General features: G+C 45.2%; 1 long non-coding RNA gene across 1 annotated transcript; it reads right to left on the reverse strand.

The window, feature by feature from the left end:
* Window positions 1-36,552: 36,552 nt before the first annotated feature.
* LOC131911671 (uncharacterized) lies at window positions 36,553-111,907 on the reverse strand. Its single transcript, XR_009379415.1, has 4 exons — window positions 111,850-111,907; window positions 110,284-110,383; window positions 51,620-51,806; window positions 36,553-36,833 (listed from the first exon to the last, which is right to left on the reverse strand). It is a non-coding gene; the product is annotated as an uncharacterized LOC131911671 (long non-coding RNA).
* Window positions 111,908-144,179: the final 32,272 nt, after the last annotated feature.

Genomic DNA, 144,179 nt, shown 5'->3' on the forward strand with positions numbered 1-144,179 from the left:
AAGTTTCTGGTTGTCTGTCTCTGGGCCTTCTGCTCATTCCTGTCTAATTGAGAATTTGTATTTCCAACTGCCATCAAGTGCACTGGCTTCCTCATTTCATCTCAGGGGAGTCATGCAAGAGAAAAATCTAAGACCTGAAACTTCTGCAGACAGTACTTCTTACTGCAGTAAGTTCAAAGCCTGGATCGACCACTTCCCTCCCTGGCCCTCAGCTTCCCAGTCTATAAAATGCTGAGGGGGAAAAATGAGATCATCCTTGAAAACAGCTCAGCATGGTGTCTTGCAGAGAATAGAAACCCAGTGATGAGAATGAGCTTCTGATGTATATCTGCTGGAATTTTCTTACGGTATCCAGGAGTCCATGGGAGGATTTCCCTTCCTCACCTCCTGAGAATATATGACCTGAAATGATGCCGTTTGGAGCATGTGATCAGTCTTTCATCAGTTGGATAGATGGGAGCCCCAGCCCCACCTCTAACCCCCAGAAAATGAAGCCCATACAGAGATGACAGCTTTTCTGACTGGTGTCAATCTATCGGGTACTAGAGGATCAGGCTCTGACATTCTTAAGAAACCATGTCATGGAATGCTATATGCCGGACAAGATGGCAGTCCACACAGTGCCCACAGTGAGACGAGGCTGGCCAAGGTGGTTCCCTGAGCTCCAGCCTAGGCCAGTGGGACTGGATTGACTCTGACTTCAGGCACACGGATGTCACATGTGCCATGGTAATGTCAGTGGGACTGTCAGAGACACTTTCCTGAGCCCCTATTTTATTATTCAATACCAAGTGCTCAACCCTGAGATCATATACATACAAACAACACTAAATAAAATCGACAGGTTGTGTGTGTGTGTGTGTGTGTGTGTGTGTGTGTGTGTGTGTGTGTGTAACAATAATAACCAAAGAAAAAGAGGCCATGAATTTCAGAGGCAGTAGTAAGGGTCATAGGAAGGGTGGGAAGGAGGAAAGTAAAGGAGGGAAATTATGTAATTATATTTTAATTAAAATAAGTTTTTTTAATGACAGTAAATTCTGATGTTTCACAATTTAGTTTTGTTACATATAGGCATTTGGAAAGCAGCTCGGTAAGTGGGAAGAAGCCACTGTTTCTCAGTGAGGTACAATCATACTGCTTTGATCCAGGCCGGGATATCATCCGTTTTACCCACAGCTACATTTCATCACCAGTAAAAATAGCAGAGTAGCAGAAAGGACCCAAAGTAGATTGATAACATTAAGGGAAAGTACTGGCTTCCTGGATCCCCTCCCAGAGGGTCTCTGGAAACCCCTCCCAGGTTCTGCAGACCACAGCTTGAGTCCTTCTGGAATAAGAGGGTAGTGAAGAGGACCGCTGGGGGACGAAGCACAGGGTGACCTGAGTTCCTAACCTTCTTGAGCTCTGGTTTCCTCATCTGTATGGTAATAATAGTGACAGCACCTACCTTAGATTGCTGTGGTAAAGCTCTGTACGACACGTTCACCACTACCCGGCGCACAGTACGGTATGCACAAAAGGTTAACTTTACAGTAAACCTTCACGTTATGGTATAGGAGCTAACAGAAATGGGCAGCCACATCCTAAATAAAGAGGGAAAGGCGGCTCCATGCACTTGGAGTCCTGTGTATTTAGTTGCATGCCATGCTCCTCACCCCATCTCAGGATCCTCAAGGGAAGAACAGCAAAGTGCTATGCTGAATTTCCGTGCATTATCAGGTAGAAATAGGCTATATGTGTCCGTTGGAGATTACTGGTGCTCACACGCAGCCTGTGTGCATTATCAAATAAAAATTAAGTAGCAAAAAAGGGCAGCTTAGCTCAGACCTTGGTTTTGACTTGGATACGGATCTTTTTCAGGTTCCCCATGTCTTGTTACACTAACCACTCTTCCGTTACACCTAACTGACACTAATATTGCTTTTCACACGCTGAAGGGAGACTTTAATTTTAAATACTCAAACTCCTTAGATGTCTCCTTTGCTATAAAAAAATAAAATGCTTTCTTCTTTTAGAAGTCGGATCAAAGCAAGGAGCAAACCTATCCTCCAAAAGCCAGCAGCAACTTCTCCCAGAAAAGGCAGCCAGGATTTCTCTGAGCAACTGAAAGGCAGGCTAACGATGTGTCTGGTTCAATACAAGAGGAGGGAGAGCCCAGGGTTTGCTCCAGTGTTGAGACATAGCCATGCTGCTTTGCAGTGTCTCAACAGGAGTACCTGCTAGCCAACTCCTGCCCATCCCAACTCCAGTCCTCACACCTAACCCACCACTTAACTCCCAAGGACCCAGGGTGCCCTGTGGTTATATCTATGGGTCTAGGCTTCCCACTGGCTGTGCCAGATGCGATCTGCTTTCCCCACAGCAAACGAAAATCCACAGCTCACTCTCCAGTAGTGAGACCATCAGCTCAGTGTGCATGTCAGAGAAGGAAATCAGAGCTCCCTGTGGCTTAGCCTTAACCTGATCTAGGCTGGAGCATCTCATGCAGAACCATTGCTGGCAGAGGAACACAGTTCATTTCTCATGAACAGGGTTCTAGACGAAATGTTTGAGCAGGGATGTAGTAGAATATTTTAAGGTGTATTACTTTTGTTTGTGTTGCATATGTTTAACTCTGTGAAGTTGTGTTACTGTGCCTGTCTAACACACCTGATGGTCTAATAAAGACTGAATGGCCAATAGCAAGGCAGGAGAAAGGATAGGCGGGCCTGGCAGGCAGAGAGACTATATAGAGGGAGAAATCTGGGAGTAAAGATCTAAGATCTAGGAGCCAGAGAAGCAGGAGGACTCCAGGGGACAGCCACCCAGCTACACAGTAAGCCACAGAGTAAGAGTAAGATTTACAGAAGTTAGAGAACAGGAAAAGCCCAGAGGCAAAAGGTAAATGGAATAATTTAAGATAAGGAAAGCTGGCTAGAAACTAAGCCAAGCTAAGACTGGGCATTCATAAGTAACAATAAGCCCCCATGTGTGATTTATTTGGGAGTTGGGTGGCGGGCCCCTAAAAAAGAGCCAGAAACAAACAACACAGGGATGAAACAGTGACCCCATCTTGGCTTACTACCTCAAGGGGAATGCTCAAGATGGCGATCGCCAGGACTACTTTAACTCTGCCACACCTAGAATACCTGGAAAGCTGGCTAAAATGCACCTGGCCTAGCCTTCCCCTCCAGGACCCCACCCACCCACCAGACCTGTTTGTTACCTACTGTTCTGTATTTAAAGAACATATATAGGCAATTGTTCTCAGCATTAGTATTTGTAGTAGTCAAATAATAGAAACAGTCTAAATGTCTGTCAGCAGGAGGCAGATAAATAAGGTATAGTATAGTCATACAACGGATTTTCCTATATGTTGCACTGAGGATTAAAATCCATTTGCAAACAGTACATTGTACATGATTCCAAATTTATAAGAAATGCCCAGAAGATGAAAATCTATACATAGAGAAGGGCAAGCATTGCTGTCCAGGGCCTGGGGTATTAGGAGGAAGAGCGAATTGTTGTAAACATGCACGAGGACCTCTTCAGGTGATTCAGGTTCTCAGGAATTAGACCATGGTGATATTTGCAGACATACCCTTTCATCTTCTATGTCATTGGTAAATGTATCTGTCGATATATGTTACATCTTGCCTGCTGGGCATGGTGGTGCATACCTTTAATCCCAGTGATCAGGAGTTAGAGGCAGGTGGAACTCTGTTAGTTAGAGGCCAGCATGGTCTATAGAGCAAGTTCCAGGACAACCAGGGTTACACAGAGAAACCCTGTCTTTAAAAAAAAAAAAAAGTTGTATTCTGCATCTGCCTATGCTTGGGCTTCAGGACTAGGCTGAGCCACGACACAGGGCAGACAAGGCCAATGAAAAGAAGGGAGTTAAACATGGTGTGAGAAGCAGACTTGTGGGGTCTCAGGAAAGGTATTGCTGACTCATCAGAAACCCTGAAGAACACATTATCGTCAGAAATATTATAAAAGAGCCAAAAGGCTGCTAAACCCAGTGCCTAAGGCCAACAACACACCTCCCTTCCTTGAGACAATACTAACATGACAACAGTTAAGGGTCACAGAATGGCTGTTTCACGGACCATGCAGTGTGCCAGCCACACACGCACGTGTGTGTGCATTTTAAGGCTGGAGGCTGATATCAAGTGTCTTCCTCAGTCACTTTCCACCTGTTTTTTGAGATAGGGTCTCTGACTGAACCTAAAGTTCGCCCAATTTAGCTAAATGGACTGGCCAGCAAACTCCAGGGACCCCCCTGTCTCTGCCTCCCCAGTGCTGGGGTTACTGATGCATGCAACCATGCCCAACTCTTTACATGGGTGCTAAGGCTCTGAACCTACTGAACCATGCCTCCAACCCTGTTTTGAGCTTTTGCATGGTGTATATACAGGGTTGTAGCAGGACACGGATGGCTCATGTAAATGAGATGAGTTAGGAAAACAACACAAAACACTTAAAACATGGCATAGGCAGCACCTCCAGAAGGCTGGGGAATCTAAGGGAGATTGCAAATGGAGGGATGGGTACCAGCACCCAGAGAGAAAAGCCGAAGTGAGGGCAGAGATAAAGCCAGCTCACAGTGACTCAGAAAGGAGGGGTCCTGAACGTTAAGTACTCTGACCTCACTCTCTTCCCATTCTCCAAGTTGTTTCTGGAAACTTCCATCAGAGGAACCCATTCAGCCACTTAAGGGCAGGGAAATGCTGTGGAAGGGCCCAGAGATGTGAACCTCTTGGCTACAGAGAAAGGTGGAAAAGCTTCAAGAACTGACATGGAGAAACAGAAAATATTCAGTATATCATCCTCATTCACTCTAAACTGAGGTCTGACATAGCTAAGGTCACACATCTCAAAAGCCAAAGCTGGGCTAGGATCCCGTGGTTGTGGTGGGTCTTCGCCATCAGTCAAGACTGTGGGTGTCCACAGACAGAGTAGTTAATGACCATGGTCTTCTGAAAAGAGTGGCCAACCGCTCCCTGGGCTCCCAAGGTTAGCAGAAAAACCAGTGCCTAGCATAAAATGGTAATCCAGACCCCATGACCCTGAGCTCCCCTCACCTGCCACGTCCTAGATATGTCACTCACATGGCTCATGGGTATCAACTCTTCAGCCAGGTGACTGACTCTGGCTCAAATACAAATCACCAGGCCAAAGGTGTGTGTTGGAAAGTATTTCAGACTCTTGCCTCTCTGTTGCCTGGAGGTCTGCCATGCCTCCACATAGTAGCTGGAGCAGAGATCTTGCAGTTCCTACCTGTCAGTTAAAAGAAAACATCACCCGGGGAGGTGCTTCACTGTGTAGGGTAAAGACCCATGCAACCCTTGGGGGCTGGGGAGGTGGCTCATTGGCAACATGATTGCTTTGCCCACATGGGACTTGAGTCCAATCTCTAAAAATACACTTAAAAAATCTGAGTGTAGTGATGAGAGGAGGTAGAGACAGATGGATCCCTGGAGTTCCCTGGCCAGCCAGCCTAACCTGCTTGGCAAGTCAAAAGTCAGCAAGAGACCCTATCTCCAAAAAAAAAAAAAAAAAAAAAAAAAAAGGACAGTGCTAGAGGAACAACACCCAAGGTTGTCATCTGGCCTCCCTACATGTGCTGATGTGCATGCATACACACACACACACCCTGCCACAGGCACCTGCACACACACACACACCACCACCAACAACAACAACAACAACTTCTCCAATCTTTAATGAAAAAAAAAAGAAAGTAACTCTCCCTGCTCTGGTTTTGGAAACTTCCAAGATTGGAACACAAAGGAATGGATACTAGGGGTCCCTAAATGAATCTGATTATGAGGGATCTCCTACACTGGACCTTGCAGATCATACCAACTGGAGCTTCAGGATTCTGGAACCGTCATGAGAAGACTAATCCTGGAATAGATGTCACCCAGCAGTGACTTGGTTAGGAAACTCCCTGCCTGGAGGCCCTGGTATCCCCACTGCAGAAGGCGAGGTAAGCCTGATGGAATGAGCTTAGCTGATATCTGAGTAGTGGGGTGGGTGTAGTAGGCCAAGCCCATCTTCCACCCCAGCCTCTAAAATCAAGCCACCCCGCAGACCACAGCACCTGCAGTGAGCATGTGGACACACAGGAGCAACCTTTGGGAAGGTGGACAAAGGGCCTAACTTTAACCCAGGCACTGGTGCCCGAGCCCATTTATTTCACCTTGGGCTTCCAGCTTCACTGTTCTGTGATGGGGGAAGGGCTGGTTCCCCCTGTGACCACCTTGCGCACCTTTGCTATACAGTACACCGTGATGGTCTCTGACTGGCAGGTCACAAAACAGAGCCAGCTTTATGATCACCCCCCTCTCCCTCTTCCCTCCGTCTGTAGATCTTCCTGTCCCAAATAAATCAAAGTTACTGTTTCTCCTCTCCCTCCTTTCTCTCAGCAGGCTGCAGCTGAGGCCATTTCTTTCAGATAATGACCTAGGCATGCTCTCGAACCGAGCTCCTGTGGAGCTCAGGCCAAAAGAGAAACAAGACCGGGCAGACCCTACCCGAGGGCCTCTGAGGCACTGTGCAGAGCTCCCTCTGGCTGGGCCCATCCCACCCACTGTTCTGCCTCGTGACAGATGGGTCAGGAGAGGGCAGTAAGGACAGAGTGAGTGGGCGCAGAGTGAGCTTTCTCCTCGCCCACCCTCAGTGGACTCTCAAGTAGGGCCGTGGGCCACACGGTCTTTATGTCTGAAGGACTTCTGATTGATTTCCACTGCAGACACAAAAGGCAGAACTCTAGATGTCACTTGGCTAGCCATTTTCAGAAAACCAGCTTCTATTATTAAACAAAGTCTCCCATGGAATACTAACATGTAAAAGAGATAAGCATAGTGCTACACATGTGAGCTCATGCTGCAGAGAGCGCAAAGCCTTCTCCCCCATCAAGCCCACGGGTTCATTAAGGCCTCTGTGAAGGTCCAGATGTAGCTTGAAAGCTCCAAGTTGGTGGTTGCTGTGCATTGCTGGTGCATCTCACCATGGTCATTATGGCATTGCTACACTCCCATTTATGGGTCTGTTTCTGGTGTCTGCTGTCCTCCTCCTCATAGGACAAGCCTCAAATTCCAGATTGCCTCACCACCCCTCTGGAGAGACCTACCTGTTCTGTGACTGGGCCCCCAGTGTGGTGCTCCTAGGGTGTGGTGGTTTGAATGAGAATGGCCCTCATAGGTGCATACATTTGGACGGTTGGTTCCCAGCTGGTGGAACTGTTTGGGAAGGATGAGGAGGTGTGGCCTTGTTGGAAGAGGTGTGTCACTGGATGGAGGCTTGGAGGTTTCAAAATGCCCTGCCAAGCCCAGTCTCACTCTTCCTGCCTCCATCGTGTGGATCAGATGTGAGCTCTCAGCTGCCGTTCCAGTGCTGTGCCTGCCGCCATGCTGCCTGCCATGATGATGATGATGATGAACTAGCCCTCTACAGTTGTAAGAAAGCCCCCAAGTGCTTTCTTCTATAAGTTGCCTTTGTCGTGGTGTCTTCTTACAATAGAACAGTAATGTCTGCTTGGCTTCATGCCCATAAAGGCTGCCTTGACCTTAATTTTAACCAGTTCTTCCATAACGTGGGTCCCGCCCAACTGCCTTCTCAGCATTGTAGCACGGTGTTAAGGTAGAATTCATGAGTTCAAATCCTGACCCTGACTCTTTCTTGTGACTCACTCTGGTGAGTTTTGGCAAGTTCCAGGACTATTAATTCCATGAATGGGTGTCCTCATGAACAAAACAAGGATAGAAATTTTCTCCTTAATTGTCAAGAGATCTTACAGGGCCATATAGGACAGTTCTTTGATTATTCTGGTACAAGATAAACATCCAGTGATGCATTCCCACTGCCTATTGGTCCCACCCATCCCAGACCTGCGAGTCTCAACCTGCTTTTCTTCTTAGTCTGGACACACTCTTCAAACCACACTGTCACCTGCTAGTGGCCTGAACATATTCCAGGACACCTAGCCAAGACAAAACATTAAATCGTGTATTTAGTTTACAAAAATCTAGTCTTATAAATATCTGTTGAGCACCCATACACTGCCAGGAACTTACTATATGCTAGAGATGCAATAGAGGATACAGGAGCAAAGTCTTTGCTTCTGTGAAACTTATGCTTCAAGGACTAATTTTCATCATTTTCCCCCAAAGGAACCCAGAGGCTGCCTTATGAGCTAACTAGACTAAGAAATTGCTCAGCTCAGAGCCTCTGTTGCTCAAGTGTGCAATGGAAGCCCTGAAGCTATGAACAGTGTGTTGGAAGCATCACCATGATTGGGGCCATGTTTCACTTTGCTCTTGGGCATAGTCTTCCTTGGGCATAAGGGTGACCACAGGACTGAGTTCTGAATCTCTTGGGAATGGACATAAATAGCTTAAGAGGCTTTGAAGCATGGCTCCTATAAGCATTCTATGTGTGATTTTGAAAGGTTAACGTTCTGATCAATTAAGGAACTACCAAAGGGAAGAGCAGACTCACGAGTCAGATGGAGCCCTTGCTCTGGAGTTACCTACTTTAGGGCAGTTTCCTCTGAGATGAAAACCTCTACCTTGGAGGGAAGCTCATTAAGACACAGGATGTTAAAGGGGGAGGTAGAAAAACAGGATGTTATAAGAGAGATACAACATCCCGTGCTTCAGGGAAGCTCATTAATCTCAGAAACACAAAGGTCTCAGGAAGTCCCTGAAACTGATCAGATTCACTAGGCCCCTCCCTCTCCAAGCAGATATAAGCAGTACACCCTGCTAAGACAAACTGAGAGGTCTGGAAGAAGCAGAGGCCACCCAATCTGTTTGTAAGAGACTCAGGCCAACTGATCTACCTGGAAAGGTCATTCTTTTTTGTTGAGCTACCTGCAGGTTGTACAGTACACTCCAGGTTTCCAGCTTCTGTGAGCTGTCACTCATGCTAAGGTAGGCTTTGGTGATACAGATGCCTTTGAGTCCTTTCTGCATCTGTAAGAAACCTCTCACCCATATTCTTATAAGTAACTCTATTGATTTTACTGATTCACCAAGTTTGACTGTGGTATTCGTACTTTGGTCTGTTGCTGGTTCCTGATCTGAGATGTGTAGACATTTGTTCACCGGGTAGGTGTCGCACAACATAGGACCTGGTAGGAAAGTTGCTCAGTTGGAGAAATCTTCACTGGGATATCAGAAGTAAACTTTGAAATTTATGGGGTACATCTTACCACAGGTTACACACAACACTAACGTCTACAAATGGCAAGACAGCATGGGGAGCAACAGGGAACAGAATGAGAGAGTGAGATAGAAACAAACAAAGAATCCAGTTCCATCCCATTGTCCTTGTACATTTCCATTCTTTCCCATTAAAAAATAAACATGGTTTATTTCCCCCCTGAGTTCAGTAATAAAACATGAGCCACAAAGAGGGATTACACAGCTACACTCTTAGAATAATAAAAACATAATTTTAGTTTGACGTATCTTTTATAGGAGACTGAAAAAAGAAAGGAGAGTCTTGAGCTTGTTGAGGAATTTAGAAGGACAGAGACAACTCAAGAAGTGTGGAGATGAAGGGTCGTGTTCAAGGCTAGGACACTTCTCAGATTCAAGGGAAGGTCTGATGGGATACCTCATCACAAGTAGACTAACCAGAGACAAAATAAAATCAGTGTCTTCTCAGAACATGATGAGCTTTAAGGAAGTATTCACGTGGCACAGCAGGTTGTCAAGAGGGGCCTTAACAAGAAGAGGTCTACCAGAAGGGGCTCACCTCTAAAATACCATTGAAAATATCTTCAACCATGGTTTCTGAGCCCACCAGCATCAGAATCATCAGAAGAGCTAGTTGGAACAAAGTCTCAGTTACTCATAGTTGTCAAAACCGAAAAAAAAAAACAAGGAGTGAATGGACAAACCAGACATGGTCTATTCCCACAGTGGACTGTCCCTTAGCAATAAAAAAAAAATGTTGTGGTGCAGATACATATAACATGTGCAAATCTCTAACATTATGATGAGCCAAAGACTCAAGACATGAGTGCACACCCTGTATGTTTCTACTTAGGCAGGACTAGAAGAGACAAAATGAATCCACAGTGACAGAAGGATGTCAGTAGTTCGGGGCCTGTGGGCTCCGTGGTTGGAGGTAATGCCATGGAATGATGAGCAGGCCTACCTTCAAGTTTCTGCTTTGGTCCCTACTTCCCTTAATGATGGGTTGTGACCTATACACTGAAATAAAGTTTTTTCTCCCCTACGTTGGTTTTGGTCAGGGTATTTGTCACAATAACAGAAATTGAACTGGAACAGTGTCCCATAATTACTCTTGATCTTGGCTGAGAAGCGATGACCCATACTTTACACTTCAATCCCCAGGTGGATCCACGAAGCCAGCAGTGCCTCTCAACCCTCGCTGCTCATGAGAGTATTTCAGGACACTGGACTCCCCTCTCCCAGAACGGCAATCCAGCTGATGGGAAAGGTGGTCCTTCTGCAAGGTCGCAGGCTATTGGCTGCGACCCCTGCCTCTGGTGCCTGCTTTAGGGATCCCGTCATTCTGTTTCACTTCCACACCCAACATTTCCCCTTCCTCTTCTTTAACACACACAAGCATATCGCTTGCTCACTTGAAAACAAACTGCCATGCTCCTGAGGGATCCACAAAGCATGCCTGAGATGGCATAGGCCCAGCCCAGTCCAGCAGCTGGCTCCAAGTTCTACCATTTCCCACTCCATGGTACCACAAGCTCCTGGCCAGTCAGCCTCTACTTCCTGCTCTGCTCCAAAATTCACACGGGAGTCTCGTCCTGGGTGAATTGTTCCTACCCATTCTGCTGCCTGGCAGATTCTACCTTATCCTTCAAAATGCAGATCAAGTGTCACCTGCTCTCCAAAGCTCCCCTTAGAGCATAGCCATGGCCATTTTCCTTTTAATGCTATTTTGTTTTGTTTTTCTGCACTTTATTATACAAAGTGATGCCCATTGTCTCCACATCAAGGAAACTGAATATCTAGGAGAATGCATCCTCGTACCCACCACTGTTCCTCTGCACTTACCTCAGTGCGAAACAGGAAGCAGCATCTCATTGCTCACTGGGGTAAGCTACTGAGTGAACGTGTTAACAAACAGCCTCATGCTGCAGCTCCAGCCTCCTGCTAAGGGAGGTGAGATCTGCCCACTAGGAGAACCCTGCTCCACAAGTGACATTCAGAAAGTTGTTTACTGTGTTTGTTTATGACTTGCATATGCCAGCCTCAAGAGTGGGATCTGGTGCCAGGAAGGGTGTCAGTGGGGCGGCTGGGAAGCAGGTAACAGGTGGGTGGATGTCCTGACTCTGGAGCCAGCCCAGAAGCAGCAAGCAGCTTACAGAGCACCAAGCAGGGAGAAGAGAGATAGAGACAACAATGGACATTCAAGAGTAGTCAGTCTGTACTGTTCCTATGAGCCCCAGGAGTGCCCTGTAAAACACACGGAGTTCAAGTAACTCATTTTTGTGGTTGGAAGAAAGTGAAGCCCAAAAACATCTGGGGATGGCTGAGTGGGCAAAGCACTAGTCATACAAGCATGAGACCCCCAGTTCGGATTGTGCACCCATGTAGAAGTAGGCGTGGCAGTGTGCATCTGTAACCCCATCACTGGGGTTGGAGGCAGATCCAGGTAGATCCCTGGGACTGACTTCCCAACTAGTCTGGCTGCATTGGTGACCTCTGGGTTCAATGAGAGACCCTGTCTCAAAAAAACAAGGTGGAAAGGGATTGAGGAAGACATCCAGAGTTAATTTCTGACCTCCATACACACACACACACACACACACACACACACACTCACTCACTCACTCACTCACTCACTCATACACCCACAGAAACATACATACACACCACACACGTAAAGCACATGCATACTATACACACGAGCACATTCACATGTACACACCCACACCTTTTGGTGTGGGCCACAGAAGACACACTGACACTGCTGTGCAAGATCACCACTCACTTTGGAGAAAATTCATGTGAGTCACACTGGGCTCACAGTTAACCACGCATTTCATCTAAAGATGTAATGAGGAAGTACACCCCCAAGTGTGCTCAGAGGAACATCTTCTATGGGGAGAAGGTTCACTGAGATATAAAGAGAATCTAAGGCCACACACCAATTAAGGATATGATCAGAGAAATGGATCCTCCTATAGTAAAGGACCTGTGATTTTACACAAAAAAACAGAGTCTAGAGGCCTCTGAAACAGTTCAGGGTCTATTTGGGGTCCAGAGTGGAAGTCCTCAACTATATGGTATTATGGAAATGTCACACCAATTTTAGTATCTCTGTCTGTCTCTGTGTCTCTGTCTCTGCCTCTGTCTCTCTCTCTGCCTCTCTCTGTCTCTGTCTCTGTCTCTCTCTGTCTCTCTCTCCCTCTCTCTCTCTGTCTCTGTGTCTCTGTCTCTCTGTCTCTGCCTCTCTCTGTCTTTGTCTGTCTGTCTGTCTGTCTCTCTCTGTCTCTGTCTCTGTCTCTGTCTCTGTCTCTTTCTCCAAAAGTGTTGAGTGCAGACCTCAGCATAAGTCCTTTTCTTATCTTGCACTATCCTCATGCAAGGAAAGATTATTGTGGCTCATAATCTGAGGGTTCTGTCCATACTGGCAGGAAGGCACAGCAGTGAGAGCACTTTTAGCCTCAGAGAGAGGAGGGCAAGGTGGCTGGTCACTAGCATCCAGTCAGGAAGCAGAGACCTAACACCACTGCTCCACCTGCTTCCTGATTTCCCTTTAGTCTAGGGCCACAGTCAGTCCATGGCTGCCCTCCACATCTGCTGCTCTTACTTAAACGTCTCTGGAAATGCCCTCCCAGACACACCCAGAGGTCAACCTGAATTAAGATTAAACATCGTATAAAATGTGGCGATAAATGTCAGATTCATCTTCTTCAATTTCAGGACAAAAACTCCACTCAAATTGGCTTAAACAAAATAGGAGTTGTTGTTTGAAGCTTCAAGTACCGTTAGAGCCATGAGCTCAGATGAACTCTTCCAGAATCTAGTCTCTCGCTCCTCAGCTCATCTATCTTGGATCATGGGCCTGTTATCAGTCAGTCTTTGTCCTTGTGGGTAGAAAAGAAGGCAATCCCTGGCAACTCCAAGTTCATATCCTATCCTTTAAAAGTAACACCAGCCAGAGGGGTGAATTTACTTTCCATTTGGTTCATCTTAAGTTCCAGATGGTCTTTTTTGATTCATCTCAAGGCACTTGTCAATCCTGACCGAGTCTCTGTGTCTGAGTGATGGGCCTGCCTGTAGTCTTATCTCACAATGATATCTACATGCTGTGAGGCCAGTGGTCCAAACCACACACACTGAGAGTAGGGAAGAGGTATGTCCCCAGGTCAAACCAGTATGCTGTTCACAGAGATGGGAAGTTGATCCTGCATGGCCAGAAAACTGGACCCACTAAAATAAAAAAACAGCAGCAACTGTATCTACAATCTGATGTCTCTTCAATCTGACAACTTCTTTCCAGAGACCAACTGTCTGAAGCAAAGATGGATGGAGGATGTGGAAAGTTGAGGATTCCCAATAGCTCCTTCATTCCAGTAACCATTGTTAGCAGAACTTCTCCCATTACCTACAGCCTCTGCTGCTCCAGCCAGTTAAAGGAAAAAGAGAAACTGTATGACTCTCCAGGCCTCCTGCTCAGGTATATTTTTGTTCTTTTACCTAACCCTGAAGGCTATCTTTATTTTCTCCCCTACTGCGTGGCTTGGTGACTGTCTGCTTTAATCATTTTCGACATTTAGAAAGTTGCTAGAGGGGGAAGAAACTGCAATCCTTACAGAAGAGTGGTACCCAAAGTGCTTTTCCTATTAATGACCCTGGCCCTGAAAAGAAACCTGAGCCAGAGCGATAAATTGCCGTCCTCCAGGCCCTAGGGATGGGGGCTTGTCTCTCTGCCCCCTTGTCCTCCATCAGAAGCTGCCCTGGAGATAGCATTGGTGTGGATTAGATAAGCAAAAGTGCTTCTGACTTGTATGGGGCTCTGGGCGACATGCAGCTCAAGCAGGCATCCTCCTGCTGCTGCCGCTCAAAACAGCCACCAGAAATCTGGGAAGAAGTGATCAGCCTGCAGCTTAAATGTCTAGGTTAGTCTGAAGAGAGCTCAAGCCTTTTTAGGACCAATAGGGAACTCGGCTTTGGATGGGAGGGAAGAGCATTTAGTGTGATGGGCATTAGAATGCAGAGGGAATATGAGTTTTCATGTAGGCAGCCAGTGTTCTTCTAATAGAGTCTTTCTATGGTGTCTCTATTGGCCCTGAACTCCCAGGCTAGAGCTTTCTTCCTGTGATCACCTTTTGAGTGCCTGAGTAGCAGGTGCTATGGAGGTAGTCAGATCCTATTTTTTCTGCAAAGACCCATTGGGGAGTTCCTCAATGCTAAACTCGCTGTGTTCCTGCTTAACAGCCCGCTCTGGGTGACTCAGTAGATGATGTCATTACTACACATGAGCAGAAGCCCCAGAGTTGGACTCCAGCATCCATGTGAAAGCTGGGTACCTGTGGTGTACGTCTGTAATCCTGAGCTGATGGGCAGGGGTGAGACAGGCAGATTCCAGTGGCTTGTTGGCCTGCCAGTCTACCCAAAATGTCAAGCCCAAGTTCAATAACAGACCCATCTTAAAAATAAGGTAGAGGACAAAGAGCTTACTCAGCATCAACCTCTGGCCTCCACATGTACACTCACAAGTGTGCACACATAAAACACACAAACACAGAGAGAGGGGGAGGAGGGAGAGAGGAAGGGAAGGAAGGGAGGGAGGGAGGGAAAAAGAGGAAGGGAGAGAAGGAGAGAGAGAGAGAGAGAGAGAGAGAGAGAGAGAGAGAGAGAGAGAGAGAGAGAAAGAATTCTCTGGCTCTCTGTTGCCTTCAGGACATCCCCCTCCTGAGCGTACCTTCCAGGTTCCTCTGGCTACACCCTTGCTAACCCCTCAGTCAGTTTACTCGGCTGTACCTGTCACCCTACTCCCATTCACAAGCTCACATCAGTCTCCCCTCCCTAAGTGAGTCTCTACATGACACCATTAGCTTCCTTTGGTTACTCTAAAAATTGCTGTACTCAGGGAAGCAAAATGACATAAATGTGTTTTCTCACACTCCTAGAGGACAGAAGCCCACAGTGGTTTCACTTGGCTGAGTGCATGGTGTTAGCAGAGCCCTGCTCCCTCTGAGGCACTGGAACAGACTCTTTTTCTCACCATTCCTGGGTTCCACAACAGCAATCTTTACATTCCTTGGCTCCCAGTCTCTGGATCCACGGTCAAAGCTGCAGAGCATGGTTCATCGTGGTCACACTGCCTTCTATTGTCATGAGTCTTCCTGCTTAATTACAAGGGCACTCAGGGTTACCTTTAGAGCCTCTCCAGATGGCCAGGACAGCTCCTCATTTGGTCACCTCAGTAAGCCAGCCTTGCCATGGAAGGTGTCTTGGCTGCTTGTCTGTAGCTGTGAAGAGACACCATGACAAAGGTAATTTATAGAAGAAAGAGTCTACTGGGGGCTTGCTTACAAACTCAGAGGATGAGTCCATGGTAGGGACACCACGGCAGGACACATGGAAGCAGACGGGCAGGCACGGTGCTGGAGTAGTATCTGTGAGCTTACATCTGCTCTACAAGCTCAAAGCAGTGAAAGAGCTAACTAGGGCTTTTGAAACTTCCAAGTTTCAAGCATGAGCTTTTGAAACTTCAAAGACCACACTCAGTAACACACCTCCTCCAACAAGGCCACACCTCCTAATCCTTCTCAAACAGTTCCACCAACCAGGGACCAAGCATTCAAGCATATGAGCCTATGGAGGACACCATTCTCATTCAAACCACCAAAGGTTCTGCCTACCATGCAGGTTCCTATCTATGTGAAAAGAGGCTCCAGGATGCCCTCAGGTTCCCACTTAATTTCTCAGGTGAATGACCTATTTATTTTCATTTTGCACACTAGTACTTGGGACACGCCTATTGCCACCAACTAAACCATATATGAGTGCAGAGGAAAAGCTTAATGTACAAAAAGCAGCCACTTACACACAAGCATGGAAAATGGGAAGTGGGAAGATAAAGCCAAGGACCACAGGAACAATGTCAACAGTATATGAACTCTTTGGCTGGGGAAGATGGCTCTCAGCTCTGGCCTGTGATTATACCTGGACAGAGGAACAGGGCTGATGGGAAGACTGAGGCATGCTCTTCACCCCTGGGTGGCTTTCACCAGGACAATATGTTCATGAATTTCTTTTGTATAAAATACTTTGGAAGCTGGCCAATGGCATATTTTAAATGATGACCGGTGTAACCATCTGTGATGGTTCTCGGCTCTCTCTATAAATACATGGTCATTTTAGGTGCATTGCTGAGACCCAGTGGGCTCCAGTTAAAGATCTTCCTGGGAAGACCACTTTATCATCTAGTCACACTACTCAGAAGCCTCTGCCAAAGGCCAGGAGTGCTGTCCTAAAGCTCCAAAGTCCTAGAAATCATCTTGCTGGAAGGACCCATCTGGGGTTGAACGTCCAGATGAAGCATAGCCTCTGCTTAGGAAGAAGCCACGTAGCCAGTGTCTGCTAGGGCTTGGGGATGCCACTTAGAGCCAGAGACTCTGCCTGTGCCCCACACAGAAGGAAGGGGGAGCTGAAGCTGTCATCATCCACCGTAAATATTACCTAGCAGCCAGCAACCAGCAGATGTCAGAAGGATGGAGCCAAGCCAGTTGCACTGATTAAAATATCACCGTCTGCAGACACATAGACTCATCTCAGCCTCTCTGTGCCTTTCACGTGGTTCAAAGAGGCCATAGCTGCCAGAGAAAACTGTGTGAAGACACAGACATCTGTGGGAACACTGAGCTGAAGGAATGAGGGCAATGAAGACACAGTGGGCAAGAAATGCCTAATAGATAAGTTACAGTTAAGAAACAGACATAGGGGGAATATTTGCCACACATACAATGGAGGTTTGTTACCTAAGTATGTGTATATTTTTAGATTTATTTCATTTTTAATTAGGTATACGTATGTGTGTGTGTAGGTGTGAGTATTGTACATATGAATGCAGGTGCCCATGGAAGCCAGATGATGCCATCCAATCCCCTGAAGCTGAAGTTACAAGTGTTTGTGAGCTGCTTGACATAGGTACTGTGGGTTCTCTGCAATAATAATCCATACTCTTACCTGCTAAATCATCTCTTCAGACCCAATATGTTTGTCTTATTAATTCACATTCATTTTTCTCAAAATGGTAAGAAAAGAGCTGGAGGCGCCAGAGGGTTGACTTAATAGTTATCAGTACTTGCTGGCCTTCCAGAGGACCTGGTTTTAATTCCCAGCACATACAGCAGCTCACAACCATCAGTGACTACGGTTCCAGAGAATCCAGTTCCCTCTTCTGGCCTTTGCAGGCACCATGATATATGTGGTATACTGTCACACATGTGTATAAAACATCCATGGACCTTAAATACCTTTTTTAAATTTAAATACGAAAAAAAGCTGTAATGAATGAAAAATAAATCCAACTTCATGATATGAATAAAATGTGTCAACATTATTACTGTGTTCTACTAAAAATTTACATTGTAAATACCTTTCCACCTTGCTGAGGCTGACCCCAGGAAAATACCCACATACCTGTGAGAACAAGCAGGAAACATATTTTCATTGCGACATCATGCATTCCTGTGAAAATCCAGAATTTACCTAATGGTGCAATTACACATAAATTGCTAAGTAAATTATAATACATTCTGATGAGCAATGTTACCAAAAGAGCTGGAGAGACAGATCTATCATTATACACTGACATAAAATGATCTTAAAGACACTACACAATTTGAAAAGAATACTTGGGGGGTGTAACCATAAATTGTTTCTAAATATCTGCAAGTGGATAGATACTAGTCAGAAAAATAAGAACCAATTTGTAGCAGAATGGCAAGCTTGGTTTGGTTCCCTTTGAATTGCTTTCTCTACATACATGTGCCTTCTCATAGCACACGGAAGTACCTGCGGACCATACAGACTTGAGCTTAGTGTGTTGTCAAAAATGCAGAAGCCACTTAAGTGCATTAGCTGAAGAGCCCTTGGAGTTTTCAAATGATAGTGCCTGTGGTGGTTTGAATGAGAATGCATACCACCACCATCACCACCACCATAGTCTCGTAAAAATATATAAGATTTCTTGGCCCCTAGCTGGTGGAACTATTTGAGAAGAATTAGGAGGTATGGCCTTGTTGGAGGAGGGGTCCCTGGGGGTAAGCTTTGAGGTTTCAAAAGCCCACACTATTCCCAGTTACCCTCTCTGCCTCGTGGTGGTTGTCTCAACATGTGAGTGCTCAGCTACTGCTCTAGCACTGTACCTACCTGACTGCTGCCATGTTACCTGCCATAATGCTCATGGACTCTAACTCTCCGGAACCATATGCCCCACCAAACTCTTTTTTGTATAAGTTGCCTTAGTCATGGTGTCTTATGACAGCTACTGAAAAGTAACTAAGACAAAAATTGGTACCAGGAGTGGGATGTTGCTGTGACAGGCCTGACCATGCTGTACTTTGGAAGAATGTAGAGCACTTGGGAATTTAGATTATGAAAGCAGCTGAACAGTGTAAGCTAGGTTTAACAGGCCACCCCAACAGGAGCTTGGAAAACAGCAATTTCGTTGACTCTGGAGGTCCAGCTTAAGAGGTTTCAGAGGAGAACAATGTTAGCAACTTGATTAGAGGCCATTATTGTGATATTTTGGCAAAGAAAATGGCTGCTTAGGAGATTTCAATGTGACACACATTGACTGGATCACATGATTATTATTGATCAATCTTACATAGGTCAATAATGGAAAAGAGCCAGTGGGGAAAAAGAAACACAGAATGTACAGTTTGAGGAGAAAAAGAGCACCAGGAAATTTAATGTTAGAGCCATGCTCTGTGCTCAGAGAGTTAAGAAATTTAAAGAAAGGCCTGATGCAATATGCATTAAAGGACAGTGTGCCCTCAGAACAAGGCCCTACTCAGCTAATCCCTGGACTTGTGAAGAGGAAATGCCTAAAGAATCTTCTTCTCCTAAGACAAAGGAAAGCTTATTCAACAACAGAAAGCAACACAGAAAACTTATGCAAACGTGATCCCAGGAGGGCCCAGGTACCATCTCAGATGGCAGCAGAAGTTGGCAGCATCAGGCTTTCTAAAGTAGGATGGAGAAGTAAAGGGGGATTGAGGAATCTTCTTCCATGGTTAAGGGAAGCAGATGAGACTAGGTATGAGGCAGGGGAGTCTCCGGTATCACTTTTCAGGTTCCATCTACCCTGTGCAGGGGGACAGTGTGTGAAACTGTGAGAAAAGCCTGGATTTTGGGGGGGACCCCAAGACACTGGAGATGTCAAAGACACAAGATACCCACTGAGGAGAGCTGCACATAGGGAGTGGAACCAACCCAAGACAGGGCAATGTGTGGCAGTCAGATACAGAGCAACAGGATTTGAAGTTTGCCCTGCTGGGTTTCAGTCTTGCTCTGGTCCAGTATTTCCTCATTACACCCTCATTCCTCACTTTTGGAATGGTAATGTCTGTTCTGTGCCATTGTAGGTTGGAAGTATGTGAGCTGCTTTTTTATTTTTATTTTACAGAGTGTTATAATTAAGTTGTCTTGAGTCTCAGATGAGACGTTGGACTTTTAAAACTGTGTTGAGACTGTGAAAGACTATGGATACTTCTGAAGTTGGACTAAACGCATTTTGAGTTGTGATGTGGCTATAAGCCTATGGGGTCCAGGCAGAAGGGCAATGTGATGGTTTGAATGAGAATGGCCCACCATAGGTTCATATATTCAAATGCTTGGTTCCTAGTTGGAACTGTTTGAGAAGCATTAGGGAGTGTGGCCTTGTTGGAAAAAGTGAGTCCTGGGTGGTCTTTGAGGTTTCAACAGTCCATGCTATTCCCAGGTAGCTTGTGCTTTCTCTCTCTCTCTCTCTCTCTCTCTCTCTCTCTCTCTCTCTCTCTCTCTCTCTCTCTCTCTCTCTCTCTCTCTCTCTCCCTGTGCTTAGAGATAAGAATATAAACTCTCAGCTACTGCTCAAGCTCCACGTCTGCCTCCCCACCATGATAGTCACAGACTATAACTCTCTGGAACTATAAAGTCACAGTAAACTCTTTCTTCTGCAAGTTTCCTTGGTCATGGTGTTTCCTTGGTCATGGTGTCTTATTGCAGCAGTCCTTTCTTTGTTTGTTTGTTTCTTTCTTTTGTTACTTTTATTACTGAATTTGTAAAGTTTATATTTTTTTCTTTTAACCACCAGGAGAAAAGTACTAAAATAGCTCAATATGATTATAAAATGTGTGTGTGTGTGTGTGTGTGTGTGTGTGTGTGTGTGTGTGTTTACACACATGCAGGTAAATGTACACATGCATGACTGTGCACACAGAAGCCAGAGGTCAACTTCAGGTATCATTTCTCAGGTTTCATCCCCCTTGTTTTTTGAGATCAGGTCTCTCACTTGTGGAGCAGTCGAGGCAGGGTGACCAGTGAGCCCCAGGCCTGTCCCAGCTTCCACGGTGCTGGGATTACAAGCAGTCTTTACATGGGTTCGGAGGGTCAAACTCAAGTCCCTGTAAGTACTTTACCCACAGAATCATCTCTTTGGACCCAGGTTCGGAACTTGCTTATTTAGTTATGTGACTTTTTGCTCCATACTGGCACATATCAGTCTGCTGTGTTTTCTTGACAAACGGACCATATGGAGGCACTCCGATTTACCTCTGGTGTGTCGAGATCCTCTTCTGCAGACTGCCTAGACACACCAACTGTCACAATTCCTCTTAACCTGGTATGTCTCTCTTTGTCTTTTCCTCTGCAGTCTGTCTTCAAAGTGAAATTGTCACTCATATGCACCATATAATTCTCACATTTTTATCTCATCTGAAAACATGGAGTCTTTGGCTCACTTATACTTAATATGATCATTGGTAGGGTTACGCTTACTTCTTCCCTCATGGCATTTGTTTGCCATTTATTCTGTCTGCTCCTTTGTTCTTTCCTTCCATATTATTCTCAGTAAAATGAATACCTTTCATTATTCCAATTTATCTCCCTTATTAGACTCTTAGTTATATCGTTTTGTGCTATATTTTTAGTGATTTCTCCAGAGTAGCCCTATCTATAAAAACCTAATTTGAGCCATGTATATATATATTACGGGAAAGCTAAACTCCCCAGCTATATTAACAAAATTAAGAGAAATAATTGACACTACATTAATAATTCTTTTATTGGGAATAGGGAGATGGCTCAGTAGACGAAGTGCTTGCCGTGGAAGCAATGAGGACCAGAGTTCAGCTCCCTGGACCCCATGTTAAAGTCACGCAAGCACGGTGGCAGCTTGTGATCCCCACGCTCAGGAGGCAGAGACAGGTGATCCCCAGAACACGTCTGCAAAACAGACTAACCAGAACGGGCTAGCTCTGGGTTCAGTGAGAGACTCTGTCTCAATAAATAAAGTGAGTGTGATCAAAGAGGATGCCTGATAGTGACTTCAGACCTCCAAAACCATGACTATATATCCATGCCCATCTGCACACACAGACATGAACACACGCAACACATGCAAACACACACGACAGACGCACAAGGATTAATAATAAATACTTTTAACCTAATACACTCAGTATACTATCATTTCAACAAAGAGCAGGTATAAAAGATCTTACCGAGAGATCTAACATCCTGGAACGTTCCTCATGCTAAGTCTTGAAATCTAATGTAAATTGTATACCTAAAATCGCAATCAGTCCTGACAGGACAGCAGAATCAAGGTTGCAAGGGGAAAGGTGGTCTCGCTTCGAGTTGTCATTTCAAGTCTAATTAGGTAAAACTCTACATTTTATTTGAGTCGAGAGCTGGCTTTGTAACCACACCTGGCCACCGGCTGGCTACGGTATTGAAGAATCTGTATGCTTACTAACTTAACTACTCCACCACTTCATTCAGAGCAAAGCACTCTCCAACAGCCGCCTCTTTTACACCTTCCCACCCTTTGTGCTATTCTGCATGTTTTTTTTCCATTTACTATCAGAGATCCCCATAACATGTAGTCATTGTTTTCATTTTAATTATCAATATTCCTTTATATACTTAGTATGTATAAGAATATTTACTCAATCATGGAAGTGCTTTCTCTGCTAGCATGGGGGACTGAATTCAGATCCCCAACATCCATGTAAAAGCAAGGCATGGTGACTTGTGCCTATAATCCCAGCCATGGGGAGGCAGAGACAGGACAATTCCTGAGTCTGTCTGGCCAGGTAATTTGGCTAAATTGGTGAGCTCCAGATCAGTGTTAGACTCTATCTTAAAATAAGAGTAACTTAAAAGAAGAGTGATTGAAGAAGACATTTAACTTTGACCTCTGGCTTCCATACACACCTGTACACCCATGTATGCACACTACACACACCTTTGTACACACATAAGAAAACACACACATACACATTAATTAAATAAATAAAATAATTTCTAGTTGGGTTTGGTGGTTCGCTTTTGTAATTCCAGCACTCAGAAGGTGGAGATGGGAGGGTTGTAAGTTCTGGGCCAGCCTGGACTACATAAAGAGACTATCTTTAAAAAAAAAAACCTATAACTTAGGTTTAAGGTTTACCTACACATTCACATTTTGTGAAGCCCTTCAGTCTTTCCTGTATCCCTGAGTTCCCATCTGGTATCATTTCTCTTCAGCCTGGATCCAGAGTTTCTTTTCGATTCCCTGCCAGTCTGATCTGATGGCAATGAACGTTCTGTTTCCCTCGTTAAATGAAGTGTCTTTGGTTTGCTTTTACTTCCAAGTGTATTTTTGCTGGATATAGAGCTCTGGGGTGAAAATTTTTATTTGTATCTCAAGCCCTCTAAATGTTCCGTTCCATTGTCTCTGGTCCCCATTGTTTCCTCTGAAATGCCTGCTCGATTCTCACACCGTTCCTGGTATCTAGCAGGCATTCATTTTCTTCTCAGGCTAACTTTACAGTTTCTCTTGAACTCTTTTGCTTCTATTGGTCTGACAACAATGTTACAGGTGAGTTTCTCCTTTTGAAAAATCCTGCTTAGCATTTGCTGAAATTTTCTTGTAACAATGAGCTGCTGGGATCCAATTTTGAAATGTTCACCCCGTACTTTTTATTGCAGCTATTCATCTGCCACCATTTCTCCTTTCTACCTAACACTCAAAAAGAAAAAAAAAAAGGAAAGAAAAGTGGTTATTTCATTATCTGATACAGCCCCAAAGACTACTGCGGCTGTATTAAATTTCCTTCCTCTAGTCCATACCCCCTTTCCTGTCATTTTTAAAATTCTTTTTGTTTCAGTTTTGTGGTTTCTTAGGGCCTGATTCAAGTTCAAAGCTCCTTTCTTCTGTGGTGTCCAATCTGCAGTCTGCATTTTTAATTCTCATATTCCCGTGAGTGAGTGTCAACCTGTCTGTTTGAGAGGCTCCATCCCTGAAATTCCCCATCACATATTAAATTACTCATTTCCTATCATTTTTAAAAAGTATTGTACTATTGTTGGTGTAAGGCTCTTAGTGAAAACGGCAATACCTCAGTTGGCTCTGGCTCTGACTCATCACTTCACATTTTCTTGTTCTGGGCATATCTAATTTTTAGTGCATGACCAGCTCTGTTAGGACCAGTTCCTCGCTCACAAGTTCAGCCCTTTGGATTCCTTCACATTCTTTGTGGGCTTTAAAGTGGAGCAAGGCTGCGTGGTCAGTGTGTGCCTGGTGACTTGTGAGTCTGCTCCGAAGGGCTGGAGCTCTTTCATGTCTCGTTACCCTAGACAGACAGGGAATGCCTCATTTAAGTCTTGTCATACAATTAACATGGCTTCAAACGGCAGTCATTTGCTTAGCTCACATTTCTGAGGGTTGACAATTTGGCCTGGAATCAACCGGCTGCTTTTTCTCATCTCATTTGGGGTCCTTCGTGCATCTTTAGCCAAGGGCTGGTTGGCTTGGACATTGCCCTTCTGAGGGTTGGCACAACATGCACACCTGGGTGACCTCTATCTCATCCCACAGAAACAAGCTTGGCTTTGTTCATGCCAACTAAACAGCATGGTCATCCAAAGCAGGAAGTTTCTGTAGTGAGCACGCTGGCACATCTGCCACATTCTATTGGGCAAAGTCGCATGGCCAGCCTGGATTCAGGAGATGAGTAGACAACTTTCCCCCTTGATGGAAAAAGCTTCAAAGCCAAGTCAGCAAGGACACACAGCATAGTTAAGGACTACAGTGATTTTTACAATCTACCAAGGGCAATAATGGTTCGTTCTTTTGAATTCTTTTTATTTTCAATTCGGCATTCAAATTAAGTTTTCAAAGATAATAAAAAAATCTATTTTGTGCTTCTTAGAAAAAAATAATGAATCATAGAAGATAATAATTCAAAACTAAAAATGTACAGTCCATGAATGCCAACTATATAGGTTGACTAGACAAAGACTACAGGGAGGGGTAGGGTTTGTTCTTCAGTAGCCTGCTGAGTCCAGTCTGCAGTCGCAACAGCACTAGGCTTAGGAGGGGTGCCTGCTGTAAGAACGGCATTGTCCATGTGGGCCAAGTGAGAAAGAAAGAAAGCAATACTGATCACAACTGCAGCTCATGTAAGAAACACTCCCATCGCACTCTTGAAACATCAGAGCTGTGGTTGACTGCACAAGATCAGCAAAAGACTTGGCCTTCAGTATCCTGAAGAAGGAGGCGCTCACAAGGCTCTACCTCTTCCTGAGAATTGGTAGGTTGTTAATGCTTGCTAGGGGAAGGACAGACATTTTCTTTGGTGGTAAATTGTCTAAGCTCCTGTAAGTAAGCCCTTGTCCTGTTCCTATAAGTAAGCCTGCTTAAATTCAGTACTGGGTGGTGGTGACACATGCCTTTAATCGCAGCACTTGGGAGGCAGAGCCAGGCGAATCTCTGTGAGTTCAAGGCCAGCCTGGTCTACAGAGATCCAGGACAGGTACCAAAACTACATGGAGAAACCCTGTCTCGAAAAAGAAATTCATTGGTTCACCCATCCTCTAAAAAAAAAAAAAAAGAAAGAAAGGTGGAGGAGAAGGAGGATTGAAGGGATCAGAGCTGCTGCTTATCTTGGACAAGAGAATCTGCACTGACAAGCCAGGCAGTTTCAGATATGTATAGACTCATTTGATTTAATCCTATGTTTAAAATATGGAATGAGGGATTATTTCATCTAAATTATTTTTATTGAGACATAACATATACCATAAAACACGGCATTCTATGTTTAACTCAGTGGCTTTTGTGGTATTCACAATTATATACAATAGTCACCATCTAATTCCAGAACATTCTCTTCCAAAGAAAACTCCTATCCTAACACTTCCTGTCTGTCCCCACTTCCTTGCAGGCCCTAGAGTCTCCTGGTCAGCTCTGTGTCTGCAGCTACATCTGTCTTGGGCAGTTAATGTCGATGGAATGAGCAGTGAGCACTCTTCATTTGGTGACTTCCTTCTTTTATCTACCGTGATGTGTTGACGATCATCCACGCTGTAGCACAAACCAGCAATTGATATTTATTGTTAACTAGTGTTTCATGGCACCAGTAGCTGTTTCTCAATCTGCTCATCATCTGGTGAGCATTAAGTTGTCTCTGCTCATTGTCACTCTGCTAACACTGCTGTGGGCACCTGTGTGTAAGCGCTTGTGCAAACACAGGTTTTCGGTTCCCTTGGACAGATCGCTTAGAGTGGGATTGCTGGGTCATTTCAGTTTACTCTTGAAGGAGTGCCAATGCCAAGAGCAAAGAATTTTCTGCCAAAAGAAACTGTTCAGAGTGAAATGAACTTCCTTGAGAGTTAATAAGCTGCCAGTTTCCAGAGTGGTAGGAGATGAGATGAGATGCTTGGCACATGGAATGCTAGACTATGGAGAGTCGGGAGTATAGGGCTTGGAGGTGAGTGGTCCAGAGGTAAACTGTTGGAGGTGTGAATTCAATAACTGTCTATGGCTGGGGTAAAATGTCACAATCAAAAGCAACTTAAGGAAGGAAGGGTTTATTTTAGACCACAGTTCCAGAGGGATGGGATCCACTGATGGCAGAGAAGGCATGGTATGGCAGTAGGTGCAGGAAACCGGCTGCTCACATTCCATCCATACACATGAAGCAGAAAGAGAGAGAGAAGAGAGGGGGAGGGAGAGAGAGGGGGGGGGAGGAGAGAGAGAGAGAGAGAGAGAGAGAGAGAGAGAGAGAGAGAGAGAGAGAAGAGGAGAGAGAGGGAGGAGAGAGGAAAGAGGAGAGAGAGGGGGGAGAAAGGAGAGAGAGGAAAGAGGAGAGAGAGAGAGAGAGGAAAGAGGAGAGAGAGGGAGGAGAAAGAGAGGAGAGAGAGGAAAGGAGAGAGAGGAGAGAGAGAAGAAAGGAGAGGAAAGAGGAGAAAAGAGTGAGGAGAGATAGGAGAGGAGAGAGAGGAAGGAGGAGAGAGAGGAGAGAGAGAAAGAGAGGAGAGAAAGAGAGGAGAGAGGAAAGAGGAGAGAGAGAGAGAGGAAAGAGAAGACAGAGGAGAGAGAGGAAAGGAGAGAGAGAATGAGAGAGGAGAGAGAGAGAGAGAGAGAGAGAGAGAGAGAGAGAGAGAGAGAGAATAGGAAACAGCATGAGGCTATAAACCCTCAAACCCCCTCCCCATGACATAGTTCCTCTAGCAAGTCTTCACATCATGAAGGTTCCATATCCTCTCCAAACAGGGCCACCAATGGAGGAGCAAGTGTCCAAATGCATGAACCTATGGGGGACATTTCTCAATCAAACCACCACAGGGCTCAAATTTGAGTTCTGTTCTTTTGCCCTGAGTAGCCTTAGGCACTTGACCTCCATCAGCTTCTGCACCACCTCATCTCTGGAACAAAAATGTCTCCTTCCATCCTGTTGAACCACATGGCCTATGGGAGGTTCCTGGCGCAGGCCTGATGTGCAGAAAGTCAGACATCGGAAGCTGCCGCTAGGTCCACGGATGCCGAGAGACTGCAACATGAGGAGCGCTTTCTCAAAACACAAGTGACTTATCCCCTTAGTGTTGTACTCCTCCCACAAGCTTTCTGATGCTTCATCCTACAAGGATTTTCTTTCCAAATACCATTTTACCAGAAGTAAACAGGTTAAATCCACCTGGACGATAAGTCAAAGTCTGGGCCATTCCTTGAAACCGATCCAACTTCAGATTCAGCGGTTCAAAGTTGAGTCTGGAAGAGGGGTCTGACTCCTCGAGAGGAATCCAGTTTCCTTTGGGTCAGGAAGTGAGTGGCTGGACCAGATGGCCTTGCGCTCATCCCCTACAACTCTCCAAAGGACTCTGTAGCCTAGGCCCCAGCATCATGTGGTAACTCCATAAGGGGTAATGAAAGATCTAGCAAGAATAAAATGTGTCTAAATGCACCGTGACCAAAAATTAGTTCAAAATAAAATATGTCACGAAGCAGAGGTGTTTCTTGTCACAGTCCCTGAGACAGCCAGCCCAGATCTGAGGATTTTGTATGTTACAGACTGTATTCTAACTACTACACATACGAAATTGTCTGCTCTTAGAGAAACATAAAAATTGAATTACAGAAAACAAACATTTTTGGTATTTTCCTACAGTTATTCCTCAGCATGTATCAAACCAGAATATATTGGCAGTGTTTTGTGTTAGAAAATAGGGTTTTAAAAAACTGCTATTTAAATTACTAACTTGAGATCGTCTAATGAATTTTGGCTAAAAATTGGGACAAGCTTTTCAACAGTTTCTACAATGGTCCTGAACATATTTCCACCATTTTAAACTATGCATGTTCAGGACTGGTAATTATAAAATCAAAATAGCCATCAGGTCTAAACAGTGTTGATGATGTTCTATGTCCTACAGAACAATATCTAGCCAAGGTTTGATTCTTTATGTAAAACTAAACCAGTACATCTATCTCATTAGTATGAAAATGTGCTCTTGTGTTTAATAAATGGTAAAATTGTACATATACCAAAGAATTGTTTTAAAATAAATTTCTACATGATTTATTATTAGAAAATGTTTGATTTGTGTACCTATCCTATACATTTACAAACTTAGTGTTGCCCAAAATTTTTCTTGGATGAAAGGGAGTCACAAACAGAAAAAAAGCTGAAGAAGCCCTGGCATAGACTGTAATGCACAAGTATGGACTTCTGGCCCTTCACATGTCCTTCAGGGAAGTTCTGCTCGATTTCTCTATGAGCTACCCACAGCATCTCTATTAGTCAGGGTTCTCCAAAGGAACACACTGATAGAATGAATGCAGACACATACATACACTCCCACAGAGAGAGAGAGAGAGAGAGAGAGAGAGAGAGAGAGAGAGAGAGAGAGAGAGATATGATAGATAAATAAATGACAGATAGATGATGATAGATAGATAGATAGATAGATAGATAGATGTGTAATGTGTGTGTGTGTGTGTATATATATATATATATATGTATGTATGTATGTGTGAATATATTAGAGTGACTTGCAGGCTGTGGTCCAATTGTCCAATAGTTACTGTCTCCCAGTACAAAGGCAAAAATACAGTAGCTGTTCAGTCCATGAGGCTGGATGTCTCAGTAGTCCCAGTTTGGTGCTGGGGTCCCAAAGGATTCCTAGAGCTACTGCTCTGCAGTCTACATTGGAATCTGGAAGAAGTAGGTTATAATACCAGCAGAGGAAAGCATTTATAAAAGGTAGATGAAGTTGAACAGCAGGAGTAGGGGCAGGCAAAAGGCAAAAGCTTCCTTTGTCCATGTCCTTTTATGTGGGCTGCCACCAGGTTTAGATTTAGGGTGGATCTTCCCACCTCAAATAACATAATTGAGAACATCCCTTTCAGGTCCACCCTACTGCTTGAGTTTAGTTGATTCTAGACGCAGTCAAGTTGACAACCAAGATTAGCCACCACACTAAGAAAATTAGCACAAACTAATAAGACAGGCCTGAAGAAATCTTCCCAGTGCACAAGAAGGAAGGTTTCTCAATGTGAATTTCAGCCCTGAGTACCCAAAGGACCTAGCTTTTTGAGCAAAGGCTGCGAGCTAGAAGGGACTGGGTTCTACAGGTGTCTATGGTCTCCTAAACTGAGTTGTCACTATTCTGAGTGCAGTCCATGGACCACTACCAGCAGCAGCAGCAGCAGCAGCAGCAGCAGCAGCAGCAGCCTCTAGAAACTCAGAAGTACAGTCTGAGAGTCCTACCCAAATCCCCTTCACCACTCTGCACTTTATCACAAGCCCTAAGTAGAGTGAGGTTTGATCAGCTTTGCTCCAAGCTACTTGAGTAGCAATTATGGATCCGAAGAAGTGTTACACAATACCTTTCATTTGCAGTATTTCCACGGCTATGTGGAATTTTAAACATCAAGACGTTCAAGGGCAAGAGCAGGTTCCTTTGGTCTCTGTGTACGGCCTGTGGCCAAATACAAGATAGGTTGGTTCTCAAATAATGGATGAATAAAGAGTAAATTCTTTCAAGGTTCAACTTCAAAGGGTACTTCAGAAGGTGATGGGAAAGTATTATCACCTGCTGTATAGGTTGGTGGTTTCAATGAGAAATTTCCCCCATAGGCTCATGTGTCATGATACTTGGCCACCAGTTGGTGGTGCTGTTTAGGAAGCTTATAGATCCTTTAGGAGATGGAACCTTGCTGGACTTTGAGGATTTTTAGCCTCGCCGTGCTTCCTGTTCTTTCTCTCTCTGCTTCCTGTGTGTGGCTGAAATGTTATGTCTCAGTTTTTTGACTCCCAGCAGGCCTATGCCATGCTTTCCTCACCACAATGGGCTGCATCCCTTCTGGAACTGTGAACTAAAATAAGCACCTTCCTACCCTAAGTTTCTTTTGATCAGAGTGTTTTATCACAGCAACAGAAAAAAAAAAAAAAAACCATATACCTACTATATATCAGACATTATTGCCATAGTTACTTCAGTCCCCTTTACAACTGAGGTTAAAAAAAAACTCATAGGCCAGCCTGGGCTACCAAGTGAGTTCTAGGAAAAGGCGTAAAGCTACACAGAGAAACCCTGTCTCAGGAAAAAAAAAAAAAAAAAAAAGAAAAAAAAAAAAACTCATAAGCAATGGATCCAGGTGGTCATCCAAGGTCACACAGCAGAATAGAACAAAGCAAAGACCTCAAGATCCAAGTTCACATGAGTCCAGAACAGGTCAGCAAATGGATTAATGAGGTCATTGAAATAATGCCAACATTGCTTTATTAAACAAATACATGTGTGCATATATATAATATAAATAGATGTGTGATAGATAGATAATAGATAGGTAGATGACAAATAGATGATCGATATAGATAGACAGATACATAGATAGATAGATAAGATATAGATAATAGATGGATGGATGGATGGATAGATAGATAAATCCTCATCTATGAGCTCTATATCCATGGGATAAATAGCTATGAATTCAATCAACTGTCAATAGAAAACATCCCAACAAAACTGTGTCTGTGCTAAACATGAACATAACTTTCTCCTGTGTCATTATTTCGTAAGAAGACACAGCAGAAGAGCTGTCTTCACAGCATTTGCATTGTATTAGGTGTTATAAGGAGTCTAGAGTGACTTAAGATAGACAGAAGAATGCACAGGTGATGTGCAAGTACTACTGTTTCATAGCTGAACATGTAAATGTTGGTACATGCAGCAGGTCATGGAACCAGTCCCCAATAGACACTGAGGGATGATTATGTGCAACACCCCCCACTCATTTATGTGTGTAAGTGTGTGTCTGTGTGTGTATGTGTGTGTATATACAACCTGCAGCCCCAGTCATCAGTAAAAAGAGAATTTTTAATATCATACATACATATCATAGATATATATATACATATATATTGGGAGTGACTCACTATTTTCTAAGCACCAATATTGAGTACATCAACACTTTGCACATGTTCATTCTGCATCAATTGTGTAAATTTCATATCAGTCCCATAAAAAACTTCCGTTATCACATCCGTTTTACAAAAAAAAAAAAAAAAAAAAACCAAAACAAAACAAATGGGAGTTAAAGAGATTATCGCCTGCCCAAGGTAATGCTGAGATTCCAATGGTGGCCCGGAAGCCCCATGCTGTCACCCGCTAAACAGTGCTGCTACTCACATGAAGAGACAAAAACCTGACTGTGGAGCAGGATACCCGGTAAGGTATTTCCTGTAACAGTGCCCCTACCTCCACGTAAGGTGTAAAATCTCCTCTGGTCCTATGCCCCAGATACCGCCGGAGGAATCTGAGTCCCAGACAGGAAGTTCCATAGGACGTCGAGACCCGAATCACAGGAGTAAGAAAGGTCTTCTTCCCCAAGAAGCCTAGCCATGCCCTGTCTGCCCCAGGCACTCAGTTGCCCTTGTGTTTGGCGGGCCCTTCAGCTCTGCTCTGCTTCTCTTCTTCCCTTCTCGTCTTCAGTTTATTTTAGCAGATGTCTGATGTCTTCGACTAACGGCTGTGAGCTCACTCTGCTGACCAGGAGGCAGTCGCTCTTCACCAGTGTTTTGTCTCCAACCATGGGCTATAGGTCTTCCTCCTTAAAGATTACAATAGCCCCTAACTTCTTCTTTCCTGGTGTCTGGGGCTATACTTCCTTATTCCAGCCCCACTTAGGCCTTAAATTGGGCAACTCCCTTTGCTCTGACCTCTCACCTGCCAGGCAGACCAGCTAGAGTCCTCACTCCAGGGGGTTCCGAACTGAGGAGTGTCTCAGTAAAGTGACTGCTCCTCAGTGGACACAATTCCACTAGCCTCTACCTAGGACAGAGATGCGCTGAGGCTCACCTCTTTAGCAAGCCAAGTGGCATCTAGAAAACACTTGAAGTGGTATGCACTCAGCCCCACTCATTTATCCTAAACATTTCAGACACTAAGCTTGCATCTGAAATGCATATTCATTTCATGTGGCTGGCTCACACCCTAACTCCCTTTTATACCTAAAGAGGGTGCTGCTCAGGCATGCTACATTATTTACTTTAAATTGATGGTTCTTGGAGAATTTTAGTGGGTGGAAGATTCGCGTCAAGAGCACAGCAGAAGTGAGCTTGTGATTTTAGTTTCCGTTTCTCCCTTTCTGGTCTGACAGGAGCAGACCTCGAATCAGACAAATGAAGACTTTACACTTGTTTTTGTTTGGTTTGCTTTTTGTCTTTCGAGACAGGGTTTCCCTGTGTAGCCCTGGCTGTCTGGAACTCACTCTGTAGACCAGGCTGGCCTTGAATTTGGAGGCCTGCTTCTGCCTCCCATTGTTGGGATTAAAGGCATGCACCACCACCACCCAGTGACTCTACACTTTCCTAAAGAAATCTTCACTGGTTGCCTCCCCCACCCTACATACGTGAGAAATACTGCAACAGAGAGAGGCGGTCAGTGAGCAGAACTCAGGAATCTGTGAATGTGGATGGGAAACAATTCGCTGGAGTCCACTCTCTCCTTCCACCATGCGGGGATTGAACTCAAGTCATCATGCTCGGTGGCCAGCACTTTGACCCACTGAGCCATGTCACCAGCCCACAGCGTATTTATCTCGTTTTGTAATTTAAAGTGTCATTCAAAGAGACTGGAGAGATGGCTCCGAAGTTAAAACACTGGCTGCTCTTCCAGTGAACCTGGTTTTGATTTCCGGCACCTTCATTTCTGTAACTCTAATGCCCGGAGATCCAACACCCTCTTCTGGCCTCCATGGACACTTCAAGTATGTGGTACACAGACAGACATGCAGCAAAACACCCATACATATAGAATAAAAAAAAATCTTTTAAAAATTGTTATTCCGAAAAGAGATCCATGGGCTTCATCAGTCTGCTCATGTGGTCCCATTCTCTGTCTGTCTGTCTGTCTTAGAAACCTCAGTTCTCAGACCTCCCTACTAGCCTCTAATCCCATGTTGATTACAGCAAAGTTTCTACAGTGGTCACTACTGACTCAAGGGATGCCAATGAGTAGGTTGGGTACAGCCACTTGGATTCTCCCTCTTGACCTAAGAAGCAGTGTATGGTAGACTCTGCAGCTAGGAACTCTGAAGCTTCAGGACAAGAAAGGATTCCATTGCATACCAGTAGTGCAGGGGACACACAGAAGAGACAGAGAGCAGGCCTAGGGCAAGAATTCCACAGCTACAGAACTCAGCCACTTGAGCTCAGATCTACAAGCCAAGATAGGCTGAGAGACAGGGAGTTGTGGCTGCCCAGCAACTCCTCTACACTCTCTGCCCTGGATGTGTATGAGACACTTCTGTCCTCTCTCTCCCTCTCTCCATCCCTTCCCCCCACCCCATCTCCCTCTCCATACACCCTCAGTGCTATGTGCTTCCTGGTTTGCAGAAATATGAACAGGCTCCATGGAACTACCTGAGTCCATGCCTTTCCCCACCATGATAGACTGCATCCCCTCACAATGCCAAATGTTTCAATGTATATAAAATATATGCCTGTCCCACAGTGAGTTTCAGTAATGATGTGCAGTTCCAGTGGTCACTGTCCCTAAGTCACAAGCCTTAGACCCCATGAGAGCTGCCCCAGCTCAGTCCCTTTTGAGCACAACCCTCATTGGAGCTGATAGTGACCCTGGGGCAGACCTGGTTCATCATGCCGCCCCCCCCCCATAGACTCACTGCCTAGGTAACCTTGAGCTTGCTCTTGGTAAAAAGCTGTCCTCAGCAGGATGGAGATCTTTTCTTGGAGTCCTTCTCAGTAATTTGGATGGACTTATTTATTTGCGAGATAATTTTTCTCTTGTGCTGAAATTTCTCTGCTTCTCTGAGCCAAATTACAGTTTATATTGTATCTCTGCTAACTCCTGGCCAAAGAGTGCAGAGCGATGCTAAGGCTGTGAACTCTGAGCACATTCTGTGTGCTGGACACACATAGAGATGCACACTCGGGGTCGGGCAGTTACATTCCTGAGCTGAGCATGCTAGGCATGCGCAAAGATGGCCAGTGCTCGGGGCTGGCCATCTGACCTTGTCAGTTTCCTCCATGATGGGACCCTGCGGGCTTCCTCTCCTAATAGCAGATGCCACGCAATGCCAGGCTCTGAGCACACACACACACACACACACACACACACACACACACACACACACACACGCCACGCAGCAGCTGCTCTTCCTGGACCTGTCCCCACCCTCGAGGCTGTCAATGATGCACACAGAGAGCATGCTGCGAGGCTCCAATTTCAGATCTCAAATCTATTTGGCTTAACCTCTGTCCCTCTGTCATTGATGTACCCATCAGGGAAGTCACCTTGGGTCAATATGGAGTGCTCGAAAAGCTTGTCTGAGAGATTTTTTTTTTCCTAATACCAGTCAGTTTCACTGCTATATTGGAGTTTACGATTGCATTTTTTTTTTTTTTTTTTTTTTTTTTTTTTTTAGTAAAACAAAAGGTTGATGGGAAAATAAAATCTGGAGTTCAAGTAGACCAAGGCCCTCCATCCAAACGAAATGAAAACTAGAACCAATCATGGCAAATTCTGGTCTAACTCTTAAGGCTGTCTACAGACAACAGTTGTGCGATCTCCTTACTCCTTCCTGTGCCGTTCAATGACACCTATGGTGGGAGAGAAGTTGGAATGACAACCAAGGTGATACAAGTTAGCATGGGACAAGTGGTGGCTTCCTGCCCGACGTGTTTCTAAGAGCGCCCTGTGTTAGCTCATTTCACCTTCACACAAATGAAGTGTGTATCTCAATTTGCAAGCACACACCTACATGTGACTTACGTGCCAGAGGCACCCTACTGGACACTGGTATCACTCATCTGCTGTTAGAACTTCTGCCGGGACCCCGACAGTTTCTGAAATACTCTGGAGAGAGGCTGTACACAGACACAAGAAACAGCCTTCCTGCATTTCGGCAAGCATGGCGGTGCTCTGTCTGCCTTCTCCTGGCATGGACTGTCCAGCCTCTCCGATCCGGCCACAGAATTCCTATGCAATGGGGCCATATTTTTTTTCTGGAATTTATGAAAAGCAACATCCTGGACACGGCAACTACTAATATCCTTTGATTTATCGGGTGGATGGCATGGGAAGAGAAATGAATTTTAGCATATACCTGAATAATAACCATTTGACCACTGTCGGGTTAGAGTATAACCAGAGCGGTGAATGTCCCACCTCTGGAGACAGCTGCACTGAGAACTAGTGAGCAGCAGTGTTCTCCTGATGCCACAGTCCTCTGATCACGGCCTCCCTGATTGTCACATGGCCTGTGGCAAATTTTCTAAGCAGTGTTCCCACAAATTACCACAACAGCTGGGGGCTTTACCTGTCAATGACATGCTCAGAACCCAGCTTCAGCAATTGCCTCAGGATCCCTAGAGTAGCACCAGGAATCCACATGTTCCGTAAAATCTCTGAGTGATTTAGGAAACACTTGAAATTGTGACATTAGTTTCTCTGGGTCTGGAACAGATGAGTAGTCTCTTATTCTCGCTCAACATTCCAGTTGTTAATTGTGCCATCCCAGGAGAGAATACATAGCTCCTGGATTTTACTGTGTCAGATAAAGAGCAGTCAAGAGCATCTCTGAGTGTCTAAACTCCAAGTTTGACCCATCCACACTCCTCCTGGATGTCTTTTTTTTTTTTTTTTTTTTTTAGACAGAGTTTCTCTGTGTAGTTTTGGTGCCTGTTCTGGATCTCACTCTGTAGACCAGGCTGGCCTCGAACTCACAGAGATCCACCTGGCTCTGCCTCCCGAGTGCTAGGATTGAAGGTGTGCACCATCACCGCATGGCCCCTCCTGGATATCTTTTACCTCCCAGTTTATTGCATGGGCACTGTTCACTTTGCCAGTGAAGCTGGCTCACTGCTCAGCTTCATCCTGGGCTCTTGGTAAGGGACTTCCCTGATTGGATGCCTTGCTACAAATAAACATCTTCTGGCCCAGAAATAAATTGTCACCATAACTATATGACCTTTGGATCACATAGAGAACCATAAGACAGTGTCCTGCCATCTGGCTTTGATGTCATCTATTGGGAAAAGAACCTTCAAATATGTACCTAAGCCAACTTTAGTGCTAGCTGAGGGTCTCCACGTCCCTCCTAACTACACACATGCCATTATACTGAACTAACAATATAAGGGGAAGGGAAGTGTGCCATTTTCAGAAGAAAGCTTTTGGTATGCCTAAGCATGCTTCATTATATTTATTTCTCCATGAAATAGAAAGAGAAAATATTCCATCAACTCAGGGTTCAAGTAAAGTCCCCAACCAACCCTCATGGACACACAACAGGAGCAGGAGATCATCCTTTGTTGTATAAAGTCAGCAAGATGCAGTGAGTGTCCATTACTGCAGCAGAGTGCAGCCTAGATGGACTGATACACAATTCAAGATCTTGGGGACCTCAAGTCAGTACCTGGGAACCTGTCCCAAATCAGGAAAGACATAACCACTCTGTTAGATTGTGGGGAAAATCTCACCAAAAGTATTTAGACTGGGGTACACTGGGAATTGTTTATGCTGGAATTTGGGAAGAGCAAACACCAGCACGGAATTGTTGGGAAGGTGTGATCCTTAAATGCCTTTACTGATAATTTTAAAACAGTGGTTTGTGAGGATCTCTAAGTAAAGGAATGAATGGCATATTTATTAAACAACAAGGAGGGCTTGGAGGCGTCTACGTGGGCCGCGATTATTCTGAGGAAAGAGACAGTGTTCCCGATCCACCAGCAGATACTCCGACCCCAGCCAGTTTAATTAACTTTTGTCATGTGGTTCACTGAATCTAGAAATGCAAAATTATCTGGCTGTGTCCAGAGATTTGTCAAACATAACCTGGAAAAAAAAAAAAACTACTTTATTTGCTGTAGAGAGGAAGAGTGGAGGGAGGGAGGGAGGGAGGGAGGGAGGGAGGGAGGGAGGAGTCGGAAACGTGAAGGTACCACGGCAACCTCCTTTTCCCAGAATCACGCTTTGTTTTGAAAACAATGAGAAATTAGTTGGACATGTGACAAACAGACAAAAACTCAGAATAATGAAGACTTGCTCTGTGAAAAAGTCTCCATTATTGTTATGCCTGGGGAGATGGCATCGCTGAGGCAGCTGGGCTGGGCTAGTATCCAAAGATAAGCTGAGAGGAGGGAGGAGGAGGCCCATACAGAGATGGTAACCGCTGATACCCGGAAGAAAGCCACCCTCTTGATAACTGGCTAAGGTTTTCAAATTAAAATACTGCTCATTTGGCTGACCCAGAATCCCAGAATTACAAGTGTAGGGAGATTTCCCTTTATTGAGAATGAAGTCTCTGAGCAGGAAAGTGAGGCTCCTGAAGCCTCTTTTGAAGTCAAGCGAAAGCTATTGCTGAGCTGTTCTCAAAGCATATTCCCCTCCTGGCCAACAATTCCACACTGATGGTGCCGTGGGAACAGAGAGCAGCGTTCCTGAATGCCCAGTTTGCTACTGAATACTGTCTAGATCCAGCCAAGAGAAAATCCAGGGGCTGTACAGGGGGCTCTGAGAACTCAGACGGACAAAGACCCTGTGTGCACACCACACTGATGAAATATGTCAACACAGTTTCTAAAAACTGAGGTCTTCAGCAGTCCTTGGGAAGTAGAGCCATGTAGGAATGAAGCCTGGAGCTTTACAGTCAGTCACAGGGCTCGGGAGATGGCACAGTCAGTAGAGCGCTTTATGGGGAAATATGAGGACCTAAGTTCAAGCTGCCTTTAAACCCAGCACTGGGGAGGCAGAGACAGGGGGTTCCCTGGAGCTTGCTGTCAACCAGCCTAGCCAAATCAGCAAGCTCACACTGCATGTTGGTCTCTGGCCTCCGCATGCATGCACCCACACACAAGCACACATGCACATATGAATACATACATGCACACAGATACACACCCTATTCTTTTAAGGAAAAGAAGGCAGAAAGTTTTCCTTCTAACTCTCAGCCCAGCACACACATCCTTGGCAGACATTGTTAATCAGTCACGGCCATCATTCATGCTGAGCCCAGATGTGGCTAGCATCCTCAGCATCTTACCCGGATAGTCATAAGCAGTCAGCTTGAGTTAGCATGCATGATAAGCACCATGCTCTTTGACTCTGAATTGGAGATTTGAATTTCCCATGCAGAGCAGGAAGTCCAAGTACATGCCAAGAGTCGTTTGAAGCTGACTGGTATAGCTTCCAACCCTGAAATCACTCATCCCTTCCAGAATGTTCCTGTGTTTGTAGAACATGGTTTACAGAACCATGTTCCTCAAGGGAAGTGGACCGTATTGTCTTCCCAGAAGGTAGCTTATGTACGGTCCAAGTCTATTACATTGACCCATATGCACTGCCAGTAATTAAGCCCCTGAGAACATGAGGCCAGCAGAGAGGATGTGGGGAAAGAAAGACCCGGAAAAGCCTTCCTTTTCCTGGAAAGAGGAGAAAGAGGAAGGGGATAGGAGAAGAGAGGAAATGCCTCTCCACTGCAAGACACTCAGATTTAGTTGTGTATCAAGATCATCTATGGCCACCTGAAAAGCAAGCCTGGAAGATAAGACATTATGCAAAGACTGTCAGAATAAAATGATAAGGAAAGGCCGGAGTCTCTACTTCAAGATGTGTAATTATTAGAGATAAGGAATTCTCTTCACTGTTAAAATTAGCTGAGTTAGAGCTTTAGGTTTCTTGGCCCTGGGGAAAAAAAAGTTCCAATTATCCTGGAGGAGGGGCTCTGGGCAGATGCAGAGGAGAGTGCCGGAGCAGAGATGGACAGTCGGACAGTGGAGAGAAGCCCCCACACTTCCCACGGCAGACTTCCCTGCCCAGTGTCCTGTCACAACGACAAGAAAAGTAATACAACGATGTCTTGCTTTCCTGTCAGTGCTGTAACAAATTACCACAAATTTAGTGACACTCATAGAGATCTGGAGTAGTCCAAGGTGGGCTTCCACAGCCAAGGCAAGGGCTCTGCTGGGGTGCCGTGTCTTAGAAGGCCACAGAGAAGAAACTGTTGTTTCTTTGCAACCTCTGGGTGACATGTCTTACACCCCTTGGCTCACAGCCTCTTCCTCTGTCTTCAGAGGCAGCGGTACAACAGCTTGACATCTCTGTCTCCGTAATCAGCTCATCATCACCTTCCTGTCCTCTGTCAGTCTCTCTATAAAGGCCCCAGTGATCACACTGATGGGCCCATGAGAAAGCACAACACTCTCCCCATCTGAAGAGCCATGGCCACTACAGAAAACTCCATGTTTTTCCCACAGAGGTAAACATTTCCAAGTTCCAGGGGTTAGCACCTGGGCACCTCAGGGGTGTCATTATTCACCCTGCTGCAGAGAATATTGTCGCTGCCACTTGTTAGCTGTGGGATACCAGACAGGTCCCCAGGTCTCTGGTTCCTTATCTGTAAAGTATCTGTTTTGCACGATTGTTGTAAGGAACAAAAGCATCTTCATTTTAATGAAGTGCTTGGCACATGGATAACATTACTCATGGAAATAAGATCAAGTCTGAAGCCAGGGAATCCTGAGTCCAACTCAACCACAGATTATCTGTATCCTTGCAAGGTTGCTACATCTCTCAGAACCACTGGTCTGCTGAGAAAAGACTACAGCATCACACCCCTACTTCTGTGACTGTGTGTGTGTCCACATGAACCTGTGCATGTGGAGGGTACAGGAAGAGGTTGGGCATGTTCCTCTACTGCCTGCCACCTTATTCTTTTGAGACAAAGTACCTTACCGGATCTGAAGCTTGCTGTCCCAGCTAGGCTGTCTGTCCAGATACCTCCCTGGATCCTCCTGTCTCCATCCCTCAACACTGGGGTAGCAGGCTGGTGTAGCATTGCCAAGCTTTTGTATGTGGGTGCTGAGGATTCAAACTCAGGTCCTCATGCATGCACAGCAAATGCTCTTACCCACTGAGCCAACTCCCCAGCACTCTCTGGACGTGTTTGCAATAAGCCTTATGGATGGCCAGAAGCACTAAATAAGGATGCTGAGGACTAGCATGAGAATAATAACAGCAGGTCAGATCCGAGCACTTACTAAATGCAGACAAGGTCCTAAATTCTCTCTATGGATCTCCATGTTTAATCTTCACCTTGTCCCAAAGAGAAAAGGGCTCTGAGGCCACCCCAGTTTGTGGATGAAGAAGCAAACACAGAGAGTTTAGGTAACTCACCCATAGTCATACAGCTATAGGGGTTTCTATTGTCTTCCTTTGGCTAACATAGCAGGGTAACAAACTGGCCGTTTAAAAACAACAGAAATAAATCCCCCCAAATCCAAAGGCTAGAAACCTCAAATCAAACTATAAGCAGGGCCACTCCTTCTGAGAGCTCCTGGGAGGATCTCTCCCTGCTTCTTCCAGTGTCTAGCATCAGCAGGCATCCAAGGTATTCCTTGGCTTGTAGGCACATCATTCTGAACTCTGTCTCCATCACTTCATGGAGTGGTACATCACAGGATGGCACAGCACTGTCCCATCCTCCTCTCTCAGGGCAGCCCCAGATGCAGGGGTAGCTAAAGCAGAGTCCTATAGCAAATGACCCTGTGAGCAGCACCCTCCCTAACACAGACTCTGTTGGCCCATGTTTCACTCAAAACTGATTTTACTTCAAACTGAGGCTGAGCCCCATTATCATTACTTAATGTCAGTGTAACAGCAGCGTGATACCCAGGCTTCCACACGATATATCATCCTGCAGACTTGGATGTTAGCAGGACACAGCAGAAATACAGCCTCCCAACTTCCCAATGTGCTCTTGGCCATCAATATTGATGGTATGTCATCAATCAAATGGGGCAGGCTTTTACGTGCTCTCATTTTTAACCAAGTCTTACCGTGCATCACAATGGAATATTTAAAACCATGTACACATTTTATCAAGCCTTCATGACCACTAAATGCTCTCTGGTTTGCAGCTCCAAATATTATTCATTACGTCTAGGGAGGTGCCGTGCCGAAGTAAAGAAGCCTTGCAGGAACTGAGTGGTTAAGGCTAGAAAAGCAGGAAGACCATGAAACTACACTGCCTTGATGCAGGCTCCAGGCCAGATTAGAAGCATTGAGTAAGACCCTCCTGTTCCCTTCTCAGCCACTGGTCTTGGGGTCAAGATACCTGGCTTGAGTCCCAGCTCTCACGTGAGCTCGGGCAGCCTCCTTCACCTCCACCATCCTCATTGTCCCTGTTTCTAAAAGAGGATAGTCTGCCTACCTTGAGCAGGTGCCATTTCTCACAGTGCTGATCGTGAGACTCTGGAGGGGAAGTTCAGCAAAGGTGGGATGTGTCTGTTTTGATTATTGATATAACCCCCAGAACAGTATCTAGTGTGGCAGCTCCACTCCACACCTGGCCCTTATGAATACTCCCACAGGCTGGGTCAGGACAGCCTGTCTTGTGAGCAGGCCCACGTAGCAGTGTTGTGGGTTAACCTTTATACTGTGGGAATCTCTGCCCTGAGCTTTGTGGACTTTTCCCCAGACATCTCTTATTTCTGGCTCTCCTAGTTTCAAATCCATTATACAATCACATGTGCCTAGAGAGGCTCCTGGGCTCCCAGGCATAGCTTCTTTTCTATGGTTCCATCTTGTACATTCCCATGACTCAGTCCACATACACTAGTCACAGCTCCACCCTCCATTGTAAGTTCCCTCCTCCAAGCTATTTTGATATATTCATGCAGTCTATGACCATGGTCACCCATCCCTGTCAGTCACCATGGAGTTACCTCCTGTGGATATGGGGGCGGGGGAATACATTAATAAAGGTCAAATCAAGAACTCACAGCACCATAGCCTTACATGCAAAACAAATGCATACCCATGCCCCTTCTTCCTAAGCATGGACATGGCCCCCAAATCCTTCCTGCACACGCTCCAGGCAGCTCCTTCTAGTTCATTAATGTTGTCAGAACAAATGCATCATCCACTCCTGATCAGGCAACTATTGGTAGAGGTCACCAAGCCCACTTCCTCCTCTCTGTGCATGCACAGTCTCTAGTTCCACCCCTCATGACAACTGCTGTGTCTATGTAACAGAGCTCCAGCACACAGGATATTTGTGTGTGTCTGTGCATGCACAGTCTCTAGTTCCACCCCTCATGACAACTGCTGTGTCTATATGTAACAGAGCTCCAGCACACAGGATATTTGTGTGTGTGTGTGTGTGTGTGTGCGCGCGCGCGCGCGTGCGCGCGTGTGCGTGTGTGCGTGCGTGTGTGTGTGTGTGTGTGTGTGTGTGTGTGTGTGTGTGTGTGTAGGGGGCGGTGACAGCTGCCTCCTGGCCCATGGACAGCCCATTCCTCCCTCCCATGAAGGATCTACCATGTTCCTTTCTCCTCTAGAGGAGAAAGTCAGGCTCTGTGTAGACAGTCAGGAAGCCTAAAACCAAGAGCCCTGCTTGGAGGAGTGGCATCTGCCAGTCAAGCAGAGTCTTTGACAAGAGAGAAGCTAAATGGTGATTGTATATTTGACACCACACAGTCCGAGGCAGGGAGCAGGAGAAGCCCGTTTATAATACTCTGGTATGTTAGAGGCTCAGTGAGTGGAAATTTTAACTTGAGCAAACATATGAAGAATTGTGAGATGCAAGTTCAGCCTTTGAACTCCTTCACCACACTGGGAAAATCAGATATGTGAGTCTGAAATGGGCAGCCATCCCCAAGTACTCAGAAGACGTAGAGCAATGTGGGCACGAGCAATTTGAAGGAATGTGAGCACACCATGACCCATGTGCCATGGACAAGTTCCATGCACAACAGTTGTTATGTGCACCTCCTTGTCCTGCAAACTTGACCTCCTTGATCCGAGGGCATGTTAGGCTGAAACAGGAGATGTGCCTATAGAAACCAATGGTACAATGGTAAGTATTCAATTAGTGTTAGCTGCCAGTTGTGGCTGAAAGTATGCAGTGTTGTGATCTAGAACAGACAATAAGGTAGAGAAGGATCCTCTAGGGAGAGGGGGTGGGAGCAGAAGAGCCGGTGCTCTGCTCAGGGAGACTGAGTACCTCAGTTTGGGCATGTGACAGAGGGCCTAAGCAAAGGATAATTCTAACTAGGACTGGCCTCTGCGGGTTCTGCAGTTATAGAATGGGAAATCAATACTTGAAAACACTCCTTAGAAAAGTGTATTATATGGGCCAGAATGGTGGCTTAGTGTTTAATGACACCTGCTGCTAAGCCTGACAACCTGAATCCCAACCCTAGGACCCACAAGGGAGAAGGAGAGAACCAACTTGTGTAAGTTTGATTTCCACTTGCACACCATGCAAGGTATGTGTAACTCTCCCCCACCACACACACACACACACACACACACACACACACCACACACACACACGTATGCACAATAATTAAATAAATGGAGCAAAGATTTTTTAAAAGAAAATTGAATGGTAAAGAAAGGAGGGAGAGACAGGTAGATGAATAGATGGAGGAGTAAAAGGGAGAGAAAAAAGGACATGTTTCAAGTTTGGTCATTTAGGAGCTAACATCTTAAGTAGAAAGAATTATGCTTTAGAAAGAAAGAAGAGAGAAAGAAGGAAGGAAGGAAGGAAGGAAGGAAGGAAGGAAGGAAGAAAGAAAGAAAGAAAGAAAGAAAGAAAGAAAGAAAGAAAGAAAGAAAGAAAGAAAGAAATTAGGTAGAAATCCTACCTTTGGTTTTCTACATTTTAATTTGATTTTGAACTAATTGCCTTCTCTCAGTAAACCTCAGTTTCCCGGGACCCAGTGGAGGCTGATGTCCACATCATGCAGCTTCTTGACGAGAATTAAATGAGGAAAACCGTGTGAAGCCTGGCACTGTGTCTGACCACAGGGCGAGCCCATCCAGCCATCTCTGATGACCCAGTGTCTCCATGGCCCTTGAGGCCATGCAGTCAGGAAGTTGTGTGCAGCAAATACTAGTCCTTCTCGTCGTCTCATCCTACTTAGTTAGTTTAAAAACAACAACAGCATGCTTAGTGCTACAACTGCATCATCAACAGCTTGGTTCCTGGTCTGAGGCTGGCTGGGACCCAAACTGGCAGTCCAGGCAAGCAAGAACAAAAGCCTAGAAAAATGCCACCATGTCCCAGTCCTGAGGAGTGTTTCAGGCCTTCTCATGTCTCTATTAGCTGAGGCCAGAATAGCCAGCACATATGGAGAGGGCTAGCTCTCTCTCTCTCTCTCTCTCTCTCTCTCTCTCTCTCTCTCTCTCTCTCTCTCTCTCTCTCTCTCTCTCTCATCCACAGAAACGGTTGGCGTCCATATGGCCCTCTCTCCATGCTTCTCCATTTGTTGTCTTTCACCACACAGGAGCAGACCGCTTCCCACCGTTTCTCCAGCCCTATACTGTGTGCTTGCTTACAGAGGCGGGAGGGAAGAATCCGTCTGGCAAACTGAAGAACGGACACTTACAGAAATGTACCACTGAAAACTTGCAGAGACATTCGCTATTCTCCTCAGCCACCCTGGCTGCAATCCACAGAGCAAGGCTACTTTTGAAACCCTACTGCCACCCCACAGAAGGGGAGTTCTGAGACAAAGAGCTCTTGGGGACCCCTCCCCTCCAACATAGCAGAAAACACTCCCCGCTGAGAGCAGGCTGCCCTGCCGGGGCCACAGCATAGGTAGCATTCACAGCAGGCGACTAGAGGCCAGCGCTGGTGGTTTCCTGATGGATTTGTTTGTATCCTTGAAATGCCAGAAGTGTTGAGAGGGGTGGGGGGTGGGGGGGGGAGGGATAGAATGGTGGGAGCAGAGAGGGCTGAAGCAAGGAGACAGCAGGAGGTTCTTTAAAATCACCAGGAAAAAAAAGAAATACCCAGCATGAGCTGAGAAGAAAATCATAAAGAAGTGTAGCTTGCTGGGGAAGTAAGAGTAGTGACAAGAGCGTTGTCACAACCTAGCAGAGAGAGGACCAAGGAGATGACACGCGTGCTGAGCCTGTGCGATTCTGCTCGATGGCTGTTTTCATGGGGCCACTCAGGTAACGTGCACATAAAATGATCCAAGAAGCCTGATCCAAAAGGCAGAAAAATGTGCCGTGAAAGGTACTAAAATGTGGGAACCTGGTCCAAACTACAGAAAAGCGTGCTATGAATGGTACTAAAATGTATGTCTTTTTTTCCCCCTTTCATGATGGTCTTCCTTCAACTTGTCACAATGCTTCTTACTTGTTGTTTAACATCATTCTACATGAAAGAAAAGAAAATGACTATTTTTCTAGCACTACCATGAATTCTAATATGCAGTCACAGAATTAAACACCTGTTCTGGGGCTGCTGCACACACACTTCATTCTTTCCCAGAGCAGCAGGAAAGACACCTGAATGAGCAGGGCCATTACTACTGTTGCTGTACCCGTTTCTCAAAACCCCCAGAGACCACCAAGGAGCTGGTTTCTGAGGCAAGGACATAAAGGTCCTTTTATTGTCAGGTTCAACCTGGGCCACCACATGGCAGATGGAAGGAAATGTGGCGGCGGCAGCCACGAGCCCAGGTGTAGAGAGTTTTTTTTTTTTTTATAGGGAAAAACTGCAAACTGGAAATTGGCAACTTGGGATTGGGTAGAAAGGATATGGGGTAAGGTGATTTTTTTTGAGACTATTGGTGTGCAAAACCACATTAGAAACCATTGGGTTAGACTTTTGGCGGGAAACCACAACCCACTGAACAGGATTATCTGGTTATCATAAGACTGCTCATCAGGATTATCTAGATATCTTCAAGGACCATAAACCACAGACAGGATGTCTGTAGGAGGATACTGCTCTGTATCTGTTCAAGCTGTCATGGCACACTCCTGAGGTCCTTCCTCGAACTGAGTACAGCAGGTGGTCTAAGATGGCAGCCCTTCCCTAAGAGGGAGGCTGTGTTGCCTCCTCAGACTAAGCACACTTTACCACCTCTGGCAGCCTTCACCTTGCTGAAGTGGGGCGGAATGAAGGGAGAGGAACATGGGCTCATCTCCTCCTTCCACATCCTCACTGTCATACATGGCTGCCCACTGCAGCAAAGCAACGTGAGGAAGATGGGACTGGAGATGACTCCGTGGTCACTTGTGGCTCTTAGGATGGGGCCGTCTTCCTGCTGTGCTCTGAGCATCTTCTCCCACTGTGGAGGTCAGAGCACTTACCTTGTGCTTGCTTGGAACCCGAGCAAACTCCCATGCGGTAAGGGTCCACTGGAAACCTGTGTACATGAGACACTGGAAATACCACACACAAACAGGACAGCAAGGACCCCAGGGGCTGTGTGCATCTCTTCAGCTCAAGAACATGCTTCATCGTATCATCAGAGAGTTCTCTTAAAAATACTCACATTCCGAGATTAAAACTACGCAGGATTCTATGACCATTAGAGCATGGTGCTGATAGAAGTGTACAGACCTCAGCAGAGCCCCGTACAACTGCTTGCTTCTGGGTTTAGGAGCTTCCTCTGGAAGACAAAGTCAATCCAGTAAAACCCAGGGAGATAAGCCAGTTAGGGTCAGAGCCTGGACCCTGATGACCCTGAACAAGCCAGACAAGGCCAACGAGCTTCAATAGGACAATTAAGTAAGCAGGTCATAAAGAAAAGCAGATAAAGGAGATCTGTTCAGTGTGACCAGGCTGGGAAGAGGACAAATCGGGTCCCATGAGCTGCCACTGCCACCAAGTCCAACTTTGGTCCTGACGTGAGATTTAAACAGAGGGCCAGCAGTGTGCATAAGCAGTTTGGGTCAAGGTGTGGGTCTGCCATCATCACTGTCTCTGTCCCTGCAAGCTGACCTGACAAGCTGTCAGAACTGTGTGACACCTCTTCCTGGGAGAGAAGGTCCTCCTCTGGCTAGTGCCAGGACCTCAGCCTTTTCTTTCTCCCAGTGTGAAACTCCTGGGGAAATCCTCATTTCCTGGGGTCCATTGTTCGAATGGACTAACAGCTAAAGGAGGGGCAGATGTCTCTTCAGAATGCCACCATGCCAAGATGGCATACCAATGTCCCAACGGCTCCAGGCCATTCCTGGCTTCAGTCAGGGTCTTTGCTCACTGTAGAGGACTGAAGAGTTCTCCACTGCCACCAGGCTGAGCTGTACCTGGAGATGCAATCTTACCGGGAAATACCATCTTTGCAGATGACATAAGGAGCTCTAAGCCAATCCCCATGGATTTTTGAGAGGTGCCAGAACCCAATGGCTGGTGTTCACAAGAGAAAAGAGGAGGACTGGAGACACCCAGATGGGAGAGAGAGAGATGCAGGGAAAAGAAGGTGTGGAGACAGAGGTGCCTATTGAAGCAGCACCACAGCTACAAACACCTTGACGCCCCAGAAGCTGGACCGGGCAAGGGAGCTTCTCCCCCAGACCGGGAGGAAGTGTGGCCCCACTAACAGCTTCGTGTCAGACTCCAGGCCCCAAACTGTGAGAGAATACATTTCTGCTGTTTAAAATTTTAAATGTATTGTCATTTGTCCTATTGGCCCCAAAAAACAATTTCCCTCATGGCTCTCCTTGTACCTGGCTGCCATCCCCACCCCATTCAGTCCCATCATGTCATCACTATTGTACTAAAAACACTAGGAAGTAGAACGGTATATGGTTTTGATTCAGCGAGTGGTAGTTAGATATAAGTTCCAGAAGCATCGTGACCTCTCTGCCTTTGATGCCCAACACGTAGAAAGTTTCATCTACGCATCTCCAATCAGCAAACTGATGAGTGGATAGTGCTTCCTTGAAGATTCAGTGTGGGTTTGATCTCCACTCCAAAAGTTCTCTCAACACTCTGTGAAGGTTAAGTCTACATGTTACCCATAATATCACTGGAGTGTGTTCATTCATGTCTTCAATGACTGTCTGAGGAAGATGGTAGGTCATTCAGCCAGGAAAGCCCCTTGGCACCAAGCCTAACGAGTTTACTTCTATCTGCGGGACCCATGCGGTGGACGTAGAGAACCAACTCATGCAAGCTGTCCTCTGACCTCTGCATGTAGGCTGTGGCATGTGCGCCCACACTGAGACACACATACCATCACACACACACACACACACACACACACACACACTGAATAAATAAATAAATGTCATGATAAAGCAATGATAGAATGGCTATCATGATCCTGACCCTATTCATTATGCTGTAGCTATAATGACAAAGAAGCAGATGAGTCCTCTCTTTTATCCTCTTGTGGAGCTATGTTCAAGCAGGGAGACCCACTTGAACTTGGGAGACCAAACAAAAGTCCCACAAAAGTAACATAATAAGACACAAGGAAGGCATGACCACAGTGGGGAATGAAGGGATTGGCACAGGAACTTTGGTGAGAAGGAAAGAGCTCTTCCCATCCCTAAAGAGACCGCACTTTAACTGAGTCCTAAATGAAGTGTAGTGTAGGGACATGCCATACTGAAAGCAGAGGAAGAAAGCACCCTGACAAAAGAACACAGTAAGTGCAAAGGCCCTGAGGCACCATGGTTTGGAAGATGAATGAGAATGTCATGAGGCGATAGCCTAAGAGCTAAATGGAACTGAGGAAATGAGGCTTAAGGAGAGGTAGGATCCAGATGACCCAGATCCAGATCTCATAAACAAAGAGGAGGTTCTGTTGTTGGTTTTAACAAAAGACACACTGCAGGGTTTTGAGCAGGCAGTGACTTGGGATGCAGGTCCCTCTGGCGCAGCAGAGGACAGGCTGGAAAGTACAGGCAAGAGCAGGCTCAGATAGACCTGTCCATTGGCTTTTGTAACCATGCAGTCACAAGGTATGAGCACAGACAAGGTCACTGCTGAATGAGCTCTAAACGGGGTGGTTTATAAAACGTATACAGGGGTTTCCTATGGCTTAAGGATCTTCAGTAGAGCTGCTTTTTAAACCTGCCTGACCATGTTAGCATGAGAGGTGTTCAATGAATGCTTATAGATGGGCATGATGTCCTGGCTAACCCCCTAGCAGCCAGGCTGACTCAAGGCTTGCCACAGCTGGGGGTCAGCATCAGCGGATGTCACTGTATGGTGAAGAACTTTAGCACAGGTCACTGCTGCCGTCACCTGCACCCTGACATATAAAACGACAAAAACAGCCCTGTGCTGCCGGCAGTACCTGCCCTGCTGTTCATACAGTAGTGAGTTTAAGTTATTTTATCTGACTATGGTCAGCCCCAAACCCCAAAAAAGTGTGCGCCATAACAGCTTCTCAGTGTGCTGTATGTGCAGTATGCTGTATGTGCAGTATGCTGAAGAAATTGGATACTCCTTTCTGGGTTGTGACCACACGCCTTCTGGAGGTCAGCCAACAACAAGGTAGTTTCACAGTGCTGTTACTCATACTCATGAGAGATGAGATCTGCCACAGATGCCCCCAGGAACATACAGAGCAGAATGACTGAAGACACACACACACACACACACACACACACACACACATATTTCATAAATATATACATTTCGTGTGTGTGTGTGTGTGTGTGTGTGTGTGTGTGTGTGTGTGTGTGTATGAAGCTTAGGGAACAAGAGGCTTCACCCTGCCCAAGTTTGCTCTTGAATAAGCTGAATAAAACGACACTCACTGAAGCCTCTTTGTGAAGAGATGGGGTAAACTCTTGAGATGCTGGCCCTCTCCCTAATGTTTTGTAGGATGGATATTTTACCCAGTCAAGCAAGGAATCCTCCAAGATCTATGTGATGCTTTATTGTTGTATGTTACCAGGTGAGAGGGTTAGTCTGCAATGGCAGAACCCAATTTAACCCTAAAGAAGGAGTACCAGAGTGGCATAGAAGCAGGGCCCTGCTGACACACAGATGGAACTTCAGGAGTGAAGGCTGTTGGTCTGCAGCCTCTGGGACCAAAGGTAAAACTTAGGGTTCTCTGAGCTGCTTATGTTCCCAATGTCTAACAGTCTTCTATTATGGACAGATCAATTGAGAAATGGTGAGATCATGGGATTAACAAAAGAACACCTATTCCCAGGTAGCTTCAAGCAGTCATGAACCAGAAGTTCTCCTGAGATAAGAGGATTAAATGGGGAGGGGAGGGAAGAGTGGGTAGGGAGAGAATGTGGGGAGGGGTGACTAACACTAAAAGCCATTGGAGAGGTCAGATGGAAACCTAAAACAGGAGAAGCTTCTTAAAATGTATACATATATGAAAGAAGATGAAATGGAGTCACTAAATAATGGGGGAGACAACGCCCCAACTAGACATGTTTACCACTGAGTGAAACCTCAGTGCCGGGAATAGGTTATATCTAATTGAGTTGTTGGCCAAAGGAGCCCCATAGGAACCCCCCAACAGCCCAGGCTATTGCCAAGGCTATTGGTTGCTTTCCACAAACTAATGGTAACACCTTGTTCCTGAAGACAATGCTTATATATCTCATTAAACATGGAGAAGTTGAGCTGATGCCCAAACTAGAGCCTTTACCCCTGCTGACTCGTGTTCATGGTACTAGAAGATTCTCTGCAGAAAGCTTGTAAGAGACAAAAGAGATGGATGACACCAAGGAGACAGTGTCCTCCAGTCACAGCAGGACAGACGGATGTACATAGGAACTCCCAGCAACTGAAGCAGCATTTTCTGAGCCTGCAGTAGTCCAAGACAGATGGGGTCCTAGTGCTCAGGGGGGAAAGCAGACACAAGTTCCCATCCCTAACCGAGAAGCCATCTCCAGTGGACAACCGTGCAAAAGAAAACTTAGTTTTCTCCAATGGAGTACCACTGGGTATAGAAACCTCACTTGAGGGCAGGCAGTGGGTGGCCAACACAAAACAAACTCAGTGGTATTTGTGTAGATTTTCTTGGTTTCATGTTGCTTCTGGAGGTCATTTCATATCTTATTAGTCTTTTGGTATATTCTGGCTTCCAATTTTGTATTTTATGGTGTGTGTGTGTGTGTGTGTGTGTGTGTGTGTGTGTGTGTGTACCTTGTGCTTTGATTTTTTTTTAAATTCTGTTTTGTTTATTTGCTTGTTTGTTTTCTAAATGAGAGGAAGAGAGAGAGAGAGAGAGAGAGAGAGAGAGAGAGAGAGAGAGAGAGAGAAGAGAGAAAGTGTGGAGTTGGAAGGGTCAGGAGGTAAAGAGGATCTAGGAGGAGATGAGGAATATTGTAGGAAAAAAATTATTTTCAATTAACAAAAAGGAAGTGCTCATAGGAATAGTAGCTATGTCTAATAATATTTTTATTCCCTGCTCCTCGTCAGCTGTGTTCATCACACATTGGTCATGGGTGTCATCCAATCCAAGGGCAGCCCTGCATACACTGAGGTGAGCCAATCAATTCTTCTCTTGGGGATCTGATCATAAGGAGGCCTGGAGTGTGCTGTTGGTGAGTAGCAAGTGCTGGAGGTCAGAATGTGGAGCAGAGATTGGGAAACTCAACCGTGGCCAAATCTGCCCTACCCATTTGTTTCTATTAATAAAATTTTCACTGGAACATAACCAAGTATTGTTTGTATATAGTCTCTGGCAACTGCCACGCTACCATGGAAGACATCAATGGCTGTGCCACACACAGGCTGACTGGTGCAGGAGGAACAAAAACATTTACAGAAAAATATGTTGTCCCTGATGTAGATGCAGGTCAGGCAGCCATGTCTAAGGTGTTTTAAAGCAGGTTGAAGATAAGACCCGAGGATCCCTGAGTAAGGGACAGGAGCTTCTTCGCCTCCAAACCTTTCAACTCCATTCTTCATGAGATCAGACTCTATTTTATTTTGATGAGCACAATGTATATCCTCATAGCAAGCCTCCTGTGCCTAAGTGGCGGTGAGTAGACTTCTGTTGCTTACAGTCACAGCCCCGGGCTGAGCGAGGAAATCAGTAAAAATCCATCTCCATGTGCTGGGGTGTGGAGAGACACCTAGGAAAATAGTACAGAAATCCTGAACAGGCAACAAACTCATGAGCTACCCCTACAACCAGTGGATGACTCTGGAATATCACTGAGGAACAAAATGCTTTCAGGAGTGTTCTAAAATTAAGGCTGCAGAAAGATATTTGTGTTTATCCTTGAGAATTTAGAGTCACTTCTCTTAAGCCTGTGGTACCTCGATCAGGGCATGGCAGGAAGGAAGAGACAACTGGAAATGCTCTGAAGGTGCTACATCCTTCATAGAAATCATTTGCTCTGTTCATAAGAGGGACCTCACCTGAGACACCCTATTTTCTTCAAGGGGTCATGAAAAAGATTCGAGAAATCAGTCTCAATCTAGAAGAAGGCAGGAGGAGAGTAAAGGGGACTAGCAGGATACACGAGATCTGATAGGGGAAATGGGGAAGGGGGAGGGGCTCTTTCCAGAATGGACAGGGAGATAAATACAAAAGGAGGTAAAATAACAAGAAGGGTATCTGAAAAAGCCACAAAGAATCACACTATTAACTATTTACCAAAACAACCTATAATACACATAATTCCATGTCTAAATATACACACACCTAGTTGTAATGAACTTTTCTGACCTGGGTTAATAGTACTCCCTCCACGAGCCAAAGACCATCTAACAAAAACCCCGATACTAGACACAAGAAGCCCTCTTATGAGTTGTTGGTCAGGGCTGTCCAAGAGACTCCCAAAACATGCAGACTATTGCTTCTGCCATTGGCTACCCCCAAAGGTGGGAGGTAAGTGTCTACCGCTGAAAACACTGCAGAATCAGGGTCCAGAGACGCCTGAGCTGGACCTGACCTGAATGCTACCCCCCCCCCCAGGACTATGACTTTCATGGTTCCAGAAAGCACCATGAGAACTTCCAAAGGAGGGAGGTACCCAACAGTCCTACCCAGCTATGACACCTATGCACCACATCAACCACCAACATGGCACAATAACCCTAAGGGTGCAGTAGGGGCACACAAACCTTGGCAGTAACCAACAGCTCTTTAATGGGACTTAAGACCCAACCAACAAGAGGGAAATCATACCTGGTACTGGAAACCTAGCTACCTACTCAGTTTTAGTAAAGTCATGATCATCAGAGGAGAATCTACAACCACTAATGTACTAAACCAGCATAATCCATAGCAATCTATAAATGTTTGTCCTTATACCCACAGATAAGTGTAGTTCACCCCTCATCAAGGAAACTTTGAAACAGATTGAGACCACTGCAGAAAACCACACTAATCACAACACAGAGTTATGGAACCCAGTCCCAAGGGATACATCTATAAAACACTCGTACATGTAACATTCAGGGAATGCTGTAGAAGAGGAGGGGGTAGAAAAAAGTGTAGAGCCAGAGGATGCAGTTTGCTGTGAGATTGTGTCTTCTAGTAACATCAGAAGTTACACCTATAAAGTGTCACCAACGTGACTGCTTAAACATGAGCTATACAAGGATAACACCAACAGACACTCCAAAGTGGACAGAGGAAAGCCCATGAGACCTCAACACTACACAAAGAAATATAGGCAGTTAAGGAAAGCTGGGAGGAGCGAGAGAGGTGGTCCTCCCCAGGGAAGAACACACCAATTGGTTGTCCAGTGTCAAACAGTCAGTCCTGAAAACATACATGCAAGTAACATTACATGGGCTGAGCAGATTGTATTTAGGAATGTGTGTGTGTGTGTACATATATATGCATATAATAATAACTAGTAAAGAAAAAGAGGGGCCACATATTTGATGAAAGTAGGGAGAGTTATATGGAAGGGATTGGAAAGAGAAAAAGGAAGGGAGAGATTTTGTAATTATAATCTCAATTATATATATGTAAATAAATAAATTTAATAAACTCCAAAAAAGAGAAAGAAAGGTCTTAAGCACCTGATCAACATTTATTGAGCATCAACTGTATACTAACCATTGCCATTGTGGGGACTCCAGATCACTCTCAGGTTTAAAGGTTTCTAGAAGGACCTGTAGGATCTAGAAAAGCTACTGTACTCACAGTTATGGTTATTGTGGCAAAAGATAATGTTAAAAGTTAGCCCATGAAAGAAACTTAAGGGTCAGCATCAGGATAGATCAAGTATGAAGCTTCCAGTTGACCTTGCTCAGTGGAGCCATGAAGAGATCAGCTTTGCTTATTAGGGGCTGGGGGAAACTCAAGCAGTTCTTTGTGCAAGGGTAGTCCTTTACAACACTTCACTTCAATAAGAAGATTGTGGAGGAAAAGAAACCATGACTATGCCTGAGACAACCTGTCCTCTGGCTGGGAAAACAGCATCGGCATCCAGGAAACTCATCAGTAAACACTTCTGAGGAATGATGTGAAGTTTAGTTTTAAATACAAGGCAAGCAGTATACATAATTAAGCAGTGTGTTCCTGCCCATCCAGTACCTAACAAGCAACAGGGATGCTATAAATGCACTGTAGCTCTGCAGGACACCAAGGCATCCAGTGTTGCGCCAAAGCCTGGCTGGCCCTGTGCATCACCCAGCACATCCTTCTTTGGCTTCTCTTCCCTCCTACGTCATCATCATGCAATCAACACGGACTTCTTGTCTCTTTTAAGGAGACCAGGCTCTAATTGAGCCACTGGGGATGCAGGAGTGGGGATGATGGGCATGAGCTTTGCTGCTGCAGAGTTAGCATGCCAGTGGGTTTAACAGAACAGGCAAAGAGTAATCAGAGAACAGGTTCAATCCCATTGGTGCTCAGCTCACCACCCACTGGCACAGCCCGTTTGGAGGGGAACTGACAGAGAACCACCTCTTGGGAGGACAGAAGGCCTGGAAGAGATGTGCCTCCCAGCCCTGAGGAGCAATGGCAGCAGCTGAATCCCAGGCCAGGACTTCAACTTCCTTAGAAAGAACACCGGACCAACAGATGTAGAGAAGGTTCTAGAATGAACCCACTACTTCAACCAAGTCTCCCACTCAGCTCTCCCTCCCTGCTACCAATATGGAAATCAAGTGGGAATCAATATAAAGACTAATACGTTAGCTTTGAGAAGAAGAGGAAGAATGAATCTGTGAATGGGGGAAGGGCTCCTCAATATTCTCCTTACGGAGTAAATTTTGTGCACCTTTAAACATTGAGGAAAAAACAACATAAAACTAATCACTTTAAGGAGAAAAATCGGTTTCCTTGCTATTCACAGTGGTGTGCAGGCACGACCTCTGTCCGGCGTTGTCACTTTCATCCCCCAAATAAAACCTGCACAGATTGCTGTGCCATGGCTGAGGACTTGAGGTGGGTCTGGCCGGCAGGGAAGAGGATGAGGTGTGTGTTGGCAACCTGACCCTACAATCTGCAGCCTCGGCTGTCTAAGGTCTGTCTATGACCCAGGGTGGGCTCCTCTGACCTCACCACTGGAGAGAAGATCAACATACTTTTTTCATTCTCTGGAAAGAGTGTATACGTGTGTTTAGGAGTAAGGAATGAGCAGAGGGCTGAAGGGGCCATGGAGGCAGGGAGAAGTCAGGCAACATCCAATTTAACTAGGAGGGGAAGGCCACGGTATGGCTTCCTGGGGGAAATCACTGTTTGTATAGAGCACTGAAGACACCTACAAGTACCGAGTTCTCTAGACAAAAGTGAGAGAATGGCCATTAAGAGAACACTGGAATCTGATCTTTACCTGGGACATGCACAGGTATACACAATTAATATATGCCCATAAATTTTCAGAGAGCATACCACAAGCAAAAGAACAGAGGTTCCTACACTAGTGGCATCAGCACCATTCAGAAACTTACTAGAAATGGGAATTTGAGCCTGCACCAGACCAGTTCCATCTGACACTGGGAACAAGCCCCAGCCAACGTCTGGTCCAGCATCTTTAGGGAGATCTGTAGTGTGAGAGGAGAGACTGGGGGCAGCATCAGCATGTGGAAGAACCCAGGTGACAGAGGGAGACTGCACTCTCTCCCCAACCTGGGCTTCATACACCTAACAGAAACAGGAACAAGAGTCAGCTACCCACAACCATGGGAGGTCAGGTGCCATATAAATGACCAGTAGACAACGATGATGAGCTTCATGGTCCAAGGCTTTTGAAGCCTTTCCCCAGTTCACTAACCCATTCCCATGCCTTCCCTTCCTCTGTAAACGGTCTCTGTTTCTGTTTCCAACCTTGTGTCCCTGGTCTAATTCTTCATCCTGGGGCACAAGAACTTGGAAGCTTCAGCTAGTACCCCAGCCTCAGATCAGTGCTACAACAATCTTACAGAAACTACCACTCATGAATCACTCCCCAGGGGAACTGCAAACATCTCACAAACACACGCAGAGCCATTCCAGCCCATTCCTGAAGCCATCACTCTGTGTCTTTGTGTCTGTAACCCTGCTGCCCGCGTGCTTATGCTTCTTCAAGATGTAGCTCTGCTTACCCAGTGCTCACTGCATGCTGGGCCTTGTAGTCTTAAACAGTAGATAGACATTACCCAAACGGCTGTTACATAACCCCGCGAGTTAAGTACTGCTGTTATGCCCGCTGCCCCAATGGGAAATCAAGGCTCACAGAAGTAAGGCAGCTTGCCTAATGGCACACAGGTAGTACAGGGAAGGGATGATATTTCAGCCCTGACTGACAAAGCACTGTGCTGCCACTGTACTATGCTCCATATGAAGCTGTATTAACCAGGTTTATCTGGCCCCTCCCACCCTCTCTAGTCACTGTGTGCATGCACACACACACGGTAGCGTGTATCACGTGCTGAGATTACATACCCATCTGCTGCCATGTGAAACGTGTGCGCTCTGACGGGGAGGTCAGTGATGCTCACTCCTGCATCCACCTGGCACAGGACAGGCAGAAGCTCCAAACATTGAAGAAGGTGGATGGATTCAGTTCAGCTGCAAGCATCCCTGCCAGGCACCTGCTGACTAACTGGCGGTTCATTTCAGGGTGTCCGTCACTCTGCTGGAGGAAAGCCTCAGTCTCCAGTCTTCATAGCTGGGAAATGCCCACTTTTCTGGAACTCAGTACTATCTCCAGGAAACATCCCCAGGCTCGAAGATGTGTTCTCAAAGTGAACAGCAACTGGAACTCAACATTCGAATTTGAAAGCCCGGACCCTGTGCAGTACCCAGTGCTGACTGACAAATGTTATTACTGCAGCTAGCTCTTCTGGAAGGGAGTAGAGGGCTTCTCCATTTAACAGCACAGGCCTAAGCTCAGGGCCAGCACACAATCATTCCCATCCCATCTACGTGGCCAAACCAAGTCATGGACCACCTGGCTTCCCAGGTTTCCCAGCCCTAGGAAGACAGACTCCATATCTGATGGAGAGAAATTGCAAAGTTGCATTAAAAGGAATTATGAAATGTAGTGGGGCGATTTTGCAGTCTACCTTGCAGATTTATTTTTAAAATTCACGGATACAATTGCAAGTTCCGTGGCAGGTAGGTAATATATTGTTGGAAGTCATTTGAGGGACACTTCAAGGGGATGGGACTGTTAACCAGAGTTAATGCAAATTCTAATTTCTCATCATGTTAATAATAGGACATTAAAGGGCAAGAGAAATATACATCTTAAAAGGAGCAGCTCTGGGCCAGATATTCGATAGAACATTAGGGATGCATTGTTGCTGATCCTTACAATCCCCTTGAGCCTTGTCAACCATGTCCCGGATGCAGAAAGAAGCACAGAAGTGGCACTTACCTCTCCTAAGCTGCAATGGCTGAACACAAGCCCAGGTCTGTCGGTTTCTAAGTGAGCACTTTGTGACGCCAAGCTCACATCTGGCCATTCCAGGAAGACCACACAGTGTGGGGAAGTAATTTACTTTACATGGCTTGACCCCCTGGTACTTAAGAATACTCTGGCCCTGCAATGCCATCTTGCCTCTACTAGACATCTTCTGGTCAATGCAGGGTCAAAGTTTTAGTAGCCATGAGGGCAGTTACGTTATGGAGGCTTCTATTGTCTGGTTACTTAGGGGAACAGTATAGCTTAATTTTATTAATTCGTATTGATTTATATATAGCTCGGCTCTTCCCACAAAGGCTTTGAGGAAACTTATAACCAAAACAATACAATGGAATACAGAGTTCGGGAAATCCAATGCTGGCAGAGACATATTCCCAGAATGACCATGGCTTCCTATGCTCTCTGTGTAGACAAAATGAGAAAATATCATCGCAGAATCTCAGCTTTGGAAGAGGTCACAGCATGCCTCCCACCACAGAATGGTAAAGTCACTGCTGAGTGTATCTTAAAAGCACATGACCTAGCCCCATTCCCAGACTCTGGTTCAGGTGGTCTGTGCAAGGCCCGAAAACATGTTTAAAGGAAGTTTTAAATCTGTCTCCAGGCAACTCTTTTGCAAGCGGTACAGGGATTATACTTTGTGGGAAAAGGGAGGAAATCCAAACTAGTTAACAATGAAGGAATCACCGTGACAGCACTTACTTCAAATCAGCATGCTTCTGTAGAGTATTTGGGTACTGGGCCGGTGCTCAGCCCCAAATGCTGAAAGGTAACTCCGAGAAGGATCCCAGGCCTTAGAAACAGCAAGTCTAGTTGCAGCAACTGTGAGCTCCCTGAACATCTGCCCAGGTGCCCTGTGCTGCCCACAAGCTAAGAGTGTGAGGCCCTTGAGGAATGAGAGTGTACTCAGGACAAATACTGACAAAAGGGAGTTAAAAAGAACAGCTCATTCTGACCCACAGTGTAAGAGATCCAGTCTATTCTGCCAGGGAAGGCATGGCAGCATTCCCAACGGCCAGTGCCTGTGGCTAGGACCCCTCACATGTTCACAGGTTGGGATACAGTGAGTGGAGAAGGCTGAATCTCAGCTGACTTTTCTTCTTTACCCCCTTTCTATTCTGTCTGAGCTCTGGGTTCATGAGAAGATGTCACCCACGTTCAGAATGAGTGTGCCATCCTCCGTTAATCCTCTCTGCAAACATTCTCACAGACATACCCTGAAGAGCGTCTCCAGAGGGACTCTAAACCCTGTCAAGTTGATAATGAAGATGAACGGTCACAGCAGTTAAGTGTCATCCACAAGGTGCTTTATGGAGAGTGCTGGTGGAGAGGCTGGGCTCCCCAGCAGGGTGTCTGTAGTGCTCTGAGATCACTAACTGTATCACCCAACACAACTCGGATGGTAGATGAGGCTTCCCTGAGACTTGGCTTTGTCACTTGTGGGGGTGGTTGACAAAGGTAGTACCAAGCTCACTAATTTGGTGATGAGGATTCAATAAAGGAAGAAACTGGGAGCAAATATCTCAGTGGCATCTGCTCCATGTTGGTCATCTGTTGCTATACCAGGCACTTCAGAACATGATGATTTGGTAACACGGTAGTGGTGGAGATGATGGATGTCGCGGTGGTGGGCATAGTGGGAATGGTGGTGATGAGGATGGTAGTGGTGGTGATCATGGTGCTGAAGACAGTGGGGATGGCAGAGATAATGAAGGTCTTGGTAACGGAGACAGTGGGATGTGGTGGTGAAGACGGTGTTGACAGTGGAGATGCCGTGGGTGTTGAAGTTGATGGTGGTGGTTATAATGTTGAAGGTGGTGGTGGTGGTGGTAATATGTGGTGATGGTGGTTGGGTGTGTGTGTGTGTAACTTTTCTCGATCCTACCAGGAAACAAAACTAAAAACTAGACCAACTGCAGCCTGGAGGCTGTAATGTGTGGTGAGGAGGAGACATAGGGAGTTCTAGTCTGACTAAATTTGGAGATAAACAGAACTTATGGCTAGAAAGTGGCTTGGTCACTGCAGAAAAATAGGAGTCTGATGTATGGATTTGAGAATTGTCATACATGTAGAGATGCCACATTGGGAGACACCAGGAAGGTCCGTACAGAGAAAGAAGGAAAGGGAACGTATACAGGAAAGTTAGAAGTCCGTGCAAGGATGTGGTATGTCCTACAACAGGAGCTATTGGAATCTCATACATGCACATCATGTGTTTTGATGAAGTAAACACCCATTTCATCCCTTCCAGTTCCTCCTGTCCCTACTACCATTATTCCCTCATAACTTCATGTATGCGTTTTCTCTGTCTGTCTGTCTGTCTGTCTGTCTGTCTGTCTGTCTCTCTCTCTCTCTCTCTCTCTCTCTCTCTCTCTGTGTGTGTGTGTGTGTGTGTGTGTGTGTGTGTCCTTTTCTTTTTTAAACCCACAGACTCCACCTAGTGTTGCCAGTATATGCACAAGCATAGGGCCATCTACTGCATCTACTGGACTGTGGGCAGTCTCCCTGGGCTCACATTCCTGAAGAAAACTGACACCCCCTTCAAACAGCCTTCAGCTGCCAATAGCTCCTCAGCTCCCCCTACTCCATGCCGAGATTTCATCTGCCTTGATCATGTGTATGTCTTGTGCAGGCAGCCACCGCTGCTGTTGTATCCAGAAAACACTTAGGTTGTACTCATCCACTGTCTCTGGCATTTACAGTCCTTCTGACCCTTCTCCCTCAACGATCCTTGAGTCTTGGGAAGAGGTGGCATGATACAGGTGTTGTGCTGGTTTGCATGAGAACAGCCCACATGGGCATATATGTTTTAGTACTTGGTCCCCAGCTGGTGAAACTGGGAAAGATTTGGAAGTATAGCCTCATTGGAGGTGGTATGTCAGTGGGGTTAGACTTTGAGGTTATAAAAGTCCATGCCATTTCCCATTAGAACTCTCTTTGCCTCCTGCTTGGGAATCAAGATGTAATCTCTCAGTTACTGCTCTAGCGTCATACCTGTCTGCCTCCCTGCTGCTGTACTCTCTGCCATGATGGTCATAAACTTGTCTTCTAAAACTATAAGCCCCAGTAAATAGTTTCTTCTAGAATTTGCCTTGGTCATGGTTCTTAGCACAGCAATGGAAAAGTAACTAAGACAGATGTCTAGGGCTGAACACTTGGCAATAGCTTATTCTCTGCACTCCGATGCAGTTGTGGGTCTCTGGGTTAATCAACATCTGCTGTAAAAAGAAGCTTCTCTGATGAAAGCTGAAAGACGCACTGCTCTATGGGTATAAACGTAAGTCCTTAGGAGTCAGTTGAATACTATGTCCATTTAGCAGAGTAATAGTAGTAAGTTCTCCCCTAGGGCCTATGACTACCAAGTCTCTGGTTCTTGGCCAAATGGGCTATTCTTTAGAGTAATTTGATCATCACCATTTCATTTGAAAAGCACATCATAGGAAACATTTCCTAACATTGGGCTGATATCAAAGTATGTTACATGTTCATTTTCAATATGAACTTTACAACTAAAAACCTTACTAGAAAATGAAATAATGTCGCCAAGTGAGCTTGATTCTCAGCAAAGCTATGCTGGGTCCAGACATCCTTTCTTCCTCTTCCCTCCCTCTCTTCCTTCTTTTTCTTTTTTTTTTTTGAAAATTTGCTTTAATTCCATTATATTCTAGCTCAAGTTCATAAAAGGACCACTGATGGTTTTTTTTGGAAAGCAGAACATTAAACTATTAAGTTTTATTCTAGAGGAAGTTTTTTTTTATTTTTATTTTGCAATACAATTCAGTTCTACATATCAGCCACAGATTCCCTTGTTCTCCCCCCTCTCGCCCCCCTCACCTTCCCCCCAGCCCGCCCCCCATTCCAATCTCCTCCAGGGCAAAGCCTTCCCCACAGACTGAGATCAACCTGGTGGACTCAGTCCAGGTAGGTCCAGTCCCCTCCTCCCAGGCCGAGCCAAGGGACCCTGCATAGGCCCCAGGTTTCAAACAGCCGACTCATGCAATGAGCACAGGACCCGGTGCCCTGCCTGGATGCCTCCCAAACAGATCAGGCCAATCAACTGTCTCACCCACTCAGAGGGCCTGATCCAGTTGGTGACCCCTCAGCCATTGGTTCATATTTCATGTGTTTCCGTTCGTTTGGCTATTTGTCTCTGTGCTTTATCCAACCTTGGTCTCAACAATTCTCGCTCATATAAACCCTCCTCATTCTCGCTAATTGGACTCCCAGAGATCCACCTGGGGCCTAGTCATGGATCTCTGCATCCAGATCCCTCAGTAGTTGGATGAGGTTTCTAGCACGACAATTAGGGTGTTTGGCCATCCCATCACCAGAGTAGGTCAGTTCGGACTGTCTCTTGACCATTGCCAGCAGTCTGTTGTGGGGGTATCTTTGTGGATTTCTGTGGGCCTCTCTAGCACTTTGTTTCTTCCTATTCTCATGTGGTCTTCATTTACCATGGTCTCCTATTCCTTGTTCTCCCTCTCTGTTGTTGATCCAGCTGGGATCTCCCACTCATGCAAGCTCTCTTTCCCTCGACCCTCGCCCTTCACTACCCCCACTCATATCCAGGCTGTTCATGTAGATCTCATTCCATTTCTCTGTCATTGGGCGATCCCTGTGTCTTTCTTGGGGTCCTGTTTTCCAGGTAGCCTGCCTGGTGATGTGAGTAGCAGTCCAGTCATCCTTGTTCCACATCTAGTATCCTGTTATGAGTGAGTACATACCATGTTTGTCTTTCTGAGTCTGGGATACCTCACTCAGGATGATTTTTTCTAGGTCCATCCATTTGTCTGCAAACCTCATGATGTCATTGTTTTTCTCCGCTGAGTAGTATTCCATTGTGTATATGTACCACATTTTGTTTATCCATTCTTCAGTTGAAGGGCATCTAGGTTGTTTCCATGTTCTGGCTATTACAAACAATGCTGATATGAACATAGCTGAACAAGTGCTCTTGTGGTGTGGTTGAGCATTCCTTGGGTATATGCCCAAGAGTGGTATAGCTGGATCTTGGGGGAGATGGATTCCCAATTTTCTAAGAAAGCGCCATATTGATTTCCAAAGTGGTTGTACAAGCTTGCATTCCCACCAGCAGTGGAGGAGAGTTCCCCTAGCTCCACATCCTCTCCAGCATAAGGTGTCTTCAGTGTTTTTGATCTTAGCCATTCTGACAGGCGTAAGGTGGTATCTCAGAGTTGTTTTGATTTGCATTTCCCTGATGATTAGGGATGTTGAGCAATTCCTTAAATGTCTTTCAGCCATTTGAGTTTCCTCTGTTGAGAATTCTCTGTTTAGTTCTATAGCCCATTTCTTAATTGGACTGTTGGGCATTTTGATGTCTAATTTCTTGAGTTCCTTATATATTCTGGATATCAATCCTCTGTCAGATGTGGGATTGGTGAATATCTTTTCCCATTCTGTAGGCTGTCGCTTTGCTTTGTTGACCGTATCCTTTGCCCTACAAAAGCTTCTCAGTTTCAAGAGGTCCCATTGATTGAATGTTTCTCTCAGTGTCTGTGCTACTGGTGTCTAGAGGAAGTTTTTATTGTTTTCTTTTTAATTACAAACTAATAACTGCACATATTTAGAGAGTACAATGTACTGCTCTGATACATATTTACAATATGATTTTTGTCATGTAACCAACCACAACTACCTCTTAGAAAAGCCTTGTGTCATTTTTCCAGATGAAGAAAAAGGCTTTACTTCAAAGTTTATTCAAAGCAAATAGCTCTACCTATCTTCTAGGGTCAATGGTTCCAACCTACATTTGATCTGATTGTTTTCCAGTTTGGAGACCGGCTTCCTTTCCTAAGATGGTGGAGTTTATTAGATGCTCAATCCATGGGCTGTTTGGGCACAGCCATGTCTCCTCTATACTAGAACTTTCCTTCCACATCCATCTGTGATAGATAGACACACACATCATCTGCCTCTAAGGACTAAAATTTCCACTCCATGCCATCACATACTCTGGTCCACCCAGTCTGAGACTGCCTTTCATCTCTAAGAAGGTTGTTCTGCAGTTCTCATCAGTAGCATAAGCATCAGTAGTCCTTAGATAGAAGCAATATCAAAATCAATCTGACATCCTCAAAATTTATATAAGATTAGTTGGTCAACCCCCAAAGAGCACAGGAGGTCTCCAAAATTCACCCAGTTACTTTGTCAAATTGTATGGACCTCCTACTGGGCACTCGTCACTGTACCAGCACTGGAGTTACAATGTCAAGTGGAATAATATACAATCCTGGCCCTAAAGAGCCTTAAGAGAGATGCTAATCCAATCATCTCACAGTTAGTGCAAAAGCTCCGATTTTTAAGTTCTGTAATGGACAACGAGGAGATGATTCTTCAAGAATGTAGGAAGAATCTGTCCTTGTCTGGGATATAAGAGAAGGCTCCTTCTGGAAGAAGGGACACTGAGCCAAGACCTAAGAATATATAGGAATTATCAAGTTAGGATTTCTCAAGGCCGAAAGAAATTAGGATTCGTGAGAACATAGAATACTGTTTCCCAGGTCTTTTTCTGCCCTTGGAATTTCAATCTTTGGTGGTAGGCAAGCCTTGGTATTTTTAGGATCTCTTACTTTGAAGGTCTGGTGACTCTAATATACAAAGAAGGTTAGGATCTGCATAACTTGGAGAAAGAAACTCGGGGTATAGAGAAGGGTGTGGGCAAATCTCATGAAGGAAGAAAAATCTGGGCCAGGGGCAGAGCCAGGAGGGGGTAGTGAAACTTGAATAATAAGAAAGATGAGGCAGGCAGGAGGGTAGGACAAGACCCTGAAGGCTACAGTGAGAATTTTGTTCTGTATTTTAATATCAGTGGTGATCTAATGGAGGTTTCTTTTTTAAGTTTAAATATTTATTATTGAGATTTTTGGATGATCAGCTTTGCATTCTGAAAAGATCTTTCTAACTCCTTGATAGAGAACAGACTGGAAGGAGCAGAAGGAATTATCTTGACCACTGTGTGAGGAGTGGGGGTGTCCATCTGACCTGCAGGCTGCAAACCAGAGGACAAGCAGCAGGAGGATGCAGGGAGAAGTCTGCCGGTCCAACGGCCTCCACCGGAGGAGCCGGCCTTGCCATTCTTTTTGGTAGCTGCGGTAAACACTAATCAACAGCTCTGACTGGAACCCCTCTCCTCACATGGACCCAGCACAGCGGTTTCAACAGCCTGGCTTGGCACAGAGCTAGCGAGGCCATCTCCGTATACAGGCAGCCTGCTACAAGCCATATGCCCAGCTTAATTCTTCCAGAAGTCTCAAGCTTGCAGCCATACACACACACACACACACACACACACACACACACACACACACACGTCTTAACATAGCTAGAGCCTCAACTCCTGAGAAAAGGAGGTGGGGCAACATCCCTGCCCAGGCACAGGGATGGAGAGAAAAATTGTCAGAAGTGATTTTTGGCTGAGACTGGCAACACACACTGTCACTTGAACCTATCAATAGACCGGCTGATGATGTTTTTCACTTAACACCTAGTGACAAGGCTGTCAGAAACTGGCAGGCGATCCCTGCATGCCCTGCCAAAAAGGAAGAACACGAAAATCTGTCGAAACCCATGCTTGTTAATAAATATACCCCTGGAATTCTTTTGTAAGGAACCCGAGGTTTCAGATGTCTAGGCAGTATTGCCAGGGATTCAGATAGCCCCATCGAGCAGGGAGGTCTTCTCTCTGGCTCCGGTGTTCACGTGACTGGCTTACAGGCAGAATGAAAGGGGAAAGCGGTGATACAGTAATCCAATGACACTAATCTTTGTCAATTCTAGTGGGAGGTCAGTGGAGGGCAAAGGGGGCCAGTATAAGGCCTCCACCCTCCAGGTGCTAATGGAAATTCATATCCACCGGCGCAGGATATCTGAGGTACCTGGACCATGTGTATGTAGGGGGAAATTTCAGAGGGAAGGTGCAGCAGCCCTAAGCTGAGCCTGTATAGCCTCTATGCTGCCATTCATGCTACTCTCGAGGTGAGGACTCCCAGGAGGACAATTCCCTGCCAGGTTGAAGCTAGACAAGGTCACGTGACTTGCTTGGGCCAATGGAAGCTATGAATGTCACGCTTCAGAAAGAAAGCTTTAAAAGTCAATGTACCATTTGTTACTTGCCCCTTTCTCCTGCCCTCGCACTGAACAGTGGCTGCTCTAGCAACTGCATCACACAGTGAGGACAATACAGAGAGCACCCCAGTGAACCTGCAAGAGACATGTGCTTAAGTGGAAGAGGGAGCTGGTTGTTGCAAGCTACTGATGCCATAGGGATTGCCACAGCAGAGCCACTTGGAAGACTCTCCTCTTCTCCCGCCACCCTTCCTGTCCTGTAAAGGCTGTCAGAGCATCCTGTTTACTGTCCATATGGGACTGAATCTACCCAGGATGATCCTGGATGAGATCTTAGACTCCCTGAGATCTCCAAATCGTGAATGATAATACTATTGACTGAGTAATGTTTTTGCAGTAATTAGATAAAATAATGTCTATATGATTAACTTTCATAGTGCTCTGTAGAGTTAGCATTAGCCATCCAATGCTGCGTGCATAGAAAGGCCTGTTTGCAAGCTCTGAGCTTGGCTAGTATCCAGGGGTCTGACTTTCACGAGGGCTCCATCTTCCTTGACTGATGAGGATAGCTTCACACAGACACTCGTGCAATCGAAACAGTTTAGGTTGGACACTTGTTTTCCTTCAGCAGGGTGGAATTTTGTTATATGCCAGGCAGAGGGTGCCTGCATAATCCAGTAAGAACCTGGCATGCTCAGTCTACAGTGAGCCTTCCTGGTCGGCGGTATTTTAAACACGTTGTCTCAATCTGTTGCTGAGGGACTTAAGTGTCCCCTGTTTGAGTCCACTAGGAGTGGACCCTGGGACATTCTCTCCACACAGACCCTTGTACTTTTGCTCTGTGATGTTGCTGATCCTCTCACTGAGCTAAATCATAGCCCTGCACTAGAGCCTAGGCACCCTGAACCTCTGCACATACCACCAAAACTGGTTTTCCCAACCTGTGCGTCATGACCCCTTCGGGTCTTTTTACAGGGGTCACCTAAGACCATCAGAAAACACAGACAGCTACGTTATGATTCATAGCAGTAGCAAAACTACAGTTATGAAGCAGCAATGAAAATCATTTTATGGTTGGGGGTCACCACAGCATGAAGAACTGTATTATAAGGTCACAGTATTAGGGAGGTTGAGAACCACTTGTCAAAAGTATGGTTAACTCTTTGACAGTTACAAAGCATAAATGTGTAAGTTAGCAGTGAGGGTAGGATGGTTAGTTGTTCAAAAATAAAGCAAAGAGAGATACAGAACAAAATGGAAATAGCTAACTTATAGGTAACTAGAAAACAAAAACACCTATACCTGCAAGATATGTGCCCTACTACCAACTACCCAGAACGGTGACTGTGCTGGTGTCAGATTTTGGAAAGCATCCTCCCTATGAGATCAGTGTAGCCACAAGCTGGCGACTCTGCCCCTGGGCGTAACTGGCATACAGGTAGTTGTTCTTAAGGCTGCTCAGCAGAAACAGCGATCCTAAGAACAAGAGGAGCTAACAGTCGGTGAGAGTTCTTCTCTTTGCCACCCTCAATTCTCACACCACTGCTCTGGAGGAGGCTCAGTACTCTCCGTCTATACAAGCAAGGGAACGCTCAGAGGTGGCAGCCACGTGGCCACCACACAATGTCATGGTTAAGGGTGGACACATGGAATTCGGACCACTCAGGCTCCATCTTAATGCAGTAGCAGCATCACAGATTGCCACCAACTGGAGGTTTAAAACATCATCACCATGGAAGCGCTCTGAGACAAGTAGAGGGATATAAAATCAACATATACAAAGCAGTAGATTTTTTTTCTATACATTAATAAGAAACTGGCTGAAAAGAAGTCAGGAAGAAGATTCCATTCAAAAAAGCCTCAAAAAGTAAAATGTCTAGGCACAAACTTAACCAAGGATGGAGAAGACTTCTCCAGTGAAAACTATAAGACACAAAGACATTTAAAGAGACATTAGAAGATAGAAAGACTTCCCATGTTTATGAACCAGCAGAATAAAAATATTGTCAAAATTACTAGAAAAATGTACAGATTCAATACAATACCCATCAAAATTTCATTGGTGTTTTCTTCATAGAAATAGAAAAAAAATCCTAGAATTCATATAGAAGCCCAAACGATTCTAAACAGCCCAGAGGAAAAAATAGCAATATTGGAAGTATTGTATCTAACTTCAAATTATACTACAAAGCCAGGGTAACAGAAACAGAATGGTACCAACATAGAGCTATGGAGGCCATTAAGAATATAAGATATAGGAACAAACCCACATGGCTACAGTCAAAAACATGCCACAGAGAAAGGCCAACAAATGACGCTGGAGAAACTGAGGAGCCACATGTAGAAGCATGAAATGAAAGCCCTCCCCCACCCTACATAAAAATCAACTCAAAAATGGATCCAAGACCTTAATGTAAGATCCAAAACTGCAAAACTACTAGAGAAAAACACAGAAGTAACACTTCAATATCTAGATGCTGGATGCTAGAGTCTGGACAGGATTCCAGTAGTTAAGGAAATAAGAACAAGAATTAACAGATGAGATGTCATTAAATTTTAAAACTTCTATACAATTGTGGTGGTTTGAATAAGAATGGGCCCTGAGATTTGAATGGTTATTAGGGAGTGGCACTATTAGGAGGTGTGGCCTTATTGGAGTGTGTGTGGCCTTGTTGGAGGAAGTGTGTCACTGGGGGTGGGCTTTGAGATTTCAAATACTCAAGCCAGGCCCAGTTCTTCCTGCTGCCCGCCTATCCGGATGTAAAACTCTCAGCTATCTCTCCAGCACCATGTCTGCCTGAGTGCTGCCATGCTTCTCACCATGACAACAGGACTAAATCTCTGAAACTGTAAGCCAGCCTCAATTAAATGTTCTTTATGAGAATTGCCATGGCCATGGTGTCTCTTCACAGCAATAGGACATTGACTAGGACAACAACCAAAGAAATAATCAACATACTGAAGAGGCAGATTATAGAATGGAAAAACAAACAAACAAACAAAAAAACCTTTTACCAACTATGTATCTGAAAGTGCATTAGTATACCGAATAGAGAACACCAAAAACAAAAGCAAATAATTCAATTGTTAAACGGGCAATGGACTGGACAAGTTTTAAGTGGCCAATAAACACACAAGGGGCTGGAGAGATTGCTCAGTGCTTGCTCCTGTTCCAGGAGATTCCAACGCAGTTCTCAGAACCGACATCAGGCAACTCACAACTGCCTGTAACTCCAGCTCCAAGGGATTGGACACCTTCTTCTGACCTTTCTGAGTGCGCGCGCTCTCTCTCTCTCTCTCTCTCTCTCTCTCTCTCTCTCTCACACACACACACACACACACACACACACACACACACACACAAGAAAAACAGTTTAAACATAAATACATGGTGGTTTAGCAGTTACACGGGCACTTGTTATTACAAAGGACTCAGGTTCACTTCTAGCACCCATATGGTGGCTCACAATCATCCCTAACTCCAGTTCTAGGGGATCCAATGCCGTCTTCTGACCTCTGCAAGCAGCAGGCACACATGTAGTACATAGATATTCATACAGGCAGAACACTCATATATATATATAAAATAAAAATAAATAAATCTTTTAAAACATAAGAGGGAAAAGTTCAATGTCTTTAGTCATCTGGGAAATGCAAATTAAAACTGCACCAAGACTCCATCTCCGCCTAGTCAGGGTAGCCATCACAAAGACACAATAACAAACGTTGTCAAGGAAATGAGGGGAAAGGAAGTTTGATTCACTGTTGGTGAGAATGAAAATAAGTCCGGCTACTGTGGAAAGCAGTAGGGATGTTCACAAAAAAAAAAGTCACAAATTGAAGACCACAGGATCCAGATGTGCTAGTTCCTGGTATGTGTCCGAAAGAATCAAAGCCAGATTATTACAGAGATACCTGCACACCTATGTTCATCTCTGTACTGTCCACAACAGTCAGCTTTGGTGGTCATCAACCAGGAAGTAGCAAGTTGCTTATTCCACCATAAGGAAGAATGAAATTGTGCCATCTGCAGGCCATTTGGTGGAACTACAGGTCATTATGTAGCAGGGCAAGCCAGTCTCCCCAAGACGTCTCACCTGTTTTTCTTTCTTTTTTTTTTTTATTTTATAACAAGTGTAAATCATTTAACAAACCCTTTCGATGAACAGCGTTTTAAGAGAACAGTTCATTTAATCATTAACAAAATACCACATCAAAAATATATTAAGGCACTAAAATAAATACACATATACTGCATTGTCAATGTATGAAAACATCATGACGCGCACTGACTCATAAAGTAAGATTATTTTAGCTTTGAATGCATAGTAATCTAGCTAGCAGATTCGGATGTATAAATCAGACATGTACTTCTGTATGTCCATCTTATCCACAAGATAAAGGGCTAGTGACAGATTTGAAGCAATGACTTGGGTCAGATTGCATTCCATGCCTAAGATGTTCATTCATTTAAGGTTTTGCTTCCCTTGGCCATTGATGCTTCCAAAGTCAACCTGTAGTAAGGAGTCTAGCAACTTCACAACTTCTGAATTTTCAAGTAAACAGCTTTATCAGATGATTATCATCACGAACATGATTTACACTAACATTTTCACAGTTTAAAAAAACACAAGTTATGTCCTGGATCAGCCCTTTCTTTTGTAGTCCCATTTTAAAGACGCTCTCTTCTTACCTGTTTTCCTAAGGTGGCCGACTGGGGGAGGAGACGTGGAAGGCACATAGAAAGGGAACTGTGGAGAAGGATATGAAAGGGAAATAGAAAGTGTGGGAAATAATCGGCACACATTATAGTAAAAATGCCCATTATTTCATACAGTTAATATATATTCATAAAAATGTTTTGAGAGCAGGATTTCATCCTCTCACAGTCCTAAAGGCTAGAATCTGAAACCCAGACATCAGCGGGACTTAAGGTGCTAGGAGAGAATCCCTCTGCCTCTTCCTCTGTCAGCTGGCTCCAAGCCCATTGGCTTGTGGGTGTGTCACTCCAATCTCTGCTGCCTTCACCCCGCCTTCTCTTCCTCTGCTTCCCTGTGCCTTTCCAAGGACTGAGGCACCACCTAGGTATTTTGAGATGGTCTGATTCTAAGATACTCAGCTCAGTCACATCTGTAACGCTCCGCAGGTGGCAAGACGGACATAGTTTTTGAGGGCCACCACCTAGTGCTTGGTTTCTTGTCGTCTCAGCCCAGATACTTAACCTTTTGGCAGGTCACAGGATTGCTCTGAAAACTAAGACAGACTATGATGATAACCATGAAGCCTGCCATCTCCTAAAATCACAATGAACATTAGCTGTTCCTCCTGCCCATCGTCACATCATGTTCAGAAGGGGACCTCAGGTTTGAACTGACCTCTGCAATGACTACTCAGTCATGCATCAATGAGAGGAACATTGGCAGATCTAGTGATCACCCACCCATCACCCTGCAGCCCCTCTGACCGGGACCCTTCCATGCACCCCGTGGTCCAGAGCTTACAAAAGGGCTGGGTGTCCCCAGCACCCCCTAGGCTCCCAATAATATGGAGACTTGACTCAGGTCCTCCATTTCATCATCCCAGAAACCTGGCAGTAATTACAGCTGCCACACTAGAGCGTTTGAGGGTTATCGAGCTAATGACTATGAAGGCTGCGGAGCCCTTCAGAGTAAAGAAGCCATAAAACTCAGATAAATAAAACAGTCAATCAGCACGTGTTTATTATGTCCACAGGGTGCACAGCGCTGTGCTTGGAAATAAAGATTAAAGGGAAGGAAAACGAAGGGAAAAAAGAAAAGTGAGTTCAATCAAAATCTTCGCAGGCCAGGATGCAAGGCCAGCTATAATGTCAAGAGTGAGGGCCCTCCCAGGCATTGAAAGATGAAGAAGGAGCTGTCTGCCAATGGGGAAGGAAAGGATGAAGAAAGGCCTTGGGGAAAGATAAGGCTAAGGCTTCAGAACAATAAATACAGGGATTCGATAAGAAAAAAAGAAGGGCACCTGACTGCCCTCTCGATGAATCCAAATAGTAACAAAATGCCAATTTCAGTTCTCACATAGAAAAATTTAATTTCTGGATTCCTGATACACTGTGTATGAAAGGTGTGAAGAAACATGCACCCAGCATCCAGGTCAGAGGATGTTGTCAACTGGAGCAACCTCTTGAAGAACAATTAAATGATGGCTAGAACAATTAGAGGTATGTGCATACCGTGTCTTAAAGAGACAAACCAAACTCTCCTGAGCCTGGATGTGAACTCACTCGCCTTGGTTAATGTGGCTATGATACCCAAGAGGAAACAGAAACAGAGGAGAAGTGAGTGCCTTTTATAGATTCAACGGGCCACTCTACAGCATAAAGTCATCTTGGAGAGCATAATTACGCCTCCGATTGCTTTTCATTTTATTTCATTTTCTTACCTGCAGTTGGCAAGCAGGGAGACTGTTACATCCACAGCCACCAAACCACAAAGCTGATCGCTTCCCCCGTTTCTATAGCAAATTCATGAAAGAGAGAAGCCTGCTGGTGCAAACTGCTTTGATGGGAGGAAGCATCGAAAATGCATTTTAATTTCAATTTGTGTGAAGCTTTTGTATCAAATTACGGATCTGGGCAGGATGTGGCTCAGCGAAGAATCCCATTTTCCATCATCGGTTGGGATGTATTTATTCATTGTGCCACCAACGGGTGAAATAATTAAAGCTGGACCCCCTTCTCCATTGGTGACTGCTGGTGTCCCACTTCCCAGGCTGATCAGATCAGGGGACAAACAAGAGATTAGTATTCACAGACCACAGGTACCTACTTTGCCCAGAGCAGGGCAAAGTCCCCTAAGCAAGCCTTTTGCTCCAGTCTGATCATGCCAGTGGTCTGAGGTTCACCGTAAGATCACCAGCCAGTGGTCAGCCAAGGTTGCCTGAACAATCCAAAACAAACTGAAAGAACTCAAGAAAGCAGCTGACTTTGGCAAAACCAGCAAGTCATGGGTTATCAGGCAGCTGAATTCATCCAGTTGTTTTGATACGAGTTCGACTGGGACTGCAAATTGGCCAACCCAAAGGGGCCAGAAAGGCACCATTGCTTAAATACTTACTTATCTGTCTGGTTTAGCATATCAAGATGGTCTCCTTAGAGCTGTACCTGACCAAGGATGCCAGAATAGATCTGCTTGATCGGATTCTTCACCCTCGCTCCCCAGCTGCTGAAAGTGTTGACTGCTACCAGCTCACAGGGGCTTTTTCATCACTGTCCTCTGGTGAGTCACCTAGAAGAATGCATTCTACCCCCCGACTACCCTCTCAGGCACAATGATGTCTTACAAGCTGGAATCAAAAACCAGCTCCCCCCTCCACCACCCCCACATCTCAAGACATAGTAACTGAAGTACGACTTTTTAACTCAGCAAGCTGCCTGCACTCTTTGGTCCTCAGCCCCATAACATCCAGACCTCTGTTCCCACCATCACATAAGCCTCTGCAACACAGATCCTCACAAAATGGTGCAAGCAATTACTTTTAAACCCCACCCAGTAATGCAGGATGATCTCCCCCAATAAGATCCTTCACATACTCCCATCTGTTTTATCAACCCTTTACCACACAAGGCTACATATTTCTCATTCCAGAAATTCAGATGTGGGGGATAACTTTGGAGGGCATTATTCTGCCTGCCACACTGACCTGAAAACCAGGCTCCCATCAAGGGATGAGGTACCATCCATGCCTGGCCTCAGCGCACAGCATGATTACTTAGGTTGCTCCCTATGGGGACCTGGGATTGGCCATGGTTGGGGGAGAGGGTACACTGATTTGTGCAGCATCACTGGAGCTGGAGAGAAGTGACAGTAACTATGGGGACTATGAAATAGAGAGGCTGTTGCTAAACACCACGAAAGCTTTGAAGAGAGAACTGAAAAGACATTTGCAGGGTACTTGCTCAACAATTTAGAGCAAATTGTGTCAAGAGAGCCTCCTGGGCAGTCTCTGAAAGAACTCTGATCTTCAGCATGAAAGCAGAGCTGCCTTACCATCAGAGGAGCTGAACCTCTCCAGCTAGGCTCGTCTCCTCCACCAGGACCCAAAGTGGACCTCTGAGAGTCATGCGGTGCTACATGGAAATATGCCCTCAAACCCCCTCAACACTAAGAGCCCCCTGTGCCCTCTGGCCCCAAGACGTGCCAGCCTCCTAAGTCTCCTCTAGTTGAACCAAAAGTCCTCCACCATGGCTTGAAGACTAATCAAAGTCTCTAATGCAGTCGGGGCCTAACCAAACAACGTCCCATCTTCATGCTGCTCCCAGAACTGCACGAAAGCCACCTGACCTGGTCAAGCAAGTGTTGGGCCTGCTGGAGAAGTCAGGGCATAAGATTCGGGCTAACAAGGATGGCAAGAACCAGAAGTGGGTCCATGGGTCAGCGGGGGGTGGGGGAGCAAAATATAAAGACACTTATTTAGTGGGAAACCCTTCTGTGAGCTACGTTTTAATACTTGAAGAATCTCTGAGAAGCAAGTCTTTATGAGGCAGGAATGACTCTTAGGAAGTGGAATTTCAGCCCCTTGGGATGGAATGCTGAAGAGAAGAGCACGGGCAGCCTTTACTTGAAGCCAACTGTGAGCAGTGCTTTTGAGAGTTAAAGGCCAGTGCTAAGGTGACTGGATAAAGAAGTCCAAGTCATAGTGCTATGGAGCCCCAATCCTTTGGGGGCCCAAGGGCCAGAAGAACACCCTTGCTAGGGAACTGCACAACTGCCTCCTTCCGCCACAGATAATCAGTGTAACACTTAGTGTAATAATAAAGGAAGTGCAGACCTGAGGAGTCGCCGCCTTAGACATGGTGGCTTGCCTCTGCGGAAGAGCAGAGAAATAGCCATGTGCAAGGTCAGCCCTTGGTTGGGATCTGTATATTTGGATATGGGGTAAATTCCCACTGTTCCCAGAATTGAGAAGAGATCACTGTGCTGACTATGAAATTTCAACAAATAGAAGTTTACGCCAACTACCTGCTTTCCTTGTGGAAGCCTGGAGTTGCCCCACCCAGTGAAAATCCTAGACTCTCAGGGTCTGGTGAGCTTCCTGGTAAATAGCATTTTACACATATTTTCACAACTCACCACTGGAGGAATTAGGAGTGTCCTGCGTGACTTTACAGGGAGAATTTGAGTTTCTTCAAGTTTCTTAGCTTCTTCCAGACCTTAGCCCAGGTATGAGTTGACTCGGCTGATTTTTCTGTAAACCTTCCATTAGAACATGTTATGACTGTGGATACAACTCTCTATGAATCTGTAGATCCTTCTAGTAAGCCTCTAAAGCTTGGAGTGACCTCAGGGACCAACAAAATACTCCATGAGAAACAGACAGACAAAGATGTACTGATATACAGTATCTAGTAGTTCCTAAGTCGGCTTAGGAGACCACAGAGAAAATGTCCTGTTACCCTAAGAGTCAAAACATTAACTGTCCCTTTTCTGTCCTCAGGGATCTCCCTGTGCATCTACCATTGAAGTATCTTACCTTATGTGACATACAAAAAGTTTCAGACCTAGAGATTTCTGATCTCACCTAATAAAAATAAACATCTTTAGAATTCCTTACAGGGTGGCTTCTTTTCCCATGATCAGAGTATGAGTACTGACTTTTTAAAGATCTCAGTACCTCAAGGGATCTCTGAAATGATGAGCATGTTAGTGGTCACTCCACCAAGCACATTTTCAAAGTTAAATTTTTGCACAGATGCACAGATATGTAGGATCAAAACTTCTCCTGGCCAGGTTTCATATTCTGGCAGTAGGAAAATGAAGGATAATATTAGGACAAAGCCATGGGAACCCACAAGCACTTTCAACAGAATGGGTAAGGCTCCTGGGCTACTCTGCCTATCTAAAGAAAAAAGAGAGACTAAGAATTATCATGGTGGAAGGAACTGGAAAGGGGAACTATTTAATGATAACCACAGACAGGGAACTGGTCAGGTCCCTCTAAGAACCTGCAAAGGAGCTCAGATCCTGAAGGAAAAGTGAGAAGACGGACTGGTCAAATGCTCTTGGAAGGGGTCTCCTCTCAAGGTACAGGGGGCAAGGGAACAGGTGATTCCAGTGTCTAAGGACATCTAAAAAAGTGATTCTATATTCATGGATCAAAGCCATTGCTCATCTCATAAGGTATCCTTCAAGTTGCTATAGATGAATTAATCTCTGGTTTGTTTTCTCTCTCTCCTCTCTCTCTCTCTCTCTCTCTCTCTCTCTCTCTCTCTCTCTCTCTCTCTCTCTCTCTCTCTCTCCTTTTACTAGGTGTACCAGGTCATCAGCAACTTCCTTTCCACATTCCTATGGCTCTATTTCCACCTTGGCCTTCAGGCTCCCTGTTCTCTGGGCCTATCAGGTGCAGGATGACGGTACCACACTTTAATTGCTCTGTGTTCTGTTTAGACCTAGATTCCAGCCCCATCTTGTGATCTTATAGCCATGGCTGTGCTAGTTAGGATTATAGCTGGAAGCAGATATCATGAAGGAATTAAAAATGTATCAAAACTCCTCTTGTTTAGATGTGAGATATCCCCCAGATACGCCTGCCATAGGCTCCTGTGTTTGAATACTTGCTTCCCAGCTAGTGTCATTGCTTGAGAGGTTGTGGAACTTTCAGAACGGTGGCCTACCTAGTAGGAGTGTGTAGCTGGGGGAAGACTTTGAGATGATACTTACTTCTGGTTCTGGCCCAAGGTCTCTCTCCTTCCTAGTCTACCAAAATTCAAGCAAGCCATGCCACCACTCCCCTCAAGCCATGAGCCGAAATCAATATTCTCTCCCTTAAGGTCGTTCAGTCAAGTATTATATCACAATGACAAGTAAAACACAAGAAATCTTCACAACAACATGGGCAAGCTTGGGGGAGGGGCAGGACAGGCAAAGATTAGCTAAGAGGTAAGTCTCTATGATTCCAAGATGGACAGGAAGGGAAGGGCCACACCAGGGAGTAGAACTCAGCCAGATTTACAGCACTGGTAAGGCTCAGCAGCACCCAGCTCTGCCCCATGATAAAACAAACCAAGAATGTAAGGACACTCATCCCCACCTCTCCCTTCCCTCTGGTCTCTGATTAGTGTTTCCCATTGGCCAGAACAAGTGAGGAACCAAGGCAAGAGATCTAGCAGATGATCCAAAGAGGTGTACGTAAGCCCGCCAGCTTAATGCATCTGAATGGAAAAGAAAACCAAGGGACATTCCAGGAGCTTTTATTGCCGAGACAACAGCTATCAGGGGAATTTAAGAACTTATTTGGAGGTGTACTATTTCATTGCAATAGCTAACATACTTTGTCTGCTATTAACATACTCAGATGTCTGGAGTGGCCTCTCCCCTCTAAAGCACTTCAGAGGGAGACAGGAGCATCTGAGTGCAGCAAGGCTCTTCAGTGTCTCTCTCTGGAGCAGCACAAACAACAGAGTGATGTTAGCACTTCCAGTGATCATAGTTATATGACAGTTTCATTTTCTGCATTGCCAGGTCTCCATTGTGATGAGTCCCCCCCCCACATACACACACACACACACACACACACACACACACACACACACACACACACACAAACCTTGTTCCTTATTCCTCAGGCATCTGTGGTTATCTGTGATCAATTCCACATTTCCCCAGTCGATGGATATTAATCCTAATGAACACCACCTATAATGGGTCCTCTACGAGAAGGGGTAGGAAATTCCTGCCTGAAATGAAAACTGAGATGTCTGCACAGCTTCCTGCTTCGATGTGCCACTGAAAAGTTCATTCACAATGGAAACCACCAGCATCCCGGGTCAAAGGGCTCAGAAGCAGTAAAAGACGGAAGGAGTAGCCACAAGAGGAGCAAAGAGGGAGAAACCTAGAGAGGGATTGTATGTCTTAGTCAGGGTCTCCATCGCTGTACAGAGTCTAACCACTGTACCACTTCATCTATTTACTCATCTATTACCAGGGGGATGTGACCTCCTGGTACAACAAGGAATAAGTTAATTTCCTGGCTCAAAGAGCTACTCATAGAAAGAGCAGTTACCTTGCTATAAGAGTTCTACCTGGTGGCAAGGCTATGAAGCCACCTAATGTTTGTCAATGGGGGTTCTTTCGTGAAAAAGGAAGTGAACACCATTTCTGGAGGTCCTTTTCTTTTCACCTTTCCAGTAGGTATCACTGCCAACATGAAGGAGCAGGCATACTGTGGTGGTTTGAAAGAAAATGGCCCCCAAAGAAAGTGGCACAATTAGGAGGTGTGGCTTTGTTGGAGTAGATATGGCCTTATTGGAGGAAATATGTCACTGTGGAGGTGGGCTCTGAGGTCTCATATGCTCAAGCCACACCCAGTGAGATAGACCACTTCCTGTTGCCTTCGGGTCAAGATGTAGAACTCTCAGCTCCTTCTCCAGCACCATATCTGCCTGTACACCACCATGTCACACCATGATGATAATGGGCTAAACCTCTGAAAATGTAAGCCACCTCAATTAAATGTTTTTCCTTTATAAGAGTTGCTGTGGTCAGGTTGAATGCTGGGTTTAAAACTCAATTTTATGACTTATTAGCTCCATGACCTTCTGAGACCCATTTAACTTTGGGGGCCTTGGTTTTCTTACCTGAAAATCTTTTATCTTTAACAGGTAATTAGAACTGTTCCTTACTGAATTGGTGAGTAAAGGGAGACACAGATAAAACTAAGTTTAGCCTTAAAATATTAAATATGTGGTATTGGAATGTGCCTCAGATGGTACAGCTCTTTCTGGGCATGGTGGTGCACACCTGTAATCCCAGCACTCAGGAGGCAGAAGTAAAAGAATCAGAAGTTCAAGGTCATCCTCAACTATATAATGAGCTGGAAAAAAGCCTGGGCTACATAAGACCTTTATCAGAAAGATAATTAAACACATATTACCACACAAACTAGTAATTTCACTCCTAGGCACACACCCAAAGAATTAAAAACAAGTATTCACATACTTGAATAGGAATGCTCACTGCTGTATAATTTACAGTAACCCAGAGATATATATAGGTAACATGTACATTAACTGATTAATAGATAAGAAATTATGGTCTATTCATATAATAAAAGATTGACCAGTAATTATAGAGCAATAATAGACACATGTTACATACGAATGAAACTCGAAAACATTATGGGAAGAAATAAGAAAGGCAGATTCAAAAGACCACATATTACATGATTTTATTTATATGATTCATCCAGAACTGATAAATCAATAGAGCAGAAAACAGGCTAGTCAGGCTAGAGGATGCAGACCATGGGAAGTTACTGCTTAGTGGGTATCAGATTTCCTTTCTGGTGGTACAAACATCTTGGAACTCGATAAACACAGAGGCTGCCCAGAACTGTGATGTATTAAACAACATTGGATTGTGTGATTTAAGATGTTTCACCCTATATTATGTGAAATTCATCTCAATTTTTAGAATTTCATTTTATGCATATGAGTGTTTTGCCTACATATACGCATGTGCATCATGTGCATGTCTAGTACCTGCAGAAGACAGAGAAGGTCACTGCGTCCCCCAGGACTGGAGTGACAGACGGTCGTGAGCCATCATGTGGGTGATGGGAACTGAAGATGGGTCCTCTGCAAGAGCAGTGAGTGCTCTTAATGACTGAGCCATCTCTCCAGCACCTCTTCTCAACTTTAAAATCAGTGCAGTGCGAGACACCTAACACAAATACAATAGGTAGTAGGTGTTCCTACCTTTTGTGTGTATCTTGAATCACCCTCGAAGCAGCATGCAGAACTCACCATTGCCTACAGGGTCAAGAGTGATTGCTTTGAAAGCTAAGATCTCCCGGAGCCTATGTCCAAGTCACATATCTGACACTGTCTCGCAGTATCTCCCTGTACCAGTAATTCTCACCACTTGGGGGCCAAAGGTTCTTTTATGAGTCCACTAGGAGTGCTGAGCCTATCTCTGGAGGAAAGGGAGACCACAAACCAAGATTTCCACACCCATTACTCATTTCAGGAACATTCAAGAGAATGAGGATTGCTCTAAGTCATTGTGAACTCGGAACAAGGGAAAGCATGAACTCCCTGTAACTCCCTCGGTATCATCTGAACCTCCACCAACACACTACCTCTGTCCTCTTCCCATCCCATAACCTCACTCACTCAGCATGGCTTTGGGGTCCTCTAAAGCCCAGCTGACTTATAACATGGTTGTTATAACAGCCCTAGCCTTCCCTTCCTTGAAGTCCTAGTAGATACCTCCTTGGCATTTCCTATTTGGTATCCTACTGAACACTGTGTTGTGTTGGGCTGTCCTTAGTTCTTGGATGGGTTTACTTTTTATCTCCAGTGCATTGTCAACTAGAAGGCACAAATTCAGATGTCACTAGGAACCAAGTAGTCGGCGACCTAGAGAGAGCAGCCTTTTCTAAAGAGGTGTCACTAAGTCCACCATTTGTCAAAAAATGTCAGAAAAGACAACTGAAGTCTTTTGGTTTTCAATGTTTATTAGTAACTACCTCTCAAAAAAAAAAAAAGAAAGAAAACATACATAGAAGGGCAGAGATTTTATTGAATGCAGTGTTTGGTCTCAGTCTGACAAAGACAGGGTTAGAATAGCCACCCTGTAAGACCATCTTAGCTCTTCACTGCTAAGGGGGTGGGGATGCTTCTAGAACAACTTCTTGTTAGCATAACAACTAGGGTCTGATTTTTATATGAAGGAATTAAAGCTGTGTGACAAGGCTCATTTCTGGAGAGATTTCACAGTCTTGACCAAATATTGAAGCCAGAATAATGCACAGTCAGATAAGAGGTGATGGTGGATTGGATCATTCCAAGAATGCTGACACAGTGACTTAGTTAGGATTTCCATTGCTGTGAAGAGACACCATGACCATGGCAACTCTTATAAAGGAAAATATTTAATTGGGGCTGGCTTGCAGTTCAGAGGTTTAGTCCATTATCGTCATGGCAGGAAGCATGGTGGCACACAGGCAGACACAGTGCTGAAGAAGTAGCTGAGAGTTCTACATATGGATTGTCAGGAGCAAGAAGAGAGGCACTGGGCCTGACTTGAGTTCCTGAAACATCACCGCCTACCCCCAGTGACACACTTCCTCCAACAAGGCCACACCTCCTAATAATGCTACTCCCTATGAACCCATGGGGTCATTTCTATTCAAACCATCACACCTAGGTATTTCACAACTACCTGTGATGGACACAAGAGATACAGCCAGGGGCAAAACAGACTTGCCCTAGTCTCAGGAAGTCCAAAACTGAAAAATAAGAAGATGTTGACTTAGGAGGAATCAGGAGGAAACTACAGAGTGCCAAGCAGTGCACATGAGAGTGTTTATCATTACCAGTGGTCAGGGACATGCAAAGAAGCAGCACCTTGGCTGCTAATTTGACATGTGCGACTGTTGGCACGGTGAAATGGCTACTCTCAAAACTCCAAGTGAGAGCAGAATTTGGTCGAGTCACTTTTGAGGGTAATTTGTCAATACCATTAAAACTTAAACATGTATCCCCTATGAGTGAGCACTTCTTCACAGACACTCCTGAGACAGCCTCAGAGGACATGGATTCACATGGCGTATGTTCACAGGAACACCGTTTCCATAGGCGAGGGACATGCTGTATGTCTATGAATAGGAGACTGTCATGATCACACAATAAAGCATTATATGGTACATGAATCCACAAAATAGATCAGTATGTCCTCACATACAAAGTCTTGAGACACAGTGCTGAAGAAACACACTGAATGAGACTACATGTTTTCTATGACATGAACCTATGCGTTAAACAAAGATTTTTTTTTTCAGTTTAAAAGAATCTACACCAAACTCCGGAGCAGGGGCTTCTTAAAAGGAGGCACTCCCCAGAGATTGCCTGAGAATTATTTACAAGATTTAATTTTTGGAAATCCATTTCTTTCTTTCTTTCTTTTTTAAATTTTTTTTCTATTTTTGGATTTTTTTTTTTTTTGGACAGGGTTTCTCTGTGTAATTTGGTGCCTGTCCTAGATCTCACTCTGTAGCCCAGGCTGGCCTCAAACTCACAGAGATCCGCCTGGCTCTGCCTCCTGAGTGCTGGGATTAAAGGCGTGCGCCACCACCGCCCGGCTGGAAACCCATTTCTATGCATTGCCTGTGTGGCTGAAAAAGGGGGAAAGCATTCAGGAGATGACTCAGGTGGATCCATTTTCACAAGATGCTCCATCATGTTCCACTCTCTCAAAAGCCCCAAACTCTCATGGTTCTTGGTGCCACATCATTTTACTGGACCATTTTTTCCCTTGATGACAGCTCCACTGATTCTCTATAATATAACCTTAAACTTTCCCTACATTTCAAAACCAGAATTTGAAGCCAATTTGTTCCCTCTTATAAATATATTTTCCTTTAAGAACAAAAGCCATTCAGATATATATATGTTTTTAGGCAGCCTGAACCCTGCTGAGATCAACAGGACCCCAAATCAGCAAATTCACCTGGGAAGTTATAAAGCTGGGATACTGGGATTCTTCAAGAACCTACAAAGTTTTACTACCAAATGGACCTGCCGTCAAAATCTGACTTCACTTGCATGATGTATGACACTCAGGACATCTGTCATTTGTATTGATAGAGTCCTTTCACAGCCTACCATATGTAAGTGCCAGGAAGTGTTCCAGACTCCTAGGAGAGGCTATTCCACATCTGGAATGGAGCACGGTCAATCAAGGCACCAGAGCCTCAGCCTTCCCACCTTCCCCAGACTGCTGACACATCACTCTTCTGTCTGGCTTGCTGTCACAGGGCTCTCTCAAGGGTTTAGACCTTCAGGAGGAGAAATGGAGTCTCTGTTGCCATTATTTCCAGCCGTGCAGACCCAGACCTGTGTTTCCTGTGTCCCCGGCCCTCTCTGCGCTCCTGTGAACTGCCCAGACCACCTTGATAAAATGAACTTCTGCTCAAAGCAAGTAGAGTTGGTTTCCATCATATGCATCTGAATACCCTGACTGGCCCAAAAGTTGTAGGAAAATTAGTTTCTTTTATTTCTGCATGCATAAGAGTAAGGATAATAATATCTATCTCATGAAGTTATGGGTGATAAAACATACCATATATTAAAATATATATCATATTTATTAAATACAATTCTGGTGTATATATAAAGTAACATATTAGTGGATATATTTTGTACAGTTATATGAATCTATGGCTATTACATATCTATGTTAAGAACTCTACAAAGGGAAGGATTTTAAGGTGTCTGGCCCTCTACCTTTCTCCCTAGGACTGGGAAAATGGAAGTAATGGGTTCTCAGGGTTTTTGAGAGACTGTGGTTGATTTCTACTCTTAACATTCACAAATAGAAAGGAGCGTGAAATATAGGTTCTCAAAGCAGAAAAAAATACATAAAAAGATGGCATTTGTGGACCTAAGCTTGAGCAGGAATAATCACTGCACACCTCTGCTGGCTCACTTACTTTGTGTCTAATCTGAGGTGACCTTTTCACTGAAGGCCAATTTTCTGATATCAAATAACTTCCGACCACAGACTGGCTTGCCGGCCTTCACAGAACTCACCCATTCTAATATCAGTCACAGGAAACATCATTAGGATTGAAAATTTTCTGCAAAACAACTTTCAGCCCTAGAGTGAAGTCCACGGCCAAGCAGGTGACACTAAGATTAATGACTCAGTTGGGTACATACACCAGTGTTCCCTCATCAGCCCAGGTAATCAAGAGGCGAAGATGTGACAGTCTGGAAGGGCCTCCGGGATCCAGGCGTGCAAAATAGTCTGTGCGTGCAACCAACTCTCTAGAGCCAGGAATTCATCTTCTCTCGGTTAACAGGGAACATATGAACCATGTGACAGAGATGGGTTGCAGGTTCCCATTTCCCAGCACTGAGGGCACCTTCACAATGAACCTGGGGACCACAGAGCAGAGCATGGAAATAAGTTTGTCTCTTTCTATCCCTCTGTGGCCCATCTGCAGACTCAAGGCTTCATTCCAGGCTATGGGGATTCTGCACTAAGCCTTTTGCCTGAGGACTTAAGGTTCCGGGACATTCTTTCACATACTGAAGCAACAGAGAAAGAGAGACAGAGAGCACATACTCTTGAATATTATTATAGGACCAGCCTTAATAATATACTTCCCAGGGGCTCAGAAGAGAAACTATGAACGGCGAGGATTATTTTTGGGAAAAGAATCTAAGTACACCAAGCTCTTTGTCTGTCTACTTTACTCCTCTGGGATAAAATCCTATCTACACAGCTTCAGTTCTGTACTCAAGCCTAGTTCCTTTCTGTTTAATTCTCTCTATATCTATCTGCTGTCCACTCTAAGTTCTATCTTAATTCTCTCATCTTAATTCTGCCTCATCTAGGTTCTTCTCATCTTGTTCTTACCCATCTAGTACTTCCCCATCTGGCTCTTCCTCATCTTTCATCTCGTCCTCAAGTTCTCTAGTCAAAATCCTCCTTCTACCTCTCAGTTCCCCAAGTCTCTGAGCTGTTCAGTTATAAACCCAAGCAATAGTGATCCTCTGGCAGAGCAAAATCACCAGGCTTGAATTCATATGGGGTCATAAAGGCAGGTAAGAATTTTCTTCAGGCAGTGACTGTCAGGCTTTCTTTTACAACCTGAAAACCGAGTGGTTAAAGGAGGAGGTCAATTGAGAGCTAATGATCGGTTAGTATATCAAGAAAGGGGATCTATGTGCTCAGCCGACATCCCTAGAAGTAGTTAGGTAAGAAGTTAGGAGTCTATAATATTAGTAAGGCTGTAAGGAAGGAGGGTCTCACCCTAAATTGTACAAGAAATAAAGCTATCTGCTTGATGTAGGAGACAGGTATTGTTTAATTTGGCCTTGGATGCTTAAGTCTCTTCTTAGAGAGTACAGAGGTATCTCTGAAAAAATACTTTCATCCCTCCAGGGATGGTCCTGGCCAGATGCTGTCAATGACAATAATTACAGGGAGGCTTGAACTGAGGTTCTGGCTGTGCATAGCTGTCAGCGCAGAAGGTTATCTAAATATTCCATTAGTAGAGGGGAAATGATGCCCAATAAACGATGGAAAGGCTACAATAGCACATGAGAAACTCATAGCAGAAAACAGCTGATAATCAAAAGCCAAGTATCACCAAGGCTCCTTGAGCCTCAGCTTGACCTCTGAAAGGCCCTTGGCTTCTTCCAGGTATTAGCTTTGTCATAATCAGCTGAAATCCTACTTTATATATTTTTGCCACTTGTAGAAACATACCCCAGCCTCAAGCAGGGAGACAAGGCAGAAGCAAACCCCAGCCTAAAACCAAGGCACTCCTGTTTCCAAAAATCTTAAAATAATCACCAAAAACTGGCCAGTGAGAGGCTCCATGGGTAGAGGGGTTTGCTGAGCTTGACAACCTGAGTCTGATCTCTGGACCCACGTGGGGGGGAAGGAAAGAACCCGCTCCTGTAAGTTGTACTCTACCTCATGTGTAACATGGCACATATACACCCATACATACATGTAAAATAGATCAATATACGCTCAAAACTAAAAAAAAAAAAAAAAAAAAACCAACCAAAAGGAATTGCACCCAGTCTTCTCCCATAATCTGGGACTAAACAGATTGGTTAATGAGGGGGGCCCTTCTCCTTTGTATTCCATTCTTCCCACAGTCCAGCATTTCTTCAAGAATAGTGGAATTAATAAATATTATTTGGGGCTGGAGAGATGGCTCAGAGATTAAGAGCACTGGCTGTTCTTCCAGAGGACCTGAGTTCAATTCCCAGCAACCACATGGTGGCTCACAACCACCTGGTGCCCTCTTCTGGCCTGCAGGCATATATGCAGTCAGAATACTGTATACATAATAAATAAATAAATCTTTAAAATCAATCAATAAATATTATTTGTATCCCTAGTAGTTTCCCATATGCGTCTCACTACAAAATTCTGTTCTTTCCGGTGGAAAATTCATTCCACGACGTTTACACGGGACTTGATGTTCATAGATAACTCCTCCCAACATACATACACACACACACACACACACACACACACACACACACACACACACGCAAACACTCATGCACACATACAAACATGCACACAGGGCAGTGGGCACCATTACCCATTTGTAGCCTGGTCAGGGGTAACCAAACAAACAACCGCTTTCATCTGATCTGTGAACAACAGGAGGACTCTAAAACCAAAAGTCACACAGACAATGCAATTTTGAGATCTCCTCAATCATTTCCCACAGAAACATGGGAGAAGCTGTGCAGTGGGAGAGAATGATACCAGCACCTGATGAGAAGAAATAAGTAAATAGGAGCAGGCAGACCTGTAATGATATCTAATGGGCATCAAAAGAATGCTGAAGGTTGGTTAGAGTGGTGCACGCCTTTAATCTCAGAAGTCAGAGGGCAGAGGCAGGCAGAGCTCTATGGATTCAAGGCCAGCCTGGTCTACATAGTGAGTTCCAGGCCAGCCAGGACTACACAGTGAGACCCTGTCTCTAAATAAATAAATGTACTTTAGTTTAACTTCAAAAGACTGCTGGAGAAGGAAAGCAAATCAAATCCACCCACTTCCCTGTAAGAAGAGGCTTGGGGGTAGAAATCAACCATAAATTAGGGTGTGGGCCATCTTGAGATCCCTGCATTTATTGAGCACTGGATGCATGATCCTTCTGTGTAGCCAGGATAGAGAACTCCTTGGAGCTAACTGGGAAAGTGCCTGGCTCAGACTCTGATACAGGGAGTATTCAGGAAACGTTTTAGTGAGTAGCCAAGGTCTGATACAGTCCGAGGACATGGGGACGAGCATCCCCCTTGATCTTAGCACCAGGCTTCTACTAACTCGGCTTAGGCATGGAGCTTTCTAATTCAACATATCACAGAACTGGCTCTAATTGGCTGTGTGCTGTTCAGCAGGGGGCAGATAATCCCTTACTTCTGTAAATGGCTTTTCAATGTCCGCCCTGAGTTGCAAATTTATTCCTATTCAACTTTGTCCTTCCGTTTCAGCCCATCATTTTGATCTGTCCACCTGGTATGGAATCCTGGCTTGAATATCTAGCATGAAGGTTCCTTTGACCTAACTTCAATATGCATGTAACTATAGCAGATTTGCCTAATATGACTGCATGCTAGTCACTGAATACACACTAATAAAAAAGAAAACCGTGTCCCAGGGTGTCCTGGCAAAGAGAGCTCCCTTCCTCTCCCCTAAAACTGACATTCTAGGAGCATTTCACTTATAATTAAATGTCTGGTTAGAAATCCACCTGTTGACTATAAAATATCTCGTCAGATATCTTGCTGGGAGCCAAGAGCAAAGTGCCTCCAGGCTGTTACAACAGTACAGTAATCCAGTCACGGAAGAATTCAAAGCTTGTTTAACAGGATCTGTTCCTGTGAACCCGTCTGGTCTCCTAGTGGTCTGTACATCCTTTTCCACTTCGCAAGACACCTGTTTGATAATTCAGTCTGGGATTGCGCCATTCATTAATGACAGAGCCTCTCTCTGGAAGTTTCTAAACCTTCCTACTCTTTCAGAAACTTCAAAATCTATACAGCCAGTCTCCAGCCACCTCTTCCTTCCTGTTCCACAAATGTTTACAGCATGCCTATCACGTGACTCCAAGGAAGGAGTCTGGCATAGAGAGAGAAAGCAGATGGGGCTGCTGTTCTTATGGAGTTCAAATGAAGATTGCTGGCAATTGTATTTCAATCAAACAACCATAACATGGGAGAGTCAGGGATGCGATTCTCCAGGTCTGTCTTTGGGGAAAATATGAGAGCTGACTGAGTGACTTGCCTACATCTCCCCAGCTCGCCCTTACCTCCTCTGCTCCACTCACACGTGCCAAAGAATCTCTCTCCTCCCTTGCAGTTCTAAGAAAAATGAGACAATGAGAGCAGCAACTGCTGAGCTGTACGTTTGCCAGCACAAATCTCAGAGGAGTTTTGCTCTCCACTTTAGAGAACTCTCCGCTACTGTCAGCCAAAAAGACATAAAGGGGGAATCACCTGGTATAAAGGTCATGTCCAGTGTGTGTCAAGAGCACACCAGAGGGCTGGTGAGGTGGCTTAGTGGCTAAAGTTCTTACTGTGAACGTGTGAGGAACATGAGTTCAAACCCTCAGAACCCACATAAAGCCAGGCATAATAGTGTGTCTGTAACTCCAGTGTCCCCACTGTGAGATGAGAGCAGAGACAGAGAAAACCCCAAAAGCTCATAGGCCAGCTATCCCAGCATATACAGCAGTGAACAAAAGAGAGACCCTGACTCAAACAATGTGAAAGACTCTATACACACACACACACACACACACACACACACACACACACACACACACCACATCAGAGACTTGTGCATTAATAAAAGCTTTATATCCAAGCCCAGTAAACAGTCTGATATTGATGATAATGTCCTCACTGAATCAGAAGTCTCCCAAGTATAAGGACAGGACTATCTACCCTCATAATCCCAAAGGCCATAGCAAAGACCAGATAGAGGGAGGGGGGGTTCAAAGACACTTGTCCATGTCCCATGGGGCCACCCTCAGCACACAAGCACACAGGTGGGAAAATCAACGACATTCTTGGCACCTTGCCACGTGACTTTTCTGCTCTTATGGAAGACTCTGTATATACCTCCCAGCCTCTTAGTTCTGGGATGAATTGTGATCTGCTTTGGCCAAAGGGATGCAACAGAAGCGCGGTGCCCCGGGTCCAAGCCCAGGCCTGACAAGCCTCTCATTCCTGCTGTGATCCTGTACCTCTGCCATCACTTTGGACCAGGCCTATGCCAGTATGCTGGGATCAGACACCAGTGACAAGTCCTGTCCTACCCATGTCTCCTGATTAAACCAGACAACACTAGTCAATGTCCATATCACCCTACACGTGTTAGGAAGCTTAGCCACCGTCATTGGAGCCAACTTGCTCTACCTGACTTGAGACATGGGAGTGATGGACACTTATTTGAGCTTGCTAGGCATGCCACACTGTTTTTGCCAGGTGTTGTTCTTTTTATGATTGTAGTCAGAGGACAAAGAATTTAAAAGGAAGTATTTCAATGTGAAGCTTATTAAGAAATTATATATAAGTATGTATTTATACATATATGTATGTATGTATGTATGTATGTATGTATGTATGTATGTATGTATGTATGCTCTGTGTCCAGAACCCTCTTCTGGCGCTGAAGCTTCTGTTGAACATATGAAAGGGAAGCTCTGCCTGTCAGAGTGTTACAGATATCTTAAGGAGGAGCAGACAGCAGACAGAGTGGGGAGCTCAAAGGTAGCATCTCTACAGCCCACAGAGCAGCCAGCAGCAGAGATGTTATGTTTCAAAGTTCCAACAGATTCATAAAATGAATTCCTGTAAGCTACGAGACCGGAGCTCATTTCTGTGAACTGTGCTGGTGCCTGCCATCACACCTACACTGGGCCCTGGCTTCCTTCCCTTTAGTCTACTCTCCCCCGTAGCAAGATCAGTCTCCCTGGCAGAAAAGTCAGAATTGAAGCAGCCACTGAGTCATTCTGTTTTCCCTCTCATCTGGTAAAATCTCCTCAAGCTGTCCTTTCCGTGTTCATCCAGTTATTCCCCACGATGGAAGTGAAAAAGTGTCGTGTGATACGTTGTTTGTGCTCTAACAAATAAAGCTGGTCTAGAGATCAGAGGGCGGAGCTAGCCACTAGTTAACCATAGAGGCTAGGCAGTGGTGGCACACACCTTTAATCCCAGCACTTGGGAGGAAGAAGCAGGAAGATCAGGAGTTCAAGGTCACCCTGGGCTACTCGAGAATGAACCAGTGTAAAAGAGAAACAGAGCCTGGCGGTAGTGGTGCACAGCTTTGATCCCAGCACTAGGGAGGTGGAGACAGGAATATAAGGTGGGTGGGGACAGAATCTCAGCCCCTGTTCGGTCTGAGGATTCATAGAGGTAAGAAGTTTCTAGTGGCTGCTGCTCTGCTTCTCTGATCTTTCATCTTTCACCCTCAATATCTGACTCCGGGTTTTTATTGTTAAGACTAATTAGGATCACTCTTCAAAAAAGCTGTCTTCTGTTGTCTTCAGTATGTCTCACAAAGTGCTGGCTCTCTGGGGTTTTGGAAGGTGCAGCTGCAGGCCCAAGTCAGCCCTAGAGTCAGACTGCTGTAGGTCTGTGTCCCAGAGCCACCACACAGGAGCTGCATGACCTTAGGATGGTTTCCTAATCTCTCCAATTTCAGTCTCTCTTCTATCAATGGGAAGAATTGCCATACCAATGTCAGTGGGTTGATATGAAGATTAAATGAAAATGTATAAGCTGATCACGAAGCAGCTCCTGACATGTAGCCAGAGCCCAGCAGCCAGCATGGTCTTTTAGAGTTGGGGACAAGCAGATTTGATTTTTGTCTTATTTGGCTTCAATATTTGATCATTTTTTATGCCCTTCTTGCTATCTGGGCTTCTTAGGAAGCTCTGCACACACACGAGGCCAACCGTCAGCATTCCTCTGATAATCTTTATTAGAATCGCTCTGTACCCACCTCTAGAGTAAGCCATTGATCAAGATTGGATTCTGCATCTATGTACAGGAAGTTACACCACCAACATCACCTCAGAATCATAAGGACAGTGACCGGCAGGAATCTGAGACCATAATTCACAATGCCCCCCTGCGTCCCAGCCCTGATTCTTCCTATCCTCTGAGCCCAGGTTTCATCAAGGACACCACCTAGGCAAGCGCCTGTCAAAACACCCCATTTCGTCTAAGATGGGTCTCTCAGCAGCTAGAAGAATGGACTAAGCACCCACACCCTCAGGACCTGTTCTGCTGTCTAAGCTAGCTGATAAGCTTCCTACCTGGTGGTCTGAGCCCTGAGCTGGCAACTCACTAACAGGAGGCCCCAGTTCTGGCACAGCAGGGTCCTTGAAAGTTCTGGCCCAGTTCCTCTGTTCACACAGTTGCTTTTTCCAAGGCCTGCCTTCTCTCAAAGCACCAACCTCATGCTGTGATGTGGACTGCACTGCTAGGTCACCCCCAGTGATGGCTGAATGTATCAGCATGCCCAGGCTGCAGGGCCCAGCTACTCACTTAAGCAAGTCTAGATGTTGCTGTGGAGGTATTCTGTAGATGCAGTTAATGTCAAGCAATCAGCGGACTTAAAGTAAGAGAGACTATTCTCGACAATCTAAAGAGACTTCACCCAATCACTTGCTAGCCCCTAAGGGATTTTTTTGGAGGAAGAAGAAATCTATCTCTAGGTTCTTTCTTAAGCACACAGTCTGAGAGCCCATCTGAGGGTTTCAGGCTGTCCAGCTCCACACCATACCCACCTATGGGAGTCCATCCCCAATCTGTTTACTCTGTTAGCACCCTAGCTTACCCATGCCTTCCTCCTGACCACCCATGCCACTATGGCTAACCATGCACCCAGCAGACCAAACCCACAATTGGTCCCAAATCGCATGTGACTGCTCTCCAATTCACAGAAAAAAAATGATCAGGCCCTAGTCCTGAGGTAAGTTTTCAAGACTCACTGTCCTCTTAATATTATCAACAAAAGTTGGCTGTATTTACTGAGTTATAACTCTGGTCTAGGGAGAACACCAAGCCCTCTTTAGTATACAATCACTCAATTCTTCTGAAATGCCATAGGATAGGAATGGTTATCATCTCTATGTTTCCAAAGAAAGAATCATGGCTGAGCAACAAGAAGCCTGTCTAGGGTGGCCTGTCAATCACTTGTCTAGGGTGGCCTGTCAATCACTTGTCTAGGGTGGCCTGTCAATCACTTGTCTAGGGTGGCCTGTCAGTCAGGAGGAAGAGGTGGAATCTGTACCTGCCCCAATACATCTTAACACCCCAGAGTCCATGATCTCTTGATTAATCTTTCACTTTGCTCTGAGTATTACCCTAACTCCATTTTTCACACAGTAGTTGTAATGGGCCAAATGGTGGCCGCTAAAACATGTGTGTATCTTTTACTTGTGAACATGACCCTTTTGGGGGGAAGTATCATTGTGAACATAATTAAGGATCCTGAGACGCTATCCAAGGCATAAATTCAACGACATATGTTCTTACAGGAGGGGGGAAGAAGACACACAGAGAAGAGGCCACATGAAGGAGGATACAGAGACCAGAGAGGCTCAGCCACAAGCTGTGGGACACTAAAGCCATTCCAGCCACTGCTAGACATGGAAAGGGAACCACCAACTTTTCCTTTGGAGCCTCCCAAAGGACCAACCCAGCTGACACTTTGATGTGAACATCTGGCCACTAAAACTGAGAAAATTAATTTATGTTTTCTAAGCCCCTGAGCCAATGGGTGGGGCTTAGCTTTTCACCTTTATAACAATCATAGCAAGCTAACACTGACGTGAGTTGGACACTTTCTTGTGGTTTGGGCTTGTTTTTGTTTCGTTTCTTGAGACAGGGACTCATCATGTTGCCCAGACTAGTTTCAAACTCCAGACGGTCCCACCTCCATCTCCCTGTCACAGGTCTGTCACCTCCAGGAGGTCCTCTGAGCACATAGTAAGATCACATCGCCCTCCAGAGGAAAGCCTTCAAGGCCATCATACTGCACACCAGTGCAGTTCAACCCTTACTTGGACCCACTAGGTTCCGTAGTCTGCTCATCCTCCACCACACTCAGGGTGACCCAGTCACCCAGGGTGGTTCATCTCTGTCATACCTGCCCCCTTGGTTTCCCCAAACCTTCCCAGGACCAGGTCCTTCCCACCTCCAGAACCTCAACTCCACCGTCTTTGCGAGGCCTTCTTCAGCCATGTGTCCTGAATAGCCTGGCTGGCCTCAGCCCATTCCTGCCTACTATTCTCTGTTCAACATGGGAGCCGTTTTTTTTGTTGTTGTTTTTTGTTTGTTTGTTTGTTTTTTGTTTTTGGGTTTTTTTTTTTCATCTCATTCACTGATGCAACTGGAAGAACAGTATGAGACACATGATGGGTATCCAATCTTTATTTCACGGATTAAAGGTATTTTGTTAAATGAATCCCACTCCAGGGGCAAGCTACCAAACCAAAAGGGAGAATAGATTCATGAATCCTATCTTCACCCTAGTTCTAAAACTGTTCATGTGGCACCCGCAAAGAAGCCCCAAACCTCATGGTCCCTGAAACAAAGAGAACCCCCAACCACCTGTCAGCATCCACTCCCACGGCAACAGAGATCACAAGAATCAGCTGATACATCCCCCTTAGGAAGGCTTCACTTCACGGCAGCACAAGCGTCTTCAACAGTCGTCCTAGCCTCTACGGCTGCCCGTTCCACCTCCGCCCCTTCCCTGCTGGCCCACACGTTATTCTGAGGACTGTGACTGTCACTGAATCCAAAAGGCATGTCTGGTACCAGCAGGCATTCGCCACTTCACTTCCTGCTAGAGCCACTCAGAGGCTCTCCACCTGCCTTATGGACAGGACCCTGGGACTGCCAACAATGCCCTCCCCAGCTTGGGGCTTCCAAGCAAGCCCAGCAGCCCTGACAACTGCAACCTCTCAGCCCCAATAATCCTACGGACTCCAGACTCCCCAGCAAGGCCTGCGCCGCCCAGGCTGCTTAATGGGACCCATTAGGGGGCCTAATCACAGGCTGCAGGAAGGAGCTGAGAGGAGCTGAAGGCAGAGGCCTTCCCGAAACACACTGGCACGTGAGAGCTTGCTGGGTTCTTGGGCCAAGTCACAGCCACGGTCCTCTTCTCCAAGGAGCAGGGCTGCCAATGGCTCTGCAGCTGCGTGCAGGTCACAGAAGATGAAGTGACCAGCACTGCCAGGCTGGCTTTGGGCAGAACTCTCAGCTCCAGGTCCAGCCTCCTGGAGCTGCTTTCCTAATTCCTGTACCCAGAATCGTGCACCTGTCTTCTTGGAACCTCCCAGCTCAGGTATCCAAGACAACCTTCATTCCTCAGACACCAGAAGCCAGCTGCACATCTGGGCTCACAGGGCTCCTGCTGAACATGTGGGCTCACAGGGCTCCTGCTGGACATCTGGGTTCACAGGGCTCCTGCTGAACATCTGGGCTCACAGGGCTCCTGCTGAACATCTGGGTTCATAGGGCTCCTGCTGAACATCTGGGCTCACAGAGCTCCTGCTGAACATCTGGGCTCACAGGGCTCCTGCTGGACATCTGGGCTCACAGGGCTCCTGCTGGACATCTGGGCTCACAGGGCTCCTGCTGAGCATCTGGGCTCACAGGGCTCCTGCTGAACATCTGGGCTCACAGGGCTCCTGCTGAACATCTGGGCTCACAGGGCTCCTGCTGAACATCTGGGCTCACAGGGCTCCTGCTGAACATCTGGGCTCACAGGGTCCCTACAGCCTTATAGCAGTTCTCCATGCATCTCCACAGTGATTCTGAGTAGATGGGCCCAGCAGAGAGATACAATTTTAAATTCTTTTTATAAAGCTTTTGTTGGGTTGACATCACCATCTTAGCCTTTACCTCAGGCTTCATGTTACAAACCAACTCATTGGCTACCCAGGAACTTCCTGTCTCCTACACTACCACAGGGCTCCTCTTTGCCATCAAAGGCTCTGTCATCTTAAAATGAAGCAGGCTGATGTCTTGAGGTGCCATTATGGGAGGCAGTGGGAACTTCAGGAGATGGGGGAGTGGCTAAAAAAAAATAGGTCACTACAGTATTTGTTTATTTATTTATTTACTTATATTTTCCATGGTGTGATTGGACTCCAGATGACCTGGGAATTGAACCCAGTTCCTCTGGAACATCAGTCAGTGCTCTTAACCACTGAGCCATCTCTGTCCTCTCTCACTCCAGGGTTTCTTATACCTGGCCCTTTCCTCTGCTCTCTCTAGCTTCCTGGCTGTCATGAGGTGAACGTCTCTACACCCCTGCACCTCTCCACTGTGCTGTTCTGCTTTACCACAGAACCACAGAAATGGAGTAATCTGGTCAGAGTCTAAAAACAGCCATCTAAGATCCACCTCTCCCGCTTTCAGCTGCTATTTCTTAGGTTCTTGTCAGAGAAACAAAAGTAACATAGAAGGGAAAACTGAGAGGCTGGGGGCATAGTCACATGCACCTCCAGGTCAGGTCTGACTCCAAAAGCTCCCTTGGCCCCTCTTCAGAAGAACATAACAACGTAAGACAGAGTCCTCTCCCTTGTCAGCAAGTGTCACCAAGTACACCACAGCAGCAGCCGCCCTTGACTTGTCTAGTTCCACTAGAGGCTGAACAACTCTTCTGGGTTTGGGAAGCTTGGGAACAGCTCACTCTCCAAGTTTGTCAAAGCCAGGGTTGGCATGGTCCCATCATTGATCACACATAGCAGCTGGCCATACCCCTAGGACACAGCAGATCTCACCTAGAGTCTGGTAGGATTCTTGGACCAAAGAAGCTCAAGTAAGATCCTCTGCAGAACTGATTTCCACCTACATGGGAGACTACCCCCAGGAGTATGGCCAATGGAGGACCTGAGGCTGGTGCAGGGTCAAAGATACTCTTGAAGCCTCTAAACAACAGTCCCCATAATGCCCGACCATAAGGATCTCCTGGGGAAACTGTAAAGATTCAAGTTCATGAATGACACATGTGTTGTGCCTAGGATACACTTAGGGTACATGTCCTTGATGCACTTAGTCTAGAAGGACTAGCACCATGGCATCGCCTTGTTCTCGTGGGCTCACCTTCTCAAACTTGCAGTGTGGTGGGTGGTTAGTCTGCACAGTCAGCTTTGTTGAGTTTGGACTCACCACGGAATCACCTCTAGGAGGGCTTTCCCAGAAAAGTTTAACTATGGAGGCAAGACCCACTCTGAAGGTGGGTGGCACCATGGCATGGGCTCAGATCTCAGACTGGATTTAAAAATTGAAAGGCAGCTGAGCCACAGGGCAGTGTGACCTCTCTCTGCTCCCTGACCACAGAGGCAGTGTGACCAGGTGCCTCCTGCTCCTGCCTCCCCCAACATGATGGACTGGACCCTTGGAGCACAAGCCAAATAAACCCCTTCTTCCTTAGGTATTCCTCTGTCAGGTATTTCGTCACAAGAATAAAGTCGTTAATGCACTGCCTTTATCACTGCGCCCTCCCAGCATCCTTCCTTTCCTCTTCTCAAAGAGGCTGGGTCGCTTTCTTCAGCGCCTTTGCACATTCTGTTCCTAAAGTGTTCTTGCTCAGGTTAATTCTACCTCATGCTAGAAGCTCAACTTAACTGTCACTTCCGTGACCACTCTCCCTCCCCCAAAACCAGCTCAGGCCTCATTATCCTTCCTCATTGGTCCCTTGGTAACATTCATCAAATGTGTAGTGAACTCATTATCTGCATAATTATGTGTTCATTATCTATCTCCGCCAACAGGCCATGAACACCACAAGGACAATGGCTATGTATGTCTTACCCACGGTGTATCCCCATGGAATACACTTTTGACCTGAAGCACATAGGTGTTTGGCATGTTCTGAGTGAACGAGGGAGGAAGAAAATAACAACTGGTTGAGAAAAAGAATACACCCTACTCCCTGTCTTCTACCATGAATATTTTTAGTGAGTGCTGAATACCTAAACCTCTAGACTGACCCAAGCACACTTCTTAATCTGCCTTTGAACAGTCTACAAGTTCAAAAGGGCAACATTTGCCAAATGTATATAATTTTTTCCATGACAAAAGGGATTCTTCACTTAACAAAAAAAAAAAAAAAATCCCCTGGAAGGCGTTTTTAAATAGTGCTTTCATTCCCTCTGGTGCCCATAAGCCGTATTAAGAGCTCATTAATTATCTGCCAGGGAGGCCAGAACTAAGAGGCAAATGGTGCGGACAGTTGCCAGGGGAAGAAATGATGATAAATCAGCCCTTCAGGAGAGTGTAAATCATGGGAAACAGGACTCAACTTCTAGGAGTGTGAGTACACAGCTTACCAGGAAAGGAACTCCATCCTCACCAATGAGTAGAAATATCCTTGACCTGGAACCTAATTTCCATCTCAGGAAGGCATCCCATCCTTCCCCTTGATCAATGCACGGTTTTCTGAGGGTGTCTCTGAGCTGCTGGCGTGGGACTGGAGAATGGCCCTACCCTGCCTGTCCAGTCCACTTGGTACCCCTCAAACTCTCCACAGCACTCGGAGCTTCAGGTGGCCTTCCCTGGTTTAGGGGTCATATATTTTATGAGCACCAAGACCATCTCTAACCAGGGTGCCCACTACCCTGGAATGGAGGAAGGCCGTCCTCAGTCATGTTGCTGGGACTGCTCAGGGAACTCCATCAAGACAGAATAACATTGATGGCATTGCTAGTGGGTGTCAGCACTATCTACAGGCTTCTGTGTACCCTTTATCAAAACTGTGGCAACCCAGGAAGCACTCCTCAGTGAGAAGAGGCTATCTGCAGAGCTTGCCTCAGCAAGAGAGTCAGACTCCATTACCTGCACTTGGCAGAAAAAAAAAAAAAAGCCAGCAGGAGAGAGGGGAAGATTCCCCTGAGCCCAGGGGAGGCACAAGGAAGTGTGGGTATATGGACTAGACAGAAGAGGACATCTTGTGAGGTTCATTAGATGAGCAGATTTTACATTCTCTGGTTGGTCTCAAGTGGGAAAACAGAAAAATTCAGGGACTCTAGCAGTCAGTGATCAATCCTGGGAGAATGAGGAGACTTACCACAGTGTGGTCAGGGTTCTACTTTGCAAGCATTTCTGCCATTGTGATTGTACAGTGTGGTCAGGGTTCTACTTTGCAAGCATTTCTGCCATTGCGATTGTACAGTGTGGTCAGGGTTCTACTTTGCATGCATTTCTGCCATTACGATTGTACACTGTGGTCAGGGTTCTATTTTGCATGCATTTTTGCCATTGCAATTGTACAGTGTGGTCAGGGTTCTATTTTGCCTGCATTCCTGCCATCGCTACTGTCCATTTGTATTCAGTTTCTCTCTAGAATGGCCCTGCATCTGCTTTCTGTGAGGTGGTTGCATTGGTTCCTTCATGGGCAACAACTAGACCTGTGACCCATCTTCGGAACATTTCCAGATGCCTTGAGGAGTCAGCTGGCTCTGCCTCTTCCCCACAATTGCTCCTCCCTCCCACAGGCTGGAATCTGTGCTTGCCAGGATTATTGTATATAAGCAATAGTCCCCCATACTTTTCCACTCTGCCCCAACCCCTTGTTGCCATGTCCCCCTGGGCCCTTCCCTGAGGTAGACAAGTCTTCAGCCTTTGGTATGGACATATTCATCTCGCCTCTCAATTCTGACCCCATCAGAGACTTGAGGACAGAGTCGGGTCTACGATATATTCTTGCCTCAGAGCCTAGCACAGTACCTGACCTACAGAAAGTGTGTGACAAATGTCACATGAATAATTGAGTGGCTGCTTTGTTGTGGCTGCCAGCCTCACGACACAAAAATGGAAATAATGAAAACAACAAGCACAGGCAAACACAGAAGAGCGTATGAGTCATCTGCAGGAGTGCTCCTGGCCTTTGATCAAGCATCCGCAGAGCCCAAGTTGGCTTCCCTCTCCTGGTCACTTTTCTGCCTGCTTCTCGTTAAGAAATGGTCCCAGATATGACTTCTCTTCTCTCTTCCATATTTCCCTAGCATTTGCAATATGGTGCATACAGCAAGATCTCAACATGCATCAGTCACCTGATCTCAAGGCAGGTGACAGTGGACAGAGCTGACAACAGACAAGATCACAGGAAGGACATCACTGCAGCCACCCAGGTCCAAAAGATATGAACTGTTCCTCACATGGAGTAAAGCAACGGCTAAAAGACCAATTCGAACAATCTCACTGTGAGATACGGGCAGTAGTGGGAACTAGGGTATGGCTACCCCAAGCTTTTCTTTGGGGCACTAGGAGAAACTGACATGAAAAGCCTCTTTATCTATGTCACAGGGTCCCTGTCTTTATGGCTGAGATGATCTAATTAAGTCAGGTAAGAGTCCCCTTCTTGGTCTGTCTCTGCCAGATAATTAAAGGAAAATCAAAGCTTTGAGCCTGAAAAATTGTCAACACTCCAGTGTTTAGCCATTTGTAAATACAGCACCAGCCAGCACCTCTCCAGTAATGGGTGGAGAGGCAAAGCCATTTTCCCCACTCCCCAGGCTCAGCCTGCTATCTGCAGTTCTGCATGTCGGCTGTGCAGTGCTAATCATGACCCCGAGGCCTTACAAGACTCGGAAAAGCCTTCCAAAGCATCAAACAGAGATTAAATTGTCTTGCCTGTAGTTGCAGCATTAATTTAAATTACAATTCTTTGGAAACTGATATTGGATTACCAGCTCTCAAAAGACATGAAATTTTATCTAAGGGTGAGTCTTTATGAACCAGGATGTCTGGTTGGTGAGAATGGTTTTCTTTGTGGGAATGGGATCTTTCTAGATGTATGAGAGTCTTAAAAAAAAAAGAAAAGAAAAGAAAAGAAAGAAAGAAAAAGAAACTTGATTGACTATGAAAGCTACCACTTACTTTGGAATGAACAACACAGTTTACAGGAATTTCAATGTATTTTCTCATCCTTACCAGGAACTCCTCAGCAGGGTAGATGATGCAGAACGGCAGGAAGATGGCAGTGTCCCCCCCCCCCCACCCCCTTTCTCTTCTCACACCCAGGTCTTGATGTGCTTCCATTCCAAAACTGCAGTTCTTCCCTCCAGCTTTTGGAGGCCACTTTATCAACTGGGTGAAAGGTTGGAAGTACCCCGAAATGTGCATTGTCTCAACCTTCCCCCAGTTCTAAGGGTGACTGGAACAGTGCGGGGCAAAGGGCCCATCCCCATTGTCTCAGACAAGGACAAATAAACTCATTCTCCAGAGCTCCCTTGTGCTTCATCAAACTGGATGAGGCAAGCCCTAGGCCCACACTTGTGATCACAACCTGGCTGGGCTCCACCTCTTCCTGTTCCTGCCTGGCCCTCGTAGCACCTCCCTAACAAACCTCTCAGACCTGCAGCCCCATGTCCAGACTTGCTCTGGAGGATCCCACATAAGATTCAAGGTAAACCTTCACTCTCTGACAAATGGGAAAATGGACTCAGAGAGCGTGATTTGCCCAAGGCCACATATGCTCTATCTAGAACCCAAGGTTTTCCACTCATCAGCCATGTAATCATTACTTATCAGCACCCTCCACTCTGATCAGAATGGGGAATGGAAAGACAGGTACCATAGCTCCTAAGTCCATCAAAGGCATAAACTGCTAAGGACAGCAAAGCCCAGTATAATGTTAGAGCATGCAATACTTCCATGGAAAGGATGCCAGAGTAAGAGCATCTTCCCTGTATCTTCCCAGGGCGATTGTGTTACAACTCTATCTGGAGGCAGTCAAAAAGAATGAGTGCTTTCACTGGACCCTGAACAGCATTCAAAGTGTCTGCAGTCTGACCGTGGACATGCCTGTCCATCAGAGTCCTACACCCAAGGAAGATCTGGGGATAGAAACAAAGGGGGGGGGATGGGAATTAACTGGGTCCACAGTGCGAAACCACAGAGGAAGGGATGGCCAGACTTCAGAAGAACCTCAAACTGAGAAGACAGCCTTTCTGCCCTTGGTCACCATCACTTCCAGTTGTCCCCAGTTCCTCATGTCAGTGGCCCTCCTCATGTCACCTTCAACAAAGCTCTTCAGGACATCACCAGGACCTGAAGGCTGTACAAGCTAAGCCTCTGCATTCCTGAACCTGGCTCACTCTAGCTGAGACTCTGAGGAGTGCAGTTACCCACCCAACCCAGGAAGAAGCAAAGCCAAAAGCTGAACCCAGAAGCACCAAACTCTAAAACCCATTCTTGCAGAGTAATGAGGGAAGGGAAGCGAGAGCGGCTTTCTCCTGGACACTCAATCTCCCAGCAGAATAAAGTGCATTGCTAAGTCAGGCTGAGTAGATTCCCAAACGGTAAAGGGAATGAAAGTCTCACTCAAGAGCAAAAGAACCAAATTAAGTCTCACATCACAAAGAAATAGCCTGAAAGGAGAAGGAAAACCTAAATGTGAGGTGGAGCGTAAAAACAAGAGAAATGTTCTAACTCTACAGATATGCAGCTAGAGGAGAAGGCTAAGGAGAGAAGATGCTGGAAGCCATTAATGGGCTCTTCCCTTTAAATTGGTGGCAACTTAAGTGCAATCTCTATGTATCATTCTGTAAGAAAGGAAAAACCAGCCACTGAGTAAACATGAAAAGTATTACGTGGTTGGTCTGGACCAGGCTGTACTTACAAACTCAAGTTGCAAGATGAGACAAATGTGTGCTTTCCCCCTCATACACACCAGTTGTGATGGTTTGAATAAGAATGGCCCCCATAGGCTCATATATTTGAATGCTTGGTCATCAGGGAGTGGCACTACTTGAGAAGGATCAGGAGGTGTGGCCTTGCTGGAGGAAGCGTGTCACTGGGGGTGGGCTTTGGCATTTCAAAAGCACATACCAGGTCCAGTCTCTCTGTCTCTGTCTCTGTCTCTCTCTCTCTCTCTTTTTCTCTCTCTCTCTCTCTCTCTCTCTCTCTCTCTCTGCTTGCAAATCAAGATGTAGTACTCAGCTACTTCCCCAGTACCACATCTGCCTGCCACCATGCTTCCCACCATTGATGACAATGGACTAACCCTCTGAAACTGTAAGCAAGCCCAAATTAAACACTTTCTTTCATTACAGTTGGCTTGGGCAATAGAATAGTGACTAAGACACCAATATATAAAATGAGGATAAAGAAGGACGTCAAAAACGGTAAAGTATCCAGTTTGACCTCATATAGCAGAGGAAACCTTTGATTACTTTAACTTGACTTCAACTCCTTGAAGAAAACATTATAAAGATAAGCAGGCCATCCCAAACACACCTAAAAAATGACACCTGAAAGGGATGGCTGAGGCTTAGGAATGCCGCTTTCCCTGTGAGACTGGCCTCCGAATCTAACCACTTTTGAGCACAGATGTGTCCCCTCCCTTGAGAGGCACCATGTGGGAATTGGAGTCCCTTCTTCTGCTCTACCCACTAGAAGTCACCATGCTCAGGGTCAGGGAGAGGAGTCTGAAATTCTTACTTGATTTCTCTCTAGGGACTCTATGGCCCATTTGAAATGCAGAGAGCCGGGGAGAGAAGTGAAGCCCCATTAACTTGAAGTAGGGCCACTGGAATCTTCCTGCACATGTGTCTCCTCTAATGTGACCTTTGGCCCATTAAAAAATATGACGCTAATCAAACTCTTTTTTTAGAGGCTGTCAAGTGAACCCCAAGAACACACAGAAGGGCCAGGCACACAGCAGATGCTCAATAGCACTACGTTATCTCCTGTAATGGAGATACGGGCTAACGGGAGTAGGGCAGACTGGGGAGGGAGTTGTCCTGGCTAAAACAGCCACCAGGAAGCATCTTAAGTGATCTGCTCCTGAAGGCCAGGTGTCAGTGCTCAGACTGCGGGGAGCATTTAAGACAATGGTCACTCTCAATAAACCCATCACAGACATTTCAAGACGAGGGAAAGCATGTGTTTCTAAAGATTGTAACACATCCTGGAGTTGCCTAAGTTCCTATGAGTGAGCCCATTTATCAGTCACCCAGGGAGTGTGGATATAGGGTCCAGCTCCAAAAAGAAGCAGTGAATTGGCTGTACTCTTCAGAGACCAGAGCCTGGAGAGATACTTAAGCTTAAGGGAGTAAGAACTAAAGTCCTATGGCCTGTCACCAGAAGCTCTTTCACCTCCGTTGATCGGGATTCTCTGTGGGGCTTATGAAATCACACATTGCTAAGCCCCAACCCACCTTTTCTTAGTCGGCCTGAGGAAGAGACTGAGAACCCACCTTCCTAACAAGTTTCAGGCAGTAATAAAGTTACTGGTATGGTTCATGTGGTGAATTGAATGAGAATGGCTCCCATAGGCTCATGTGTGAATGCTCAGTCTCCAGTTGGTGGAACTGTTTGGGAAGGATTAGGAGGGAGGTGTGGCCTTGTTAAAGTATGTGTCCCTAAGGGCACACTTTCAGGTTTCAAAAGCTCATGTCATTACCAGTTAGCTCTCTCAGCCACATGACTGTTATCTCAAAATGTAAGCTCTTAGCTACTGTTCCAGGGTAATGCCTGCCTGCCGCCATGTTCCTTGCTATGATGGCCCTGGACTCACTCTCTGAAACTGTAAGCAAGGCCCCAGTAAACTCTCTCTTCTATAACCTGTCTTGGCTGTGATGTCTTTATGGCAATGGCAAAGTCACTAAGACAGTCCCATACCTTCCTTTGTCGGCCTGAGAGCCTCTGCCTGTGGCCCACGGTGACTCTCCTTCCTCATGCCACTCCTGCACTTGAGTTAAGGCATTGTGCTGCATGAGCCTGGTAAACCTCCCAGCTTTGCCATTCTGCAACTCGGCATGTGTCTAAGCAGTGCAGCGCACGCACTCTCTGCCTAGCTGTGTGGTGGGTGTGCAAAGGTAGGGAGACTCTCCGGAACACATCAAGAGTGGGGACCACATTTTTTCCCTGTTGCCCTAATTTTCTTCCTTAGTCCGAATTACTCTCTTGACTTCAATTAAGCTTGCCCTGGGAGCCTGAGACTGGCACATATCTAAAGTAAAGAATGAGCTGTTTGGCCAGGTAAAATTTTCCTAAATGACCTACCCTAGGAGTCGCAGCCCCTATGGCTGTGCTTCTGTGACTCAACACTGCCATCTGGTGACCATCATGACGACCCCCCCCCCAGTTACACAGGTACATTTCTGAAGACCATAGTGCATAATAGGGGGGCCTGCATTGCCACAACTGGGCTCATTTATTCATCACAGAGTAGCACAGTACATCCATGCTTCTCTGAGAAAAGTGCTCCTTTAGTTGGGTGTTACAAACATTAACGTCTCTGATTTTTATTTCCAGTCTGTATTCACTGACCCATTTGAGAGGACCCAGTCCTCGGGAGACTGAAAATCCCACAAGGTGGCTGCATGTCAAGTAATATTCATTTTCGAACTGGTTAAAGGAGTACATCAAAACATTTGGCAAGAGAAAAAAAATACAGCCTAACTTTGCTTTCTACGATTTGATCTGAGCAAATAAATAAGTCATTTTCATTTCCAGTTTAACATAACAAGAATATTTTTACATGATAATTTGCTCTTAAGGATTCTAGCTGTGAAGTTTAATAACAGCACACGAAGCTGCCTGTCATCTTGTATCTATGTCCCAATCCTCATCGTGACAGTTTCCATGGGCTCCAGACTGCTCAGCTAGAGGTATTCTAGGCCATGTTTCTTAACAACAGGTAGAAAACTCAGCCCCAAAGTCAGTGAAGAATGGAAGGCTTTTATAGCCCCTGGTCACCTTCTAAAAGGCAAGCTTAAAATGCAGAGAAATGGTTAACCAAGCTCTCCCTGCTAGTCTCCTAGAATCAACCCAGGTAATGGATGGAACTATAAATTATTATATGAAGAGAATTAACCTAGACTCAGAATGTGTGTGTGTGTGTGTGTGTGTGTGTGTGTGTCTATGTGGGTGTGGCACAGGCCATGAAGCCTAAAAAGAGGGCTTAAGGAAAGGAGGAGGCAAGGGTAAAAGGGTAACAGAATATATGTGCGTCCAAGTGGAATGTAGACTACTTGTGGGGTACCCTTTGTCCCCCAAGGGGAATGAAGGAGGGGAGTAGGGGATGGAATCAACAAAAACAAAGTCTGTATGGAAATACAATCATGAAACTCGTTACTGGGACTGGAGAGAGAGCTCAGCAGTAAAAGCACTTGCTCCTCTTGTAGAGGACCTGAGTTCGGTTCCCAGCACCCACACGATGGCTCACAACCATCCATAACTCCAGTTCCAGGGAATCAGACACCCTCTTCTGGCCCCCACTGACTCAAACATGTGAAAAATTAAAATAAATACATCTTTTAAAAAAAAGACCAAAAACTCATTACTGTGTGCTAATTTCAAACAACAACAGCAAAAGATACAGCCAAAGGAGACTTTGCCAACCAATAACATCAGTCAAGAAAGCCCCTTTTCACACAAGAATTGGCTGATGTTGTCAACATCTGGTTCTCACTGAAGGCTTACTCTGCATGGGGCATTGACCTGGGACATCACACACAGTGGCCCCAATCTCCATGCAACATCAGGAAGTAAAAGTTATCCCAACACACGGATGTTCAAACTGAGGTCTGGATGGTGAATCCTCTCACAAGATTTCCTGGTTAGCCTGGACCTGGGATAACCCAGGTATGTGATTCCAGATTAGCATATGTCCTGGCTATGGTGAGTCAGGATGAGGGAGAACTGTACTACCCAGGCAAACCCTCACATCTTCTCACCTGTCCTGCCCTTCCTACCACTGCCACGTCCACCAGCACAGGCCTGTCCTGCCTGTCCCGAGACAGCAAAGCCTCTCGTCAGTGACATTTCATCCCCTTAGGAACAAGTCCCTACAGGCTACTCTTGCTTTGAGAGGTTGACGGAGCATAAGCATCATCAAGGCAAGGCTGCACATGGATCTATTCTGCACCCATCTTCATCACAAACTGGCAGAGGGCATTCTGAGCAGGCAGAGGGCAGGATATGTCTGCAGAATGAAGAGGAGACTAAACAGATATTGAAAAACACATCTTCATGTTGACAAATATCCTGAGGACAAGGAAGGCGCTATGCCCATGTTGGTGAGAAAGGACTGTGAGGTTGGGGTTGCCCACAGGAGAAGCAAGGGAAGACACTCGAAAGTGTGCTGTGCTCTAGGATGTCACTAAGAAACAGAGTATTTCTAATACTGACACAGACCACCTCAAGCCAGAGTCAGGCACTGTAGCAGGAAAGAGAGAAGCCCTTTGTCATGCTCCCTCTCTGTTCCATGGCAAGTTTGTGGGGGATATGGAGAACCCCATTTTCTTCTGGTACAGGATGGTCCACTCCAGCATTCCCTTAGCATCCTCTGCTTGCTGCTCCTGTCAAGACTGTGAGCTCTCTGATTTAGGCATGGACTCTCTGTTCAGGTCTCCACTAAAGCCTAGGTACCCTTGACACCAGCAGGGCTACACGGCAGAGGGAAAGTGGATGCTCCCACCAGAGGCAGGGCCACAGGCAGACTTCCCAAGTCTGCCTCTGGAAGGGTGATGTATGTGTTTTCATATTTTCTAGATGCTAATTGCTGACAACATGATTCGGTGGCTCAACAAATCAGAACTGACACTATCAACCTGTTCAATCCATTTAGCATCTTTCATCATCAATGCAAGGGACTTTGTCAACTGAGCAGGGCTGGCTTCCCTGGTGAGGCCAGCATCTTGTCTCCTATTAGTGATGAGCATTACAAGTAAATAGATTGGCTTAGCATGTTAAATTGCGTCCAACAGCCCAGCAAAAATCTCAAGCTAATGGAGGACAGTAAAAATCTGTGAAGGAGAGGGCAGACTCGAGTCAATGCACATTTACTGAGCACAGATTTTGCTAGCCAGTTTCTCTACCACTCTGCTTTGCTGCGCCCCACCCTCCACAGCATGCAACGTGGTCTTTCTACAATGCTAATCAGCAGTCACTCCCTGTTTAACATTCTTTGGTCTCTCTCTCTCCCCTGTGTTTCCTGTCCTCTTAGATCCTCTGGGAACCCAAGCCCTGCCTGATTCCCTGATTCTCTAGCCCCACACCCCCTCCCTTCTCATCCCTCCACACCATGCCACCCACACCTACTGAACCACATCTCACAGCACACACAGACGACTGTAGCCACCTCCAGCAGGGCTTATACTCACGCTGACCTCCTTTTGGAACAATTTTCTCTGCCCTTTTGTTTACCTGATTCCTCAAGCTTCAGTTCAACAGTCTACTGTTCTGAAGGAGCCTTCCTTAATGTAGGAGGTAAAATGGTAGCCCCCAAAAGCAATAGCTATGCCCTAGCCCCACAGAGCTTAGACATGTGGCCATATGTGGACAAGGATCCTTTAGATGTAACTAGGTTGAAAATCCAAGATGAGACCATCCCAGACTGTGGGAAGGGGAGCTAAATCCAACAGGGAGAAGGAAGACGGAGGCTATGATTGGAGAGATGCAGCCATGTGTCAGTGAATGATGAGAGCTATCACAGATTGGAAAAGAACAGGAATGACCCTACTTAGGCCCTGTGGAGGGGGAACTGCCCTGCTGGCACCTGGGTGCCAGACTGAGCTCTGGAGCCATGGGAAGAGAACTGTGTAAGGCCACCATGACTATGGTAATGTGTTACAGCAGCCCTGAAAGGTGACCCTGTCACCTTCCTTCTAGAGCTCTGTTCTGTGCTCCCCCAGCCCGCTCACACTTCATCTTTGTCCTTCCTTATGTGGCTCTACAATTGCTATTGACTTTGCAAGCAACCCCTAGCAGCTACCAGCAGGTCAGAGTTTAAAAATGAAAGAGTTGGAGCTGGAGAAATGAATCAGTGGATAAAACCCTTGCCATATCAGTATGGAGAGCAGATTTCAGATCCCCGACATTCCTGTACATACCAGGTGGGCTTGGCAACCTACCTATAATCCCAGCACTCTAGAGGCCTAGATGGGGGAATCCCTGGGACAAGCTGGCTAGCTAAACTAACCAAACTGGTGGGCTCCAGGTTCAGCAAGAGATCCCTCAGGGAACAAAAGATGCAGCATAACTGAAGATGACCCCTGATGCCACCCAACTTCTGACCTCCACACACATGTACACAAGTGATCACACACATACACACATACATACATGAAAGAGTCCACATTGTTCTTTAAACTCCAGTTCTCTCACAAAGTCTTCTGAGTACAAGCCTATTAGTTCCTCTAGCATCCCCATGGTCAATGTTTCCCTCGGTCCTTAATTCATTCCCTACTTATGTTGACCACTTCCACCTACTTAGTTGGCCATCTGAATCGTGCATCTCTCTCCTTTGTCAAAGGGTGACAAACCCTTAAAATGATTCGGCAATGATTCCATGGGTTTTAAGCCTGAATTCAGTGCTTCAGGCTTGGGCACGTCTTTTGCCCATGGACTCATCTTCACTGAGTTGGAGGGTGGAGCCACGGTGATTGTTTCATTTATTTCCCTTTTTGCAATTGCTCTTTGTGGAAAACAGCACTACGTGGGCATGCACCATGACCATATTACCTGAAGTATTAAGTGAGCAAATGGAAAAATGATAAATGAAAGTTGATCCCAAGTCTCATGCTAAGTTCCACAAAGAAATCCTTGACTTAATCTCCTTGAGAGGAAGGGTGTATAGTCTGCATGAGCCTCATGATAATTAGCTAATGCAAGCCAGGCGGTGGTGGCGCACACCTTTAATCCCAGCACCCGGGAGGCAGAGCCAGGCAGATCTCTGTGAGTTCGAGGCCAGCCTGGTCTACAGAGCAAGATACAGGCCCCAAAACTACACAGAGAATCCCTGTCTCGAAAAATTTAAAAAAATAAAATAAAAAATGAGCTAAGGTTTTCTGCTCCTTCCCAAACCCATTTCAGTGTTGGCTAGTGCACTCTCGCTCATTTAGTGGGACTGCAGCTTGTGTTTTGTTTTGTTTGAGACAAAAAAATCACACGTATCCCACTCAAACTCACTAGTAGTACAGGATGAATGTGAACTTCTGTCTTTACCTCCCAAGTGCAGAGATATAGGTATGTGCATCCATGCCTGCTGGTATTATTTCTGATAAATTGATAATTATCTCACTATATGTAACTCATTGTCCAAAGGTCTCACTTTGTTTTTAGTTTTAAACACACACACATACAGACCACACACACACACACACACACACACACACACACACACACACACACGCACAGGGAGACAGAGACAGAGACAGAGAGTTGTAAGGTCTGTTTACATAATTACATGGAAGCTGGCTGGTAGACGTCATGAAAAATGAAAGAAACCACAGGACATTGCTGGTGGGAATGTAACAAGACACAGACCCTGAGGACAACAGTCTGCAGTTCCTCTACTTGTCAACACTGAGCTACCATGTGACCCAGCAATTCCCCTCCTAGGAATACAACCAGAGGAATTCAAAGCAGGTGTTCAAATACTTGTACATGAATATGCATAGCAACATTGTAACAGCACCCAAAGGTCATCAGCTGATGAACGGATAAACAAAATGTGATCTAGGCAAGCAACAGAATCGTTCTGGACCACAGCTAGGGAGCGAAGCATTGATGCATGATAAAGCATCTATGACATGAAAACATGACAGCACATGAAAGAAAAACCAGCCACAACCCCACAGACTGCCTGATTCTGTTTGTGTGAAATATCTGGAACAGGAGAATTCTTTTATCAAAATGCACACTAGTGGATACGGTGGGCACACCTGTTATCTCAGCACTTGGGGGCTTGTGGCAGTACAAAATCACCCTCCACTACACAGGGAGTTCAAGGCCTAGGCTACATGAGACCCTGTCTCAAAAATAAGAGGGGAAAAAAGCCCATAGATTTCCAAGGGGCAATAGGGTTTCTCAGATTGCCATAGCAAAAATACCATAGGCTGAGTGGTATGAATAACAAACCTCACGCCCTAGAGTTCAGGACACTGGCATATGAGATCAGGATGCCAGTACCACTGGGATTTTGGTAGGGACCTCATCTTAGACCCGCTCTGGTCTTTCTTGATATATGCATGCTGAAGGAAGCAGGTGTTAGACTTGTTCTTCTTTGAAGGATACTAATCCCAACATTGGGCTGTACTCTCAAAACCTCATCAAAGCCTAATTATCACCATAGGATCTGTTTCCTACTGCTGTCCCTCTGGAGCCAGAGTACCAGCATATGTGCTTAAGGAGATACAAGCACATACGGTGTTATGCAAGAAGTGATTGCTAACGGGTGCGGGGCTGAGTCTTCAGGTGATAAAGATGCTATGAACTAGACACTACTACTGAGTACCTACCCTTGAATATGACAAAAAGGCCACTGGATTATATGCCTCAGTTAGGTGGGATGGATCATACATTCAGTACATTATATGCCAATAAGTATGTTGCCAAGAAGAAAAAGGAGGAAGAGGAAAAAAAGGGGAAGGGAGATAAGGAAGAAAGGAAAGAAGGAAAGAGTGACTGAAACAATGGAAGCAGGGACACAAGCTCACAAACATCAGGAATTAATCCAGATGCTGGCCTCTGAGTCGCGTGGTGTTAAACTCTATCTACGACACAACACAGTTCTGGAAGGAAGCTGTATCAAACCCAGGGCAACAATCTGAGCACCCGTCTTTTCTTGAATATATGCTATCTGCTTATTATGCAGTGGTAGACCGTTTAGACACTTAAAATAGTGTAATATTTAGGTCATGTAAACCTCAAGGGTCCTCCTATGCAGTAGGTAATGTGTGTTCTTTTCTACAGGTGAGAGAAGTGAAGTCATTATCAATAATGACTGCCTCCTCAAAGGTTGAACCTGACGCGAAAGGTCAACGCTCGTTGGGTTGATAAGACACACCCACAGGAAGACGTGAGGACCAAGAAACAACTGGGACAGTTGCTGTCCTTGAGGCTTCCTGGAGGGGAAGTTATTTAGCAAAGACCTTTCTTCCTACTGTGATGATGATAAAAAAAAAAAAAAAAAAAAACACTCAACAGAAGGAATTGTGGGAGGAAGGACTTGTTTTGGCGCACAGCTTAGGGGATGCAGGATGTAGCATGAATCTTAGAAGTTCTTATTAATTAAAATCAAACCTGAGCCAGGTATTGGGGTGAACACTGGAAGTTCAGAGAGACAGAACAAGCCACAGCTAACCTTACCTGGCCAACTTCTCAGCTGATCTTGTTCCTCAGACTGGAAGCCTCTGTGTCCTCATATCCGAATGGCTCTCAGCTGAACTGCTGCTTGAAAGCCTGAAAGCTTAACCAGCCAAATGATCAACCAGGCCAAATGCTTCTAGTTTCTGGTCCTCACGCCTTATATACCTTTCTGCTTTCTGCCTCACTCCCTGGGATTAAAGGCTCGCTTTCTGGGATTAAAGGCGTGAGTCACCATGCTTGGCTGTATCCTTGAACACACGGATTTCTGCCTCTGGAATGCTAGGATTAAAGGCATGTGCTACCACTGCCTATCCTAAGTATCTAGTGGCTTTTCTGTTCTCTGACCCCAGATAAGTTTATTAGGGTACACAATATTTTGGGGAACACAATACCACCTCAGCAGGATGTCACTGCAGCAAAGTCATGGCTGCTTCAATGGTAGCCTGTTCACATCTCAGTGACTAACCAGGAAACAAAGAGGGAGATTAGGCAGGAAGCAAGACTGGGCCATAACCTTAAGACCCCAGAGACCTTCTTCCGGCTAGACTTCTTGAAGGTTCCATAGCTTCCCAAACCAGCACAGCCAGCTGGGGTCCAAGTGGCTAAACACAGGAACCAGTAGGGGCCTCCAACAGTCTTCCAGGGCATTGTGGGAAGGGAATTCCCTGATACTGGGACAGTTAAAATGAGGAACTGATGGACAAATGGCAGCAGAGTGGCGACGTCTACCTAGACCCTAAGTTCACCCTCTAGGAGAGGCTCAAGCCGAAACCAAGGGCTTTCCTGGCTGTGCAGACTGATGAGTCTTGCTCCAGATATGCCCAGAAATGTTCAGGTAGGAAGAGCATATCTGTATTCAGGCCCAGAACAAATCCGATTGGGCAGAAAGAAGTAGCTCACATCGTCTCTGTACTGGACACACTGAAACGTTCGGATACAGTTTTTCAATGGGTATGCCATGGAACATTAGTTCTACCTGATGCCAAGAGGAGCCTGAGGGGAGAAGGGAGGTATGTAGTTAAGTATTACTAGCACTTAATGAAACAAGGTGATGATTTCTTAACCAAGACTTCTCAGCACCTTAGCTAACAGGCATCAAGAAACTTTGAGGGATTGGGATAAATTGAAACATTGGTCCAAACTTGGAGGACCAGGGCCTGGTCTCACAGAGTGCACTGTAGCCTGGCTACCCTTGTCCATTTCCCAACACCTCCCTCCTTATTGCTCAGAGGATGCTTGTGTCTTTCCTTGCAGTCATTCTTCCGGAGCTCTCTGAGAAGACTCATGATCTCTTCTTTATTATGGTTCCTAAACACCCCCTGTTCCTCCATCCTGGCACCCCGCATGCCTTGTATTGCTTCCTTCACCTTTTGCCTCCCTTGGTTACCTACAGCCTTGGTCATGAAGAGATCTCATCTGTGTCACTTAGCATAGTAAACAAGGGGTCTACACTTCCGCCTCACTCATAGTAACTTGTCAGTAAGTTAGTGGTTAAGTTCAGGGATGAGCCACATCTACTTTCAACCTCCTTTGCCCCCTTGGGAGCCACAAAAAGTCCACACTTACTATCAATGCTGATCATTGTTTGCCCTGTCCACAGGCATCCCTGTCCACACTCCTCCTCTAAGTTCTATTCACCCATTGTGATGCTACCCAAAGTGCCAGGTTCACATAGCAGAACCACGACCTATCCCTAGCCACCGATGGCCTAGAGAAAATGACCCAAAAGTAGTCAGTATCTGACCCAGACATTCTGGAAGATGAGCTGGACCAGTTAGAATCTCTCCTTCAGTTTCAGTAATTAGAAATAAGACACATAGGAGGAAGTTGCCAACTGGTGGGTGGATAGTACACAAAGAACACCTGTTCAAAACAGTCTTTGAAATCTACTTCTATGCTGTTCGATATAGTAACCATTAGCTACTTAAATGTAAATATAAGTTATTTAACTTCAAAAGTTCCAAGTCACCTTAGCCATACTCCACAATCGTGTTGCTAATAGCCTCCATACTGGAGGATGCCAATGAGAATGGTCCCATCACTGCACAGAGTTCTGTCAGGCAATGGTACGCTGGGACTTAGCACCAACGCCCACTTACCTTGAACAACGGAAAAGCAACATCAGGGTCTGCTTCTTGTGACCAAAGGAATTTATACCAGAACACGGTTCTGTGCTTTAACCCTTCATTCACTTATAATCAAATTTATGTCAATGCAAATATGTGTCGTTGAAAGTTTTTTGGGTCCTGACCCCCCCACTCCCCGCCTCCTCCACCCCCTCTGCCCCCTCCATCCCCCCCTCCAGTCTCTATCTCCTCCACAACCTCCCACCCCTGCACTCAGGCCGGTGCCCTCTAATCAGAGATAGCCTCCCCCACCGCCTAGCTTGTGCCCCAGCTTTTCCTCAGTGAGCAGTTTCTCCAGCTTCCTCTCCCATCCCCAGAGCATATTTCTTTATGGTTTTAAGTAAAAGACAAGTCAAGGTGATTATCAACCATGATTTATAGAGGAATCAATAAAACATTATGCCCTATATGGGCATCTGATCCCTTCCAGCTGTCACTGCCATCCTGTAAGGACATCCCTAGTCCCAGCAGGGGACAAGCACAGAGGGATCAAATAGCTGCCTTGGATGGCACAGCTTGGAAGAAGCTGAGTAAGGATTCAAATCAAGACATTTTATTCTAAGGCCAAGGTTCCAATGAGCTGCAACTCCAATCCTGTCTTGGGACTTCTGCACATCAGAGCTCCAGGATCCTTGGGAATTCCCCATACTTAAGACATCACCTTACCCATGTCTGCTTGCTTGTTCATTAGGCAGGCTATCACTTTGTAGCCCAGGCTGATCTCAAACACATAATCACCCACCCTGCCTCCACCTCCAAGAATACCTAAATCTTAGTCTGAAGCACCATGCCTGCTCTTAATGCCTGCTTTCTATCAAAGCACACAATCACATAGTTCTTTCTTTTATGAGGCTATTTCAACAACAGACAACAGCTTTAAGGCTGATTCCCCTTGGAACAATTAGTATGACCATGTAAGCCAGAGCAATGAGTAAATAAACTATGGTTTGGTGGTTAAATCTGGCCTGCCACCTGTTTTTGTATGACCCACAAGCTAAGAATGTGCTTTACATTTTTTAATGGTTGGAGAAAAAAATCAAAGGAAGAATAATATTTTATGATGTGTGAAAATTATATGAAATTCAAATTTCAATGTCCATAAATAAAGTTTCTATGGAAAACAGCCATGCCCATTCATTTCTGTGTCTACAGCTGCTTCTGTGCAACCAGTCAGAGTTGGGGGATTGCAAGAGAGCTTAGATGGCCACAATGCTGAAAACATTTACTCTCTAGACTTGATAGGAAATATCTGCAGACCCCGCCCACATTAAGCCAAAGGTGTCGTGTTCTGATGTCATCTCAGGCATTCTTCATGACGGAAATGGGAGGAAAAACTAAGACCGCACAGTGAACTTGGAGTTGACATCTGTGACAGTAGGACTCCCCAAGGCTGGGGTTGTGCTCATAGGGAACTAGGACCCAGAAACAACGTCTAGTAAAACTGATGGGTGGAGGTAATGAGGATTGTCTCGGAGCCTCAAGTATCCAAACTGCTTCATCTGACCTCTCCAGAAACAACTTCCAACATAAGCGATACTGCACAAGATGCATTCTGGAAAGGGGACTACCTGGAATAAGTTGCTGTGAGGGACCTCGCTAATTAGCCAACAAACTTGCATTAGCTGAAGCCTCCTCCAACACGGCAGGAGCTGTTCATGCACACACCATTTTGGTCACCCTCATATCCGGGCCATATCTTTGGTCTTCTAAGTGTCATGAGCACTGCCAGGGGACAGCTCTGCTTTCTTTTGTGCTACATCTTAACTTCTTTCCAGCAAACAGAAGGCAGAGAAGCAGGCATCTCCCTGCAGCCCCCTTTCTCCTGCTTTTCCTCCATTCTCATCAGCAAACACTGAGACTTGATCAGACCCCCACTCTGACCCATTACTCACACATGAAGGTGGCTGGCCAGTTCCTTCTGTTCCCATGAAGGACAGAAAGAGGTGACAGAGACACTTATTTGCCTCTGTTTGGCTTGGGGACAAAGTTAATGTTTAGGTACTACAACTATCCTTTGTCTAGAATTTAGATAATACAATCTCCCTGCCTCCAAAACACTATTCCAATATTCACTGTCAGGTACCTTAAGTAATGTTTGGAAGAAAAAATAGCATAAAGAGTAAGGATATTATATATATATATATATGAGTATAGCATAAACATACACACTATGTAATTGTGTATAAAGAATACTAGGTTTAATAAATTAATAACCGCTGACTATTGTCCACTTGCCTGAGCCCGGCCTCAGGTGCTTCACATCCTCTATCGCATTTAATCGCTTTGCAGTCTTCTTCCTCACCCAAGAGATTGCTTCATTGGAAAGCCTAATTGCAAGCCTGGATCAGAATTTCCAAGATCACGTCAGGACTTTGAGCAAAAGTCAATTGCACATTCAGCAAGACACACTAAGTCCAACAGGGTTTTTGTCAACTTGCTAGATGCCTAGAAGAGACACATATCTCAGAGAAAGGTGACAGCCAGGTAGCAAGCTGGAGGTATCATGTGGTCAAGAAGCATAAATGAAGAAAATCACCCATGTACGTGGCAAGTGTTTACAGAACACTCCTCAACTCAAGGACTCGGTCTTGTAGGGAATAGCATGGCACTCTACCTCATGGAGCAGAATGGAGCATTGCTATGGTATGCTATCATAGAAACCACAGAAATTCAAAGTCTCCTCAGCCTTGATGGGGAATCAAGACATTCAACAACCACTGATTTAGGTTTTTGTGATAGCCCTCTGATTGCCAGTGGAGTATAAAAGTGAGTAAGACGACATTCACACCAGGATTCTGTCTAACAAATTGAATAATGAACCAATAAGCACAAGATACTTCCTAGGGGATATAGTATCAAAAGTGAGCCTTGGAGGTGGCAAGATAGCAGAGAGGGTAAAGACAGCTATGACCCAATGATCAGAGTTCTAGTCCTAGAACCCAAACGGTAGAAGGAAAAAAACTGACTCCCAAAAGCTGACTTCTGCCTGCATATGTGTCAATGGTGCACATACACACAAACACAATAAATAAATAGAAGATAGATAGATAGATAGATAGATAGATAGATAGATAGATAGATAGATGGATGGATAGACAGACAGACGGACGGACGGACAGACGGACAGACAGACAGATAGAATAATAGATAGATAGATAGATAGATAGATAGATAGATAGATAGATAGATAGATAGATAGATAAATAAATAAATAAATAGTTGGAGAATGGCTCAGTTAAAAGCCGCTATGGTTCTTCGAGAGGACCTGAGTTTGATTCCCAGCACCCATGGCGGGCAGTTTACAACTGCCTATAACTCTAGCTTCAGAGGATCTAATCCCCTCTTCTGGTCTCTGCTGACACCCAAACACTTATTGCATATACACACAGAAAGACATCCATGTACACATGAATGAAAACTGAAAATAAAACTTAAATAAATAAATATAATTAAAAAAATTTTAAAGTGAGCCCTGGGACAAACCCATAGTTCAGTGGTAGAATGCTGTAGCTAGAGTTTTTCTCTCTGGGTTCCGCCAAGCCCTGGCAGTCCTGTAGCCCACTTATAAAATAAACATACAGATGCTTATATTATTTAAACTGCTCGGCCATTAGCTCATGCCTACCATTGTCTAGCTCTTACTCTTATACTCAGCCCATTTTTGTTAATCTATATGTCCCCACATGTTCCGTGGCTTTACCTGCTGCCTTTACATGCTGCTATCTGGATGGCAGGCTGGCGTCTCCTCCTCTCTGCCTTCCTGTTCTCTCAATTCTCTTCTCTGCTAGTCCTGACTATACTTCCTGCTTGGCTACTGGTCAATCAGTGTTTTATTTATCAATCAGTCATCCACAGCAGAATGCTTGTTTGGCCCGGTATGGCCCTTGGATTCTGACCCCAGCACTGAAAATACTGTTATGGCTTTACTTATATGAGGGACTTTTATAGTCAAAAGTATAAGATGGACAGTAGAATGGTGGTTTCCTGGGCCAGCGGAAGAGGGACCCAGTCAGTTCAAGGCATGTAGAGCTTCAGGCTCATGAGAGGAAAGGAGCTCTGTGGGGCACTGGAATGGAGGGTAGCACACAAATGTCAATGCAGTTAACACTGGTGGATGATAACTCAATCTTGTTATGCTCGTTGTCCCACATGTTTAAATTTTGAAAGAGAGCTTCGGTGATTGGGTCATATTTGGTCTTTGTTCTATTTCCCTTTTGTTGTTATTGTTGCTGCTGTGACAAAACACTGGGAAGGAAAGCGTTGGTTTAGCTTACAGGTCACAGTCCATCATGGAGGGAAGTCAGGGCAGGAGCTCAAGGAGGAACCTGGGGACAGGAACTGAAGCAGAGACCATGGAGGAATGCTGTTTAGTGGCTTGATCCCCCAGATATGCTCAGCCTGCCACTGCGGGTGTGAACTTTCTACATTAATTAGCAATCAAGAAGCAAACTGCCTCAACGGCATGGCCACAGGCCAATCTGATCTGGGCAAATCTTCAGTGAAGGTTCCCTCTTCCCAGGTGACTGTAGGCTTGTATCAAGTTGACAGCTGAAGCCAACTACGACAGAATTGAACACAGAATCAAGGAGATGTAAATGAGAGTGATCACTGGTCACTAATCTAGACAGTCAGGAAGCAAAATGGCTGATGGTACCTGTGGTGGTTTGAATGAGAACGGCCCCATGGGCTCATAGTTTTGAATGCTTGGCCATGAGGGAGTGGCATTACCTGAAAGGGATCAGGAATGCTGCCTTTTGGAGTAGGTGTGGCCTTATTGGAGGAAGTGTGTCACTGGAGGTGGGCTTTGAAGTTTCAAAGGCCCAAGCCAGGCCCAGTGGCTCTCTCTCTCTTCCTGCGGATCCAGATGTAGAACTCTCAACTACTTCTCCATTATCATGTCTGCCTGCATGCTGCCATGCTCCCCACCATTATAACAATTTACTAACCTTTTGAAACTGTAAGCCAGTCCCCAATTAAATGCCTTTCTATATAAGAGTTGCCATGGTCATAGTGTCTCTTCACAGCAATGGAACATTGACTAAGACAATACCCAACAACTCCTGGGAGCCATACAACCTTGCTGCCTATAGTAGCAATATACTAGAGAATTTATTGGGAGTAAGATGTCTCAAGCTGGGCCTTGCTAAAGAAAAGCCAAGTAAAGAGAATACAAGGGCAGATGCTGGGAAGCATTTACATCCAGGCATTTTACATGTGCCCATCACCTAAAGACTATGGGTATTGGGCCAACTTTATGTCTGTGACTTTATGCCAGCACTCTAAAACTGACAGCTTCAGGCCACTCCCAACAGGGCTCCAAAATACATATCATCAAAGTGAAGCATGGAGTAGATGTGAGCAGGAAGAAGACTCCCTCTTACTCAATCATACGCAACTGAGAAAAGCTCCCATTGGTACTTATATTATTAAGACTTAGTTTCAAGGTTTTGTTGCCTGTGAGCTTAAGTTTTCCTGAAATCAGAGACTGAACCAAGGACTGGTGGTTTATTTGTAAATAAGGAGTCAGGAGAAGAAAGATGGGAAGCAGGGAAAGACCAAACGCAGAGTACAGGGCTAAGCTTACTGCCATTGGTCAAAGGGGCACACTCCTTCAGGGAGCTTTAGAGATGAGTGTGGAATGGCTCCCCAAACTGTTCTTTTGGAGGATGAAAGGCTTCAGATGAGGAGAAAAGTCTGGAGCATTCTCCCCCAGGCACCCAAGCTATGATGGAGGAAGACAGATTTCAGGGTACTTTGACACCTCCTGAGGCAGTACCCTCTTTTATGCTAAGTGTTTGGCTCCCCACTGACATTTCAAAGACACTTTTCTGTGACCCAAGCAGACACTGTCAGCTCAGAAAGCAGGCAGAAAATGCACTTCTTTGCTTCAAGTAGAACACAGCAGATGAATCTGCATTTCTACATAACTGCCCCCCTGCTCTGTGGCTCAACTCAGAAGAGGACATGAGATAGGGGACATCAAAAATATCTTTATGTAGACCTCTGCCATTCTAGGGTAATCAAAAAGAGACAGAGGTGTGTATAATTTATGGTGACTCATGACTCCTGTTGAATTTGAGCAGCAGAGCTATGAAAGGGATAGGGCTCTCTGAGGGACATTTAAGCTTCCCAAAATGTGTATTATCAAGATCCTAAGAAACCTATCCCATAAGGATAGGGCTGTAGAATTTTCTCCAAGTTTTAGCCAACTGAAACTCTCAACAAAGTGACGTGCTCACTTGTACAGTAGGACAAAGTCATGAACAGTATTGTCACAAATTCAGAGTCATTCTGGGCAGATGGTGGCCCCCAGAATGCTCATTTTAGATCCCCATCTTCAGGACCATGCCTGGCCATGGCCTAGGTCACTGTGTGCTGAAATCGACTGATGATTGGCACTGAGCTAACCTTTTTGGGCTCCCCATTGATGACAGGAGTTCGAAGGCAAGCCCATTGCTAGGAAACACAGAGTTCTCTGACATCTGCCTTTGGCTCATCTCCCTGCAGCCTCACAGAACCTCCCACAGAGTCTGAGCTGTCTTTAAATGCCACATGGCCCCCTTCCTCCTCACTTACCCTTTGGGTGACATCTGTATGATAATCTAGACCTCTCCTTGCCTTGACCAATTTCCAGTTTCTTTCATGGGCGTTTCCCTCATAAAATTCATGTGTGTCTAACCCAGTCTTAACACCTACTTCTCAGAAAACCCAAACAAACATTGTTGTCACCAAACCTCCACCTACTTCCTGTAATGAAATCTACTCACTGTACCCTTCCCATCAACACCTAGACCTCGAATTTTCCTCATTTTTAAACCTGACCTCATAGTCTAAATGAGTACCAACTCATATAACTCCCATAAATGATAGAAAGAAATGGGGTGGGAATGAGACAGCACCTTGCTCTATAGCCCAGGCTGGCCTCAAACTCACCATGGGCCTTCTGCATTCACCTCTTGAATGCCGGAATTACAAACATAAGCCAACATGCCCATCTTAGAGGAAGCACATTTTAAAATATTTCACAATAGAGGAGAACAAATTACTTCCAGCAAGTACAAAATGATGTGTTAGGTAAGAAAACTCTGGTAGAAAAAGCTCACAACCCTTGAATAATTATGCCTTTAGATCTACAATTCTTTGAGAGGAACCTAAAATAATATCCAAGTTCTGACCACCATCATATAAACAAAAGAGTTCGCTGTGACACCAGAAAGAAGCCCTGCGCAGACCTCAAGGGAGTCTGCAAAGATGGGTGCAGGTAGCTGCTGCCTCCAGCTACAGAGCCTAAGGGGCAGTCAAGCCAAGGCCAAGGTCTTCCTCGGCAGCTCCCCAATAACGATGGTATAGGATGGTGTGCTGGTGTCTGAGCATTTCTGTCCTAAGACTCAGCTGACCATGGGTATGGCAGAGTCTTTCCCAGGATACCCTTCAGGCTTAGGCTTTTCTTTTCCAACCTTTCTTCCTCATCTCCTCCCGACAGGTGCGAAATCTCCACTGTGGTCTGAAGGTCCCCAAGGGTCATAACTGACCCTTGGGGACAGTAAGTGCCACCCAGTGTTCCTCAACAAATCCACACTAAAGCAAGAGATGGAGTGCACTCACCTTAAAGCCCCCAAGCCAGTGTTCTACTCACAGCCTAAACACATACCTACAGAGGCTGGTTCTGGCTCACACAGCCATCATAGCCAAGCAAATTCCTGAACCTCCATGCTGCCTCATTAGGTACTCAGATAGCCAATTACATGTCTTCTCATCTCCATTTCTCATCCTATGAAGGCAAGGGGGCATTTGCCTCACATCGGCTCCTGGAGACTTGGCAAAGAGAAATAATACATTTCTTATACCAACGGGGGAAAAGTAATAAATAATACAGAACTGTGCACTCGACTCTCACTTATCAAGGCAAATGATGAGCATCATAGAGCAGCTCCAAAGCCTGGGGCTTCTGTGTCTGCCAGAGCAGCATCAAGACGCAGAGTAGAGAGACAGGAACATAGAAGAGCTGGGAGGGAGACTGGACAAGCCCCAGGAGAGAGCAAATTGGGCCCAGCCCTCTTAACGCATGCTCTCCAAATGGAAAAAGAGCATGAGCAAGCAGGCCACAAATCCAGGAGTTACTCAAAAAAACCAAAAAAAAAAAAAAAAATCCAGGAGTTAACAGCACATGAAAGATAGATGCTCCAGCTCACTCAAAACTACAGACACCCCAAACTAAACTAAGAATGAGACAGCATTATAAATTCAAATTAGCTGCCATCACTATGCAGCAGTGAGGGTGTATAGGAACATTCTCTTAGTACAAATGTAAATTGTTGACATTTCTCCAGAGGACAGTTTGGCAATTTCTACTAAAATGTAAAGTACTCATATGTTTTCACCCAGCCGTTCCACTTCTAAACTCACGCTACAGGTCTATTTGTACAGAATAGCCACAGCAGTAGAATTGGAAATAGCCAATCTCAGCAACTAAACTCAGTTTCCATCAATAAAAGAATGGTTGCATGAAGTATAGTTAGTATGCATGATAACATGCAACACAATGTACTGGTATGGAATGGTCACCAAGTGGCTAACACTGCAAAGAAAGTTGCAGAAATGGATTATTATTTTAAAAGCAAACATGTATATGTATATGTACATACATATGTATGCATACAATCCTAAGTGCAGAAAATACTTTCAGAAGTAAACAAAGAATGGGATTCTATTCTGAGAAGGCAGCGGGGAGAAGGTGGTTTTCACCATACAACCTTTATATTTTATTTTTATCACTTTGTCTTATTTGAAAAACTAAGACCTGTCAAGATGTGTGCTTTCTCCCTGCAATATTGCTTATGGCAGCAAAGACAAAAACAACATAAATAATAATAACAACCAACAAGGGGCTAGCAAGCCATACTCCACACAGCACCACCCATCTGTTTCTTTGATGTGGGCAGGGAGAAATGTCTTCTGTCCCCACGTCTCAAAGAGTCGAGATCCATAGGGAGTCCACGAATGGCCCAAAGTCATTGAAAAGGTCAACTGGAGAAAAAAGAAAGAAAGAAAACCCCCACTCACTTTCCCCGTCACTCATGCCCACACCATGCAGGAAGGAAGTAGCAGTGGAAGGACCCTGATTCCCAGCCCATATCCTGGATCCTTTATCTCCAAGTCTCCTCCCTCTGCCTGAGCAGAAAGACAACCATTGGCTTCCATTTCAGAAAGAAACAATGAGGTTTTAAATAAACAATGCTTAGCAAATACAGAAAAAGACGAGGTCACAAGAGGTGCCTAAAGAAGGTGCTTGGGGTTGAGGAGGCTGAGACAGCAGAGGAAGAAAACTCCAGCACTTGCATGGCTGGTGTTTCCCCCTGCCTTCTCTACCTTCTCATGACCCAATCCAAGAAAGAAAAGAAACCTGACCACCATGCCTTTTTCTCTACCCGCGTGCCAGCAGGGACTCCTGGGGAAGAGGAGGGCTGGTGGGTACTGTTTGTTCAGCAGGGATGGAGCAGGAGAAAGATAATGGGGAGGGTTATGAAAGTATCTGAAGGAACAGGCACACTATCCTTTGCGGTGTGAAGGAGATGCAGTGAGTGAGCTCTGAGACAAGGTTGGCTCTTTCTGAGGAGCCCCTGGTGCTGAATGCGCAGAGCACTGTGTGCATAGAAAGCTTTTGATACTGTCAAGTGTGTATGCCACATCAGCAATGCATACATGAGGGGCCTATTTGCAGGCCAACAATCTATTAGAAAGCAAAGTATAAAGGAGCATGCAGTGAGACATATGATGCATGCTTATGTCTCTGTATTTGTCATACATATGCATAGATTACACATGTATGACAGGCATTAGTATGCATGGTTATAAGGGCTTTTTCCTGTTCTTTGCACTTCCTCAGAATTTTTCAGATGTTTATAATAGTCTTTAATACTATGACTTGGGTATGTTTTCAGTGAGTGGCTCCCAAAGCTTCCTGTGTGAATTTATTCCTCTTGTGAGATATTAAGATGGTAGAAATCGAGGCTGGAGAGGTAACTCAGCAGGTAAGACCACTCGTTGCTCTTGCAAAGGATCTGAGTTCAGCACCCATGTGGAGAGGCTCACAACTGTCTGTTAAGTCCAGCTCCAGATGATGTAATGCCCTCTTCTGGCCTCCACAGGGACCTACACCCACATGCACATATCCCCAAATGAGACAGACACAATAGATAATTTAAAATCATAAAGATAAAATTTTCAAATGGGTAAAAATGTAATCCAACCACAGTGTTTAGAGGTGAGGTTTTAGGAGGTGACAAGGATTGATACAACCATTCGGGTAGAGCTCCCTTTACTAAACCCTGACAGCAATAAAAGAAGGTAGAGAGAGACTAAAGGACAGAAGAGCGTGTGTGCATGCATGTGTGTGTGTGTGTGTGTGTGTGTGTGTGTGTGTGTGTTCACATAATGCTCTATGCTGCCCTAGGACTATGACAGCAAGAAAGCCATCATCAGCACCTCAACCTTGAACCAATAGAACCATGGGGCAAAATAAACTACTTTTCCTCACAACAACCCCAGTCTGGGGTATTGTGTCATTAGCAACAGATAACAAACTCATTTCTATAACAAATATACATTTTTTTTTACATACAGAAAGCCTTGCTTTGAAGGTGACCATTGAGGGAGGGTTAAAAGAGGATGGTTGCATTAAAATTAGTATTTAAAGCTGTGGTGTCCAGAATTATACCCTCCCCACCCATGGCATTTTCCTACCATTGGTTCTCTGAGACTAGAATATTTAAACAGGTCCTAATGTTCTGAATTGCCATTTCCAATAAAGAAGGTCATCAGATGATAACCCAAGTAACTTTTTATGTCAGATTTCTCCTAGCTGACATATGGAATCATTGTCAAAAATGTCAACATGTTATAGCATTAATCCTTTACCTGGGGTAGAAGTAATGTTCACTCCTAACAAATGAAGCCACAGAGGAATATAGGACCAGGTTTCCTGCTCCAGCGCCTGGCTACTGACAAGGATACCCTCCTCGGAGCAGTCCTTAGCCAGGCTCTTCAGAGTCCCCATCTTTGCTACTTTGGCAAGAATATTTTGAAGCCAGCTTGCGGAGAATCCACTTCCCTTGACATCTAATCAATTTCCTCTTCCTTAACCCCTAAACTTAACCAAGATTTGCTTAATCATTTTCGTCTCTCCTTCCCCGTGCCTGCTAGCTATAAATCCCCAGCTGCCCTGCTGTATTTGAGATAAAGTTTAATCTTGCCTACCTCGTGCAATAGTCTTCAAGAAAGTGATCCCTGCCACTTTTAACAAGCTCGCCTTCCCCTCAGCACCACTTACCATGTGGAGCATGCCCCAGCCTCAGCAGACTCACTTGGCAGTTTCTTGGAAGTGAATGATCCTGGGCCCCACCTCAGACCTGCAGAGTCAGAACCTCCACTCTGACAGGATTTCCAGGTAATCTGTTTTATGCTAAAGCTTAATAAGCACTGATTTGTCTACATGAGCCAGTTTTTCAATACGCATGGGCCCCTGATTCTAAATCTCCAGGGCACCTCTCCTTAGGACCAACCACTTCCAATGTGACACACCACCCGTTACTATCTCCTAACTGGGGCAGATACCTTATTGGGAAGGTTTATATTTTTATTAGTCCTTCCATTTCTTAAGTGGATAGGGCTTCTTATGCAAAGGGAAAGGAAATATAAACCTGGATATTAACAAGAAATTGGCCCACAAAGGAAAAGTTTTCATTTTCCACACTCTTTCAAACCACACTCCTCTAGGCCCATCTTGAGATGCTTCATTCCTGGCTCAGGAGCTATGAAGCAATCATTGTTCTGAGATCAGGTGAAATGGAATCTTTCCTGATAGATTTTATGTTTCTCTTTATATTCCAAGGAGGTCATCAACATGCTCCAGTAACAAAGTCTTGGTCCCCCTCTCTCCCTGCTCCCCATCCCCACAGCTGGCACTCACCCTTACCCGATCACAGAAAAGTCTCTCCTCCCAACCAAGGCGTTATCTTCAGTCCCCCTCCAAGCTCTGCTCCTATCTGCTGTTCTGTTAGTCATGTGTGGTTTATAGGTTTGGGGGGCTTAGATTGTGAGCTCCCTGAGAACAGGCTGTGCAGAGCTCCAACCCTGCTCCAGGCCCTGCAGGCAGAAACCCCTCCACAAATGACAGCTTGTAGCTTTGCCTGAGCTTGAAAAAGAGACCTCAGCTGGACTCTGACTGACTCTGTGGAGCTGTGATTGGAACTGAAAATGAAGGGGCATCAGCTTGCTCCCGAATCCCTGCCAAGGCCTGATGCTACAAAAACCACTCACAACACTCAGTACAGTACACTCTCCAAAGATGGTCTTTGGCCTCAGAATGTACTGGTACTTTTGAAATAGATGCAAGCCCTACCATGCCTGCTGGGTTCCATTTTATAATCCACTGCAAGCATTGATAAGAAAAGAAAAAAAAAAACAAAAAAAAAACCAAAGGACTCACCTACCCTACCGCTTCAGCCACTTTCTTACTCGGAACTAGGAAGAGCTCCCAGGAGGTGGGACCTCCAACCTCCCAGGCAGGAAAGGAATAAAAACCTTTTCATGCTCCTTTTTCAGACTTGTGGAACCAGGGGTGGGAGCACTACCAGTCACAGCCAGTTTTGAGATTCTACACAGCACAGAATGAAAAGCCTGGTGAATGAGGCTTCAGTGCATGATGGTCCACAGACTATGAAAATAATGCACTCATCCTTGCTCGGGTCTCAGGTCCAGCTGAGGGCCCAGAGCTCAGTGAGTGTCTGATAATCTTTGAAGGTAGTATCCAGTGTATCCAGACCTCATGATCACACATCACACAGTCCTCCCTGCCTATACAGGTTGAGTTGCCTTCTCAGGTCTTACTCTGTAGCTCATAGCAATCCTCCTGCCTCAGCTTCCAGAATGCTACGATTATATGATTCACCTCACCTTATCCTTCTGGGAAAGGCACCCAGGTTAAGTGGTCCTAAAGAGAAAAAACTTCAGACCACTGAGGCCTCTAATCTCATTCCTCACTCTTAATGTCCACCTAGGAAATTTCTCATTCTTTATCCCACTATGAGAGGACAATGACATCTTTACAGGAGTGGACATTGTCTTGTCACCCATAGATCCACTTCTGTCAATCTGAGGCTGCCACACCCCCTAATCTATGTTCCTCAGGCAGGACAAGGATCTAAAGCCAAGCCAATTACAATTTTCAATCCCCAAACAATGGGGACTTGTCCAAGGAGAGCAGCAGTGACTCTGGGTGGGCTGCCCCCACTCTCTCCTGGTGCTGATGTACAAACCTTAAGGAAGTCCTTTAGAAGATCCTGAGCTAGGAGGGCAGGATGCTAAGGCTGTGAGCAGGGGCCTACCTTGTTGGGAGAAACAAGCTGGCCAGAGTGAAGGCCTGCTCCTTCCCTCCCTTGGGGAGCTCCTCCAGCATGCAGGCCCTCTTTATTAAGGGGGCTCAAATTGGGTTTGATAGTTTGCAACAAAAGGAGTCGTGATTGATCTATGTTATAACTTTCCCTCAAACTAGGACTGACACTTGGAAAACTGGCCTTCTTGTAACAGGAGAAGAGAGGTGTCAGAACAGACAGATACAGAAAACTGCAGGCTTGTATGACGTCATGGGATACTCTTTGAGTGAAGCCATCCTGATCAGTAATGCATAACTTGAGTAACAGTGACATCCCTATCCAGGTCAAAACTCAACTGAAGAGAAGTGGACAAGGTTTCAGTGAAACTGAGGCAGACGTCAGGGAAGAGCTGATCTGGAATAACAGACAAAATTGAGCAGCAGTCTGCCATTTGGGTGTGCTTCAGTAGATCAAAGGAATGCAGGTGGGTTGCCCCTCCCCCCAAAAGCAAGCCCCTCTAATAAAAGAAAAGACTGAAAACGGCTCCCAGGGTCCTCTTCCCAGCACCTCGCTACACCACCCCCTTTTATGTTCTGCAATTTGACACAGATAATGTTCACATGTACCTTCTTAACAACCTTCTCTTTCTTTTAACTTCAAACACTAGATTTGTTATCTAGCCTGGAATAGCAGAAAAATACTATTTTTAACTAGCACCTGAGAGGGTTTTTTTTAATCCTGTCATTTAAAAAAAAAATCTATCTATAGTAAGAAACATATTTTGCTAGACTGCATTCTGTGAAAAAAAATGCAAGACCTCAAACCTGCCTCATAAGGAGAACAAGAAATGAAGACAGAGGTAGGCTTTTCTGCAGAAGAAATGAGCTAGACTATTTCAGGCATAAAAGAGGGTGCAAGAGAGGAGGGGAAACAACATGGCAGAGAGTTGGTGTCTGCACATTGAGGGTGCCAGGAAAAAATGCCTGTGGGGCAACGGCCAGGGACATTTTACAAACAGCCTGTCAAATGGACAGTCTTAAGTTATTTTGTATTTAAAATTCACAAGCAAACATCTTCCATTTTAAAGTCTTTAATGGTCTGAGGACTAGCAAGCACGAAAGAGAAAGGGATAGAAAGTGAAGAGGGAAGGAGAAGCAAGCAAGGGATCATGATGAGCACTGTGCTGGGGAAGGCAAAGATCGGAGCTAAGAGAACCCTTGGAGGAGACGCACAAATTCACGAGCCTAGTCCTGGAAATGAGAAGCGAACCCTCCTGCATCAGAGTTTCCACAAGAATGTTAGGGAGAACACTGAGTAATCCTCGTGATGTGGAATAGAAGTCTTCAGAGACCTCATCTAAGACTGTCAGCTTCCAACACCCCTTTGCCCATTCGTGACTGGGCTGGATACTAAATCTATTTCCATGTGCTTGTGAACTCACACGGCTGAGCTCTCTGAGGACAGGGTCATGTTTTTCCCATCTCAGTGCCTGGCACAATGTCTGAATGCATATTTTAATTGGAAATAAGTTTCATTTTTTAAAAGTAACATTAGGTTTACAGAACAATTGCAAAGACGAGGTAGCAAGGTCTCACAAACCTTACAATGACGGTTAATGAACCCACACCCACTCACTATTAGTAATTACAGCCCACACTTTATTCAGCGTAGCTTAGTTTTGCCTAATGCTCTTTCACTGTTCCAGGATCCCATCCAGGATCCCACTGCATTTCTACATCATGTCTCTTCAGACTCCTCTTGGTGGTGACAGCTTGCCAGCACTTCCTTGTTTGACAGTTTTGAAGCCCTGGCCAGGTGTGTTATAAAATGCCCCACAGTTGAAATTTGACTGATATTTTTCCCTTAGGAACAGACCAGGGTTTGGGAAGCACGGCCATGTAGGTGAAGAACCGTTTTTTGTCACATCATATCTAAGGTATAAGGTAGGTATCAGTGTGACTCACCACTGGTAATTTGACTTTAGTCACCTGACTGAGGTCATGTTTGTCAGGTTTCTCACTGTAGAGTAACTATACCCACTAATTGTTTGTCTGTCTGTTTTGTCAACTCAACCCAAGTCAAGGTCATCCAAGAAGAGGGAACCGCAAATGAGAAAATACCTCACCTCCATCAGACTGGCATATGGGGAAGTCTGTGGGCTTGTTGTTTGTTTGTTTGAGGGGGATTTTGGTTTTTTGGTTTTTGTTTGTTTTTGATACAGGTTCTCTCTACATAGCCCAGGCTATCCTGAAACTCTCTGTGTAGACCAGGCTGACCTCCCATCACTGTGGCTTTGTTTTGAGGTCTGGAATGCTATAGGTGTGCCTTGTGGGTTTCCTATCCCAAGTTGTAGACTCCAAGATGACCACATTTCTTGTATCAAGGACTGGTATTAAAACCATAATGTGAATAGCAAGTATACTGGATGTTAATGGGGTGCTGTTACCAGACTCACCCAGCTAACTAAGCAAGGTAATATAACAGTGTATTGAGACATCCAGGTATCTATGAGTCATCTAGACCAAAAACTGCTCTAAATCCAGGTTTCTGTCACTATTAACACTTGACATGATCAGGTTGTAGAGAGAAAGGGTTTGGGGGCTCTGGTTTTAGAGGTTCTAACTCATGACCAGTCGGCCCTGTTGCTTTTGTGCATGGCTGGGGCAGGGACAGAGCAAAATCACTTGCTTCATACCAGGAACAAACACAAGGAAGAGGAAGAGATGGGGCCTCTTTATCCCCTTCAAGGGCATCCCCCCAATCTAAAATCTTCCACTAGGCCTACCTTTGAACAGCTACAGAGGCTGGGGAGCAAGCCTCTAATGTGTGGGCCCTTGAGAGCCATACATCCAAACCACAGCACTGTATGTACTACCATAAACATGGATTTGGATTGATACCCCCAACGCTAATTGGTTATTAGATGATTCACGTTTGTTCCTCCTCCTTGCCTATCAGTAAGTTTACACTGTTGTAGGGAGAAACCTAGGTCCCACACTGACTTAACTGTTCAACTCCAATATATAAATGTTTATGGCCATCAAAATTGCTCATGCCTATGCTTCCATGAGGTGCAGCTCTATCAAGCAGAAACCCTCAGAAACAGCTTCTTCTGCCTTAAGTCTTAGAGATTCCACTCTCGTCCAAAGTTGCTTAGGTCATCTCCTCTCTCTCTGACAACCTCCCATCCAGGGAGGCTGCTTCATCTATTTATAATAAAGTTAGATTGCTTTGTCACAGTCTTTACTTCACCCTGAGATTTCTAAATGACTTTTTAATTTGCATACATTAAGGTTCATTCTTTGTTGTAGTAAAGTTCAATGGGTTTTGACAAATGCATAATATCATCTGTCACAATTACAGTAATGAGGCTGGTGAGATGGCTCAGGGGCTAGAGGTGCATGCCACCAAGTCTGACAACCTGAGTTCGATCCCCAGGACCCAGACCCACATGGCAGAAGGAAACAACTGACTCCAGTAAGTTGTCCTCTGATGTTCACATGCATGCTGTGGCATGTGCACACGTATGCACACACACACAAAATAAATGCAATGGAAAAAATCAAAGTGATTACAGGAATCTTCAGAATAGACTTATTATTCTAAAAATTGCCCTACCCTTCACCTACACAGCACCCCCACCTCCTTCCAATCCCTGGCAAACCACTTAGATGCTTGTCTATATAGTTTACCTCTTCTAAAATGTTACATAACTTAAATCAAGTAATATGTGGCCTTTGTAAATGAGCTTCCTTCACTTAGCAACAAACACTTAAGACTCATCTGTCTTTTCTGCAGCTTGATGGTTCATTAGTTTCTCACTGACTAATATTCCATTGAGTAAATGGACAACATTCAAACTACTCACCTTTGGAAGATACTTTAGTTGCTTCCAGTTGGGGCTGATTATGAATAAAGCCAATATACACATTTATGTGTAGGCTTTTATGTGGACACACATTTCAAATCACAGTACTGGAAACGTGGCTCATTCATTAAGACCATTTGCTGCATTTCCAGAGAACCTGAGTTCAGTTCTGAGCTCATAACTGCCTGCAACTCCAGCTTCAGGGGATCTGCTGCCCTCTTCTGGCTTCCCTAGACACCTGCATATATGTGCACATACCTGCACACAGATGCACACACACATATATAAATGAAAATGAAAATAAATACCTTTTAAAAAATGTTGAATGTGGGTGATAAGACTGTCTTTCTTAGCACCCAAACTTAGGGACAAACATCCATTTTCTCATTATCCAGTATGATACTGGCTGCAGGTTTTTGACAATGATCCTTATCAAGCTTAAGAAGTTTCCCTCTATTCCCATTTTGCCAGGATTATTTTAAAGACTTATATTTCAGTGAAGTGAGTGAAGTTGCTACAGAGGCTAGAAAGGGCTAGATACCCTGGATCTGTAGTTATATGCAGCAGTTAGCTGCCTAAAGAAGGTGCTGGGAACTGAACTTGGGTCCTCTGCAGGAACAGTATGTACTCTTAACTACTGAGCCATCTCTCCAGCCTCTACTGAGAACTTTTATCTTATAAAGATTAACTATCAGATCTTCAAGGGATGACTTAATACTCCAACAAGCAGCTCCAACAGAATATGAATCAGCACCCTCCACTCCACCCCCACCCAAGGCACTTTTTTTTCAGACCGCTCATTTTCTGTGAGTGATAGAAGTGTGGTATAAAGGTCCATACAGGTCTGTCCAATCAGGATCAACTCAGAAGGAGGGAAGAGCCAGAGCTTCCACAGAGTGCTGCCAGGCCTACTTCACAGCTCAGCTTTTCACTTTATACACCCCTGCTTCTTTTTTTCTCCATTGGTGAGTGCAGATTTGAAATAAGCATCCTGCACACAACTGCTTGGGTGTCAACCTTCAAGAGCCTGGCTCTCACAAAGGAAACTCACTTTCCATGCCACTTCACAAACTATGGGGTGGATTTTTACTAGTGCTCAATTTTGATGATAGATGCAAGGTCTAGATTTGTTTGCCAGTATCCCTCAGTAGAGAGTCATCCAAGACATCTTGTCCACATCACAGAATAATGTAGTCATATTCACTGGCATGCCTAGACTCTGAAATGGCCTGGCTTCTATCCCCAGACAAGGGAAGAACTCAGGACATATGTTGCAACCAGAGAGCCTCGTCCAAAAGCAGTGTCATAACAGCAACTACCAAACCAGGAAGCCAAAAGGCTAAATGAATGAAAGATGAAGTTCACATTGGAATCTGTCACAGAATTTGCCCCTAAATGCTCTAGCTCAAGGTCAGGAAGTAGTACCACCTAGAACACTATCTTGCACATACAAGTAGATGCTCAAGGGGCCAAGAAGATGATAGCAGTTCTCAACCTGTGGGTCAAGACCCCTTTGAGGGTCAAATATCAGATATCCAGCATATCATATATTTACGTGACAATTCATAACAGTAGCAAAAATACAATTATGAAGCAGCAATAAAATAATTTTATGGTTGAGGGTCACCACAATGTAAGGAGCTGTATTAAAGGGTAGCAGCATTAGGAAAGTTGAGAACCGCTGGCTCATCAGGTAAAAGCACTTGCTATGTATGCAAGATTGAAGACCTGAGTTCAGCCCCCAGAACCCACATAAAAGTGCTTCCAGCGTGCCTAAGGACAAGAAGTAGGAGTAGGAGAATCAGGCAAAGGTTTGATGAAGTGCATAGTACAGTGGCAGAGATAACAAGAAAGATCCCGCCTCAATGAGATAAAAAGAGAGAACTGTCTCCCAAATGTTGTCTTCTGACATTCAAACACATGCTGCAGCCCGAACAGATCCACATCTGCGCCCGCACACCTACACAACAGACATACACACTTGTTGCATTTCCAGAGAGCTCAAGTTCAGTTCCCAGCTCACAACGGCCTGTAACTCCAGCTCCAGGGGATCTGTCGCCCTCTTCTGGACTCCATAGACATCTGCATACATGTGCACATACCCACACACAGATAGAGTGTAGATGTTCAATTATTTCTTGCTGAATGGACCAGTGAACATTAATTTAAGGTTAGGAGTCATTGATCATGGTATCAGTCTTTGAACACATGTAGATGACTCAGGATCACCTACACCAGTGTGACATGGGCCTTTCTTCATGATTTCTAAGCCATCCACATGTTGATACTTGATAGCCCGAATTCCATGGCACTGGTTTACTTCCATAGACGACTAACTACTTCACAGTAACATTGGCCAGCCAACATTTCAGTTTTAACAGCACCCTATCCTTGAAGAATATTTGTCCGATGATATGAATGCTATTTTGTTCACATTAGGTGCAAAACTTAGTGGTGGTGGAAGAATAAAAATGCCAAATATGCTGATATCCATAAGAAGCATAGATCTCATTAACGCGATACAATTGAGACAAAGATAGAAATCGTTAGGCCTGTAGAAAGTGATGTCATTAGCCTCAATCAGATACTCATTGACTTCAAGCTGGTCAACCCTGTGCTCTGCTATTAAGGGAAAGAATGAAATGAAAGAACATGGATGAAATGTATAAATCAGCGCCGGCGATGCCTGAGTGGCAGGGTGTAATTAAGGAAGCCAGAATGTGTTCTATCGCTCTGGTAACAGAACCCACATAGAATCTCGCTCAAATTTGTATGTTTTGACTTTTGCACAAATTTTATGTATAAAATCTGGAGACTGTTTCAATTAATGCACAACCTTACACTCTTCACAGAGCTGCTGGGTAATTTATATTAGAAAACACCCACACTAGGTTTTGATCATGTTCAGAGAAACCTTAACTTTGGCATTTTTTTCTGGATTAAAGCCAAAGATTAAAATAGATGGTCTAGAAGATGAGGGGCACCCAGACTTCATTGTGAGCGCCTTCTGGGTGGCACGGTATCTGAGGAAAACAGGTAGATATTTTTATGTGTTCCAAAGAGGACGCTGATAATGTCACCTTCCGGTGTTACCCTGAGTACTGGAAACCTTTCCTGTCATTGTGCTCCACCATCTTGCTGGGGACAGGAAAGTCTTTAGAAGAATGCAAATTAATCATTTCCCTGTTCAAATTTCTGATGATGTGTGAGAGATTCCGGGGGGGGGGGGGGGGGACCGATCTTACTAAGACACTAACCGGCATTCCCTTCACTGGGAGCTGGCTGGCGTGTTAGTCACTCAAGTAGCAGAGAAACCAGTTAATGGTATCTTGACCTAAGTTTGCCTCTCACTGCAGTATTGATGATGACTCTGACTCTGAGAATCTCTGTTTGTGTGGTGTGTGTATGTGTGCATGCATGTGCAAGTGCATGTGTGTGTTGCTATAATTTGTATGTATACGTGTGTGTGTGTGTGTGTGTGTGTGTGTGTGTGTGTGTGTGTGTGATGTTATAACTTGGTTTGGTTTAGAGATGGAATCTCACTAGCTAGCCTCAGGCTGACTTCTAATTTGCTAGCCCAAGTTCATCCCAAACTCACAACCTCTGCCTCCCAAGTACTGGTATTAGAGTGTGTACCACCATGCCATGCAGGATATCCTTGGAGGCTTCAAACTACTAAGAACCCACCATGGAGCTCAGTACTGTTAGGAGATGGGTTACAGTAGGTTAAAAAATGCAGATAGCTACAGCCTGTAAGATCCTTCCCAGCTATCAGAGCCAGTGGCCAGAGTGGTTAAAAACAAGCCAAACTTGGTCTACTTTGCATTTTGCCAGGGCATTGCGCATAACAACACAATAACCTAAGCTTTCCTTGTTTGTATCATCTGCACATTGGCTATTACTTAAAGTATGTCCTCCACTAGGGTTGAATACTGCTGTGCTTGGCTGCCTGGAGCAAACAGCATTCATTGCCTGTCAATGTCTGCCTCGCTCTTCCCTTGCTAAGGGCCCCTCTGGGTTGTCCATGGAAACAACAGACCCACTCCCCACTTTCTGAGCTCCCGTATGTTTGGGGATTGCCTTATGAACCCAGTTCTGACCAAAGAAGTCTAAGAGGAAAACATCTGATTTAATTCCGCACTCACATCCAAGGGACAGATGCAGCACCAACTGCTGGCCCTGCTCTCCTCCACTGAACACGGCCATTGCACAGAACGCTTAGGCAGCAGCCTCCCTGCAACCACGAGACAGTCATCAATTGACAAAGGCTGGGTCTAGACTTCAGTAGAGGGATGGCAGCCCAAGAGGGAAAGCAATAAGCAAGAACTGAAGTGGCAGTGGGTCCTGATATTTTTGAGTCACTGCACCAAAACAATATTTTGTGTAAGAAAAGTAAAAGCCAAGGTTTTTTTGGTTTTGGGGGAGTTTTTTTTTTTTTTTGTTTTTTGAGACAGGGTTTCTCTGTGTGGCTTTGTGCCTTTCCTGGATCTCACTCTGTAAACCAGACTGGCCTCGAACTCACAGAGATCCGCCTACCTCTGCCTCCCGAGTGCTGGGATTAAAGGCGTGCGCCACTACCGCCCACCCAAAAGCCAAGTTTTTATAAGCCATTATTAAATATGCATATATGTTTACTGTGCCTGAACAGATACATCATACACACACACACACACACACACACACACACACACACACGTTTTGAATGCATGCTTCCTATAAAGTCTCCAGTGCCACTTTCCATGACAGTAGACATCTAAGAGACTGAGTGTAAGCCCTGCCCCTCAGGTATGCTTCCTTACCCTGCCAACCAGAGCACAGAGCTTGCATGTGAGTCCTGTCTTTGGTTTCTACCACAGTTACTTCAATGAAGTTCAAACTTCAGTAGAAATAATAATTGAACTGTGATATACCATGTTGTCTCTTTATGTCCCAGTTTTAATGTCACTGAAGCACCAATGAACGATATAAGAAGGGCCAAGAACATAGCTCAACAGTAGAGAGCCAGCCCAGTGCCATGGTTTAAATGTGAGATGTCCCCCACAGACTCATGTTTCAACAGTTTCAGCCCTTGGGCCCAGCTGGGGTTATGGGGACTTCAGGAGGCAGGATTCAGATGGAGGAAGCTGGACACTGCAGGGCAGACCTCAAGGCTATTACCTCAGTCTTTTTTCTACCCACATTTTCTCAGCTCCCTGTTCTATCAAGGCGAGGTGGAAAGGTACTCCTGGCACATGCTCTCACACACATGATGGACTGTATCCCCTACAACCATGACCCAAAATAATTCCTCTTCCTTTAAGTTGCCTTTTTTCAGGTATTCTGTCATGGTAATACATCTAGCAAGATCAAAGCCTTAGGTTCAATCCTCAGCTTTTTAGAGACCAAAGGCATCATGGCCCTGGTTTCAAAAGAGAGAAAGAAACACATAGAGAGAACCCAATTTCATGGTAAGTGCTGGAAGAGAAAATGGGGTGGGGAGAGCAGTCCAGAAAGAGGAAGCAAGGACTGGCTGAATGACAGGACCAGCCTGTCAGGAGCCCAGAGCAGGGAACAAAGGAGTGAGTGAGAAGACATGGGGTCCCTCTGGTATGCTTGTGAAAGGTCCTCATGGGCAGTGGAGTGCTCAGGCTAAGCAATTCCTGTCCTAGGAGCTCCAGCAGCAAAGAAGACGTAACGATGATGCTTCCATCCAAAGGGTAATAAAACTCTGCTCAATTACACTAATATTTCTGGAAGTACCTACTGTGGGCCAGATTGCATGAGAAGAACAGGGACATTAAGGGGGATAAGGCAAAGGCTGAGGCCACAAGGAAATGGTACTCTATGACAAGACATATGCTCCCTTGATGGATAAGCAGAGAATTCACCATCTTACTTTTTTTTATCCAGGTAGGAATGTGATGACTTCATCCTCCCTGGAGTTCCAGTGTTTCCCTGTGTGTGTTACTAAGCCAGATGCTGTTGACTGTACTTCATGCTGGCGTTTGGTGGGTGGGATAGAGGGGCTCGTTAACTTTCCATTCATCCTCAGCCTGTGCCATTCTGCAGGCAGGATGCCCAGCCTGGATGTCAACTTTTTACAAATAACAATTGAAGCTGTCAGTTATCTTGATGAGCAGAGCTCTGTTGAAAGAACAGCATAATTGGGGGGTGAAGTGTTAGTGAGGTAATTTTTTTTTCCTCCAGCAACAAGAACAAAACCTCTTTCTGGATATAATGTACTTGCTGTTATTATTTGGTATGTAGCACATAAAATTCAAATAATACTAGAGTGAAAATACAAAATTCCTCAGCTTTTCAGAGGCCAAACATATCCTGGAGAGAAGAAGGGGGAGGGAGAAGAGAGAGAACCCTATTTCACTCTTTTTCTTGGCTCAAATTTAAACGGAGAAATTGTGATGCTTATTTTTCTTGGGTATTTGTGTACTTAAATACAAGGCAGACTGACTATAAAAGAGACCCAGTGTTTAAGCCTTAAGGCAGAGATGGTATGAATTTAAATGATCTATGCCATTGTCCTGCACACACTGGATGGCTCATTATTAAGTCAACCAAAATGTAATTTCTGGTATTCTCTCCACCCCTCCTAGTCTATAAATCCAAGACTCCAGCAGCTTGCCCACACCTACTTGTCCTTCCAAAAGCCCTTAGAAACCTCCCTTTGCTCACACCAGGAATGCAAACATTCATTTTCTCCTGGTACTCATCCATCTTTCTCTGTCTCTCCTCTGACCCTTCTGAACGACTCGAATCATACTTATCTATTGGTCCCCCTTAGAGAGTGAGGTACAGGAGATGGAAGGAAACTCAGTTTATTCAGCTTTGTACCCTGGGATGTAGATGCTCAACAAGTGTTTGATTGATGGGAAAAGGAAAGAAGGAATGTAGTGGGAAGAGAGTAACTTAGAGGGCACTTGCTACTCAAAGGAACCACTCTAAAGTAGGGCAAAGCTCCAGGGCCAGGAAAGAGCAGCAGAGAGTTAAGGAGCAGAAACTCGGCAGGGTTATCAACTTACTTGAAGGTTTTCCTGGTCATATGAATGGGAAGGGCCTTGTAGCAGGGTAGAAAAAGCAAGCCCAGTGATACAAAGTATCAGGGCACATGCTTGTCATATGCCATGGGATGCACAGTTAGGACATCAAACATGAAAAAGAATTCATGAGGACTGCCATGGAACAAAAGAAACACTCCCCATGAGTCCAAAATAATTGGGATGGATTATGGTCTGTGGGACAGGTCTGAAGAAGTCTTGGCTCCAGTATGAAGTGTCCCTCAGCTGATCTCAAGGCCTTGTTACCCAAGAGGGAGAGAACATGGAAGGCAAACCCTAAAAGTCACACTGACTGGGACACTAGCAGGAAGTTAGTGTTTAGAAGAGACCTAAGGGTTAGACATCACCAGACAGGAATTGAACAAGGAAAGAAACCAGAGCAAAAGATAGCAAGGAGGACCTACTGGGGGTGAGCAAGACAGCTCGGCCCCAGAAAACTGCACGGTGGAAGAGAGAACTGACTCCCACAAGATGTCCTCTGACCTCCACAGGAATGTCATGGTATGAGTGCATGCATACATCCACACACACAATAAATAAATGTTCAATTTTCTTAAAGGTCTTCCTGGTCAGTTCAGGACCTGAGTAGAAGGGGGGGGGGGGGAAGAGTTGTGCTTTAAAGAGGCAAAGCCTTGTCCCTCTTGAGGCCAAAACAACCCACTCCTTGCCAGGTTCTGCCCCTCAACACCAAAGTACGTGATTCTCTCTGGGGGTGGAAAGATGGCTCAGCAGTTAAGAGCCCCTGCTGTTCTTTTAGAAGACCCGAGAGTCTCCTGAATGCACATCAGGCAGGTCACAATTGCCTGTAACTCCAGCTGTGGGTGATCCAATGCCCTCTTCTGACCTCACTGAGCACACACACACACACACACACACACACACACACATACACACACACACACACACACGTGCACACACTCAGATACACAAAAAAAGGAAGGACAGATATGACTCTCCTTTCAAATCTGTCATTGTAACTCAACTATCCCAAAGGTCATCTAATCTCATCAATGTCTCATCACTGAACAAAGTTCTAGTGACATCAAAACTCAATGAAGCAAGGCAGAAAATTCAAAATTAGTCCAAACCACTCATACATAGTATACCCACAATCTCAGTATTGATGGCATCTCCTAATAGCAATGTACTCTGCCTGCTCAAACTATGGCCCACAAGCCAGAGGCACTCTCATTATCAGGAGCTGTTAAAATGCAGACTTTTATTCCCCAAAGACCTACTAGCCTTCATCCTAACAGAATCTCCAGGTGATGGTGTGAGCAGCCAAGCCCTACCCATCACCAGCAGCATCCCCAGCCTTGGTAACTATGTTCTAGTCACATCAGCCTTCTTTCTGCTCCTCAGATACTCTGTGAATATTCACAACTGAGGCATCTATCCCCAACTGTCTTCTGTGGTCCCTCTTTCCAGGAACCATGCATACTCAATCTAAGTAAAATACCTAAGCATGCTCAACGATGTGAGGCAAGTGTGTGTCTACGTCACCTTTGCATAACAGTTCACTGAGCTGAACTGACTTCATGATCATCCAGAGAGCTTGTTAAAGCTCACCTTTCTGCACCTACCCCAGAACTTCTTGGGTGGAGTCTGAGAATCTGCATTCCCCACAGTTCCAGATGATGGAAATAAAGTCCTCAGCACTGTACCTGATGTTCTCCGTGGCAGTCTCTTCAGTAGCTTCGTCTCCATATGAGTGTCTGTTTTGAGAGTAAAGGAGTCTGTATGTTTCCTTCATCCTGAGTCTCCAGCGAGTGATTCATAGGAGATGCCCTTTAATATGTGTCAAATAAAGAATGAATTAGTTAGTAACTGATTCTTTACATTATGGATTTTGTGTCTTTTGTGTTCCACTTAATCTAGTTTAGCAACAATTTTGCATTCCATCCTGAAAGTCTATGGAATCAGCCATGAGAGATTTATATTTTAACCAAAGCATAATTTACAAAAACACGAACCACACACAGAGAAGAGTGTATTTACTGTTACTGTGATTGACAGTGTACTTATGTTTTCAACGTCATTAGCTGGTCTTCCACTTGAGGGCAAAGATGCAGTCCAATAGAATTCTAAGGGAATGTCTCCTTCTTTTAACAACACAGCCTCAGTGGCACTCTGAGAGTGCAAGATCCTTGCCTCCAAAACTGAACAGGAAAAAAATGTTAACACTTGTAATGTCAATCTTATTCTGAGAGATAACATTTCTCAGACATCAGAATCAAACACAGTATCATAAAATATAACTGACTGTTATGAATACATCGCAGAAACAAGCAGACTCCTGTATTGCTAATAAGATTATGTGCTGACTCCCACAGGCCTGGGCTGCTCTCAACCTTCGTCCAAGAAGCTCCTTTTCTCAGTGGGCATCAGTCAATGGAGAAATGTTTAACTAGTCAGAGCGGTAAGAATAGTTAAGAGACTGAGTGCTCAGCCCTGAGTAGGACACCTATCTTAACCCCACCACCCCCAAAGCTCAAGAAGTACTATGGGAAAGGAGGTGTAAAGAATGTAAAAGCCAGAGGCTGGTGGAAGGATCACTGTAAAATACTGTCCTCTATACATAACATGGTGATTGCCTTCATGAACTCGCGGCAGGTGTGGTGACGTGCACAAGACTTACCAAAGAGCCAGGCAGCCAAAATTCCAGCAAACATGGAACAGACAATCTCCAAGTCCCACCCCAAACTCAGGGGCTAGTGGATATTTGCTGGGAGAGGGATCACCCTTGGGTGGGGACACGTAGCCACTGGTAAGTTTCCTATGTTCCAGGGGATAGCCACACACACACCCATGTACGCACAGGCAGCAACTAACTGGACTTGGCAGGTTATCACAAAACAAAACAAAACAAAAAAAGAAGACATGAAGCTGGGAAGGGGTGTAGGGGCAACACAGAGGAAATAGAAAGGTGAAATGGAGGGATAGGTAAGATTGTATTTCATGGGGTACATGGTATGAAATTCTCAGAAATACAGAAAATTTTAAGTAAAATGCATTAGTGAGAAACAGGAAAAAAAAAGTTATATTTCACCCATGACTCAGTTTGAGCTTGCCTCCAGAGAGCCTTATCAAATCACATGTTCTGGGATTATTGACCAGGCTGGCTCCGCTGTCCAGCCCTCAGCGGCCCTGCCCCTACCCACCCTCCCTCCCCCTGCATTTGCAGATCACAAGTCATATGGCCAGAAGAGCCACACTGATGAAGGCACAGACCCATGTGCCCACCTGCCTCTCCTTCCCCCCTCCCTGTCATAGTCACTGCCACTCTCTCCCCTTACTAGCCAGCTGACTCTGACAGGCTTCCTGCCCACGGCGGACTGGCTATCCCCACCAGAACCTGGCTCTCATCTTCCCTGACTCAGGCCTGCTTCCATCTCTCTAATGCTGAGGCAGAGCCCCTGCCTGCATAATGAGGGCCCACAATCAAAAGTCAGGGCAGTCACTTCACTCCACAGTTGGTCACTGGGGGAGGCACCTGGGGAGTTCAGGGTGGAGACAGTAGCCTTGCTAATGAAGCCAGATTGCAGGAGCCTGGAGTCTCCTGTGAGCTGCATAAGCTAAATGGAACAGCTGAGGGGGCCAGTTCCTGGAATGACAACCTTCCTGTCACCACGCTGACAGGTCAGAAAGTCAGTGGCTGGGGAGATTCAGTCTCTGAGTGGCTTGACTGTGTCACAGCATCCATGTGGAGCACTAATGACCAGAGCTTGCACTGAAAAAAGCAGGGGTCCTAAGAGGTGGGCCACCCCTGGCACCGCTTATTAGACATGATTAAAAGCACTGACAGGGATGGCGGTGTCTGAATAGGAAGTTTCGTCACCAGTCAAGAACAGGAACTCGAGCCAAAGTGCCCTATCAATCAAATAAAGTTGATCTGAAGACTCTGAAATGGCATGTTAATTATTATCCATATTACATTATTTATAGATATTAATTAATTATATTAATTGCATAAAAGGATCTGATTCTGAACTGAAGAAACTTTATTTTAAATGTTCTGCTTCAGTTTTCAATACAAAAAAATATTTTGGTGCAGAACCTATACGTGAGCATTAATTCTGGCTTTGGCACATAACTCCTTTTATATGTGAGACCTGTTGGCTCATTCAAGGAAAGCATTTGATATATATATATATCAATATATATATCAAATATATATATATATATATATATTAATGACAGGTTCTCATGTAGCCTAGTGAGCCTCTCACTTGCTACATAGCAGAGAACCTTCAATGTCTGATCCTCCTGCCTCTGTCCCCTGAGTGCTGGGATTATAGGCATGCACCACCATGCTACATTTTTTTTTTTGGTGCTGTGGATCTGTCTCAGGCTTCCTGCATGCTAGGCAAGTGCTGTACCCACTGAGCTACAACCTCAGCCCCTTGACTGTCTTTATGAAACTTCCAGACTCCAGGACTCTGAGGATAATGACTATGATGGTTAAATTTCTCTGTCGGTTTGTCTGTGCTAAGGAGATGCTAAGATAGCTGTTAAAACATGCTTGACCCCGAAGTTGTGAGCATGGGAGAGCTGCCCCATTTCTCATCTGCCTTGTGGTGACATGGGGGGAGAAGGAGGGTGGGAACAAGAGGGATCAGGTAGGAGGAGGATGGAGGGAGAGAGTACTAGGAGAGACAACTGGAATAGGGGAAGCATCTTAGGGATGAGCTAGAAATCTAGTGCAATAGAAATTCCCAGTAACCTATGAAAGTGACCCAAGCTAAGACTCCTAGAAAGTTGGGGGTAGAGGGATATGGCCTGAACTGGCTATCTCCTGTAACCAGAAAAGACTTCCAGTGGAGGGATTGGGGCACCAACCCAGCCACATAACCTTCAACCTACAATTTGTCGAGCCTACAAGATGTATTGGGGTATAGGTGGTGCAAAAATTGTGGAAGTGGCCACTCAATGACTGGTCCAGCCTGAGATCCATGTCATGAGAGGAAGCCCATGCCTGACACTGCCTGGAGGTCTAGGACTCAGGGAGGGGCTGGACATCCCAAAGACCTAGGATAGAACCAAACATGACGGAAAAAAAAGTCAATGAAATGATTCCTAAGGATATTCTGCTATACTCATAGATTTGTGGCTGTCCCAATTGTCATCAGAGAGGCTTCATCCAGTAACTAATGGAAACAGATGCAGAGACCCACAGTCAAACATTAGGTGGACCTCAGGGAATCCTGCAGAAGATGAGGAGGAAGGATTGTAGGAGCAAGAGGGGTCAAAGACACCACAAGAAAACCCACAGCATTGACTTACGTGGTCTCATAGGGGCTCACAGAGACTGAACTGACAACCAGGGAGCCTGCATGGAACTGACCTAGGCCCTCTGCATATATGTGACAGTTGTGTAGCTTGGTCTTCTTGCGCGACTCCTAACAGTGGAAGCAGGGGCTGCCTCTGACTCTTTGGTTGGCTTTTGGGACCCTTTTCCTCGAACTGGGTTGCCTGGTCCAGCCTTCAACTTGATATACTATGTTGGGTTGAGAGCCATGGAAGACCTTCCCTTCTCTAAATAGAAACAGGAGAAGGAGTGGATAGGGGAGCAGAAGGGATGTGGGGGAGAGGGACTACGAGCAGAGGAAAGAGGGGAAACAGTGGTTGTAAAAAGTAAATTAATTAATTAATAATAATAAATAAAAGATAAAAATATTTTACCTTCAAGAATGAAAAATGATGGCCATAATACATCAATCATTTGCAAATTATTTTGAAAAATAATATGGAAGATTCTGCAAGTGGAAACATTTGCAAAAACAGTTCCATGAAGAACTAATATTTAAATTGTGTTCTATGTTCAGAATTCTGCTGTGATTTCTAGTTTGTTGTTTGTTTGTTTGTTTGCAAATAGGACATACGGTGGATGAATAAGTGGATGACACACTGTTAGAAAGAAACAAACCCAGCAGGACAGCAGGACTCCTACCAGAACTCAGCCCCTTGGGAATGTGTCTTATTATTAAAATTACATCATTGAAGAATATTTAGATGGTTTACAAGGAAAACAGTATTAATTTATGTAAGTACACATATCAGTGTGTGTGAGTGCACACCACGCAATCCCAACACCACAAACTACCTACAACTCTCTCATCCGTTGGTTCCCAAAAGGACATTTTGAGGTTTGGCTTATAGCTTGTGCAACCATATTGTGCTCCTGGATGAGCTGTCACACAGCCCGATAACACTGTTTAAAACTCACTGTCTGGCACACGGTTTAATTGAATCAGAGAAACAGCAAGGCCCGCTCTGACTGGTGATGGGCTACTCATCTGCTGTTGGTCTCTTGCTTGTCAGCGTTTCTGAAACACCAGTGCAACAGGAAGCCCTCTGAGGAGTGCACCACCTGCCTTGGATCAGGCACCGCCAGTGGCCAGCCTGCACCGGCAAAGGCCCTCTGCTCCGTGCAGAAGCCACTCACCTGACTTTCCTGAGAGAAGACATGATTGCAGAGAGCTGTGCTCCCTTGAGGCAGTCCAGTCTACCCAAGATATGAGCCAGGATCAAGCAATGCCTTCTGAAGGGGCATACTCAGGTACCTTCAGTCTTTAAAAGTAAATCCTTACTTTTCGTTTTAAATAGATCAAATACTTAACAGTAAGAGATGTTTATTTGATTTTTTTTTTTGAGAAAAGGTCTCACTATATAAGCCCAGATGACTTCAAACTCGTGATCCTCCTGCCTCAGCCTCCTGAGTGGAAGGATGACAAGCTATCGTGTTATGATGACAAGCTATCACCATCAAGACTGGCTTGCTTTATAATTTTTGATAGTTTTAAAATATTATTATTTTTTCACTTCAATGGGTAGTACATAAATAGAACATGGATATGTTCATGTTCTATGGGATTCAAACATCCAAACATGCACCATTTAAAGGATAGTGAGTTCATATGTGCAGCTGCCCTTCTGTGTCCAGACAACACTGTCCCACTGTGGTCAACTACCACCTCTGGCTCTCTTTCCACTCCCTCTTCTGCAATGATCCCTGAGCCTCGGGAGGAGGCAGTTCGATCCAGACTTTGTACTGAGCACTCAACAATCTTCTATTCTCTTCACCTTGACCAAGACCTATGCAAGCTCAAGCCTGACCAAAGCCCAGCATGAAAGGGGAGGTGGGCACAAAGCCCCACCCCTTGCGGAGGAGGAGTTGGCAACTGATAGCTGCTGGGAGGAGAATCAGTTTTCTTTAAGGGTGTGGTCCACGGTAGGTCAGCTACCCTCCAATGGAAGGTCTGGACTGGTGAGTCTAAGATAGATGGACGGATGGATGCATGGATGGATGGATGGATGGATAGATAGATATATAGATAGATAGATATAACGTTGGATGGATAGAAAAGGGAGTGGTCTAGGAAGAGTTGGGGGAGGGATGCATATGATCAAAGTATATTGTACAAAATTCACAATGGATTCATAAAAATTATAATAATAAAATTAAAACACAAATCCC

Source organism: Peromyscus eremicus, chromosome 5, assembly GCF_949786415.1.
Source record: "Peromyscus eremicus chromosome 5, PerEre_H2_v1, whole genome shotgun sequence".
NCBI classification, from domain to species: domain Eukaryota; kingdom Metazoa; phylum Chordata; class Mammalia; order Rodentia; family Cricetidae; genus Peromyscus; species Peromyscus eremicus.